The sequence below is a fragment of the Pyrus communis genome, chromosome 8 (assembly GCF_041283825.1).
Source record: "Pyrus communis isolate YQ-2024b chromosome 8, ASM4128382v1, whole genome shotgun sequence".
In the NCBI taxonomy this organism is placed as follows: domain Eukaryota; kingdom Viridiplantae; phylum Streptophyta; class Magnoliopsida; order Rosales; family Rosaceae; genus Pyrus; species Pyrus communis.
The window spans coordinates 13,917,501-14,055,001 of NC_142572.1; the positions used below are offsets into that span (position 1 = coordinate 13,917,501).

General features: G+C 38.4%; 16 protein-coding genes, 1 long non-coding RNA gene, 1 other non-coding gene and 5 pseudogenes across 36 annotated transcripts in view; 11 read left to right on the forward strand and 12 right to left on the reverse strand.

Annotated features, from left to right (window-relative positions):
* The window catches only part of LOC137717033 (psbP domain-containing protein 5, chloroplastic-like), a 7,493-nt pseudogene extending 5,918 nt beyond the window's left edge, over positions 1–1,575 (forward strand). Inside the window, exons 7-12 of the transcript XR_015965103.1 lie at positions 1–53; positions 302–361; positions 473–532; positions 628–682; positions 866–915; positions 1,026–1,575. The exon at positions 1–53 is cut by the window's left edge and continues 41 nt beyond it. The product of XR_015965103.1 is annotated as a psbP domain-containing protein 5, chloroplastic-like (transcript). The remainder of the gene's footprint in view (positions 54–301; positions 362–472; positions 533–627; positions 683–865; positions 916–1,025) is intronic.
* LOC137718878 (U1 spliceosomal RNA) lies at positions 1,409–1,570 on the forward strand. The gene has a single exon (XR_011065961.2). It is a non-coding gene; the product is annotated as a U1 spliceosomal RNA (small nuclear RNA).
* Positions 1,576–4,988: 3,413 nt separating the features above from the next.
* Positions 4,989–7,800, reverse strand: LOC137718506 (uncharacterized). Of its 2 annotated transcripts, none has more exons than XR_011065888.2 (3): positions 6,366–7,800; positions 6,198–6,270; positions 4,989–5,484 (listed from the first exon to the last, which is right to left on the reverse strand). It is a non-coding gene; the product is annotated as an uncharacterized LOC137718506 (long non-coding RNA). The 2 variants fall into 2 exon arrangements; XR_011065887.2 differs by having other exon boundaries at positions 6,198–6,273; positions 6,366–7,788.
* A 3,709-nt stretch (positions 7,801–11,509) lies between these two features.
* On the forward strand, positions 11,510–18,749 carry LOC137718344 (beta-ketoacyl-[acyl-carrier-protein] synthase III, chloroplastic). Its single transcript, XM_068457872.2, has 10 exons — positions 11,510–11,896; positions 12,074–12,161; positions 13,187–13,514; positions 15,195–15,343; positions 15,892–16,028; positions 16,827–16,932; positions 17,018–17,136; positions 17,389–17,453; positions 17,545–17,767; positions 18,169–18,749. The coding sequence occupies exons 3-10, from the start codon at positions 13,318–13,320 to the stop codon at positions 18,388–18,390; spliced, it is 1,218 nt and encodes a 405-aa protein (XP_068313973.1). The 5' UTR covers positions 11,510–11,896; positions 12,074–12,161; positions 13,187–13,317; the 3' UTR covers positions 18,391–18,749.
* Positions 18,750–19,290: 541 nt separating this feature from the next.
* On the reverse strand, positions 19,291–21,940 carry LOC137718343 (putative xyloglucan galactosyltransferase GT19 pseudogene; annotated as a pseudogene). Its single transcript, XR_015965150.1, has 2 exons — positions 21,310–21,940; positions 19,291–20,608 (listed from the first exon to the last, which is right to left on the reverse strand). The product of XR_015965150.1 is annotated as a putative xyloglucan galactosyltransferase GT19 pseudogene (transcript).
* Positions 21,941–23,753: 1,813 nt separating this feature from the next.
* On the reverse strand, positions 23,754–40,821 carry LOC137717359 (protein TIC236, chloroplastic). Of its 4 annotated transcripts, XM_088698529.1 has the most exons (26): positions 40,664–40,821; positions 38,521–40,146; positions 38,420–38,439; positions 38,122–38,329; positions 37,593–37,791; positions 37,408–37,467; positions 37,046–37,150; positions 33,087–33,227; positions 32,844–32,906; positions 31,912–32,142; positions 31,719–31,802; positions 31,271–31,428; positions 30,554–31,082; positions 29,814–29,984; positions 29,642–29,701; positions 28,923–29,045; positions 28,057–28,332; positions 27,854–27,919; positions 27,546–27,677; positions 26,275–27,096; positions 25,862–26,142; positions 25,285–25,538; positions 24,895–25,127; positions 24,580–24,771; positions 24,222–24,494; positions 23,754–24,056 (listed from the first exon to the last, which is right to left on the reverse strand). In XM_088698529.1, exons 2-26 carry the CDS (start codon positions 40,032–40,034, stop codon positions 23,910–23,912), a joined length of 6,342 nt encoding a protein of 2,113 aa, XP_088554655.1. In that variant the 5' UTR covers positions 40,035–40,146; positions 40,664–40,821; the 3' UTR covers positions 23,754–23,909. The 4 variants fall into 4 exon arrangements, with proteins under 4 accessions (XP_088554655.1, XP_088554653.1, XP_088554654.1 ...); XM_088698527.1 differs by having other exon boundaries at positions 38,122–38,439; XM_088698528.1 differs by having other exon boundaries at positions 38,420–40,146.
* A 950-nt stretch (positions 40,822–41,771) lies between these two features.
* On the reverse strand, positions 41,772–44,089 carry LOC137717699 (uncharacterized; annotated as a pseudogene). The gene is made up of 3 exons (XR_015965621.1): positions 43,639–44,089; positions 42,795–43,051; positions 41,772–42,256 (listed from the first exon to the last, which is right to left on the reverse strand). The product of XR_015965621.1 is annotated as an uncharacterized LOC137717699 (transcript).
* A 3,691-nt stretch (positions 44,090–47,780) lies between these two features.
* LOC137717540 (uncharacterized) lies at positions 47,781–54,460 on the forward strand. Of its 2 annotated transcripts, none has more exons than XM_068456937.2 (5): positions 47,781–48,116; positions 48,276–50,753; positions 50,903–52,684; positions 52,952–53,207; positions 53,327–54,460. In XM_068456937.2, exons 2-5 carry the CDS (start codon positions 48,360–48,362, stop codon positions 53,896–53,898), a joined length of 5,004 nt encoding a protein of 1,667 aa, XP_068313038.2. In that variant the 5' UTR covers positions 47,781–48,116; positions 48,276–48,359; the 3' UTR covers positions 53,899–54,460. The 2 variants fall into 2 exon arrangements, with proteins under 2 accessions (XP_068313038.2, XP_068313037.2); XM_068456936.2 differs by having other exon boundaries at positions 48,293–50,753.
* A 724-nt stretch (positions 54,461–55,184) lies between these two features.
* Positions 55,185–60,438, forward strand: LOC137717032 (uncharacterized). Of its 4 annotated transcripts, XM_088698532.1 has the most exons (14): positions 55,289–55,427; positions 56,154–56,272; positions 56,551–56,612; positions 56,712–56,799; positions 56,881–56,942; positions 57,021–57,159; positions 57,363–57,791; positions 58,089–58,613; positions 58,737–58,898; positions 59,027–59,134; positions 59,231–59,314; positions 59,516–59,672; positions 59,748–59,793; positions 60,042–60,438. In XM_088698532.1, the coding sequence occupies exons 2-14, from the start codon at positions 56,174–56,176 to the stop codon at positions 60,199–60,201; spliced, it is 2,121 nt and encodes a 706-aa protein (XP_088554658.1). In that variant the 5' UTR covers positions 55,289–55,427; positions 56,154–56,173; the 3' UTR covers positions 60,202–60,438. The 4 variants fall into 4 exon arrangements, with proteins under 4 accessions (XP_068312452.2, XP_088554658.1, XP_088554656.1 ...); XM_068456351.2 differs by lacking the exon at positions 56,154–56,272 and having other exon boundaries at positions 55,185–55,427; XM_088698530.1 differs by having other exon boundaries at positions 59,516–59,793; positions 60,042–60,327.
* A 484-nt stretch (positions 60,439–60,922) lies between these two features.
* MOT1 (molybdate transporter 1) lies at positions 60,923–62,915 on the reverse strand. Its single transcript, XM_068458372.2, has one exon. It carries the CDS (start codon positions 62,816–62,818, stop codon positions 61,433–61,435), a length of 1,386 nt encoding a protein of 461 aa, XP_068314473.2. The 5' UTR covers positions 62,819–62,915; the 3' UTR covers positions 60,923–61,432.
* A 2,525-nt stretch (positions 62,916–65,440) lies between these two features.
* On the forward strand, positions 65,441–70,124 carry LOC137717675 (uncharacterized). 2 transcript variants are annotated; one of them, XM_068457112.2, is made up of 9 exons: positions 65,441–65,561; positions 65,759–65,824; positions 66,114–66,385; positions 66,738–67,398; positions 67,545–67,744; positions 67,885–68,129; positions 68,529–69,289; positions 69,576–69,645; positions 69,986–70,124. In XM_068457112.2, exons 2-7 carry the CDS (start codon positions 65,804–65,806, stop codon positions 69,218–69,220), a joined length of 2,091 nt encoding a protein of 696 aa, XP_068313213.2. In that variant the 5' UTR covers positions 65,441–65,561; positions 65,759–65,803; the 3' UTR covers positions 69,221–69,289; positions 69,576–69,645; positions 69,986–70,124. The 2 variants fall into 2 exon arrangements, with proteins under 2 accessions (XP_068313213.2, XP_088555153.1); XM_088699027.1 differs by having other exon boundaries at positions 69,581–69,645.
* LOC137717674 (leucine-rich repeat extensin-like protein 4 pseudogene) lies at positions 69,979–72,811 on the reverse strand (annotated as a pseudogene). Its single transcript, XR_015965620.1, has one exon. The product of XR_015965620.1 is annotated as a leucine-rich repeat extensin-like protein 4 pseudogene (transcript).
* A 3,827-nt stretch (positions 72,812–76,638) lies between these two features.
* On the forward strand, positions 76,639–81,519 carry LOC137717504 (putative E3 ubiquitin-protein ligase RZFP34). The gene is made up of 12 exons (XM_088698539.1): positions 76,639–78,481; positions 78,603–79,139; positions 79,227–79,314; positions 79,402–79,461; positions 79,566–79,598; positions 79,772–79,849; positions 79,994–80,037; positions 80,296–80,336; positions 80,423–80,505; positions 80,613–80,704; positions 80,808–80,919; positions 81,000–81,519. The coding sequence occupies exons 2-12, from the start codon at positions 79,000–79,002 to the stop codon at positions 81,108–81,110; spliced, it is 882 nt and encodes a 293-aa protein (XP_088554665.1). The 5' UTR covers positions 76,639–78,481; positions 78,603–78,999; the 3' UTR covers positions 81,111–81,519.
* A 693-nt stretch (positions 81,520–82,212) lies between these two features.
* On the forward strand, positions 82,213–84,851 carry LOC137717031 (pentatricopeptide repeat-containing protein At5g48910). The gene has a single exon (XM_068456350.2). It carries the CDS (start codon positions 82,260–82,262, stop codon positions 84,813–84,815), a length of 2,556 nt encoding a protein of 851 aa, XP_068312451.2. The 5' UTR covers positions 82,213–82,259; the 3' UTR covers positions 84,816–84,851.
* A 163-nt stretch (positions 84,852–85,014) lies between these two features.
* Positions 85,015–87,742, reverse strand: LOC137718272 (FCS-Like Zinc finger 10). 3 transcript variants are annotated; one of them, XM_068457790.2, is made up of 3 exons: positions 87,463–87,742; positions 85,671–86,762; positions 85,015–85,564 (listed from the first exon to the last, which is right to left on the reverse strand). In XM_068457790.2, the coding sequence occupies exons 2-3, from the start codon at positions 86,717–86,719 to the stop codon at positions 85,417–85,419; spliced, it is 1,197 nt and encodes a 398-aa protein (XP_068313891.2). In that variant the 5' UTR covers positions 86,720–86,762; positions 87,463–87,742; the 3' UTR covers positions 85,015–85,416. The 3 variants fall into 3 exon arrangements, with proteins under 3 accessions (XP_068313891.2, XP_088555100.1, XP_088555099.1); XM_088698974.1 differs by having other exon boundaries at positions 87,426–87,660; XM_088698973.1 differs by lacking the exon at positions 87,463–87,742 and having other exon boundaries at positions 85,671–86,849.
* Positions 87,743–96,514: 8,772 nt separating this feature from the next.
* LOC148695142 (uncharacterized) lies at positions 96,515–98,355 on the forward strand. The gene is made up of 2 exons (XM_088698313.1): positions 96,515–97,490; positions 98,300–98,355. Exons 1-2 carry the CDS (start codon positions 96,515–96,517, stop codon positions 98,353–98,355), a joined length of 1,032 nt encoding a protein of 343 aa, XP_088554439.1.
* A 12,093-nt stretch (positions 98,356–110,448) lies between these two features.
* Positions 110,449–113,243, forward strand: LOC137718271 (uncharacterized). 2 transcript variants are annotated; one of them, XM_068457789.2, is made up of 4 exons: positions 110,449–110,598; positions 110,742–110,793; positions 110,909–111,073; positions 113,076–113,243. In XM_068457789.2, the coding sequence occupies exons 1-3, from the start codon at positions 110,520–110,522 to the stop codon at positions 111,057–111,059; spliced, it is 282 nt and encodes a 93-aa protein (XP_068313890.2). In that variant the 5' UTR covers positions 110,449–110,519; the 3' UTR covers positions 111,060–111,073; positions 113,076–113,243. The 2 variants fall into 2 exon arrangements, with proteins under 2 accessions (XP_068313890.2, XP_088554295.1); XM_088698169.1 differs by having other exon boundaries at positions 110,909–111,068.
* LOC137718268 (potassium channel KAT3-like) lies at positions 111,070–118,126 on the reverse strand. Its single transcript, XM_088698168.1, has 13 exons — positions 117,848–118,126; positions 117,495–117,710; positions 115,750–115,911; positions 115,595–115,652; positions 114,938–115,255; positions 113,843–114,082; positions 113,667–113,765; positions 113,529–113,561; positions 112,516–112,701; positions 112,210–112,287; positions 111,922–111,973; positions 111,638–111,772; positions 111,070–111,289 (listed from the first exon to the last, which is right to left on the reverse strand). The coding sequence occupies exons 1-13, from the start codon at positions 118,027–118,029 to the stop codon at positions 111,186–111,188; spliced, it is 1,863 nt and encodes a 620-aa protein (XP_088554294.1). The 5' UTR covers positions 118,030–118,126; the 3' UTR covers positions 111,070–111,185.
* Positions 118,127–119,267: 1,141 nt separating this feature from the next.
* Positions 119,268–122,428, reverse strand: LOC148695143 (DDB1- and CUL4-associated factor homolog 1 pseudogene; annotated as a pseudogene). Its single transcript, XR_015965745.1, has 2 exons — positions 121,543–122,428; positions 119,268–121,441 (listed from the first exon to the last, which is right to left on the reverse strand). The product of XR_015965745.1 is annotated as a DDB1- and CUL4-associated factor homolog 1 pseudogene (transcript).
* A 138-nt stretch (positions 122,429–122,566) lies between these two features.
* On the reverse strand, positions 122,567–123,774 carry NAGK (N-acetyl-l-glutamate kinase). The gene has a single exon (XM_068457788.2). The coding sequence runs from the start codon at positions 123,705–123,707 to the stop codon at positions 122,718–122,720; it is 990 nt and encodes a 329-aa protein (XP_068313889.2). The 5' UTR covers positions 123,708–123,774; the 3' UTR covers positions 122,567–122,717.
* Positions 123,775–127,722: 3,948 nt separating this feature from the next.
* On the forward strand, positions 127,723–131,695 carry LOC137717806 (aspartate--tRNA ligase 2, cytoplasmic-like). Its single transcript, XM_068457291.2, has 10 exons — positions 127,723–128,330; positions 128,444–128,551; positions 128,667–128,780; positions 128,884–129,174; positions 129,269–129,379; positions 129,584–129,637; positions 129,838–129,917; positions 130,020–130,135; positions 131,117–131,231; positions 131,395–131,695. Exons 1-10 carry the CDS (start codon positions 127,818–127,820, stop codon positions 131,519–131,521), a joined length of 1,629 nt encoding a protein of 542 aa, XP_068313392.2. The 5' UTR covers positions 127,723–127,817; the 3' UTR covers positions 131,522–131,695.
* Positions 131,696–133,211: 1,516 nt separating this feature from the next.
* Positions 133,212–134,300, reverse strand: LOC137718639 (fasciclin-like arabinogalactan protein 14). The gene has a single exon (XM_068458189.2). The coding sequence runs from the start codon at positions 134,217–134,219 to the stop codon at positions 133,368–133,370; it is 852 nt and encodes a 283-aa protein (XP_068314290.2). The 5' UTR covers positions 134,220–134,300; the 3' UTR covers positions 133,212–133,367.
* A 1,513-nt stretch (positions 134,301–135,813) lies between these two features.
* Positions 135,814–137,501, reverse strand: part of LOC137718563 (uncharacterized) — a 3,105-nt gene continuing 1,417 nt past the window's right edge. For both annotated transcript variants that reach the window (XM_088698097.1, XM_068458116.2), the window contains 3 exons: positions 137,159–137,255; positions 136,606–136,665; positions 135,814–136,223 (listed from right to left, as the gene is read on the reverse strand). In XM_088698097.1, the coding sequence (XP_088554223.1) occupies positions 136,143–136,223; positions 136,606–136,665; positions 137,159–137,255 (238 nt within the window). In that variant the 3' untranslated portion in view covers positions 135,814–136,142. The remainder of the gene's footprint in view (positions 136,224–136,605; positions 136,666–137,158; positions 137,256–137,501) is intronic.

Genomic DNA, 137,501 nt, shown 5'->3' on the forward strand with positions numbered 1-137,501 from the left:
CATGGACTGCGAAAGATGTTGCTGATTCTGTTTTCGCTGACAAGTCTGCATTGGTAATGTACCACTCGGATCTGATCTAAAAGCATTTGGTTCTAAGGCTGATTAGTAAAAATTAGTGTTGCCGATTTACCTTCAATTGTTTTGAGTAGAGTAGTGTGTAAAAAAGGATATTGTGGTTGGACGAGATGGAGCAGTCAAATGTACATAACCGACATTTGGGAGAATATTGTTCCATAATATTGAGTCTCGGAAGTTGTTGAGTTGATGGTCCTTTGAACTTACATGCTACAGTTTTCTGCAGCGTGTCACCTCAACTCAGCGTCAGGCTGAGAGTCAAGTTCTGGATGCACACACTGGTGAAGTAAGCTTCCTGCTCCTTTTCTGGTGTGGCTGAAACCGTCATTCTAAAATCTACTTGGTAACAATGTAACATATATGTGCATATGAAGCTTGGCTCATTGTTTTTCCCCAGATTGATGGTCAGCCATACTGGTACCATGAGTACCTTGTTCACAAAGCACCCACAAAAACTGTAAGCATTTTTTTAACATCAGTTTTCGGAGGAGAGATATTTGATATACTGTTCTGATTTCTTCATGATTCTTACTTCAGTTACAAATCGTGCAGGCTGACGAATCTACCAATTATAGACACTATGTGGCCTCAACAACTGAACGAGATGGTAGGAAAAATGTTTCTAGTGCAAAACGTATGATTTTCATGTCATTCTCTTTTCTCATCCTCCGCCGGACCACAGATTATGCATTCTTAAGGGGGAGGCCGGAGGCGATGCCATTTGGCTAAAAAAGTAGATAATAATACAATTTAAAACCTCTCATTGAATCGTGCGAAAACTCGATTGCAGGTTACCTGTACTCTATTAATGCTTCAACCCTCAATAAGCAGTGGAACATAGTAAATCTCTCTCTCTCTCTCTCTCTCTCTCTCTCTCTCTCAATTGAATTTTGTTGATGTTTATATCTTCTCCTTCCAGGTTATACTGATGTTCATGTTATGTGATGCAGGTGGGGCCTATCTTACAAAAAACAGTAGCTTCATTTCACCTTCTCCCTCCCACAGAAAACTACGTTCCTCCATTCAAGGATCCGTGGAGATTCTGGTGACAAGTTCATTCGATTTTGTCGTCCCACTAGTGCAAAACTCAAGATTTTAAAACAGAGTCACTATATTCCTGTCGAGATTTTGGCCTTCAGTTCCATTACGTTATCTTCGGGTTCACTATGAGTAAAGGGTAGTTGACAAATTTTGTATGTAACAATTGGTTGCATTTTATTCATAGCTGATTGATTCTGTTGTTTCGGTGTTTCGACAAATCCCACATCGGCTGAGAGCAAAGAGTGAGGATGAGAAGATTGGGTATAAAAATGGTGAAGGAGGGAGTTGAAACATACTTACCTGGACAAGGTCGATGGGCGATCAAGAAGGTCCATGGCCTAGAGTTGGTGACCTCCATTGCACGTAGGAGGGGTGCCACTCTATGGTCTCCCCAAGAGGGAGAACCAATGTCGTAATTTGTGACAGCGGGGGCCTGCGTTCGCGCGGCCCCTGACCAAATTTTAGTATAGAAAGGCTACTTTTATAGTCTGTCTTCTAAAAGTACTAATGCACTTTCAGTTACCCAAAAGCTTATAACTTTCATGTACTGCTAATAAAAGTGCTTAAGCAAAAGTCTTTCTAGATAAGCATTTCCAAAAGAATTTTGGCCCTTCCATATTCGCTTCTAAACACTTTGGAGAGTAGGCTTGGCAAAGGGATTGTGTTTGTTGTTTTATTTGGGTCGTGTTTGTCGTTTTAGTGTCATACCCGTTATCTTAACAAGTGAACCAATAATCACTCAATTTGTTAACAGTGTCGCTTACCCGTTATCTTAACAAGTGAACCAATAATCACCCGATTTGTTAATAGTGTCGTTTTGTGTACGGTTAACGGGGTCATGCAAAAATTGACATGCCTAATTGTATATATCTAGTTAAAAATATCCTATTTGGTTCTAACAGATGACCAGATAATGACCTGACACGTTAAAAAGTTCTTAACGGAGTACTCGATAGAATAAGTTTGAAAACATCATGTTTGAGCGAGATCCGGGCTTATGTTCCACTGTCATTGCTGCTGGGAACAAGGATGTCATTTCTTGTGCCCTTTCCCCCACATACAGCACATCACCAGTTATTTCTCTGAAGTACATTGAAGTGATTTTTGGTGTTTACAGGAAATGACGACGTCATGACAGAAAATGAAATTGAGCACGAACTAGTTGCACAGGCAGAAAATGCATGGGCTCAGCGCGAATGGTCAATCCAGCATGTTTTGTTTCCATCAATGAGGCTCTTTTTAAAGCCACCAAATTCTATGGCCACAAACGGAACATTTGTACGGGTATGCTACATTTCTTTACGAGCCAAAGACAAACCTTAATTAATTACTCCAGGATTCTTCAGATTATTTCAGTATGCTGGGCTAGCTTGGTCACTCACCTTACGCTTAATCCTGCACAGGTAGCTTCACTGGAGAAACTATACCGGATTTTCGAAAGACGCTGACTCCATTCATCAGTGTAATGGCAGACGGCAGTACGCAGAAGGCTCTTGGCTCTGCAAAGATGTTGACGCCATTCATCGGTATAATTAGTTAAAATTAGTTAAAATCTGTAAAATTAGTTAAGGGGCATTGTTTTCTTCTATAAGGGGTGTCTTACAATTAGTTAAAATCTGTAAAATTATTTGAGTTTTGAAAGTGGCCTTCATTTTTCTAAATGCTAAAATGCCCGAGTTCAATCTGACGTCGGTATTCCGCCAGTCCCGGAGTCCCTCCAGTGCCTTACAGAAATTAGAATGAAAATGCTTATCCGTGACCCTGGGTTGTGTGCATAGTTTGCGCATGACCCCCGAGTAGATAGTGTATTGACGACGTATCTTCATCATATTGACAGTGTAATGAGGATCATTATCTATACATTATCAATATGGCAGGGATACGTTGTTAATACAGGATCTGTGCAGTTCATGCGCACAACCCAATTGCTCGGGAGAGCAAACCTCAGAATTAGAAAGTGTAACAGAAGGCATTACCAGGAGTCACATTTTTGTAAGAATGATGTTTGAATGAAGATCTAAAAATGAACGGTTTGAATTATGAGAAAATATTTTGGAGCGAGCTCAAACGTACGTCAATGTTATATTTGACACTAACTAGCCTTTAGGATTGGTGGACACCAATTTTGAAACTCTTTTTTTTATATATATGTCAAACACATATTTGGGAGCCCTAAAATATTTAATTATGATTGTTTTAGTTTAATTTATATTGAGAAAACTAAGATTTTTTTTTTCAGGGAAAATTACAAATGGAAGTAAGATAACCAATTTCTGGGAACTATTTTGTTGCACCATTGCAATAAAATTCTTATTCCATCACTTACCCTAATGCACTGTGTGTTTTAGGTTCAAGGAACAGATTGTTAATCGTACAATTCTGTATGGACAGTCCCGCACCGGAGCAGGAATGTTGTTTGAGTATGACGTCGCTTTTATATAAACACATGAAACCAAGTTTACTGTAGAGAGAAAGAAGAAAAAGATTTTTGAACTTTAATCCTTTGAAAATATTGAAATTTTATTAAAATCTGGTGTTAGATAATATTGATTTTAGTCATTTGACATGTACTTCAATTCAAATCCATATTCTGTTCTGTGTTTGTTTTAATATTTAATCTGTATAATATTAATCTTTTTAAATATTTAAATTTATTAATATACACATTTTGATTTATTAATTTTGTTTAACTTCCTTCAGTTATATCCTTATAAATATACCTAAAATGAGAAAACCTTCAATAAAGAAAATAGTGACACATAAGAAGCATATTTGAATTCATTAGTGTACCAAAAATACATTAAAATGAATTGATGTACCTAAATGTTTGTTCCAAAATATATTATAATGACTTGTGATACACTTAAATGTATGTATCAAAATGTATGTATTAAAATGTATTATATTGAAGTGATGTACCTAAATGTATTACCCAATGAAAATATCAAAAAATAATAAATGACTTTTTTTTTATCAAAATATATTATATAATTATAACAATATATAATGATGAATGAAATGAAAATTAAGATTAAATGAAGTTAATACCTTAATATTAGGAAGAAAAAGAGAAATAAAATAAGTCTTCTAAAAAAAGGGACATATTCTTTGCTTTGTTTGACTTTTACAATAGCACTTGACCATATGTTGATGATCCTTACGTATGTCAAATAATCCACATTAATTTTAATTAAGCTCTCTACCTCATGTTAGTGGTCTATGGACCCCTTCCCTTCATGTTTTTGTGTCCCACATTTTTTTTTTCCTCAATCGAGATATTTGAATCCATAAGATCATAACCAATTGCTGATCTGCATCAAATTTTGATGGATTGTTGTGATTCTGCTACATGATCGAGCAGAATACATGATCAATAGGGTATTCTTTTGCCTTGAAAATTTTGTGTTGCTATTGTTGATTTGAATAGCATATTGATAATTTAACAACTAATATATTATATTGTTGGTTCGACCGTCATGAATATATAATAAATCTTATCAGTGATCTGCAAAACCATATATATACCATCAATGCAAAAGAAATTATGACTAGAATGTTGTCTTGTTTGAAAGTGCTTTTAAAATAAATAAAAGCGTTTTTGGAATCAATCTTTAGTAAAAATGTAAATGAATTCTGAAAAAAAAACACTTGAAGCTTCTTACAAGAAGCACATAAGTAGAGCTTTTGGCAAGTCGCATTTTAAGCTTTTGGAACCCAAAAATATTTTCCTACGTCACGCAAAGACAACTTTGCATGACCTATGGAAGTTCTCCGTCGCGCAAACTCTTTTCTTTTTTTTCTTTTTTTTTGACAAAAATATTTTTGATTTAATTTTTAATAAATATTGTAATTCAATTCTAAACAATAAATAATAAACCAAGAAAAAGTATTTAATTATAAACTATATGAAAATGTACGTACAAGATGTCCGAACAAAAAAAGAAAAAACTACAATAAGTAGTCTTCTATGTTTGATACATCAGACTACTCGGTATCGGTTGGGCAAAGTGGCTGGGAGGTCGAAGGTGGAACAAGATTAGGTGCTGGCAGCTGGATTTGGAGACCGGACATCGCTAAGGCCTATACAATCATACTCATCTGGTCACCCTGGGCCCTTATCTGCTCGTTCTCGGCCTTTATCTACTCACTTTGGGCCCTTATTTGCTCGCTCTGGGCCTTTATCTACTCGTCCTGGGCTGCAAGTTGACCTTTTAGGGTTGTCACTTCCTCCTTCAGGGCATTGACATTTCATGTGGTCGATTTGGAAGAGGATGCACCCGTCTCACGGCTGGAGCAGTAAATGCTGATAATGCGGGAGGCGCATTGTTCACACTCCTACGATGAGTGATCAACTACGACATCTATACACTTTTTGAACCATAAAAATATAACATTAGAAACTAATCCTTTCTTGCATTTGAAACTAGAAGAAAAAAGCAGAGCAAACTGAACAAATAAACCGTGTGAAAAAAGTAAAGAAAACTTAACAAACATTAACAGAAGATTAAAAAGTGTAATGAATCCAAGGCAGCACGATTGATTAAAAAGAGTCAAACCTAAACCAAGAGACCTATCCTAATCTGTCAAACCCCCAACCCAACTTTCTATTTGTTAGTCTGTATGTACATTTTGTGTATGTGCATGTGTATGTGTGTGTTTGAGAGACAGAGGAGAGAGATGGTGGTGTTGCTTCCTGCAATTTAAAAATACAATATACACCAAAAAAGCCAGATATGTTTTGATAGTTTAAAATTTCTGAATGAAACTAACATACGTATTCTCCTCTGGGCAGGAATATGGGATTGAACAATCAAAGTTGCCACTTAGAAAAAACATATAGCACAGTAAAAATAAAGTAGAACCTACACACAATGGCCTTTGAAGTGCATATAAAATCTTCGTTTAATGATAATTTCCCAATCTACATATCTAGAAACTATCTAAACTTGATCTTTTATGTCGGCTCCCGCTAAAGCATTGCTTATCTGTTAATATATACGATATAATATGCCATATAGGGAATGCTCATCTGAGCCATATACCATGTGACCTCAGACATGGATGCTCCTATACAATTTTACCTTTGAATTAGAGATTCGTCTGTTGTACGCTTGTTTAATATTGAATTTGCATAAAATTAGCCTTTCAACATATCTGCTAAAACAAAACACAAACGAAAAGTAAATTGTAACTTGTTCTTAGAGTTTCTGACAAAACAAACTATAAAACAAAAGAATATAAGGTGATACCAGGCTTTCCAGATTTTAGCTTCTCTTTTCCATGACTCCATCCAAAACTGTACCTAATACATGGCGGCTAAGAAAAAGATAAGTTGATGTTTTCTGGTCGCTGAAGAGAAATCAAAACATTCAAGTTCCTTCTTCACCTCTTCAGAGAGATTGGCTAATCTAATAGACAAAACCAAGACTCTCATGACCACTGCTATATCAAACTATCTTCCTCAATTATATGAATTGTAGTTAAAACGAACGTAAAAATCCTCTTTAGAAGGTTATTGGAATTTCAAACATGCAGCGTGTTATGTATGAATCAGTTAACATAAAACCCAAACACGATAACAACAATAGTAACACAAATACAACGATTTAAATTCCCCAAAGCCATATGTATCTGCCTTTGGTTGTGGCTTTATTCATTCAAATTACCAAATTACACAATGCAGTTATCATAAACGGACATTTGGAAACGGGAAATATAACATGACACGAGATAAATTAGAACAAAACACAGCTCCTTTTATTTACTCATAATGTATGTATTGAATACTTCCCCTATACAGATCGGGAAAACGAATGTTGGTTATATGAAACACCCTAGATTAATGCTCACAAAATCTACAGCGCAAGCAAATAGAAGAACGTTCTTATCAATGTGCAACAACACTTGTATAAACTAATCTCCAAATACAAATACTAATACGATACAAGCATTGGGAAATTCCTACCAGTTATGAATTAAACTAACAAAAGCATGTCCTACATCGAAACACGAACAATAAATCCAACTAACGACTCAAACACTAATGTATAAGACTAGCTAGACTGATCAGAGATGTATTGTAGTTCATATCAATACGGAAATGATGCGGATGAACCCAACTTCGACACTTGATCCTAAATCCAACCCACAAAATCAATAGGAGACAAACAAAAACAAAGAATTGTATTCATTGTTCAAACTTGTTATCAAGTTATCTGTATCAAACTTGTTCGGACTCCACGATGGTTTTCAATAATGTACTCCTTAGAAGACTTTCATCATACAGGTGGTGGCCATGGGAACAAAGTCCCCTGAATCAATAATCTAACACCATTTTAGGAATACCCAGAAGCTAATTTGTTCAATTTCGTTACTCATGTTTTATGCGATAAATTAAATTCAGCAAACTAACAGCACAAAAGAAATTGAAAATAAAAGAACACGTCTAGATCTTGTAGAAGCAGAAATTCCAGGAGAGAATCGGGGTTGTGGGATTGGGACCTGGGTTCTTTGGGTCCTAGGAATTGGGATGTCGTCGAGGTCGGAGGATGGCTGGATGGGTTGTGTTGGTCACAGCGGCGGTGATGGGCTGGGTTCTCTGGGATGTCGTTAGAGTCGAGGGAGTTGAGGGAGTGACGGATGGTGGAGAGGTGGGAGTGAGTGAGGTAAGAGTCTGCGAAAGTGAGACTAGGGTACAAACTAACGGTTCAGATTGAATGATAAGTTATCACTCAATCTCGACGGTTGATTATAATTAGAAACGAATCGGTCTGAGACCCCGTTTTTCTAGGGTTTAGGAATTGGTCCATCCCGTAAATGACATGGGCTTGGCCCAACCCGCCCCGTTTATTTTCTAAAACATTTGGAACCGGCCCCTACCCGCCCCGACCCGCGATTCCTCTACCCGTTTGCCCACCCCTACATGTAATCATGCTTCATACTTGAGTTTGTAAAGATTTAAATTTGTATATTAACAAATATTTCTGGATTTAAAGATGGATTTTTTCTAATTTCTTCTATGGGAGCATGAAAATAGCAAAATAATTATAAAGGATAAAAAAAAAAACCTTATTTTCCTAAGCATCTTAATACTTAGGGGTGAAAAAAAAATCCCAAAAATCCTGAACCAAACCGAAAAAATACCGATCCCAAATCAAAAATGTCCCAAATCGATTTTCCCAAAATTTTCGGTATGCTACCCCGAAAAAATATCGAAATTTCGGTATGGGAATTGGGATTGTCTTCCCAATATTTCAGTATTCCCATACTGAATGGAAAATATATATTTTTAATTATATATATATATAGGAAGCCCTTAAGGGAAGGGTTCCCCATTTTTCAAAAAAAAAAAATAGAGACACCATATTGACCGTTAGATTTAGCTTTAATGAAATTTTATAGCCTCTAATTTAATCTTAACCACAAAATTTCATTAAAACCAAATCTAATGGTCAAGAGGGTGTTCCCATTTTTTTTTTTTTAAATGAAGATCTCTTCCTTTAAGGGGCCTGTACACACACACACACACACAGATAATGATATATATTATTTTTTAAATTATAGTTAGAGTTAATTTAAATCGTTGGATTGTTTCAAATTAATCCATGTCGTGTATTCCTTGTTAGGTTTTCTCCCCGTCGAGGACTCGAGTGTCATTTCAAACTTTCGATTTCATTTCTCCTCAGTCTCTCAGCTTAGCGCCTCAGCCACTGAGAGAGCCCCCTCCTCCTCCTCTCTGTCTCAAATCTAACTCCGGCCAGCCAGTCACCGGCCCACCATCACAGGGATCATCCATCGCTGTCTCTCTCCGACGGTGGACCCTTCCTTCATGACATAGAGCCACAACCACCACCGGTATCTCTCTCGCGATTCTCTCTCTCAGATTCAGACACAGGTAAATAAATATGGGAATTAATTTAGGGTTTGAAAATTAATTTAGGGTTTGTGAAATTTTATTTACTAATTCCAGATTAGGGTTTGTAATTTTAGGGTTTTTGAAATTTAATTTTCGAATTCTAGATGAGGGTTTGTAAATTTAGGGTTTGTTTGGTTTCACATATTCTATTTAATTGATCTAATGGTTCTTGGGTTTTTGCAGATTGGTGAAGGTCCCTCTTTTGCTTTGCTTTGCTTCTGCAGCTTTTGTGCTGGAGTTTTATTTACCAACAAGTAAATTTCTCAGATGAGTTTTATTTACCAAATGCTTGAAACCCCATGATTAGTTGGCAATGAAGAAATTGTTTACAACTGTTCTTTTAACTTAAGTTAGATGTCTGTTCTTTTAACCTAGTCGTAATATATTTTGTTCATTGCTTGGGATACAATAATCAGGAACTTATGGATTAGAACTGTTTGCGTGGGATAAAATAATCAGGAACTTATATATTCTATTCTTTTAACTTAAGTTCGATGTCTGTTTTTATTTAGAACTTATGGATTAGAACTGTTAGCGTGGGATAAAGTAATCATGAAACATTGACATAGGCATACAGATTAGAATTGTTTGTCTCCCACATTTGTGATACGAACAGGCTAGACTAGAAAAGAGTGACCTGAACTTTTAGAATGTTGCACAAGATGTTGGCGGAGTTGTCAAATACTGTATGGTTTGTACTTATTGGTCATTGTGAACCTTCTGTATTTAAGCCTCTTGAGTTATAAATGGTTGCTTGTCAACGAACGTTTAAAATTTGAAGTCTATAGGTCGATTGTGTTGGGGATGGAATAAGACTACACTAATACAATGAAGTTGTCATTCCTCTAGTAAGTGGCGCTTTGCTGCTTTCACAATCCTTACAAAGTTGCATTTCATGAGGCATATTGCATTCCAGAACAATTATTTTCTTTGATTGGGTCCTCTTGTATGTTATGTCAGTTCCTGTTTTCTTTGATTGGGTCCTCTAGTAAGTGGCGCTTTGCTGCTATTCTGCATCGCCGAAAAGCCCAAAAATATTTCGGGATTCCCGATTGTCCCAAAATTGACACACCCTAATAGAAATCAAGGCGTGCTGGCCGTCACCTTGTCACATCCCGGCCCGAGAGCCTGAGCATGACCACTTCTCGGCCCCGACTCCACTGTAGCACGATATTGTCCGCTTTGAGCCCCCAGCACACCCTCAAGGTTTTGTTTCTGGGAACTCACACGAAAACTTTCCAATGGGTCACCCATCATGGGATTGCTCTCGCGCGCTACTCGCTTAACTTCGGAGTTCCGATAAAACCCGAAGTCAGTGAGCTCCTAAAAGGCCTCGTGCTAGGTAGAGATAAGAATATACATATAAGGATCACTCCCCTGGGCGATGTGGGATGTCACAATCCACCCCCTTAGGAGCCCAACGTCCTTATCGGCACACCACGGCCAGGTTTAGGCTCTGATACCAAATTGTCACATCCCGACCCGGACGGGACCACTTCCTGGGCCCGACTCCACCGTAGCATGATATTGTCCGCTTTGAGCCGCCAGCACACCCTCACGGTTTTGTTTCTAGGAACTCACACGAGAACTTCCCAGTAGGTCACCCATCATGGGATTGCTCTCGCGCACTACTCGCTTAACTTCGGAGTTCCGATAGAACCCGAAGCCAGTGAGCTCCCAAAAGGTTTCGTGCTAGGTAGAGATGAGAATATATATATATATATATATATATATATATATATATATATATATATATATATATAAGGATCACTCTCCTGGGCGATGTAGGATGTCACAAAAATACCGAAACTATTTCGAGATTCCTGAAAATTGGGATTTCCGAAAATTTAGTTTGGGATCGGTCTTGAAATTGAGAATACCGAAAATTTTGGTTTGAGAATCGGGACTAAGGTTTTGGTTCGGTATCCCATACCGAACCACCCTATTAATACTTCAACAATTTCAGCTTTTATTGGTTTGCAATAACAAGTACTAAAACACAATCTATGAAAGGGGAAAAAGGAAGAAACTTTGGGGTTAATTTTCTGTTCCTACATTTTCTCACCAACCAAATACGACCTAAGAAGCAAGAAACGGGAACCCCATTAACCCAATCCAAGAAACTACTAATAAAGCTTTAAAAAGTCAATGAAAGAGAAAAGCATGGAACTTACAGATCTGAGCTGAAGAAGAAGAAGGGCATATCTCAGTTGCTATTGAACTGCTTGAAGTTTTGAAGAAAACCCAGATGGCTTTTGGCTTTTGCTGTAATAAAGTGTGGATTATACGGTTGGATCTAGAGGTGGCAAACGGGTATAAGAACCGCAGGTCGGAACGGGTAATTAAGGTTCGGGGTGGATCCGGGCCGATTTCAATTGTTTAATAAAGAAAACGCGACAAACCAGGCCGGGCCTTTGATATTTTAGGGGCGGACCAGGTCCAGATATATAGAAAAATGGGCCCGGACCGGCCCTTTTTAGACCAAATGGACAGACGAAATTGAAATGGAATCTAACATCCAATCTTCGCCGTTGATTTTACCCGATTCTACTCTCTCCCCTCTCTGATCGACTTCCACTCTTCTGAATCTGTCTTCTTCGGTTCTTCCGCTCTTCCGTCTTCGACTCTCTCCGTCTCTCGCCTTCACGCTCTGCTGTCTGTGACTCATGTCACTCAACTGTCTCTCCTCTCTGATCGAGTATTCTTCGATTCTTCTCCTCGACGACATCGGACATCCTACCCAGACTTAGAGAACCCAGGCACCCGCGGTCCCGCACCACCCATCTTCTCGATTCTCCTTCTCTCCTCCCCAACGACATCACCGCCGTCGCGACCACCAACACTCCATCGCCGCCGCCAGTTCAGGTGAATTCTTTACTGTTTGCTGAATTCTTCTATTTTTTGTGTTCTTTTTGTTCCGGATCTAACTAATTCTTTTTATTTAGTATGTATTTTGGGGAGGAATTGTTAAGTGTGTGAATTTTGGACCAATTTGGTAATTGTTTATCTAATTGGTGATCTGGGTTCTTCGGGATTTTTCAGTTGGCTCGGGCTTCCGCATTCTCCTTTCCTTTGGACTCGTATACGGAAGCATTATAAGCTCAACTGCTCAAGTATCTCCAGACTCCAAGTACCTCCTTTCCTTTTTTTTTATTTCAACTGATGCACTTTTTTATTTTATGAGATAAATTTGTTTTTTTTTTAATTACAAATTTGTATTGGGTTGGTTTAAATTTTTGTAGATTTTAATAGGTAATGTGGATTTTAATCGATATTGGTCAATTCGATTCCGAAAATTAATTTTTTGTATTCGTTTGATTCCAAAAATTATTAGAATTTGTGTATTTTCTTTGTATTCATGAAAGAGTAGTAATAATCGAATTAATGAATTTATTCGAGTATGATTCCTGGTTCAGATGTCTTCTGATTTAGGTGGTATGAGGCTATGAGCCATTGTTGAAACCCCAGCCAGTGTAATTACCATTGCTAAAGTAATTTGTGCAAAACTGGAACCCATTGTTTTCTATCAAATGCAAAAACTCAAGGGATGGAGTGGTGAAATTTAGACTTGAGTTGTGGATACATAATTAGTAATGTGGGTTCTTTTATAAGCAAATTAATCATCTGTGCAGCTGCTCTTTTTTTTTTTTTTTATCTTTTCTTCAATCTGTGCTGCTGTGCAGTTGCTGTAAAACATCAGTTTTTTTTTCTTCAATCTGTGCTGATGTGCAGTAGTTCCCTAGCCTTAGAGTTAATTGTATCTGTCATTTATAAATAGAACTATAACCAAAAAAAAAAAAAAAAAAAAGGACCCGTGGATCCGGCCCGAACCGGCCCGTTTCAACCGGGCCAGGTAAGGTCCGGTTCCTATGTTGAAAACTGTAATGCCAGGCCCGGCCCGTGCCCACCCCTAGTTGGATCCTTGAGGTTCTGAGTATAAATTCGTCCGCTAAACCTCTCTCTTCTCTCTTTAAGTTGGTTTACCTTCCACTTCGGTTCTGTCAAACTTTACAGGCTCCATTTTCTGCAATTCAGTCACTCAAGTTTGTAAAATCTTTCACTTTAGCATCTCAAAGATCCAATTCTCACAGTTAACTCCCCATATATTTATTTAGTTATTCCTCATCCTGATTTTTAGTTTTCTATTTTGTGTAGGTGACCCTCCGAAGTAAGAAGGGCCAGTCTTCTGATACCATTGTCTCTCATATATTAGCTGAATTCAATCTCTCTCCAGCCCTGCATATTTTTTTTGTGCATCTGAAATTTTGCTTTGTGGATTTAAATAAATGGCCACCAATGCATCTGGGTTCTTCACTGCTCCTACAGTTCCTAGCCAGAGGAGGAAGATTCAGCCTTCAATACGCATTTTTGGATCTGGGTTTCCTTTTCCTGAGGGAATCTCCAAGAGGGTATTCTGCTCCAGCACTTTTGAAGGCGCAGAGAAGCATGTTGGAGCTTCCACTTCTGAATCTCGATCACCCAAGTGAGTTCAATCTCCATTCTTTTATTCTTTTTAGTGATTTTGCCCCTCATTGTTTTGTATGTTGGATTTTGCATTTGATTTATTATCTTTGTTGGAAAGCTTCATGATTTGCATTTAGTCATAAAGTTCTTTAGTTTTCTGGTTTTACTTGTATATGCTAGATTTGTTTAGATAAGTAGGATTCAAGTTATGGTTGGCTATAGCATGCCAGTGCATAGCCATTTTCTGTGTGAAAGGGATGGGGAATAAATTCCCCTGTGTAAACTTGTGCTGCACAAAGTTTTTAAATTTTGGTTTGGATATATTATCACTAAGGATTTGGAATTGGATGATCTTATTCATCTCCATTGCAGTAGGATTTACAAGGCTTAAGCAACGAAGCCTGCTACAATCGATTCCAAAATCAAGCCGACTTTTTAGTAACTACAATCAATTTAAAGCTAAAATTTGGGGAAGTATACATATACATAGATGATTATGGCATAGTAAAGTAACTGTCTAACAAATCAATTTTAGGACTAACTAGAGGATGCAACTAAGTTAGAAGCGTTTTCATTGATGTAAGTCAGATTACAGGCATGAGCTTAGGTGAATCAGTATTTGGCAAAAATATTAGATTTCCTTTTGATGATACTTCTAGATTAGGTTTTGTATTGGTTTTTAAAGATTGCTTGTATGACTGTTCTTCCGATGGCTTCGCCATCTGTCTGCTCTTTGTCACATCTCGGCCTGGGGCGGATCACTTCCTGGGCTCGCTCCACCACCGTAGCACGATATTGTCCTAAGGGGGGTGGATTGTAACATCCCATATCGCCCAAGGAAGTGATCCTTAAATGTATATTCCCATCCCTACCTAGCACGAGGCCTTTTGGGAGCTCACTGGCTTCGGGTTTCGTAGGAACTCTGAAGTTAAGCGAGAAGGGGGCTAGAGCAATCCCATGATGGGTGACCCACTGGGAAGTTGCTCGTGAGTTCCCAAAAACAAAACCGTGAGGGAATGGTAAGCCCAAAGCGGATGGAGCGGGCTCAGGAAGTGATCCGCCTTGGGCCGGGATGTGACATCTCTCTCCCACTTAAAATAAGAGAATGTTTTGGATGATGGAAGGGAAATAAAGGCAATAATCATGAACAAAACTAAAATTTTATCTTATCAGTTTACCACTAACTTTTTCTTGCCGATTGTCGTCTGGTTATCTTATGAACCCCAGAAAAAAAATTAGTTTATCAAATGAAGGATTTATTTTTTTCCTTTTCTTGCATTTGGATTGTCTTTGCGCTTTGTAGCTATCTTCTTTAATGGCTTGGTAAAGGGTGCTAAATGTAGAACATGACCAAATTACCAAATTCCTTTATTGAATGCCTAGTGTGTTATTGAACTTTGTCCTGAATGAATTGGTTGTTTATTTCTGTTTTTGTAAAATCTAAAATTTAATTCCTACCAGTGGCCCATGGCTTTGGACGGATCTTTTAAAATTGTCTCCTGCATCTAATTCTAATTGTTCTTGGTTAAAGCTATCCCAAGTTGGACCGTGGCCACTGCTATGTGTTTTATGTAAGCAAAGTGCCTTTGCCCAGAGCCACAGTCAGTACTGGGATTGCATTTTAGTTAAATGGGGGGTATGAATACAAGCTGGTAAATGATAATCTGTCTGATCTTAAATAATTTCTATTTTATTTCAGGCTTGTCAGCAAAGGCTGCAAGTTAATTGGATGCGGCTCAGCAGTGCCCAGTCTTAAGATTTCAAATGACGATCTTTCGAAAGTAGTAGATACTAACGATGAATGGATATCTGTTCGCACTGGGATTCGTAATCGACGAGTTATTTCAGGTCACGTTATACTTTTCTGTGCATGATAATGTCATAAATTTGGTAAACAGTTTGAGGTGGCTTAGCCTGTGTTGAGCCTCTTTTTTTAAATTGCATGCTATGAGTTTAACTTAGGAAATTCAGCTTCATAGTCTCATACTTGTGGTGCATATGCACTGCATTACAAGAGGAAACAATCTGTTGGACCTCTCAGGTTGACGATTTGAATCTTGCCTAGGATGAGGTTCGTCAGATAGCGCCTTGCATGACCTTTCTGTCGCTATTGAACAAAATCTGTTACATAGTACTATGGCTTCACCATTCTATTTGGACAACTGAAACTATAAGCATATGGCGAGGTTTGAGCTGATTAATGCTGGTAGTGTAAGATGTGTAAGAGCCTAAGAAGGACTTTCCTATGTTGTACTGGATATTTGAATGCTTTTACCTTTTATCTGAATACTGATTTTAGTCAAATATGTGTCTCTTTTCTCGTCCTCATTTTTAGGTCTAGTGGATATTTTATGTTACCCATTCTATATAATGACATTCTTCTTGTAAAATTACAGGCAAAGAGAGCCTGACAACGTTAGCGGTCAAGGCAGCGCATAAAGCTCTTGAGATGGCACAGGTTGATGTTGATGATGTGGACCTGATCTTGGTGTGCACATCTACGCCTGATGATATCTTTGGCTGTGCCCCTAAGGTATGTAGATCATTGGGTGGTATGTGGAATAAGTCGTCAGGATTTAAAAAAAAAAAAGGGGATTGAGCTTCACAGAGGTGTGCATTATATGATTGTTTTGCCAATATTGATTCTTATTATATTTTATTGTCCATGTTTTTAGGGGCTTATAAATCTTTAGGTGATGAACAAAATTTCATCTATCTAGGTGTGTATTTATTTGTTATGTAGAAGAAAAATAAAAAGTAACAGATCGTTGCAAGTTTCATTAATTTATAAAGGGGTTCTATTTCAGACAGAAGTAGATTCTTGTATACTTGTGGGCATCTATGTCTGAGAACTTTAGAAGAGTTCCCATTAGCGCGATTCAACTGGACTGGACTGGAGTTTTGTACTAGATGTGACATGCTTTTTTTGGTTTGTTCAGTATTTGGTCGAACTACCGCTGGCTGACTTTTAAAAACTGTAGCTTTTGAAGGTCTCTTCTTTATATTCCTAGTAGGTTATTTTATTGATTAAGTTTGTTGTGCTTATATAGTTTTATGCTTTTTCCATGGCACAAACTTTGACCAACCACGTGAACTATACTGGACTATATTGATCACGATTCACACGTGATATAGAACGAACAACTGAGTGTTACTCTATTTTGCATGTTAGAAACCCCTGTGTAGTGCAAGTGGAGCTAAATATTGATGTTGTTGAGCTTTGCAATTTAATGAATGCTCGAGCAAAAATTCAAACTCTTAGTGCTTATGTTGTTTAATTAATACAATAAATGCTTACATTTTTTCAATTTGTATTATATTGTAATTTCAGGTTCAGAAAGCACTCGGCTGCGCAAGGAATCCTTTAGCGTATGATATTACAGCTGCGTGTAGTGGATTTATTTTGGGTCTAGTATCAGCGTATTGTCACATTAAGGGTAACGACTTGGTTTACTTTGCTCTAAGGATGCCCGCTGTTATTTCCCATGTTTAATTGATTAAACTATATCGTGCAAACTGCAGCTGGTGGATTTAAAAATGTTCTTGTTATTGGGGCTGATGCTCTTTCTCGGATTGTTGACTGGACCGATAGAGGAACGTGTATTCTCTTCGGGGATGCTGCTGGGGCTGTATTAATACAGGTGTGTTTACGTTGCATAATGAATTTTTGGCATATATCTAAGCACTGGTTTTCTATATAACGGCATCGAAGTCCCTCTCAGCTTCTAACTTTGGACTTTGCTTTATTTGGCGTTAATTTTCTTTCCATTTTTCAGAAACTCATACCATACTATCTTAATATTGTCATTTCCAGAATGGATCGAATAAATTATTAGCAAAGATTTCATTCTACACATTTCATTGCACTTAGCAGAAATTTCATAATTGTGTAGGCCTGCGATGGTGAGGATGACGGTTTGCTTTCTTTTGATGTGCATAGTGATGGTGAAGGATACAGGTTTGCGTTTTCTTGATTTCTATGTTTGTTTTATGCACCTTTTCAGCAAGTACAGTATTTTTCTGATACTGACCGATCACTCTCTTTGCAGACATCTAAATGCCGCCTTGAAAGAAAATGAAACAGACGATGAGTTGGGTTCTAATGGTTCAGTCCTAGGCTTCCCTCCAAGACAAGCTTCATATTCCTGCCTTCAAATGAATGGTAAAGAGGTCTTTCGCTTTGCTGTGCGTGTTGTGCCACAGTCAATTGAGTATTCCCTTGCAAAGGCTGGTCTCTCTGCATCTAGCATTGATTGGTTACTGCTCCATCAGGTATGACGAATGATATCTTTGGGAAAGTTTACCCCAGGTTTTATTGATTAAACGATTTCTCTGCTCTACCGTCAATTATAGCTACCGATTATCATTTAACTACAATTTCTTTCCCACATTACGTTTAATTTCAGAAAATATTTAGGCATGGAAAATAGACATACGGCAAGTAACTTCAGCCTAATAATTTTTTACTCCCAAAACTATACCAGCCTGTCATATATGTCCATTGAACTAAACTGGTACACTATTGAGAAATAATGCTTACATTTTCGTTTTCTTCGTAATGGGAAGTTTGAACGAATGTAGCACTTCAAGGGAGCTTCTTAATGACCTAAGGTTTTCCTTGCAAACAAGCGACGTAGTACATTTTGTTCTGATATGACAAATCAATAATGCAGGCAAACCAGAGGATCCTTGATGCGGTTTCTACTCGCTTGCAAATCCCATCAGAACAGGTGATTTCAAACTTGGCAAACTATGGCAACACGAGCGCTGGTTCCATACCGTTGGCATTGGACGAAGCTGTGAGAAGCGGGAAGGTGAAACCAGGCCATACTATTGCAGCTGCCGGTTTTGGAGCAGGTCTGACTTGGGCTTCTACCATTTTCAGATGGGGTTGAAACTCGAAACCTCACCACCTGCCAATACAGAACACGAACGTCGTCCTAGCCGTATGAAGCGCGGTTTAGCAATTCTTGCATCACGTTCCAAATGTATTAGGTATTGTTGCATCAAATCTCCATCAGCGCCCTTTCATTTGTTTTTCTTTAGTTTTTGGCACCCTCAATAAGATTGTATTGTTTTTCGTCGGTCCAATAATTTATTTGTTTTCTGTTTCTTGAGTCACAAACCAAGGCTAAAATAACAATTCTAATGCTGTAACGAAGACAGCTACTCTACGTCTCATGTTTGAATTGAGCATGTTTCAAAACTTTTGTTTTTGACAAACAATATGATAATAGCGTAATTTGAAGTTTAATCATCCAGGGGTCGGGATTTGAACTTGGAGACGGCGGAGCACGTTGCTCTAGTTGCTTTGGCCAAATCCAAATTTAGGAACATTTTTCTCAACATTTTGTTTGGATGAAGAAATTTAAGATTATTAAGAAAGTTTGAAATGACAAAATTTTATTTTTTAAAATTTGTGAATTTTCTTGTTTGATTGACTTAAAAAAATTATTGAATTTGAATTTGGAATTTTTTATTTTTAAACTCTCACTCATAGAAATTTAAAAAGGAACTTCTAACAAAAAGTTCACGGTACTGTTCATTTTAACGAAAAATCATATTTTTACACTAAAAAATTAATTTTGGTACTGTTCATTTGTTTTTTAATTCTAAATTTCTATGTTTATGAATCCAAATAAAGGAATTGATGCGTGTCAATTTATAAATTCTGACTTTTGACAAAATTTCGACTTTTTACAAAATTCTAAGTTTATTTTCTTCATCCAAACGTAGTGTTTTAACTTTAATTAAGTGGCATTGCACTTGCATAATAACTAAATATATGTACAACATAATCAATAATTACAATAACTTAAATGCCAAGAAAGGGAAAAAAAAAAATTAAAAAAGTAAAGTTCAAGTGGGTCATTGAGGGAAAACCCTAGGTTGAACTAGAACCCTAGATTTAATCTTGTTCAAAACACCATCAATTGCAAGATCAAAAGCATCCTTCTTAGCTCTCAATCCCATTGAGCTCCCATGCCTTCTATACATAACTCTTGGTATCATCTCCAACACCTTCTCCCTCATCCTCCTAACTCTAGCCCTAGGAATGCTCCTAAGCACATCCAAAACCCTAGTTTCCTTGAACACCACATCCTCCTTCGGTATAAACACCGAGAACTCTCCGTACTGATCATCCTGCAAGTGCCACCCGTACTACGCTTTGGCAGACTAGTCCTCAAAGAATACGGGGATGCAGTCAGCCACAATGCTATCGAATGTGGATCGCCTCGTCGGGGTGTCACCCGGAGGTTGTAGGCAGAAACTAGCCTGCAACATTGGCCTCATGAACCTAATTGGGTCATGCTCACATATCCCATGGGAGCAATCCAAAATGTCACACAGCTTTGTGTACTCAGCACCCCCACTTCTAAACCTCCCTAAATTGTTGTTTAACGTTGCATTATTTGCTTTGGTGTTGTTTTCGCACTCGTTCCTGATACTCCTCCTAATGTTCGGATTATTTCCGACACTGCCACCGCCGGTGGACATCATAAGCGTGGTGCGGTGGGACCGCCTAGCCTGTTGCAACCACGTCTCCAATAAGGACAAATTGGGCGAATGAAACGACGTTAGATAAGGCACATGATAAAATCCAGACCAACAAGGTCTCAACCTGCAAGTGCAGTGATGGCTATGGCTAATAGATGGAGGAAGAGGAAGAGAGAGTTGAGAGAATATACTATTAATTTTCAAACTAATATCATTACAACTAATTTGGACTGGCATATATCCACGTGCCAGTACACGTTTTCCACACTACATGTATGCCAACTAGACAGTTAACATACTAATCAAATGGACTCCCTTAAAGACCAAAGTTATCCCAATTGAGCCCAAATACAAAAGCCCCTTACAATTTGGCCCAAATTCCCTTACAATATCTTATTCCTTCGATCTAACAACTCCTGCACAATTCATAACACTAATTCATAACAGCACATCGTGCTCCAGCCATGGCCAGGCACACGCCTCCACTGTCAGAGCGGTGACATTAAAAAATTGCGGCAATTCTAGCAACGAAATCCCCCAAAACGGCGGATCGTTCCCCAACGGCTGGCAGAAATCCATAGCGGGTCGGGCCAAAACCAAGAAATGGTCTTGTGCCTAGGGGTGGTTCGGTATGGGATACCATACCGAAACTAGTATCCCGAATCCCAAACCAAAATTTTTCGGAACGGGAATTTGAAGACCAATCCCAAACCAAATTTTCGGGAATCCCAAATTTCGGGATTTTGGGACAAATCGGGAATCCCAAATTGAAATATGAAATTATGAATTGTTCTTTAAATATATAATTCAATAACACATTCATGAACTAGGAATTTCATTTCATTCACACTACCATTTAATTGAACACTGGCATGCCTGACTGTTTTTATCATAGTCAAAATTCAAATTAATAAAACCATTTTTGCAATATGTTGAGAGACAAAAGAATCAAGCCTTCTAAAATCATCAGCCATGGCAGCAGCAATAATAAAATCCACATGAATATCAAACAAAACATGAAAAATATGCAAGGTGTAGGGCATTCCAGGTTGCAGAGCATGAATTAGAAATTACTAGCATCAATTATAAAAGAATAATATATATATAATAATTAATATTATAAATTTTCGGTTCGGTATGGGATTCCCGAAATATCGAGAAGCCAATCCCGAATCCCATACCGAAATTTTGGGATCGGTTCGGGATAGCATCCCGAAAATTTCGGGAATTTCGGTTTGGGAAATTTTTGGTTTGGGATCGGGATTTTTTCGGTTCGGTTCGGGATTTTTGGGAATTTTTTCCACCCCTACTTGTGCCTATACCAGGAAACTAGGTTGTCTCAGGTCAAAAAATCGAACAAATTAAGGCCCTGCTTGGAGCTAGAATTGTAATTGGGGCCGTAGAGATAGCGGAAGGCGTCGATGCCAGCGTAGTAGGGGAGGTAGAGGCGTCAGCAAATTGGGGATCTGAGGCGAGATATGGTATTCGAGCATCCGACGATGGAAAATAAGCTCCAGCATTAACGGGTCGATTTGGTACCAGCTGTGAGAAAGATTATGGGTTCTGGCTGAGGCCATTGTTGGCCAAGTGAGGGCAGAAGTCATTGAACAGAGCGTAGTCGGAGCAATTGGAGAGGAGATCGAGGTTGAAGGATGGGGGGAGCTGTCAGATGTGGATCCAACGGCCGGTGCAGTCAGAGTCGAATTGAGGATGGTCGAGATTGTTTCCGAGGATTTGGGCGAAGCATAGTCGGATGGTTGTGGTGGTGGTGGTGGAGAGGAAGAAGAGGAGGAAAGAGGTGGAGATTAGTAAAGTGGACTTGGAGGCCATTGATGGGGAGAGAGAAAGATGGAGAGGATGGAGAAAAATGGGGTTGTGTTATGAGGATGTTAGAATTTTTTTAAGTTTTGAAATTGTGTTGAAGTTTTAGGTAATTTTTTGATTTGTTTTGTTTTGACACTAGTTTTATCTTTCCATTAGTTTTGTTTTTTGTTTTTTGTTTTGTTTGTTAAAACTGCATTTTTTTTTTTTTTTTTTTTTGGGGTTGGAAAATGGAAATCCAACAAAAAAATAGAACAAATTGATTTTTTTTTTTAAGAGGTGACTAATTGGTGGCAGTCCATTTTTTTAAAAGCCAGAAAAATTTACAGAAGTATTTTAGTTTTTTTCTGATTACCATCGTGCTATTCACTAATGCTATAAATTGAACACATAACGTAATGTATGGAATACGGCCATAAGAGGAATTCTCCTACCACTAGCCATCATGTGGCAGTTAAGATCAAATTGTTTTTAACAAGAGAAAAACATGTGTGGAGAGAGATGATGAAGTGGTTTTTATAAACTGCACTAGCATATGGGTACACACAAAGTGTGTAAGAAATTTTTTTATTTTTGTTTTTGAAATAGAAGGAGAGAGGAAGGGAGTGATAAAGAACGTGAGAGTGGAAAGTTATATATATATATATATATATATATATATATATATATATATATATATAATTAGATATATGTTAGGATTACATGTAGGTGAGGTTTTGAAAAAAAACAGCAAAATTTGGTTGTGTGAAATTACATTTCTGCCCCATATTTCTCATTTACGTTCTATTTTAATTAGAGGGTTAAACTAGTAATTACATAGGGTTTTGGTTGACAATGAGTGTTTTATTTATTAGTGGAGATGAGTGTATGGGACGTGGGGTTTGACCCGTCTATGTCGGTGGGGTGTTGGGGGATAATGGCTCGGCTAATATGATGGCGTTCTGTGCATCGTGGGAATTTAAATGCCCCGTTTAATTTTTTTTTTCAAACCTATTTAACTTTATAGTTAATTAAAAAATGATAAGTACAAACAAAATATTCTGCTTATTTTAAAAATAGTTCTCCCTTTTTATTAAAAGTGGAGTTATTTTCAACAATGATAGGATCTATATTCTATAATGTTACACATTATAGACATTATGATTTTATATTTAAAGAATAAAATAACCGTCACCACCTATCACCACAAACACTAACCTTTCACCACCAGTGCTATTACTACCACCATTATTGCCAGCACTACCACAATCATAATCGGCCCCATTGCCACCACAACCACAGTCACCATCACCCTCACTATTGCCACGACCATTGTTGACGCCACCATCACCACGACGACCACCACCATAGGCACAACCGCCACTACTGTCACTATGGCCGCCCCTACCACCATTGTTACCTCTACATCCCAACCACCACACCCCACCATCATTATCATTGTTACCACACCATTACCACTTCATTTTTGTTATTATATACAATTATCTTATTTTTACACTAAAATTTACTAAATACTTTCATATTACTTTTCATACTTACAGTAAATTTAAAAATACAGTTTGTTAAATACTCAATTGCTTATTTTATAGCTTATTATCCTTAAAAAAAACAGCAACACAGTTTTAAAAAAACCACAACAATTCTGAACTGGCCGTAAGTATTTCCAGCGTATTAAGTCACATTTTAACAGTTAACCAAACAAAAATCCCAGTTTGTAATGTTTTTGTTTGGATAAGGAAATGGTACTTGAACAACAAAACAAGTAGAAGCTTGGGTTTAATTGGAGCGTACATAAATGGATTGAATGTCCAATAATAATTAGAGTTTGGTGAAGGAACAATTCCAGTCGTATAAAAAATTGTGAGGCCTACTGTAAAGTGTAACCTTTAATTTTAAATGGACGGAGTTGAAATCAGACCTATTTGGAGAGTGTTGGAAATGCCATTACAACTTTATGATTTTCTTTCATTGATAAAATATGGAAGTATTTACAAAGTGAAACACGTACAACTTACAAAGGAGCTCATTCAATATTTGAGCAAAGAATAATGATACACCAAAAAGATAAGAGCATAACGTAAGACGAAGAAAAAACCTAGTCCTGCGAGGTGGCAGAATATTCGAAAAGGAGGCGCTTCGACGGAGCAGACTGCAGGAGAACCCTCAAGCGGCTCGTAAGCTGGTAGATCAACGTCCATTGCATTGCCATCTCTGAGTCCTTCATTTGCCTAACAATCGAGGCCTGGTGGGAAAAAAAATCTTAAATGATCATTAACGTACTTTGAACGAAAAGTTCACAATATCTGCAAAGTTTCTACGATTTGCATCAATGAAAGACCTTAAGGTGTCCATCAAATTTGAGAAGCAACAGAATTGAAAGTGGGTTAAAGAGTTTCGTTAAGATTACCTGAAGACGTTTCCCGAGTTGGACTTCAACTTCTGTACCAAAGGAAATATTACTGGCCAGGGATTTGAGAGGATCCACCGTAGGATCAACAGAAAGCAAACTAGGGATCTGCGGTGCATACACTAGCCTCCACCTTGCCTGCCCAAACTCACCCTTCCCTTCTATTCTTGGCATTAGTTTTTCCAGTGTCGTAGTGGCAAGCTTTTGGAATGCAAGCTGCCCATCGTTTTCCAATATGGACTCCGCCAGTTGACTTTCAAAGACTCTAGCAGCCTGTGCACACGGAAAAAATGCATCAGACGAAAGTGCCTGCAAGTATGGGAAGTGAAAATTGACTTCCACCAATATTGAAATATACCTCGGTCGGTGAGAGGGCATCCTGTTCCACAGAGCGAGTGGATGTCACCACCAGTTTGTCCTGCCAATTGCTGGCTCGACTTTGAATCCTGAATTGCCACTCTGAACCTACCAGAACTAAATCTAGCATAGGATCTAGTCCAATTTCAGGCTCGAATTTTGCAATATTCAGATGCTCTTGCTTGAGCCTCACCTGCAATTGGGAAGTTCATAAGACTAGCACAAGCCAAAAAACAGAGGAACCAATAAGCTTGAACTCCCCACGAGAAGAAAAGATACTGTGGACTTCAAGAATATAAGAAATAAATTGACTCACCTGAGTTGCCACAAGATTCACGTCACCATTCTCAAAAGTTAAGACTCCTCTAGGTTGTATCAATTTGGGATGAGCCGGGCCATTTAACTCAAGCTCTCCACTGACTGCGAAATTGAGAATTAAAGGATAAACTACTCTCAATTCTGGTCCTAGAGCAAGCTTTAAATCACTAAGCTGAATATCTACGTTCGGTTTAATGTTCACTTGCTCCATCTCCTTTTCAGCTGGTTCAACTGCCAATCCAGAAAGTAGAAGGTTAGATTCAGTAGAATTTGAAGTTTTCAGACATCAACTTTACCAACTGTATATACAAAAAATGTTTGGTCTGATTCAGAGTATAATGGTCATAAGGTCACACAACGAATAAGACTAAAAGGCGGTGATGTTTACCTGAGGGTTGAGAGAATTTTGTCCTTGAAGCAGCAGGTTGGGAACTGAAAAACCGTGAAACATACCTCGAGGCAACTGCTCGATCGACACCAGTAGCTAGAAGCCTAGACTCATTTGACACCAATCTATTAGAAGTAGCCCCACTACCCTTATCATGTGGTAGATAAGCTTCACCATGGCTCAATTTAATATTTCCAGAGATGTTTGGTTGCAATATAGAACCAGTTATCTGCATCTGAGTGTCAACCTGGGCACTGCAATTTTACTCAACACATGAGTTTTCTTTGGGCGGCAAATAAAAGGAATATGCAGCTAAGACTACTAAAAAAATAACCCCAGGGAAAGAAAACACTTCCAGAGAAAGGTTATCTCATTTCTTCTTTCTTCCGTTGTTCTTACTTTCTTGTTTTACATTTTTGGATTTGTACCACAAATAAGGACCGATAGAAAATTCAAAAGTAGCATCACCAAAAGCAAGAAATTCAAAGATTCTAACAAGCATATGAATCCAAAAGTTAACCTAGTTTATGATGCCAATGAACTTGGAGTTTTATTTATGATGAATTATTATAAGTACCTCAGAATATTCTTTGCCCGCACTTCCAAAACTTCACATTTCAAGTCAATTTTATCTCCAAGGGATGCTTCACTTGTTCTAAGGGGCAGGTTTCCCTTCATGAATAGTTTTCCCCTTCTGCTTACCCTACTCTCCAACGAAGTGATGCACAACCTATTTGATTTCACATGAACTGTGCCACCGAAGTTTGACAGTGGTTTCCAGAGAACTGGTGATGATATAGATGCCCTGTGGAATGATGCATACCCATCCAGCACCGGTTGTTCAACTGTGCCTCTGACCTATTTATATACAATCGTCAAAATTTTAAACACGGCCTTAAACCGAAACATAACAGAGCAATTTTTAGGGAAAAAGAAACAAAGTTTAACGAATCATAGACAATAAAAAAACTCCACGTTCACTTGTCCCACCTGAAGCATGACGTCAGCATTGCCCTGAAGCCATTTAGCATAAGGCGATAAAGCAGTTAACAGCATCATGCCCCCATCTTTAACATCAGCATCTATTCTGACTTCCCCTACATCCAGTAGGTTCCAGTTTAAACCTTTGAGGCTTTCTGCTAATCGAGTATCCCAACCTTCTTCATTTCGCTCTCTTGAAAGTTTCTTTTCAGTGGCATCATCTACAGATGCCCTACCTCTTTCTTTCACCCAGCCTTCCCAACTTGCTCGACCTCTATCTTTCTCTAAATCTTCTTCCTCTAACATGTTATTCTGAACAAAAGTAACAGGAACACTTCCTTGAATGTGAACATGCCCAATTTGGATGATTGGCTCAAATTTTGCGTTGAACAGAAAACGACTGGTTGAAGTTAGAGAAGCAACAACTTCAGCTCGTCCAAGATCGATCCCCCCAATGGCACCATCCAGAAGCCTTACTTGCACATCACATTCTGGTTTTGCAAGATTCCCTCTGAGATCGCCTTCCATGTGCAATATACCCCTAATTGGTGCTAAAAACTTCCTTAAAGATTGAACCACATCAGTAGCAGAAGATTCAATCACCTGAATCACCGTCGGAACTAGACTAACAGGAAAATTTAGAACAGCAAAGTGAAGATTCGTTTTAGGCCCTAACAAAGTCCCATCTGCATGAATTGTAGCATTATCTTTCTGAATAAACATCTTTTCCAGGCGCAAACCATCATCATTGCTGTATGCACCAACTGCCAGAACTCGCTGAGTTTTGTATGTACCCCACTCCCAATCCTCCCCATGAAAATCAAATTCTGCCTGACAAAAAGATACAATGATAAAACCAATTAGTAGAGGACAAAGCCTACATGCCATGAACCAAAAGAGTAACCATGGTAGCTATGTATTGCAGGTTAAACACAATACGTAGCCACCATATTTCCTAAGTTGGACTAGCAAAAACAAGAAAAAGTTTATGCTTATTTCTCGTGTTGGGGGGGGGGGGGGGGGGGGGGGGGGGGGGGGGTTGGTTTAGCTTTTACTTCAACTGTAGACAGAACTAGGATTATCAAGAACCAATGTTCAAGTGGTCACCAACTTGCTATGCGAGAGCACAGGAAAACCTCATTCTATTACTATTATTTGTCTACCAACATCCAATTGTCCAAAAAATGATTATACATATTTTACAATTTAGATATTGATAAATGAATTCTCAACATGCAAAGATGTTTGATATTTGAACCGTGAAGGAATTGGAAAGATACCATGGTATCCCCATTGCCACCACCACTAGCATCAAGAGAGCCATGCCATCTACCTCTAAGCTCTGTTAAACCTGGAAGATTTAAGTCTTCTAGAATAACTTCATTTGATGGAGTATAATGTCCCCGTATAACCTGAAATAATGGATAACCAACAGTCAAAAATACATAATGTCCCCCCGCTTATCTCATTACAAAAAACAGAAAAAAAAACTATATCAAGGCATCAAATCCCAAAGTCATGTCCACCAGCATCGAGTAATATAGCTTCAAAAGGGAAATTGACATATGGTGTTTCATCCAAAAAGTACCTCGAGTAGTTCTTTAAGACTTTCAGTATATAATCCCACAGACTGCAAACTCTGAATAAAGAGATCCTGCATGCAAATTTCACACAAAAAAGTAGAGTATGAGATTTTCATTAAACTGCTTGTCAATTGATGTTTTTGGCTCGACTGAAAAGTCGATAATTACTATATGTACTTATTTCCAACTTATTTCAATTGAATACAACCTTTGACCTAGAATGAACAGCAGGATCTGTACTTCGAGAAACAAGTCTGGCTAGGGGAAGCATCTCAGCAACCTCAGCTCTGGGAACTTCCAGTCTCATTCTCCACCTTCCCATAGAAGATATGACACTTCCCAGATGCCCAGCCATTGCCCTTTCCAACAAGCCACCCTTTTCCTTTCCAGCAGGGTTGCGGTCTCGTGAGCCTGGCAACACATATTCACCCTGAAGCTCATAACGGCTATTGCTTTGCTCCAGGACCGTTTTCTCAACAGTGATCTGTATAATAGTTTATTAACAAGTACCTATGTTAGGCATGTCATGCAAAAAAATTTAGTTGTGATTCTTGTGAATAAGAAAGTAACACCACATCGAGCCCTAAAATAAGTGAAGAAAAAGTTTATTGTTTTTCAATGTGTTGATACAAATTCATCCCAAAAGATTTTGGCCAAGCTCCATAAGGTAAGGCATCTTTCACCATTGTAAATCTAAACTAAAGGATTGAAACAAGAAGCTTGAACCTCCTGGTGTTTAGTTGATATATCAGAGTTGAATATATCTAAAGAATCTGTGGGCATTTATGGGATATTAACTAATGCAAAGGCTGCAAGAGAAGCAAGAACAGTTCGACTAAGCTAGAGGAAGACACAGATAACCATCAAGTAGGGAAAGCTTGAGAAAAGTATGCATCACGATTGTGGCATGAAATCAGCAACCCTTGTGACAAAAAGAAGATAAATCATAATAATAGCAGAAGCCACATTTACAACAGAAAATATGTGAGGGGAAAGAAGACAATCTTCTCAATAAAATTCTCAGCAATGAATCCACAAGGGCAGATGAAAAGTACAAAAGCCAGAAGTACTCACAACATCTCCACTCCATCGAGCAGCGACATCAAGGGCTTCACCTAGCACTCCACTGAATTTCGGTCGAAGTACAGATAGCAGTCCATGACCTCTTCGTTTCTGAAAATTAAGTTGAATTTCTGCCTGAAACCAAATAACCAGCTAAACATTTTAGAACTGAAAAGCAGCTGACTAGAAACAACTTCTATCAACTTATGAAGCTTCAACTAAATTATGATTTTTCTTCAAAAATTGAAAAAAATAAACAAAATTATGATTTCCCTCAACACCACAACCTAGTTAAAATGAACAAATAGATAGAAAAAATTAAAAAAGAAAAGAGAAAATAATCATGGCATTATTATCCAGAATGCCTAAGGAAAAAGATGTGGAAAGAGTCATTTCAGGGTTATTTTACCTACTTTTCTCTTCTGCCTATGAGAATTTCCTTGAACCGATGATTAAAGATAATGTGGTAAACAAGATACTTAAATTACATCCCATGTTTCTTAAGAAAAAATTTGGCCTTATAACAATAGAAATAAACATATATGCCCGTTCTTCCTTTTATTTTTTAAGGCTTTGTTAGGATAAACATATATGTAATCAAACGTTTGTGCAAGTCTCTGAACCATTCTTGACAGCCAACTCATAATGGTCGAATGTGCACTCATGATGAGCAAGGAAGGAGAAGATATGGGAACAGAAAACATTTAAATCTAGAATGCTTGCTCGCTTGCCTTCTGTATTGTTCCACGAAGTGAGGCCAACTCCAACTCATCCAGTGGTAACTGACGTATCTATAACCAATGCCAAGACAAAAAAAAGAAGAGTACACAATTTGTTATGAATAAGCTCAATTAACAAGAATTAAAATAGTAAGCAAAGAATATTCTACAGAAATACATGTACCTCCAAACTAGCAGAATGAAATGGCTGGAAGCAAATGTTTGCTTTTAGTTGCCCTTTTTGAAGCAAAAAAGATAACAACTGTCCACTTGGGGAATTATCTTCATTATTAGGCTTCAACGGCCCAACAAACTCCACTACAAGACTTTCATCTGGCCTACCAGTGGCATCCAACTGGCAGAAAAATGTTGTATTTGAGAAGAAACTATAAGAAACAAGATTAGAAAATAATAGGGCATCAACATAGTTGATCAATGCACCAAGTCTAACTCTTCCTTTAGCCATATCTAATTACATAGGTGTAGGTTTCAATAACGACAGCATAGATCTTAAAATCCCTAACTGAATCAATTATCATGATTTCCATTTCCCAGAGCATAGGAATGCGAAAATATGCAGCAGAAACATGTGTCCAAATGCTTGACTCAGGCATGGGCATGCCAAAGGTAATCTAATCAATTTCAAACTTGAGAAATTGGCCCTCCAAATCTTTAGCATGCCATTTAAGAATAAAGTTACAAAGAACTTCCATGATAAGAAGGAATATAATTATAAAGCTTAGAACCAGTTATGCTCTACAATGCAAAATGTCATGAATCCAAAACCAATAATAAAAATATGACGAGCCAACATGTTAATTTCAAAAATTAGATTGGCAAAATTGAGGACAAGACCAGCTTAATATCGTCAACGCAATTCCGAGATAAACTAGATGTGAAAGGCATTAAGGTTATTTTCATTACCTTGATATACTCAGGTGACAAGCTCAATGATCCAGCCAACTGAGGCGCCAACATCAACTGATTCAATCTAAGACCAGAAATCGAAACCTCTCCAACAAGACTGTCTGTCTTTTCTTTATATGTCATTGCCACAGGGAGCTTATTTCTATCTAGACCAAAATCTTGTCCATTTTCAAAACTGCAAGGCTTTACAACCTTGCCTTGAAACTTGATCTTGCCTGTTGCTTTTAAATGCATTGGTTTCGGAGAATCGAAGGTATAAGGAGATACCACGTTAAAAAACTCAAAACTACGCATACGCAAATCCAAGTCAATTCCCTCAACAACAAATGGCATGGCACTCTTTCCATAACCATCTTTTCTGTGCAAGCAGATTTTGTCAGTGTAAGATGTTTGCACTTTCGATGACAAATCAAAAGCAGCAGATGAGGAATTAACAGTAATGGAATCGTGTGAAATTATGATATCTCCTCTAGCATCGCTGAAGGACCCTTCAGCATTTGGAGCTGTCCATTTAATGTCAAACCTCCTACATTAAGAAAAAATAATATAAAAAATAAATCAGGAAAATATGTGAGTGAACCTGAAGAACGATTAACCTTGAATGCAGATTATCATCAGCATAATTTGATAACAACCACAACAAAAAGCAGATGAAGCAAATAAGCAGCATGAATAGTTATTGATCAACAGTTAAGAGGGACACGTGAATCTTACGGTCTCAAAAGTGAACCAGAAAGTTTTGTCTCTCCATTTAAAACCCCTAATTTGAGTGGCATTAGTTGAAGATACCCAGGTACATATCGATGCAGAATTTTATCAAAACACATACTTCCAGAGAAATTCACATCCATTGATGTATCATCAACTTCACCCTGTGTGTAACATCATAAAATTAATTTTCAAATAGAAATGTTAGAGTGCTGAGTGCTACATCATCACCAAGATTTATATTTAACAAGAAAGCTAAAGTAGCATTATAGGTTGAAGATAGTTTTAAGAAAAAATTCCCCTTAGAAATAGAAACAAAATGGTAATACGCATGCTCTAGTTACCAAATAATCACCTCAGTGAGAAAGAGAGACCTAGCTTGCTAGTATAACGACTCAGTAATATGAATCGAGAAAAACTGGCCACAATTTTCAACAAAAACAAAAGTGCATACCTCTGGGCAAATCCATGCATTCCCTGCCCCTCGAATTTCACCGCCATCTACAAGACTAGCTCTTATTCCATACAAATCAGCAACCTATAGAAAATACAGTATAAGCTTACAAGGGTATAGATACAGTGGCATGAGATGAAGAATCATCACACAATTTTGGACATACACATTTAGTTGCTTCTCAAAAACTTACACAGCTATCAGTGTTAAAAGTGAAATTAGCCGATACACATGAAAATGGTACACGATCAAATGCTGCTACTGCACCGGCTTCTTTACTTTTCAAAACTGCTTCAGATGCAGAGGACGGAGGAAAATCAGTAACTGAATGAGATATCCTTCTAGAGACCATTCCACTTCCCACAAATATAGGTGCATCCAGTGGACCTTGACAGTTAAACACAGCAGTCACTGAACCAGCCAGCTACATGGGGAAAATTCAAAGAGATGTGTCAATATGACGTATATAACCTTTCCTATTATCACTGCATTCTTTCTTGTGTGAAGTAAGAAACTAATGCACCCAACATTATTACATGGAATTTGGAAAAATAATAGTAGGGAGTGACTTGTACAAATGGCTAATAAAAGTATTTGAGAGAATTCATTAAAAATGTAATCAAACTTTAAAATAAAGGAATATATGTATATAAGCACCTAAGATTTTAAGATGCAGATAATATGATTTGTATCAAATTACTAGCCGAAATCTGCGCTTCATTGGCCAGTGTATGAGACTCATACAGAGTCTTTTAAAAGAATTCTATTTCATTTAACTATGATTAACCTAAGGCTGTCGTGCTATTTTCAATAAATGTTTTACAACCCATAATTATCACATGCGAGCAGGCACTCTCACATAGATAATGTGTTGATATAGGTTCAAAGGAAAGTGCCAGTTTCATATCCATGTCAAAGTGTAGCACTTCCGTCTATGTTTGGACCTTCCCTTCTAAATGAGAAGTCATAGGTTCTACCATCTACACATGGTGGGACCAGGGAGAAGCTAGCATCTACACTACAGCTTAGTATTTCCATTTTATCACACAGGAAAAAAGAAAAAGACAGGTACATGCGAACAGACAATCAGATGCAACACACACAACATACACAACACACACATACCGGAAACAAGAGAGGTTTCATCTTGAAAGTTCTCATCAGGGAATTTACTTCCACGCAAGAAACCTGGAGATAGAAAAATTGGTATGAAAAGATTTCGAACTGGATGCAGTATTATTAAGAAAACAAAAAGGAAACCAAATAAGACATTTTGTGCTGCCAGTTCAAGCTCAAATTAACTGCTTTCAAGCTCAAATTAACTGCCTGTTACCAAACTCAATCCAAGATGCATCTTCAAGAATATACCTGACACATAAGATGAAACTCTCCTTCCTCAGGATGAATGCCAAAATCACCAGAAGCTTCCAAGGGAACATCCCCAAACCAGCCACTTGCATTGTGTAAGAATATCCGTTGGCCACGGAAACATAAGCTTGCTGAAATATCCTGCATAAAAGAAACGCATGGATTTTAAGAAAAGTCCATGGGGTACTTGGAGCTCACATAAGATTTGGCGCAAAACCAAGCACAGTGGCATTCTAGGATTCAATAGCCGACCCATGGGATAAAGCTTAAACCCCACCCCCAACAAACCATCTCCAACCAATGGGCTAAAATAAGCCATGGCAAGAAAATATATCTCTGGGCTAGATTCCCCCCAAGATTTCAGCCCGGCTTAAATTATTCTAGACCCACCAAACTATCGTATTTCATACATTATTTTTTTTTTACTTATAATCTAATGGCTATGATCATATGAGATCAAATCTAATGGTAAAAAAAGATTTGATGGCCCAAAATTAAATCTAACGTCTAAATAATTTAAGAAAATAATTTAAATCAAATTTAACTTAAAACTTTATAAATACCTATGTATTTGTATGATTTTTAATTACTTATCAGAATTTAAATATTTTTAAATTAAAATTTTCATAAAAATAAATTATGATAATTTACATAAATTTTATTTTTAAAAAATTTCTGAAAAAAAAGTTAGGCTAAAATCATTATTTAATAGTCTCGGGCTAAAATTTTAAGCCATAAGACCATCTCCAATTGTGACGATCTGTCCCAATTTAATATATATTTTATTCCCGAGTATGTTAAGTGACAATATTGCCCTTGTTGGCTTAGCGACGTGGATGTACATATGCAGTTCTAAATTAATTTCCTAACAATTGTAATTAGATTGTACTCGACGTCACGAGCGCGCTGACGCAAGTTCGGGCCGAATCAGAATCGTAACAAGGAAGTTACGAACGTATAGAGCGTAAACAAGCCAAAATAAGAAACCAATCACCATAATTCCTATTTCCTTGGACCCAATTAGGTATTTGGGCTATTATCTAATCTGGACCAATTAAAATTAATCCTCTCTCTCCCTCTCTCATGGCAGCCCAATCAGGGCTTACTATCTTCTTCTTCTTCCCTTCAGGAGGACACACACACGCACGTACACACTTTCTCCCCTCTTCTCGAGCCTTCTTTCTCTTTCTTTTCTCTGCACCGTGACACCCACATACACCATCATCATCAAACTCACACGGATCGAGTCTTTGGAAACCACCATCATCCTCCTCTCAACCTCACGAACTCAACCATACCCTTAGCTTATCGAACGGATGACAGGAACTTGAGAAACCAAAAGCTCCGGCGAGAGTAAAGTTTGCTCCGACGCAATCCCGGCGAGGTTTCGCGATTTTAAGGCTTGGGAAGGTGTTCACCCAACTTTCCTAACCCTTTGAAGTAGTTTTGGAGTGAAGTGGACGTTGGTATAGATGAGCTCGAAGAGTTGCAGAGTTGGCCAGATTTTCCAAGGAATTTTCCGATCGTTTTCCGTTGGATTTTGAACTTCTATTAGGTACGAATGTGTTCTACTCTTCAAGACCTTCAAATCCATATAAATTTCATGGATTTTGGTTGAGAAATGACAAAGTTATAAGCTTTAGAAAATTTTCCAGAAACCAGCGAGTGCAGACGGCGGAGTGACCGGAGAAGAAGGGGAATATTCTGTTAACTTTAACCGAATATTCTAACGACGTCAAGAACCGTCAGTTACATTTAACGGAATATTCCTACCAACGTCAGTCACACAGACAGCATGTGTATTCGCATAGCCAGCGTGTGTGGTTGTGCCTGCGCATGGCCGGTGCGTGAGGATGCGTCCGGTGTCCAAAAAAATTTCTAAAAATATGTGTGTGTTCATACTGTCGAGTAGATCACGTTGGTATATTCAAACACCCCATTTGAGCAAGATATGAGAAGTTATTCCTAAGTTTTGTATATGTGCTTTATAATTAACGTAAAATTAGTTATTTCGCATATAGGTAAGACGTATCCTGAGGACAAGCGTGGACAAGCGACATTAGGGGGCTACAATCCTGCTACTTATCATTGAGTGGACATTTGCCATGTCGTAAATGAGTAGCATTTTAAGTATTGCATTGATATGAAATGAGAATTATATTGTTTGATGTTGCGGAGGCTTAGGTAAGCTTCAGGTGAGTATATGGTGATGGTATTGGTGTTATGCATAAATGCATATAGAATGCTCATCATCGCTACACCTCGGTATCAGTGCTCCCGCCCCGGGCCAAGGCATAGCCTTCACATAATTGTTCACCTCCCGCACGGCACGCTTACCTTGGATCCAAGTCTGGTGTCAGCCTGTCATACAAACCACAATAGGTGGTTCTGACTCATAGATGACCCACGATTTATTGCATAGCCTTCACGTGATCATAGCACTGAGCGTACATATTTATACCCAGCTTGTCATACAGGTCACATTAGGTGACTCCAACTTGTGTGCTAGCCTAGATTGATGAGCTATAACAAGTCACGATAGGTGACTCTGGCTGGCATGTTACTTTATGTTGATTTCACACCTGGCTTACATATTTTAGTGTTGAAACATTATGACATGGCATATCTCGGTTTTCACTACCTTGAGTATTGGTTTTCATATCTATATAATATTATGTTCTAGGAACTATACGGGTTTTACAGAGAGGGGTTAATATGTTTAGAAAAGATAAATGTGTTTTCAAATGCTTTGTTTTTGCCCACTCACCCTTCTGTTTTTGCGCCCCTCCAGGTTCTAGGTAGCCGTTCATATATGTGGCTCACGAGGACTTCCAGGCGGTTCTGATGATCTTCTAAATAAGTGTAGAGATCTTCTCCTTGTTTTGTGTAATTAGTACTTTGTCTACTCAACCGCACTTGTGATACCTATGCTCTGAAACGTTTGTAGCTTGACTTGGTCACTTCCACACACTTCGTATTATCTCTAGTATAGATAAGTTTCAGTTGCTTTTAATTTATTCACATTTTCTTATTATCATATTCACTTCTATTGCACACTTGGCTACGTCACCCTCACGTGACGGCCAGCATGCCATGACTCTGGTCAGGGTATGTCACCAACCCTTCTGGCCTAAAATTTTAGCCCCAGATTATTAAAGAATGAATTTAGGCTAATTTTTTTCTTAAAGTAACTTTTTTAAAAGAAAAAATTATGTAGACTATCCTAATTTAATTTTATGAACATTTTAACCTAAAAATATTTAGATTCTGACAAATGCTAAAAAATCACTAACCGACACCATAAAACTCGTTAAAAACTATGAAAAAATATGAAACACATAAAAGATTTTTTTTTAATTACTTTAGCCATTAGATTTAAATTTATCAAATTAAATCTTAACCGTTGGATTCAATGAATTTATAAATATAAAACTAAATAAATGGTAGGCCAGCCCCACTAATCCTGGGCTTGTTTTAGGTTTTAGGTCCAATTTTAAACTTGGGTTGGGTAGGCTTTATCATTGTTGTTGTTGTTCAAGAAACACATGGCACTGGACAATAACAACTTTTTAGATTTCAAGGACACCATGACAGACAATGCGCATGAGGGATGGTTTCAAGTTTCAACCATAAACCTATTGCATGTTTTGAGAACCATAGAGCTATAACGTTTTGCATATTATGTGCTGTTAGAAACAGTAACATGCAAGACGACAAGTATGATTATAAAAGACCAAAGCCCTAGTAAATCAAGTGCAAAATGCTTTACAACACACTCCATTAAATTGATAACTATTTGGACAGATTCAGTTTTTCATGATATATTGGAACCGGAAGTAGTTCCCTTTTTTAGGCGATCTACCAAGTCTATTTGCAGGGAGAAGGAACATCTACCGCAAAAAGCATATTGTATCCATATAGGTTCAACAAAAGAAACAAAAACGTATAACGGGACATACAGAAAATGATGAAGGCGCGCCGATTGTTTGAAAAGCCAACCCTGTCACATCAAGCTGTCCATGAAGATTAGGAAATGTTTCTCCACTTGACATGCACAAGTGAACCTGAAATAGTGAAAGTACATATATATCTCAAAACAAACAAAATAAAATCTCACAATGAACTTTTATTTCTCCTACGTAATGTCAAATGAAAAAATACAGTTGAAATGTGACATCCCGTGATTTCAGATGCACAGAATTTTATATAACCTTAGAAAACAGAAACAATATAACCCATTCAGAGGCATAAACTGGAGATGTGCCACCATAAAATTTTATAATAGAAAACAATAAAGTACACATTTAAGTTCGAGAAGCACCTCACCAGTGGCTCTTCCTCTGGACCAAATTATTGGAATTTCTAAGATCCTTTCAAAAAGCTGCAGAAGAAGAGACAACCAGCACACAAGACACGTGAACCAACTTTGTGGCCTCAGATTGGAAATACAAAGGTGTTTGTAATCTTAATTATGTGTCATATTTTATTTTGTAGTGTTTCCCTTACCGGAACAAACAAGTTGGCAACTTTTAAGTTGGCATGCCATTTCTGTTCAACAATGTCAACAAAAACATCTGTAGACAACCAGCCGCCATCTTCAGATATGTTATCAGACCTCCACACCTTACAGTTTCCACTAACTTGTACGTGAACTTGGCCATAGTGATTTTGAAACTTCACATGTCCATCGACATTCTCCATCTCTCTATAAACATTTTATAAAAATCATAAATGCTCAACTTAATGCAAAATTTATCTTGTTATAAACTTTTTCTTGCACAAGACAATGCATTACCATTATTCACAGAAAAGTGGAAACATCTTAAAAGATAAGTGGTTCTAATTCGTATAGTTAGACCTCTATCTGATATGTCAAAATCCCAACACCAACAAGGTTTTCTAGATAAAACTCAGCACAATGGTTAAAGGAAAGCTAGCATCTACAACAAAGTAAATCATATTATGACAAGTCAGCAAGAGAATTATGTTACTACAAAGAGTAAAACAAGAAAATGTATAACAGAAGTGTCCCTACCGAGGCTCCCTGTCACCATATGCAAGTAACATCAATGTTCCTCCTTTGAAATGAACAGAATCTAGTGTAACTGGAAGCATCTTCTCAATGCTTTCAGACTGCCCGACACCGACCCCGTCGACAAGTTCTGCAACAATATCTTCAACTCTGGGGCCCACACTAGACGTCAGCTTTTGAATGGGTCCAGAGAGAAAGGCTAATGGCTTTCCTGCAAATGAGGGAAAACCTAATTTCAGGCTTAGGGGCCAGATAGGAACTTGATTGTATGTTGCAAAATTTGAAGTCTGCAGCGTCTGACCTCTTTGCCTCTCTGATATCTCAGTATGCTTATTTACAACATCGACTCCAAAATCCTCATCGTTTACATTACCACTTATGGCTTTAGTTCCTGCAACATTTTCAGTAAATGGGAAAATTTTACTGGACGTCCCATCTCCGTTAGACCTATCGAAAGTCATAGGAAGCGGATCATCCATGAAATTAGAACTATTTAAATGACTGTTGACATTCTCATTTTCTTTAAGAGGATAGTCTGCTGAATCTCCATAATGATTTCCATTGTGGTTGTCCTCTCTTACAGTTTTTTCACCAATACTTGTGATGGAAGCATCAGCATTAGTATCAACCACATTGTTCAACAAATAGGTGTCAAGGTTCATCACATCATAACCTCCGGATGACTGTAAAGGCTCGTCAGACTTCCGATGAGATAGATCCTGAAAATATGCAAGTGCCCTTGCTGCACTGTACCCAAGAATTCTTCTTTTGGCAGTAATACCGGATGCAGAGATATCACTCCCATAACCCTTCCTTTTAAATTTGTGCTTTTTAGGCCCCTTTATCACTCTGGACCAAAATTTAAGCCCTGACCCAGGAATTTTGACACCCAACGATTTCTCCAAATCTGCATGCTTTATTTCATAATCAACGCCTGTGTCCATGCAATGATCCCTCCAGTGCATCTTTTCATCCATGCATGGAAATGACTCAGAACTTGTTAAATCTACTGAATGGCTATCACCTTCCTTTGAGTCATTGCCATTTGAAGGACTGGAACCCTTGTCAGAAACAATGTAACCCATCTCTACAGCTTTTTTTGCCGCTTCATCTCTTTCTCTTTCCCAGCAAGCAGCCGCTTCTTCTCTAGAAAGCCTTCGGATTTTGGTTCGATGATCAATTCCTTCTTCGTTAGATAAGTGCCTCTGTAGACCACCTTCAATTGAGGGTATCCCTAACCAAGTATAATCCTTCTTTTGTGCAACCAAGACCGTCGGATGCGACAAAACTGCATCAATCACAATCCTTCCCCTCCTAAGACTTGCAAAAGGATGAAGCCGAAGTTTCATAGATGGGACCTCACCACAAGAAAATTCCTCATTATGAGGCCCAATTGAACAAGAGTCCAGTGTGATGCTCAAAGGTGATAACCTCCGAACCTTACCAAAAACAACTTCGCGCTCAACATATTCACTGAGTACTGAACAAACAGAAGGCAAAAGCTTGGCTTCAATAAAATCCTTGGTTTTGGATTGCCCGTACCATACCAATAAGCACACCCCAGATATGACGGCCAAAAGTACAGAGCACCTAATTAAAAGTAACCCCTCTTCCAACAGAGGAGACAGAGACCTCACCAGAGCCTTGCTTCGAGAAAAGGGCTCTTTAACACATTGCACCTTCATCCCATTTTTTAACTCGAAGGTTCGCCTTAATAATTCCACATTTTTTCCCCAAAAATGTGAAACTTTAATTGCTTGAGAAATCCAATAGTTCTGCTTTTCACATACACACCTACGAGCAGCCCTTTTTCCCGTACGCCCTCTGTCCCAATAAATGAAATTTCCATTGTTTCTACCAATTAAAGAGCCGTGAAGTGAAACCCCAATAAATGGGCAGAGGAGTTTACTGCTCATTATCTTCCCTTAAGCAAAAACATCCAATTGCAAGTCATTGGCCAGGGACCAAGAAGCAGCTCTTAGTCCCCTAACAAATCAGAAAATCACGATGCGACTAGACATTTGAACCCTACGGGAACAGATGTTGATATTGAATCAATAATCCACACCAAACCCAGAACAATCATCAAATGGATATAAAGTAAAAGATACAATAACGGACGAAGCACCAATGGACAATTCAGTTGTTATCAGAGCAATACTAAGACATGGCACACAAGATTTTCCTACTAAACAATCTGTCAATCACAGTTATAAATCATTATTCAACACAACGTACATACTGTATCAATTTCCTTCTCGAACACCCGAAAAGCTCCTCAAAATTGCGAATTTTACTCCGATTAATTCGCTAATTGAAAAAAAGAAAGAAAAAAAAAAGAGCCCTAAAACTGCTTGTCACCCTGACTCAGAGGAGCAGCAGAGAGGCAATAGCCTAGAGGTAAAAGAGCTAATCTTAATCCAAACTTTTTGTTTATCTGCTGGTTTCGAACCCGAAAACACACAATTATTCATAAGAATCCAATACTTTCGATACAATTTTCATTTTTCGGAAACAAAACGTGCTAGTTTGAAGAAATTAGAACCTGGAGTGCCGAAATGGAGCATTTCACAGGTACTGCTTGCTTCTGCGGGATTCAATCTTGAGAGAGAGAGAGAGAGAGAGAGGGGAGAGAATGAGAAGGTTTGCTCGAATCGCCGGTTTGTTTGTGTTTACTTCTGCTTGCTGCTACTTCTACTTGGTGAACGAGTGACGACAACTCGGGAGGAAAAGGGATTTTTTTTTTTTTTTTTTTTTTTTTTTTTGTGCGACGGAAATGCCACGTGGACCACCGGAAATGTCAGAAATGACCTTATATAGCGATAGTGTACCAGCCTGAGCAAGAACAAAGTGGATCAATCAAGACTTCCTCCCTTTCAAGTCTCATCTCATCCATTTGTTTATCAATCAATGATCATTTTTTAAAAGGAAATTGTTATTAGCATTCTAAAATTTTTATTCTACACTTCAAAACTTTCTATATTAAGAAAGAAAAATACAATTGTGAGAGTGTAGAATGAGATTTTTGAAGTGTCAATAATACTTCCCTTTTAAAAAGGAGGGTGATAATTGGAATACACATGTCGTTACTTAAATTGAAAATTAAAAAGCAATTTTAACTTATAAGTGCTTTTACCATAAGCATTTTGATAGATGTATAATGAGCTCATAATCTAGAAGCAATTATGGCAATTGCATCTTTACATATCGCTCATGATTTACTGCATGTCGTTCAAATTACTTATAACAGATTCACTGCCGTATAGCGTTACAATCAATAATGCATTATTAGGTCGGAACGCTACGATGACAATGAAATGTAAGCCTTTTCAATAGTACATTGGTATATCTTATTAAACGATCTCCAAAACGTCCAGTTTTGTCCTTCGGCTCACACAGAGAAGAAATGCAATAATTTCTGATTGTGTCCGTCCGTTCATAGAATTTCATACACAAGTTTGTAACAGCAACACAACACGGAGGAACAACTACAGTACATGCATGTATCAAGTTAAAACTGACTCTCTCCAAGAAGGAATATCCAATGAGCAAAACTGGCAAATTCCATACGTCCCCATGACAACCGAGCAACAAAAAATGATCGGCAACAGCCAAATGTGAAAACTTCCTACTAGTCCACCGCGCAATAAAAATTTTAACCCACAGTCGCCAAACCCACTCTTTATTTCGCTCATATGAACAAAGAGAAATTACACGTTCATATATAATGATGTTGAACGGAATTTGGGCTTTTTACTGCACAGGTTGCTGGTTGTAATGGTTCTTCTCTTTCTTCTTAGCTGCAGCAAGTCGTGCTCTCCTAGTAGCTACCTCTTGAGCAGCAGCTTTTGCTACAGCATCCAACTCTTTACTAAATTTCTTCTTCTTCACTGATACAACCTTCTTTAATCGCTCCTTCATGTCAATATTTGATGTATCCTCCTCCGTCTGTTCGGCTTCAGTAACTTCACTCAGTTCATTAGTGGCCTCTAAGTGTTTGGTTGATCCTGTGATTCTTTGACCTCCTTGGAAGCTTTATCTTTCTTTTTCTTCTTCTTGGCACACTTGGACTCTGCGGGCTAATTTTCCTTCTTTTCTCCATCTCCATTTGGCGCATTATCCTTTTCTTGTGCAACACCTGCAAATGCAACATAACGACGGTTGTTGGCTAGATGATACTGAATAAGAGATGGCACCAAAGAAACCTTATCCAAATACTTTACAATAGAGGTTCTCAATAAATGAACAAATAAAACCAAGACTTCAACTTCTGCAATAATTATGAACATAAAACATATACAAGGACTTGACTTTCAAACGTAAGTATGTCATTTGATTCTAAGCTTACTTTGCAATTGATATGAGCGGTGAAAGATACAGTGAACAAGAATACCAAGTTAAATGGAGTATTATGCGCATACATGAATGTGTAAAGTGTATATAGAAATTTTAACTATCTCCTTCTCATCTATGTTATGTCCACACTGGAATTTCAATTCAGGATTGACATGATGGAATGACTAAGATTTAGCTTTTATCCTCTCTTTACACAGAATCTTAGATGCTGAAAATAAATAGAGCAAACACAACAAAAAGCACTAAAGGAGAAAAACTGAAGAGCAAGCAATCACAGATCACTATAGCAGAATTTATCTGAAATAATTGTTCACAATTACCTCGTGAATCATCTTGAATATCACTCCCCTTTGGGGCGACTGCAAAATCAGCCAGAGAGAGCCTCAAGTTCTGCAAGTTCCTTTTTCTTTCTTTCCTTTTTCGAAAATTGCCTTTCTACCTCTTTAGGTGGTGCAGGAACATCAGCAGGCTTCTTCACTGCTGGCTCCAGTTTTACTGGCACCTTCAGTGCATGATCGTGCTTTTCCTCTGCATCATCATCACCTTTATCAAGAATATCTTCTTCACTCTGACTTTCCTGTAATAAAAAATCAACAATCGGTTATAATAACTCCATTCAGGTCGTTACCTATAATGCCATGACAAATGCATAACTATATAAAGCTATATATGTTGGCAATTGTAATTGGAAAATTTTCGGCCTTGCATTCCAACTCTTTTGCCATTTTCCTAATTTGAATCAGCCATAATTATACACTGCAACACTTTTTTCAGACACAATGTATCCTCATTCCAATGAGACCTAATCACGTTTTCACCTGACACCAAATTCTACCTTCGCTTCTGCATTCATTATAGCCACTAGTTTGTCATCCATCGGAAATCAACACTTGGATCAAATAATGAATCATCCAAAATGCCTCCACGAACTTCATCCTTGAACAATTAAGGACCCAAACTAACTCAGATCATTCCTTCAACCATCAAACAACGATCGCCTTCCCCTCACAAAGTTAGCATAATAGCATCTTTATAGCTCATAGGGTAAGATTAAACGCCAACTAGAGTATCTATATTCATCAATTCAATTCCTTCTATAAAAAAAACCTTCAAGAAAACAAATCAAATACAAACCAATAAAACCAATTGAATTTCAGTTCTGACCTCTACATTTGGCTTCACCTTAATCTGTTGCGGCTCCAACGATCCCCAAGGGGCCTGAGGTGAAGCCATAGTGGCGTAATAATCATCGTCATCTTCATCGTCCACATCAGCCCATGATTTCACAACCAAATGAGCCGGCACCCATAACATTTGCGGCTCCGGTGCCTTGGGCTGCACCGCCTTGGACGACCCTTTACTCTTGCGATCCTTATCGGACTTCTTCTTCTTCGCAGAGTCTCGAGCGCCACGAACACCTTCGCGTTGTTGATGACGAGCGAGCCCTCGTCCCTCCTGTTTCCACCGCCAGCCATTCTCTCGAGAAATCGCGCAAGGAAAATCTAATCAGCTGAAATCTTTTACAACGCGAAGGTCGAGACATCGACAGCCATTCGCTCTTTTTTATTGACGAGCGAGCCCTCGTCCCTCGTGTTTCAATCGACGATAACAAATTTACAAACGCTCAGGAAAATCTAATCAGCTGAAATCTTTTACAATTAGGGCTTCGAGCTTTCGTTGTGCGAAATCCAAATAATCTTATTATAAAAAATTAAAAATTACGAAAAATTATCAGAGTTCGATGGATGACCATTACAATTTACAATGACAAATTACCAATCGCATCACGAGTAACAATAAAAACCCAAGTGTGTGAAACGCTAAAAAATATAAAGTGATCTACTATTAGTACTGTCTGCTTAGAAAACTACCAACTGAATTCGACATCAAAGGAAGATACTGGAGATAGAGTAAAACCTGATGGCGACCTCCCCTTGCTGAGAAACCAAGGTCGCAAGTTGGTTTAAAATATTGCTTAGCTCATGAATAGTGGATTCAACATTTCGCAAAGCTTCAGCTCTGCTTTGTATGTAACTGTCTTGAACTAGGACCAGCTCCTATCGTTGCTGTTGCTCTTGCTGCTGGAACAATGGCTGACTCTCCCTATCCATTTGCTTTTTGTAGATTCAGAAACCAATAAATGTGTAACTTACGATACAAGATCAAATTTTATATCTCAACTAACACATCTCAATTGTTTTGCGCCTCCATATTAAATTATAGACCACACGACCGAAACAGACACAATTTGAATTCTTAAAAAAACCCTAAAATTTGAATTCTACAATAGCATAACCACCTGAAAGTTGAAACCGCATAAATCTACTCCAATACTCAAACACCTACTCCATTAGAAAATTCACATCACATAAATTTCACCTTTATTAATTTGCCTAATTGATGCGAAATTTGATTGAAAAACCTTCTTAAAACCCCAATTTTTTTTCCCTTCACCAACTTTCCGAGCATCCAAATAGTAAAAAAGACAACTTAGCACGAAATTGGGAAATTACCTCCATGGGTGTGACATCTGAAACCCTAGACTCGCGGAATAGAGGTTTTTGTGAGCATAGTGAGGAACAACTGAATCGGAATTGAAGCTCGCGGGAGTGATGAAACGCTGCGTCTGGATCGAGATCGCGTGAATGGCTGGATCTAATTGGAATATTGGAAAGTTTTAATCTTTTGCCAGAACAAAGAATGGTGTCGTGGAGTTGTGACACGGTAATGTTTGTTGGCCTCGTTTAGCTCGGAATTTTGTCGGATAAGATAAATAGTCACTGAATAGTATTGATTAAATTAATCGGATATTTGGTGCAATATCGGACTAATAACCGTATTATTTATACTGTATTTGGTACTGAACGGATAAGAAGGGGGAAGAAGAAAAAATTCACAAATCTTTGTTTCTTTGTTTGGTGAGATCTGAGATGGAGCGCCGAAGAGTCTGCGGTGGAGGAAACAGAGAGAGATGCAACGGCGAAGAAGTGGGAGGGAACTCCTATAGGAGCCAGAAGAAGATGCAGGGAGAGAACCGAAGAGTTTGCGATGGAGGAAGTAGAGAGAGATGCAACGGCGAAGAAAGATGCAGCGGCGGAGAAGAGGGAGGGAGATCGTGCGGTAGCCAGAAGAAGATGCAGGGAGAGAAGAGTCTTGTTCTAGATGGTTGGATGGAACTTGTTGGTGGTGGTGGTTCATGGTGGTTGGCGGAGGAATTGGGTTTTGGGATTTGTGGGATTCTTTGGTTTCTTGGAAGCTACATGGAATTTTGGGGAGTTTTGATTGGGGAAATGGAGGGAGTGTGGTTGGTTTGTGTAAGCAGAGAGAGCGGCTGGGAAGAAGAAGAGAGAGAGGGGAAACGAAGAAGAAGAACAGAGGGAGGGAGAGAGCCCCGACTAAATTGTCCCATGGTTTTGGAGAGTATAAGGAAGTGGTATTCACCGGATAAAATAGATGGGTCGGATTATTTAATCCGATAGCTATTTAATACGAACGGACACCAAACACCGTACTCCGTATAATTAGTACTATCCGGTGCTTTATACAGTGTGCCAAATGAGGCCGAAGAAAATTTTGTCATACAGGGTTATTTTTGCACAATGGTCCCTCAGTTTCTATATTTTGCACCTGAGTCCAACATATTCCTATATTTCCAATTGATATCTAAGGACCAAAGAGAAAAAAGATTTTCATCTCAGTTCACCATCTCTCTGCAACTATTCCTTCAAATAAATATTTTCTTCATTTTCTGTTCTTTAGTTTAATTATATATAATAGTTATTCAAAACATTTACTAATCAAATAATTATTTAAAATTTTGAAAAATGAAATGCGATACCAAAAGAAGGAATTGACCTTGAAGGGGTGGGATTTGGTTGTCGTTAATTTGAATATCCGTCATAAGGATGAAATTTTGGGAAAATTTTGTAAAGGCGTGGTTGTGAGATTTGGATGGGAGACGAAAGGGGGTTGTGTTGTGGGTATGGAGAGAGAAGGAATGAGAGTTGCAATCAACTGGAAATCTGGAAAGTGACCGGATACTGAAATTCTCACCAAAATAAAAAAAATCAGGAAGGGATGCCTCTGCGATAAGTGGAGGCTCGGCTGTCGTTATCAACACTCTAACATTTGTTCTTTTGAAAATTAAAAAAGAATTTACATATATGTTATAGGTTATTTTAAAACTAAAAGTAGGTGGAAAAATAACATTTCAAGTTTTTAACTTGTAGTGTGGGTGGAATTATATGGTGCAGAAATAAAATATTGGGGTTGATCTAGCAGAAGAAACAAAGATGGTCTGAAGCACAAGAAGGGACACAAAATTAGTTTTATATATTTTTTTTCAATTTTAAGAAATTTTTTAACTATAGTTAAGAGACCAGTTAATACTACGGTCTAGTGGTAATCCTCTTCACTTGTAAGTAAGAGGTTTTAGGTTTGATTATCGCAAAAGGCGAATTTGAACAAGGTTAAGCCCACCTCTTCTTAGTGTAGATAATATCATTTGTGTGGTTTGAAGAACCACCTGATTTGCTTAAGGATATTTTGTTCAAAAATGTTTCGTAGTTTGCTTATATATTGTCATTTGAAGATATGTTATTTTGTTGTGCGAGACACTCTTTTCCTTTCGACCAGATTAAAATTTCGAACAAGATTTTATCAAAATTCATTGTGCACACTATATTCAGTTTGTACGCTTTCTAATTTGTTTAACGAACATAGTACATTCCTCAAAAAAAAAAAAAAACAATCGTTTAAAGAAATAAAAAAGAAAATTATAAGAGATACGACACGTGGCAGACTTTCAAATGAGTGGTTAGCATCCACCAATGTTAATGATGATGGCACATCACATGACATCTTTCCATCTACGTGGGGTCCGCAGGTGACAAGTTTCACCACCCAGCAGGTAGAAGCGATGCAGACAATAAGCTCTTGCTGCTTTACCTGTAGCTACTTAATTTGTTTGTTTCCGTTGCCACGTCACTATGCACGGTTATTAACATCCACTCGGTGCTGGCACCGCCTGCTAGTGCACTGTGATCACGCGCTCCTCTAACACGCCACGTGTTACATGAACACAGCTATTGTCAAATACTAGACACTCTAGCGAGTAGTCAAACGCAATGACATTTCCGATATTTCAGGGAAAATGAGGCCCACTTTTTAATTCCGCAAAAAACCATGAAATCTGAACGGTCCATGTTTTTGGTACGAAATCCGACCGTCCATTTTCAGCTTCTTTGTCACGAAATTGCAATGTTGGCCGACGGTGATATAAATGGAACCACAGGAAGTGAATGCTCACCTCGGACGTGCCAATCGAACATCCCAGATTTCGCCACGTGTCGTTATCCAGAGGATTCGTATATTTTTCCATTTTGTGTTCCATTTTTTGGTTATTTTTGGATCAAAATCCTCAGTCTGGCGGTACCGAAGAAACCCTAGCTCTCTTTTCCGTCTCTTTACGGTTAAGAAAAAGGGGGAATTTTCAACCATTGTCGAAAATTAATTTCGAGAATTGGGGAATTACATTAGGGTTTCAAATCGGGAGGTGCTGATTCGAACCCTAATTCATGATTTGCGTTCGTGATCTTCGCGATTCATTCGAGGGACTGCTGGTTCATATTCTGGCGGTTAAGGTACGCGTGCAATTGAGTTGATTAATCTGAAATTTGATGTGCTTTTTGTTGTTTTTACTGGAAATTATCTGAATGCGTTGGGGCATAGGGGGTGATCGTTTGATTTTGGTTTCTTATAGGGATTTTTGTCATTTTTTTGCGTTGTTTTTGGTGTAACAGATCTGAAAAATGTGTAGGGGCGTGTATGATGGAATGTGAAAATTTGGGTTCGTCGGTTTGGGTGGTTGGATTGAGGGGTTGTTGATGGAAAATAGAGTAGAGAACTCACATGGCACTGAAATTCCCGAAAAATCGAGATCTTTGGATCTGAAGAGTTTGTATAAATCGAGAAGTAGGAAAGATGTCGAAAACAAGAGCTTGAAGAGAAAAGTTAGTGCCGAGGATGGTGATGAGAACGGGGGCAAGACAAAGAAGAGTAAGAAAGAGGCTTCTCTTAGTAGTTTGAAGAATGTTAATACTAGTAGCAAAAAGAGTTTAGATAAAGTGTATCATAGCGGGTTGAATTCTGGTTCACATGATCCAGAGTCATGGAAATCTGGGTCGAGTGATAGATTGGATAGCAGTAGTGGGTTGAATGGTGTTTCGTCGCTTAGTTTGAATAATAAGGTTATTCAAATCCCGAGGCGTAAACGGGGTTTTCTAGTGAGGAAGAAATTTGATGGTGGTCAGGCACCGAAGCTGCCAGATGAATCTGCTGGTAAAGTGGGTGTCGTTGATCAGACTCATCAGATAGCTAAGTTAAATGGTGATGATTTAGGTACTCAATCTGAGTCCTTGAAAGTTAAACGAAAGAAGGGTCGGCATGATTTCAAAGAAAACATAAATAATGAGTTGAATTCAGCACCACATGCTAAGAAAGAAGACGTTCCTACAAGTCATTCGGCTGTAAGCAATGGTGATTCATCTTTGAAGAAGTCTCGGAGGAATCGTAGGAAGAGGAAGGAGTTGGCACCTGACAGTAAAAGCTCTGAAAAGGAAGCTGAGCCTTTGGTTGATAGTTCTATGAAAAAAGGCCATGATTTACAAGAAGATGATGAGGAGAATCTTGAACAGAATGCAGCAAGGATGCTTTCATCAAGGTTTGATCCCAGCTGCACTGGGTTTTCTTCAAACAACAAGGCTTCTGCAAATGGGTTGTCTTTTTTGTTGTCTTCTGGACAGGATTTTGATAGCCATAGGTCAAAGTCTATTTCTGGATCAGAATCTCCTTCAGTTGACAATTCTGGTAGAGTATTGAGGCCAAGGAAACAACACGATGAAAAGGGGCATTCACGGAAAAGGCGCCATTTCTATGAAGTTTTCTTTGGGAACTTGGATGCTTACTGGGTATTGAACCGGAGAATCAAAGTCTTCTGGCCTTTAGACCAAAGTTGGTACTATGGTCTTATTAATGACTATGACAAGGAAAAAAAACTTCATCATGTGAAATACGATGATCGTGACGAAGAATGGGTTGACCTTCAAAATGAGAGGTTCAAGCTCTTGTTACTCCCTAGTGAAGTTCCCGGTAGGACAGAGCGGAAAAAATCAAAGGTGCGGAATAGAAGTCCCGATGAGAGAAAAGGAGACATGAAATGCAGAAAAGAAATGAAAAAGAGAGAATTGACTTTGGGGGATGATAGTGGCATAGGCAGCTATATAGACACTGAACCCATTATTTCATGGTTGGCACGATCTACGGGTCGGGTCAAGTCTCCTTCCCGTGTTGTGAAGAAGCAAAAAACATCTGGTCTATCTTTAAAGCCTGTGCCACTATTGTCTGATGAAGATGCCACTTTACATGAATCTTTGGGTGACTGCTCCTTTAAAAGGGATAAAAAAATTTCTCGCCATCCTGGCAGATCATCTGATGATGTGATGCTAGAAAAGCCTACCTCACAAGGCAGCACTGGCTCCAAAGATAGCAAAATGCCTATTGTTTATGTTCGAAGGCGGCTTCGGAAGAATGAGTCTGAATTGTTTCATACATCCAAGGATGACCATGACTCTGCGAGTAAACTTGGGTCACTATATGATTTCTTGGGAAGCTTGGATGCCAATGGACCATTGTGGTCTATTGATGATGTAGGACTGCTGAAATTAACTCCTCCACGGATAGAACCAGGAAGAGTTACTTTTGAGTTAGGCCTTCCAGTGCATTCAATTATTAATGATTCCTTTAGAGTAGAGTTTTGGTTGTTTCGTGCCGCAATGCTGCGTCAGTATGGCGCAGTGGTGATTTCATGGCCAAAGGTTTATTTGGAGATGCTTTTTGTTGACAATGTTGTTGGACTGAGATTTCTCCTGTTTGAAGGTTGCTTGAAGCAGGCTGTAGCCTTTGTTTTTCTTGTCCTGTCATTGTTTCATCAACCTAATGAGCAGGGGAAGTTTATTGATTTCCAGTTACCAGCAACTTCAATCAGGTTTAAATTCTCCAGTGTTCAGCATCTTGGGAAGCAACTTGTGTTTGCATTCTACAACTTTTCTGAAGTAAAGAATTCAAAGTGGAAGTACCTAGACTCTAAACTTACGAGCCATTGTTTGCTTACCAAGAAACTGCCCCCGTCTGAATGCACCTATGATAGTATTAAAGCACTTAAAAATGGAAGAAATCAGTCACCTTTTATGTCTCTTTGCGGGAATTCCTCCTTTGTCAAGGTATTTGTCTTGTGTTCTCTACATTTCTGAATATAATTTTTGGTTCTAACTGAATTTTTTTCCGTCTTCTGTATTGTGTAGAATTATATTATTCTTCAATGTCTTTGTATTATGAAGGTATTCACTTCCATAATTTTTTCATCAACCAGGGTACACAGAGTAGGCCCAGGCAGGGTATTAACTTCAAGGGGAGTTTCAGGGAATCTATATCTGTAAATAGTAGTCATTCTACTTCTCGTGATGATGAGCTCTGCAGAAAACTTCCTCCGCTTGCCCTCTCTTTTGCTGCTGCACCTACTTTCTTCATTAGTTTGCATCTTAAGCTGCTTATGGAAAATTGTGTTGCTAATATCTGTTTTCGGGACCGTGATTCAGTGGAGCATGTCGAAAACTGTGACAATATGTTGGCAGTTGACTGGTCTGTGGTCAAGGACTTTATTAATGGAGGTTCGAAGATTACTCCTGAGAAAAATTTGAAGGCTCCACCAAGTAATGCTACTTCTGATGGATCCTGTGCCAAGCCAGATGCAGACAATGCTATTTCTCTATGCCATGGAACTCGGACAAAGTCATCTCAGCATTTCCAAAATGGCAGTCTTGATGTTTCTGTATCCTCTGATGGTACTGGTGTCCTTGAAAAGACTGGAACAGATAAAGCTGTACAGTTGAAAGCGTTGCAAAGCCATCATCCAGAGTCAGATCAATGTTCTTTATCCCCAAGGCCTTTGGTTGGTAGAGACAAGTCTGACACTGATTCCCAATCTTTTCCGAATGGTCTCACTGTCGAAATTCCATCATTTGACCGATATGAGAAGCCTGTGGATAGGGAGGTGCAAAGTGCTCAACAGCCAACAGAATTTTCTTGGAATATGAGTGGTAGCATTATTCCCAGCTCTAACCCCACTGCTCCCAGAAGTACAGGGCACCGAAATAGAAATAGTTCATCACTTGGACACCTCTCAAATAGTTGGACGGATGGAAAAGCTGACCTTTTCCATAATGGTCTTGGCAGTGGACCAAAGAAGCCCCGAACTCAGGTGTCCTATACATTGCCTTATGGAGGTTTTGACTTTAGTTCGAAGCAAAGAAACCTCCAGAAGGGGCTTTCTCATAAACGAATCAGGAGGGCTAATAATGAGAAGAGGTCATCAGATGCTTCTAGAGGTTCCCAAAGAAATTTGGAACTCTTATCATGCGAAGCAAATGTGTTAGTCAATGGCAGTGACAGAGGGTGGAGGGAGTGTGGGGCCCATGTTGTATTAGAGCTTTTTGATCATAATGAGTGGAAGCTTGCTGTAAAAATTTCAGGGACTACAAAGTACTCATACAAAGCACATCAATTTTTGCAGCCTGGGACAACAAACCGCTACACTCATGCTATGATGTGGAAAGGAGGAAAGGACTGGAATTGGGGTTTAGAGTTTCCAGATAGGAGTCAGTGGGCACTATTTAGGGAGATGCATGAAGAGTGTTACAATCGGAATATCCGCTCTGCTTCAGTAAAAAACATTCCTATTCCTGGTGTCCGCTTAATTGAAGAAAGTGATGATAATTCAATTGAAATATCATTTCTTCGCAGTTCTGCAAAGTATTTCCGGCAAATAGAAACTGATGTTGAAATGGCTTTGGATCCATCTCGGGTATTGTATGATATGGATAGTGATGATGAGCAGTGGATTTTGAAGTTTCAAAATTCTTCTGAAGTTCACAACAGTAGCTCAACAGAGATTGACGAGGAGATGTTTGAGAAAACAATGGACGTGTTTGAAAAGGCTGCATATGATCAACAGTGTGATGAGTTCACATCTGAAGAAATAGAAGAGCTCATGGCTGGTGCTGGAGTTGGGCCCATGGATGTGATTTTATCCATTTATGAGCATTGGCTACAGAAAAGGCAGAGGAAGGGAATGCCTTTAATCCGACATCTTCAGGTACATATTCTTTCTTAATGGGTCTTTTTGGTTTTACTGAAAATATACATCCCTCCTCCTCTCCCCCCCTCTTTTTTCTCTCTTTCTCCTTTTTACCGTAACTCTTATGTAATTTGAAACCCAAATTATGGATCTTTTGGGGGGTTGGATGCTTATGTCTATTACTTCTTGGTTGTGTTTGAATGTTTGTTTCTTTTCCTTGTGGAAAGGTCATCTGTCTTTTCGTTCATCTGATGCATTACATAAAATTTATTTTTCCCTTTGCAGCCACCATCTTGGGAAAGGTATCAACAAGAAGTAAAAGAGTGGGAGCAAGCTATGATCAAAACCAATACCACCCTCCCCAATGGATGCTACGGGAAACCTGCATCAGTTGAGAAGCCACCAATGTTTGCTTTTTGTCTGAAACCACGGGGACTAGAAGTTCCCAACAAGGGATCAAAACAACGGTCACAGAAGAAATTTTCGCTTTCTGGACATAATGGTGCCATGTTAGGAGATCACGATGGTTTCCATGCTATTGGTAATTTTCTTTAGCCTTATTTAGTATGTTTAATTGAAATCTTTACGCTACATTTATTTTGTTTAACTAATTTCTTCTGGAAGCATTTTTTCTTAATTAGGTTTTATTTCTTCTCTCAGGAAGAAGATCAAATGGGTTTGCTTTTGGTGATGAAAGGCTGGCATATCCAGGCCATAACTATGACTCTTTAGACGACTCCCCCTTGTCTCAGACATCACCTGGGGTATTTTCACCAAGGGATGCAGCTAACATCTTGGTGAGCAATGATGGGTTTGAGAGAAATCATCTCCGCAGAATTCATAGAAGCAAGTCAAAGAAATTTGCGAGGACAGTATCTTATGTTGCCCCCCAGATGGTGTCTTCATACAGTCCTAGAGTCGTAGGAAACAGAAATGAATTTCATCGATGGAATGCAGATATCCCTGATTGGTCAAGCCAGCGTTATTATCAACCAGAAGTGTCTCCGAGGCATGGCATGGGACTGTTGGATGATTCTGATCTCGATGAGTTCAGACTGCGTGATGCATCTGGTGCCGCTCAACATGCACATAAAATGGCAAGGCTCAAGAGAGAGAGAGCTCAGAGATTGTTTTACAGAGCAGATCTAGCAATACACAGGGCCGTGGTTTCTCTCATGACCGCGGAAGCGATCAAAACTTCTTCTGAGGACTCCAGTGACGATGAAGAGTAGAACACCACAATTTAGAGTGAGATGATACAATGAAAATGCCAAATCCCTTTCAGCTTGCCATTCTGCAGCCCATAGAGACTACTACATGAGACTCCGACGGTGTTTTTGGTGGAATCGGTCTTGGTTCTGGTTCTACTTTGTCAGTAGTGGTGGCTACTTTTTATTCGGTATTTTTTACACAGATACCATAGAGAAATTCTAACATGAGAGCCATGAACAGCAAGAATGGGTTAGAACTCATTGCTTCGATGCTCGGATGCTTCAACTTCCTCTGATTCTTCGACGGGCGAGATTCTTTTACCAGCTTGAAGTCTGTTTGTCTGTCTGCTCACTTCAGCCATTGTTGTATCACCGATCATCATCGGCATCCTGCAGGTTAGGGAAGAAAAGGGTATATGAAATTTTGGCTGCCAATCTCATTGTACAGATCTTTTTTCGTTTTCCTCTGTTCTTTTCCCCCGTAACCTCCAGTTTTTTAAGCGTTCGGTATTAAAGGAGCAGTTTGCCCACATAATACAACTACTGAAAGAAAGAAAGGAATATATGGCCTTTTGCTGTCAAACAATCTAGTTTTTTACTCGAGATACTACGCCTTGATGCAAACTAACGGCTAGTGGGGTGAAAAATCCCTTAATATTTACCCGTGCGGTTGCGGTAAAAGCTATAAAAGCCATAATTTCAACCGCACGGGTAGTAAAAAGAGTTTATTCCCTTGCCAGAACAATAACAGTTATTGTTATATAACTCGAATGAAATGGATAATTTGTGTGATTTGGCCTTGATTTAATTTGCTAGAGTGTCGTGTTTCATTGCATGATCAAGCCAAGGTAAAAGAGTAGTGAGTGACAATTCAAAAGGCTAGTCGCTTCTAAGTCAAGTGATTAAGAGCATTTCTTCTTGTATCGAGCTCCTATTAATGATTTACCATTGTTAACGATAATGGAAATGGTGATTATCCCCAAAATTTCTTCCAATAACGGAAAATGACTAGTCTAATGATATAAAATAATGGTCTCACACGTTTTATTTTTTAATTTGCACAAGATTTGCGGCCAAAGAAATGTTAATGTTTCCGACTTAGGTTTTTCCAAGTCTGCTAGAGCAGTGTTTTCTCTTTATGCACTTAAGTTTAAATCTCAGTTTTCGTAATTTAAATAAATTAGCCTACAATTATCCTATAGTTTATGAAAGATAAGAAAAAGATTAATGGTTTAATTTGGGAGACTTGGAGGGCGTTTTTGGTAATAAAAAGAAATTTGAAACACCGTTGAAAAATCAGCAATGATTCAACGGCTATAATCGTTAAGCTGTAAGATCGGCAAATTTCACTCTCCCTTTGACCTCTTTCCTCCGCTGTCTCTCTAACCGACTTCCCACCAAAAATGTACGACTCTCAGCCTCTTCCGGTCATCATCCGCAACGCTTACTATCATCAATTTCTCTCTCGGTTCCCAATTTCTAGGGTTTCTTCTCTGCCCGCTTGTGGATGCATACATAGATTCGAGTTGCTGCACTGGTTATATAATCAGGTTGGTTTTGAATTTCTGCATTTTTTTTTTTGCTTCAATTCATCGGATTCTGATAACAATTGGAGGGAAAAACTGCTTTTTCATCTGTTTGGTTACTGAGAAAATGTAGGAGAAGTAAAGGAAGGTAATTGATGTTCGTGTAATAACATTTGCATTTGTTAAATTATTTTACTTCACTCCATTGCGTTTTGATAACAATTGGAAGGAGAACTTGCTTTTCCATCTGTTTGGTTGCTGAGAAATAGTGGTAAAAGAAAAGGAAGGTAATTGATGTTCAGGTAATAACATGTGCATTTGTTAAACCCTTTTGCTTCATTTGATCGGATTTTGATAACAATTGGAAGGATAAATTCCTTTTTCATCTGTTTGGCTGCTGAGAAAATGTAGGAGAAGTAAAAGAAGCAAATTGATGTTGATGTAATATATTGCATTGGTATGATAGGTTTAGTTGAAAAAGGAATCTCTTATCTTTAAGAAAGTGTGCGTGTGTGAGAGAGAGAGGACATGGTATTTCAATTTATTTTCATCAAGGACATTTTAGGAAGATGACAATGTATTTTCTTCATGCTGAAATCGATATAATCTACACTGATTAACTAATCAGGTTGGTTTTTCTCCCTGTGAGTTTCCATCAGCTTGGTGAAAAAATTGAGGAAGAGAAAGTTAAGCTCAGCGGCTGTCTTGGTTCTTGCAATAATTACTTCTCCATCTCTTCTTTCTGTTCAGGTTTCATAATTTTCTGAAAAATGAGAAAAGGGTTGAAGGAAGATGAGAAAAGCGAAAGAACAATTCGCAGTCTTTTAAAACTTCCCGAGAATAAAAGATGCATCAACTGCAATAGCTTGGTATGACATCTTCTTGTTGTATTGTTCCCAAATAAGTGAAAATACTGGCATCATTAATGGTTCTTCATCTGTAGCATTAAATCAGTAAAAGTAGAAAACACTGTATTTTTTGAGTTCTGCAAATTAATATTTGAAATCCGCAAATGCATGCTCATGCGCTTAGAAAGATAAATAAGAATTTTCTTGCGGAAGTAAATATGAGTTTTTCCTTCAAATCTACTCCTACAAACAAATGATACTGGTTCAACGATTGTTTTAAAAATGTATTCTTTGTGCAGGGGCCGCAATATGTTTGCACGACCTTCTTGACATTTGTCTGTACAAAGTGTAGTGGAGTACAGTAAGTAGTCATATCTAGTTTTGATCATAAGTTTTGCATGGCATCGTTTTGATTTTGCATCTTCTCAGTGCTGACCAATTAAGATTTCAAATTGTCCAGTCGGGAGTTCACTCACCGAGTAAAATCAGTGTCAATGGCTAAATTTAATGCAGAAGAAGTTAGTGCACTTCAAGCAGGGGGAAATGAGGTGAGCACATACACTCATTCGTCTCACTATTATTCTTTCTCATCCACTATCTAACGTTCACCCTGAAACGTTCATTTACAGCGAGCAAGACAAATTTATTTTAAAGAATGGGATCCTCAGTACCATTCTTACCCTGATGCCGGGTATTTAAGCATGTAACTCTTTGATTAGTATGGAATACTTCATATCGGATGTTCTCTAATTCACATACTACTTTGCAGTAATCTTCATGGACTCAGGAGTTTTATAAAGCATGTATATGTTGATAGAAAATACACTGGCGAGAGGAGTGTCTACACTGGTGAGAGGAGTATCTACACTAGTGAGAGGAGTGGCAACAAGCTCCCAATGCTGCGATTGGTGAGCCTTTTTTTTTTTTTAATAAGATTTGCCCATTCAATACATTTCTATTTCATATAGTTCTAATTTTTCCTTGTGGAAAGCTTGGTCATTCCTTATTTGCATACAATATCAACAGCAGCAAGCACAGGCCTTATTTTAATTTTGATGCGAAGGCTCTTATTGGTTGCCTCTAGTTAAAAATTCTTATTTATTTAATGCAGAGCACTGAGGAGTCTGATGAAAACCAGAAGGTTGGTGGACATCGTAGTGGATCCAGGAGCTTCCATGATGATGACAGGTTGGAACGGAGTTATAGTAATAGTCCAGGTGGAAGAAGTTTAAGATACTACTATGATGAGAGAAGAAGTCCTCGATATTCTCCAGAAAACTCAAGAAGTGGTGGTTTTATAAGAGCTCCTCTACGTTTTGAGATTGTTGATAACAGGATTCGGGGGGGAAAACGTGGATCCTCAAGTGGAGAATCCAAGGTCCAAAGCAGGACACCAGACAATAAGAAGACCACAGAAGGGTCCCATTCTCCTGTTGTGCCCCCTGTTAAAGATAAACTACGAGAAAACGTGCCTCCTCCACAGGTTGGTGAAAGTTCCACAGCAAATCAGAAGGATACTGATGGTTCTGCTCATAATCAGGTGTGTTCCTGCTTACATTATGATGGTTAGTTGTTTGAACTACAGGGTTTTTTTTTACGTAGTTCTAAACCAGGGGTTCTGTGTAAGTGATGTTCCAACAGTATCAAATCAGGAGATCCTGAGTCCAAATTCTTGCAATGCTGTCTTTCAATTTATTTTTGTGAGATCCATGCACCTGGGCACTTTAATGGCATATAATGGCCCAACATTACCAAAAAGTTTATCGAGCTTCATACTACTCTTTTGAACAGTTTTCAAGAAAAATATGCACTTATATTTTTTTGGTTTTCTTTGTAGAAAACCAAATCTACTGGTGGCCATGATGGGAATGCGACCAAACAAAATATAGTAAGCTTGATTGATTTCAATACTGATTCCGAGCCCCCACATGCTACAGAATCACAATTGCAGCAAACACCTCCACCCAATGAGGATAACAACTGGGCCTCATTTGGATCATCTACAACGGAGAAGGCACCTCAAGTTCCAACTGCGGTTCCAAATGCAGACCCTCTGGAGTCTTTGCTATTTGAATTGTCAACTCCCTCATCTGTTCCTGTGAGTAATGCATCTGAGACACCACACAATGATGGTGCTCCGTCAACTGCATCTATAAACACCATGCCTGCAGGTGGTCATTCCCCAGCTGATGCAGGTCCTGTGCAAGATCTTGCTATTTTTGGTGGTGACACCACTGTAAAAGGTACTGATGAGAAGCAGTTAGTACTAAGTACACAGCAAGATCAATCTTCTATATCCTTCACCACGGATAGCGGTTCTACTTCACATGTCAATTTTGCAGTTGGAGCTTCAAACGCTGAGGTAAGATGAGAATAGCTTTCTCCTTAATTAATTACTCTCAAAAATCATGAATGCAAATAATAATTTTTAAATGTCTTATCTAGTTCGTGTTATTACCTTGTTGCTTAATGTACACATCTGCAGTTGAGGAACTTATCACTGGCACCAAGCATACAAAGATCTTTCAGTATTCCTGCTGAAAAATCATCTCAATCTATTTTGAATCCAGCTGAACATACCGACAGTGGCAGTGGAGCTGGATCCCAAGTGGAAATGAATACTAGCGTGCGAATGGAACTCCCGGCAGTATGAAATTGTCTTATTTTCTTCATATTGATTGAAGATTCTAGTGAACTTGGACATTATTTGCTTCATGTATATACATTTTTTCGGCTAAAATGTTTCTTGATTGTCTTATGTTAAATTTTCTGCAGGACCTTTTTACTGCAAGTTACTCATCAGCCCCTGGACAAGCTTCAGGCTGGCATATTGCTCCAGTTCAGGGAATGGGGTACAACATGCAGTATTACCCTACCGCGACGGTATATAATGCGTAAAGATTTATAAAAGCTGAATATGTTGTGTATTAATTTCTGCTTAAAATATGGAGGCTGTTGACATGTTATTTTCATTTGCAGCCGGCTCCAGTAATTCCGGGTCCAGCAAAACCAAAAAATCCGTTTGATCTTAATGAAGAAAAAAGCCTAGTGACTTCCACACATGTATGCACAACATTCAATTTGATACCTCTTGTATCTTGTTCCATCTCTTTTTTGCAAATTTGCTATAGTTTATGCTCTTAGTTTTCTGTTTTTACTTGATTTTTATCAGCATTTTTTGTTTCTTATCGAGAAATTGATAAATTAGAGTTCAGATCTTTGATAATATATTCATTTTAACCTTCGAGTATTATATTTGTGTAGTTTCCTTCCATGTCTTCATTGCAAGGAGCTCTGCCTAATGCTCCAGTACCAGGCTTGATGCATGCTTCGAGCCTTCCTACTATGTCGCAATTTGAGTCTAATGAATCCATGGCGATGCCTTCACACTCGCCTTCGTTCGCAAATGCTTTCTCTCCGAGTAAATTCACTTTGTTACCTTATGTTTTCTTTCTTGGCTTCTTTTCTTGTTTTATGTCTAATATTATCATCTCAGGGGCATACATGGGGCATCAATTACCTAATAATGTGCAATTTTTAAGGTAATTATTTATCGTTCTTAGCTATCTTTTTTCTGTAACATATTATCTGGACGTAAGTTTGCTCGACATTAGCAGCCCTTGATAGCTCCACCAGTGTCGTCTTTCCCATATTTTGCAGAGCATGTGCTACTAGAACACCGTGTCTCTCCTTCCTTCCCTTCTCCCTCTCTTATGTGTTTGTTATTCTCCATTTCGTCTGTAATTATGTGCTCAGTTTCTCTACTTTTCGGTCATTGTCATCATTGCAGACCACAGGGAGTTGGCGGCTTTGGCAGGGACGAAGCTGCTTTTGGATCCCTAACCACAACTCAGCAATCATTTCAGCAACCAAGCGTCAGATACCCAGCACCCAGCAGCAGCAGCACCTTAGACACTTTTTCTCCAATGAGAGGAAACCCATTTGGATGATCAAAAGTTATTTCGGCCTCCAAGCATCTTCAGGCGGAAGACTGCATCCATATGGAGGGAAGTCTTCAGGAGAGAGGACCTCCAAGCATCTTGTTAAAAATCAGTTAATATGTTCTCACATCACAGTACTATTTTGTATATTATTAAAACAATAGTATATTGGAAGTAAGTGGGATGCTTCTGTTGAATTAACTGACCATTGATGCGTTAAAGGCTCTGCAGTTATTAACAGTTAAATTCACTCGCACAAGTGTAGGTACCTGACCGTAATCAAATACTTGAAAATAAGAAATCATATCAATTAAGGGGAGGGGAGAGCTAGTTGATCCGATTTCCATTTTTTGCTTTTCCTATTTCTAAGTTCTCCTATTCCTTCGTTTTTCTATTTTTGTCGCCTTTGTTCATTGGTTTTAAGGACAAACTTACTTGGATATGAATGGTTTTGCAAGGTAGGCTATATGCTCTCAATGTACATATTTTTAGGGATTTTATGATATTCTGAGGCCTGGTTCAAAGTAAAACCCATGGCACAAACCTTGATCGCCTTGTCTCTGGATCGCCTCTGCCTGAGCTAAACAAAGGCAAAACCCTATGAGCAGTAGTGAATATATTCAAAGCCTTGTGCATATAAGCTGGGCATCTTCTTTACCAAAAAAAGGTGGGAGATATGTCCATGGCATCTGGAAACCATGATCATAATCTTTGAATATAATCAAGGGAATAAAATGAATTAAGAATATTTATTCATTTATATCTTGCAGCTGTGGTGGAGGCTCAATTGGTGAAACAAACAAGACTAGCTCTAGCTACCTACTTCATTTTTTCCAGTTGAAAGAAATCATAAATCATAAAACATATTTACTTACCAATCTTAAACCATCAGAAGAAGGCAAAGTTAAATGAAAAGAAAATATTACAAAAAGCAAATAAAACACATTTTCCTGCAATAGATTGACTTTCATGGCACGTGTACAATGCCGCAGTGGCATTTTGTGCTAATGATATAGTGACATACGAAAAGAAGCTTACAAATGACATTATATCATTAATACGGAAAGTCAATGTTACTGTTTCCCGCAGTATGAAAGTTGCTCTCGTCATGCAGAATCTGCCTCACTCGCTACAAACGCAATTTCTAAACCCTGCACCATCTTCCCAACCGTGCATCTTGAAGAACATATGCTACACCTAATAAATACGAGTCTAAAGTCCCTAAACAACTTTCTATGGATCATGCATCCATAGACATCACAGAATCAGGTTTGTCGGTGCCCAATTTTCTCAGCCAAAGAAGCAAATACACAACCATCCCAACCGCAAACCCTAGTGCTGCACTGGAACCCACCAGTGAAACTGCAGTGCAAATAAGCATCACAAAACTCTCCTCCTTTGTGTTCATATCCCTAGCACACATGGCTAGTTCAATCCCAGCAAACAAAAGCAGCACCCCCAAAACCCCAACAGGAAACTGGTTCAGAATCGTCACTAAAGAGGTCCCCAAGACCAAACCCAGCACCAATTTAGCCGCACCCAGCAGAGCCACACACGCACCACTCCTCCCCCCAAACTTGTACTGCCCAGCCAACCCACCGGCTCCATGGCAGCTTGGCATGGCGCCAAACCAAGGACCCACCACGTTCATCAACCCTACCGTCACTGAAAGTGAAGTGGCTGAAAAGTCCCTCTCTGGGAAAAGATCAGATGATAATTTGCACACAGCAATCACTGAGTTCAGTATTGACAAGGGCAGTTGTGGGATTGCACCTTTTACAAACCCTTCTTTCCATGCATGCCTAGAAATCTTCACCACCTCCATGGAAGAGGGTCCAAACGTAATTTCATGCACAACCTTTGGGTTCCTCACAAAAGCCAGAATCACACCCAGCAAAAAAATCAGAAAAGCTGAAGGTAGTGAAGTTATTTTTTTTCTCCACCTTGCCTTTCTGCTGGGTCTCTCTTCCTCATCCCCACGGGGACCCACATGATCGATATGACCTTCCTGCCCTTCCTCACCTGCACCATTAACAAGCACTATAAACCCTAGACAAACAATAGCCAAAACCAACCCATCTAACCCTAACCAGTGCCTCTCTCCCAGAGCCTTAGATTTGGGGAGATTTTGGACTTTTTTTATGTATTTGACCGCGGTTAACGCAAATGACAAGCCCTGTGCCAATTGAATCCCCCTCACAACACAGAGAGGGATCAGCTTGTACACCAACTGCATCAAACCTGTGACACCCAAAACAACCATGGTTCCACCTGTCAAAATCCCAGAAGCCATGATTTCCGGCACGCCGAAATCCGGGTTGGCTAGAGCGGTGGCGGCAATGGCCTTCATGGGCTGGACCGGCATCGGGACACCGTAAATTGCACCGGTGATAATGTTGTAGACACCGGTGAAGATCAAGGTCGTGCCTAAGTTCAAGTCCCTTGAGAGAGTCAAGGCCACAATAATTGGAATGTATGTGCCCAAGTCACCCATTGCGCCATTTAGCTCTGCCCATTTGGACTTGAAAACCAGGTTGGATTTTACTTGTTCTGCAACTTTGGCTGAGAAACTGGGCGGAGGAGGAGGGTTTTGGGTTGGAGGGATTTGGTGGTTTTGGGGCTCCATGGAATGTGGTTTTTGTTTAATGCGAATAGTTTAGGGTAGTGTGATGTATTTATACAGTATAGTTTTACATGGAGAAAAGTGATCTGTTGGCGTATTGATTGTACTGTATGTCTAGGAAATCCCTATTTCTCACACTTCTTGAAGTGTGTGGAATGTGGATCCAATAAATGGAGAACGATTCTCTTCTTTTTTTCTTTTTTTTTATTCTTCCTTCCTTTCATTTTCTCTATAGTTGAACGGTTATCATTAAGTTACGTCAACATTTTATATTAATTTTTTATAAAAAGAGAAAGACAAAATAGTGTGAGAGAAAATGATGAAAAGATGAGGGGAGATAATCCTTGTTTCCTATAAATAAGGGGTGCATTCTTACTCCCTTGCTTAAATTGGTGGTAATGTGGTCGTTTACCACAATTGTGGACAGAAGTGTTGTCGTTGCACGATGACATGAGTTCGAACCTCATCGGTTTTTTAATTTAACAAATCTGTCATTTGATAAAAATAAAATAAATAATAGTAATGCTCCTTACCTTATTTGTGGTTTTCTCAAATGATGTTTTATCGTAGTGACATAAATTAGTGTGATTTCAATCTCTATCAATTTCTCTTCTCTTAACTAGCTATCTGATCCCTTAACGCTATCACCCTGCTCAAAAAAGTACAAAGCAACTCCAAAGTTGGCAAAAGTCAGTGTATTAATTAGGGAATGGAGATGTGGTACACGAAACTGGAACTAAATGACGCATCAAATTGGTTAGACTTTACTAGTTGACTGGATTCTTTATCTGGGGAAGAGATCATTTGTGGTGGATTGTATAATGTATACATATTCCTTTTCTCTCCTTTTCTTAACATCATGCGAATATATTCAGCCAAAAGGATCACTATACTACCCACGAACTCGAAGGGTCACTCTGCGCAAGGGCCAAACGATTCAGAACTCAAATGGGGTCGTTTTGAGAGCTGATATGACCTTTCAACATCCTAGACGCCGACGTTAACGTAAACGTCCGATTATAATTATTTTCAATAAAGTATAAGGAAAATTTGAAATAAGTCCAATTTTATAGACTATCTTTTGAAATAGGTCTAATTTTTAGTTATTTTGAACTCATTTCAAAAAAAGTAAACGTTCGATTATGAGTTATTTCCTATTAAATTTCGGAGCTGAATGGACCAAGCTACGAATGGAATATTCTTAGATCTACACAAGCAGAAAGAAGGGAATCTTATAGATGTACATTAAGAGATCAAACCTATCTGCCCCGCAAAAAAGGCACATCAACAACATTAAGAAAATAGGTCCTACCCTCTCGCTATAAAGGGAGTCATGACTCATGAAGGACCAATATATATGAGCAAGAGTTTGCTGTTATAAATAGACAAAAGTTAGAGAAATAATCTTTGCCAGGGACATGAGCGAAACGGGTGCAAAATATCACAATATAACTTTAGTGGCTATAACACAAAAAAGATGGTAGATAAAGAGAGGGAGGGAGAGATGCTGATATTATTTCTTTAGTTCTTTCTTTCACAATGTGTATTTTGATAACACACGAAGTGCTCTATTTATAGAACCACATCCGTGGTTTACAAATGAGGGAAATCATTGCTCCTTTTGACAATATCACACCTCCACTATTAATTCACTATTCTAAAGTCTTCTCATCTTTTGCCAAATGCAAGTGGGCATTCATCCCACTAATTTTACAACATTTACATGTTTTACTTTGTTTTTGTTGATGAATGATGAGGCCTTATTTTAGGAAAACTATTAAAAATGACTTCAAAACTTTAAATTTTAATAAATAAAAAAAAACATTCAAATAACTTTATTTAATGGTTAGGACAAAAAACTAAACAAAGTTCTGACAAGATACCTTGCGCGAGTCCCATGAACCCAGCCCATGTACATGCACTAGTCATCCAACTCTCGCTTGAGGTAAGATGAGAGGAAATCCATGTAGGAGTCGTCTCAATTGAAGATAAGATGAGAGAAAATCAGTTAAGGTGGTTTGGACATGATAAACGAATAACTATCGATGCTCCAGTTAGAAGATGTGATTATGAGACAGAGACTCAGGGCAAAAGAGGTAGAGGAAGATCTAGGAAGATTTGGAAAGAGACTCTAAGGAAAGACATAGAGTACTTGGAACTTACATAAGACTTTGTGCAAAACTGAGTAGAGTGATGTTCTAGGATTCATACAGCCAACTCCACTTAGTAAGATAAAGCCTTGTTGTTATTGTTGTAATAAAACTAAATATGATTATGGTATATAAGTTTTCTTTCAAAATTTAGTCACTTTGGGCAATGATAGTACCAACCCAACTGTTTATCTCTTCCCGGCATTTTTCAATATGCAATAAAGTTTATCTATTGACAAAAAAAAGAAGTACATCACCGACATTAATAAAAGGAGCAAGCGAGCTTCTACCACAGAAATGGAGATGAGTGTTATCCTTACACCATTACATGAGCTTCTCTCCCCGGCATTTTCCAAAATGGCACTAACATTTCGGACTTGGTACGAATCTTATGGGCCAACGTGTTTCCTTGGGCTGGACCCAATTTGCTAGCCCAACAAGCAAAGGAAATAGAGATAGGAAAACTGAGGTCTAACAGCTTTGTCTGATCTCTGATAATTGATCCCAGAAAGCAAAAGCTCCACTCCGCTGAAAAACATGGAAGACCTTGAATCACTCTCCTCCCATGGCTGCCCATTCGAATGCAGACCCTAGAGGTAAATTACCCTCTTCATATTTACTACTTTTACTTTAGATTCAATTGCTTTTATTCCCCTCCCGGATTTTTCACTTCTGTAAGCTGTAACTTTTTGCATTTTACCTGCTGCTCTCTGGTTTTCCTCTTTCTAAAGCTGCCCAATTTGCTTCTTTTCGTTTTGAGTAAAGTTTAAACTTTCAAAGTTATTACTTGCAGAGTAAAAGTTTCGGAATTTACATTTTTTGAGCTAGTTGGAGAAGCATGAAGGGCCATGAACATAAGGTAAATTTTTGTTAAACAGCTTTTACTTTTTCAGTCGTTGAAGTCCTTATTGTGCTTTTGGCTTCAAGTATAAGCACTTTTAGATGGTAATCTCAAGTAGCTTTAAAATTTCTTAGCTTTGCTGTTTTGCATGTTTAGATTGAGTAAAGAGGCAGCATAAGAGATTGGGAATATTGGAATTTGGAAACCAACACAGACCAGTTATTTAAAACTCTTAGGTTGAATTTTGTGCTGCATAAGATATTAAAATTAGAAGAATTATGATTTGGGTTTTCATTTTATTACACAGATGGCAAGAATGGAGGACATTCTAAACCTTCCGGTACAAGATCCTCCATGTGCCGAGTTTTCTGCTACTCATATCAAGTGGGTGAAAGTAGAAGGCGGTCGCCAAGGCGGCGATGATATTGCCCTAATCCCATTTGCTAGGGTGGGTGATTTTGTAAAAGGAGAATCTTCAAATGCCGAATGCCCTGCCAGCTTCCGCGTCGAGTCAAGAAGGAAGAGACCTGAGGGGAGCATCAGCAAGCCAAGGGTTGACGGTTATCTTGAATATACACTGTATGTTGTTTCTGTTGTCTTGTGTGTTGGAGTTCACTGTTCCTTTAACCGTGTTGAAAATGGCCGCTTGATTTGCTGCACTAATATCTGCGTAGTTGTGAACAGCTTGTACAACACTTTCAAAATTAGGAATTCATTTCAAATTTAAAATCATTAGTTATAACTTTCAGAAAATTGATATTCGGGAACATTTTCTTCTTCTTTTTTTTTTTGAGTGCAATATTCAGGAACGTTAACTATTGAATCCACTGCAAACATAGGTAGCTGCAACTGTATACCATTAAATTAAAAGCATTAAGTGATCATCAACATAAACCTAAGACACGTAATTTTGTATATGGTGATTCATCAGATACTGGTGTTCATATGGTCCTGAAGACTACCGAGAGAATGAATCTGGTCTGGTGGATGGTTCTAGTACAAAGCCAGCATCCGGAAAGGGAAGCAGGCCTGGAAGGCGTCACATGATGAGAGGCTGCCTATGCCATTTCACTGTAAAGCGCTTATATACCCGGCCACTCCTTGCTCTCATCATCTACAACCACAGAAATCATGTAGATAAGTCAGGATATCCGTGCCATGGTATACTTGATCAGGATGCTATGGGAACGAGAGCCATGTATGCTCCACGAATATCAGAGGAGCAACGACTGAAAGTGATGTCTATGCTTTATGTTGGAATTCCCTTAGACAATATAATTCAGCATCACATGGAGCTGGTCGAGGGGCATGGTGGACCTCATAACCGTGATGATTTTCTAAGTCGCAACGATGTTAGAAACATGGAAAGGGGGATTCGTAATTCTTCTCCTCAGTTACATCCAGATGATGGATGCAGTATAAAGATGTGGGTTCAACGCCATCGCAAGCATGTTTTCTATTTTCAAGATAGCTCTGGTTCGGAGCCATTTGTTTTAGGGATACAGACAGATTGGCAGCTGCAACAGATGCTCCAGTATGGACATAATAATTACATAGCTGTCCATTCAACATTTGGCTTAAAGAAACTTAAGGTATCCTGATTTATAGGTACTTGCATGTGATCCTTTTCTTTCATGTTGTTAGCTGTCATGCGTATAATTGATGACATAATACCTGATTTTTTACCCCTGCTATTAGATGTCATATCCTTATTGTGATTTTTGGCCCCTCTTAACAGTATCCGCTGTGTACATTACTTGTTTTCAACCCATTTCGGAATGCCATACCAGTTGCTTGGATCATTACCTCCTCTTTCATCAGTCAAGACATCCACAAGTGGATTGGGCCACTGGCTGAAAGAATCCGAACCAAGGACTCAGGATGGAGACCCGATTCCTTTTTAGTGGATGATCCTTCCTTTGAGATTTCTATATTAAGGTAATATCATTAGTGTTTTTTTTTTTGTGGGTGGGTGGGGGGGAGGATTGCGCACCGCGGGGGTGTGGGGTTTGCATGTTTCTCAGAGTTTGTTTTTACATTGAACTGAATTTACACTGGGATTATTTTCTTTATCCCAGGGAGGCTTTCCAATGCCGGGTCTTATTATGTATCTGGCATGCTCGGCATTCTTGGATAAGACGGATTTTAAAGACATGCTGCAACTTTGATGTGCAGCGAGAGGTATTTAAGCAGTTAGGCTGTCTTTTGTATAGCACAAGGAGCGGGTCGAATGCTATGGATGCAGTTGAGGAGTTTATGCAAGTATTTGTTGATCAATGTGCCTTTATGGATTATTTTAAGAGGCGATGGTTACCAAATTTAGGTATTTTCCTTTCTGTGCCTGATCTTTATGCATAAAAGAAAGCATCTTTGCTCTTAATCAGGAGTCAGGCCCAAGTACGTGGTTTCTGTCAAACAGCCAATGCTGTCTGAGACTGCTGGTTTTTGTGTTTCAACTCTCTTTGGTATAATTTTTTATCCCTTGCATTTTACACGGCTGGCTTCAAACCCAGTGCGAGGATGGTATTGTGGCCTGTTAGGTAGTTGACACACGAAGTATAAACTGTGTGGTCACATGAATACTGAAATGTGATAAGCTCACAAAATGAAATTGATGTGATAGATATTGTGACCAATAACCATTACAATGGCCCTTTCGAATATTTTAAGCTATCATGTTGTTATCCCAAACATTGAATTTGTATATGCTCTTGCTGTCCAGAGTTGTGGATGAATTGCATAAGGTCTCTTCCTGTGGCCAGTCCAGAGCCAAATGCTGCAATTGAGTCCTATCATGCAAGGTTGAAATCCAAGCTTTTCAATGAACAATATGCAAATTCCTGGTTGAGAGTCGACTGGTTGATACACACACTCACAACTGAATTTCACTCTTCGTATTGGTTAGACCAATATAGCACGGAGACTGGGTATTTTGAAAATTTGAGGGACAAGTCTTTTTCAACGAATGCTTGGTATCAGGCATTGCAGATCCTAGATGTTGATGTCATATTAGAAGAGCAAAATCTTCAGTATGCAAAGGTCATCTCACAAACGGACAGAAGCCTGGCATACACTATCTGGAACCCTGGTTCAGAATTCTCATTCTGTGATTGCCCTTCGTCAAGGCTGGGAAATCTCTGTAAGCATGTCATCAAGGTAGCGATCTCATGTAAAGATCGGCAGGTTGCAAGACCATTATTGGCTGCTCAAGTTTATCGGCAGGCCTTGCTTACTCTTCTTCAAAATATCCCAGATGATCCTCTAGTTCTTGATCATGCCATTTTACATGCGACCCGTTTGCAACAGGACATTAAAGCCTTGGAAGTATTGTCTAATAGTGGTTTGCTCCAGCCTTTAACTTCAGAGATTAATTCACATGTAGCAGACAATGTACTTTTTCCTCATCTGGATTGATTAGGCCATCAAAATGGAGATGCTCACATGCATGATGCTTTGAAGTAATGGTCTTTGATATGGCTCAGGGTAAGACTCAAAGTACAGTTCAGGCTTTTTGCCTCAGTGAGCTTTGAAATTCTTTGGCATTCGTGCGTCTCATTTCTGCTATCAGTTTTGTTCATTTGTCATCTGCTTTTTGAGATTAAGGACAAGGAAAGCAATTTTTTTTTTTTTTTTTTTTTTTTTAATTTAGCTTTTCAAACATTGAGCCTTTCTCACTGGAGTTTGATTTTTCAATTGTTATTTAGATTATCTGTTCTATTTTTCCTTTCTTCAATAAAAATGAAGATTGGTGACTTTCTTCTGCCTGCAGCGAAGATGGAACAAAGATTCTATGGTTGCTTGTTCTGATTCATGATTATTGAAGCAGAGCAATGCAGAAGGTAATATTGAGACCTAACTTTTCCTAAAGATTTGTAAGCATTTTCAATCCAATATCCATCATTGCATAATACATTTAGATCAAAATATAAGTAAAAGAAAGCTCTTAATATAACGGAATTATGAATCTAGAGATCTCTTTAATTACATTCCAAGTAGCCTAGTACTACATCTTCCAACTTATTATCTACTTAAAAAAAACAATCCATAACAACTTGAAAAGATAAAATAAGAAGAAAAAAGAATAACCCTCCGTGTGCATTGTCTCTTTGTTCTTCTCGTGTTCACCTTCACCATGTAACTTGATAGTCGATGGCATTCTTTTGTGTTCTTTGGTTGCAGTGGTAGAGATAAAGACTTGGCAATTATTTCAAAAGTTGAAATGCTTTTCAGAGTTGTGGGAGTTTACTCACTATAGTGTATTGGTCTCTAAGCTGTCTGGAAGGTGGAGAAGAAATGGAAGGAATCACTAATAATACGGTGGTGGTGGAGGTGAAGGGTAGGAGGGTTCTTCAATTTAACAGGCCATCATTTGCTGGAGTTGGTGGTGAAGGTGAAGGCGAAGGCGGAGAAGATGACACACATGGTGGTGGGGATGGAGGAGGCGGAGAAGTTAGCACACATGGTGGTGGCGATGGAGGTGAAGGAGGTTAAGGAAGTGGTGAAGGCGGCAAAGGATGAGAATGTGGTGTTGGCGGGGGAGAATGTAGTGGTGGTGGGGGAGAAGGTAGTGGAGTTGGTGGTGAATTCTGATGAGGGCATGGTGGAGGGGTTGGTGGTGAGGGAAGGCAAGGAGGTGAGGATGGTGGAGGTGGAGGAAGAGGAGGATGAGGCTGTGGTGATGATGGTGATGGTGGCTGAAGTGATGGAGATGGCGGAGGAGGTGATGGAGATGGCGGAGGAGGTGATGGAGATGGCGGAGGCAGTGGTGGTGATGGTGGATGCAGTGGTGGTGATGGCGGTGGAGGCGGAGGTGATGTTAATGGTGGTGAATGTGGAGGAGATGGCGGGGGAGATGGTGGAGGAGGCGATGGAGATGGCGGAGGATGCGGTGGTGGTGATCGTGGAGTTGGTGGTGGTGATCGTGGAGGCGGTGATGGTGATGGAGGCGGAGGTGATGGCAGAGGTGGTGGTGGTGATGATGGATGTGGTGGTGGTGATGGTGGAGGCGGTGGTGGTGATGGTGGAGGTGGTGATGGTGATGGCGAAGGCGGTGGTGGAGATGGTGGAGGCGGTGGTGGAGGTGGTGGATGCAATGGTGGTGATGGTCGAGGCGAAGGTGATGGTGGAGGCGATGGAGATGGTGGAGGCGGTGATGGAGATGGTCGAGGCAGTGGTGGTGATGGAGGATGTGGTGGTGGTGATGGTGTAGGCAGTGATGGTGATGGTGGAGGCAGTGGTGGTGATGGTGGCGAAGGAGGAACAAAAGGATGACATCCAAAAGAACTACAATCAACTTTCTTAGACAAAGCCAATTTGCATTGCAACAAGGTTCTCTGCTTTGGCCTTTTCCGCAAGCAATTCTTGCTGTCGTCAAACTCCTCCAACTTCAAACACATTGGTGGCTCGACAGTGAAAAAGTTGTGCTCAAAGCTAAATTTTGCCAGATTCTGAAGTTCACAGACACCTTCTGGTATAGTCCCTCTGAGCATGTTATGAGCCACATTCAGCTGCTCCAAGCTTTCCATTTCAACTATTTCCTTCGGCAACTCTCCCACAAACCGATTATGGCTCACATCAAACACTGTCACTTTCTTTAGCATCCCTATCTCCCTTGGCAAACACGAGTGGAACCCATTGTTAGTGAGCACCAATTCATTTAAATTCTTGGACATGCTGCCGAGGCTGGCCGGTACACATCCATGGAAGTTATTGTTAGCAAGAACAATAACTGAGACTGGCGAGTTCCCAAAATTATTTGGCAATTCGAAGGAAAATCTGTTGTGGTTGATGAAGATTGCATCAAGGTCCTTATCAAACAGTTCCTTGGGGACTTCACCTTCAAACTCATTGAATCGCAGGTCCAGAAATTTTAGTGCTGGCAGCTGAAGAACAACATCAGGAAATTCCCCAGCAAAGCGGTTGTTGCTTAGATCAAGCTCGAAAAGGAGCTGCAACTTTTTGAAACTCTTTGGGACTTTGCCACAGAAACGATTTGAGTTGATGTGAAACAATGCAATATCCGAGAGAAGACCAAGTTCTTCCGGGAGAAACCCTGCAATGTCAGCATGGTTTAGATCAATGCCGGCAACAGTTTGGACTGACGGGTCGTCTGGGGCTTGGGCGCAGAAGACTCCAGTGTATTTGCACACATCGGATCCAACCCAGTTTGATATTTGATCCCGAGGATCAGAGACCATGGCTTGCTTCCATGCTTGGAGGGCAATGTAGGCACTTCTGAGTCTTGAGTTTTCAAAAACAAGGGAGTCTGGAACTGTCACAGTTTCACCTCGTGACCCATCTTGGTCAATGTAATACAAGAGCTGCCTTTGCTTGTAATGTGACGTCCGCAACGAGTATCTCAGGCCGGCATTGTGCGAAATCTGAAGCTCTTCGCCAGCGGCAGCACCGAGGAAAAAGATCGGTACGAGGAAAATGGAGAGTACAAAAATGTGAATGTTTCTTCTCTTCATCACATGCAAGAGATCACATCTAATGGGTTCAATTTCTCTGTGCTAGCTTTCTCAGCAGGTATCAGAGAAAGAGGGGTTTTGAGGTGGAAAACTGATCAAATTCTCCAGGGTAAAAAGTAAAAAAAGCTGTGCCACTGAGTAGGTTAATCTTCAGTTTTCACTATACTCCCAAGTGTACGAGGAGTAGCAGTTAGGGGTAAAAAAACTAGATTTACCGGAAGTGATGAGCGCATGTGTTTATTACATCTGTGTGAAACTGGATCAGTCCAAACATAGACACCGTTAATTTGGGGTGGTTTCCCATTTTAACGCTCATCTTGGACTTGATCAAGTTTTTGACACCAATTTAGGGGGCTAAGCTGGGTGTGTGTTGTAAAGATACGATCATTTTAGGAGGATTTACAGTGAGGAAACATAATTAAGAGTTTGAGCTAAGCTAATGACTGTTGTTTATGATCGTAGATAACTTTTAACCGTTGATGCGTACAAGTCTCATGATAAACCTATTAACAGTCGATAATGCGTGTTTCGACCTAGATAACGCGTGTTTCAACCTAGATAACGCGTATTAGACCTAGACACTTAACAGTTGACACTTGCATCACATTCAAACGCAACTTTCAACTGTACGTGCAAATGAGTCTCAAAGATACTCGATTGCGTCTGTAAGATTTTATATATACATTAATGGTTGGCAATCTACGTGCCATTGTAGATGATTGGGTCTCGTAACAACATTAATAGTTTGATCATGCATGTCAAACTTATATACATTTAGCTAACAATCATTCACACAGTTTGATCATGCATGTCAAACTTATATACATTTAGCTAACAATCATTCACACGCACATATATAAGCTTCAACGTTACACAAGTGAAAAGTGAGAATTGAAGGATTCATTCATTGCAAAATGCAAGGATCAATACAGCTATCCAATCAGGCTGCTTTTAAAAAAGGTTAAAAGTGTTTTAAATGATGAGGATTCTTTCTGGATCCTCTTTGCTAAGGATCCTCACATCTTAGCCGTTCATTGTACATCGTGCGGTCATTTTTTATTAGGTAATATTTGTGTTTAATTTCAGCCAATTTTTGTTAGGTATTATTTGTGTTTAATTTTAAATAAAAAGCACTTTAAATGTTTTTTTATAAATAAAATGTCAAACATGTTTCTAATAAAAACACTTCTAATGAGGCGTTAACAGATCAAGGGCGGGAAAGTCGGTTCGACTACATAGTCGCTATGTCATCCTCTTTAACTCTTTAGGTTTTCTAAAAGAGATTTATCACTGTGCCAAGAACAATGCCCAATACAATAAGTGCCATAATACTTTGACAAGAAAAGTGTCATAATACAAGTGATAGATACATTAAAATATATATATATATATATATATATATATATCCTACTTATACTATAACAGGTGTACCAAATTGTATTCTCGACATACTCAAAACTTTCTCGTTTGGGACAACAGTAAGAAACAAGGAATCGGGGTAGGTAGAATGTGATTGTGAAGAAGGGCAGAGTTTTTTACTTTTTACCATGACAACAGTCTGGTCATCGGTGCCTGCGTAGTGTCTACTATGTATTCAAGATACCGAGGCACATGTATAGCCTTCTATCTCAATGATTCTAATTGGCATAAGCACTTTACATTATAAGACGCGACATTGCGAAAGTAAGAGATCATTAATTCAAATCTTATCGTTTTTAAGATTTCTCGAAACGGGGTATTTTTTTGTTCTCCTGTGTGTTGTCATGCAAGCTAAGAGCGCATTGTTAGGAGTGGAACAAGGGAAACTCTATATATAAAGCCAATAGAAAAGGTGAACACTGTTTTTGATGTCACCAAGTTTCAACAAAAATATTTGGACAAAAATACTCCTAAGACAAAAAACTTCAAATGCATCAAATAAGGCATGAGCATTCATCATTTTAACAGTATTTTCTTAATAATTAATTTTTGGGTAAAGTTTTTTTTTATTATTATAATTAGTACCTCACGATTGGCTAGCAATAATGTAATTCAATTTCTTTGTTTTTAAACACGTTCAAAACATGTTAAGAGGTATGTAATGCCGGTTATAAAAAAGGTCTTTCGTAGCAGATAATAATGTGATTAAATAAGTTGTCAAATGATTGTTTTTTTTTTTAACAAATGATATTATCTACACTAAGAGTGAGGAGGGGGTGGGTTTAGCCTCACAATGACCTAGCAATAATGTGATTCAATCAGTTGTTTATTAAATATTATTTTCTCTATTTTTAAACACGTTCAAAACACCTTAAGAGGTGTGTAATGTCGGTTATAAAAAAGGTCTTTCGCACGCGGATAATAATGTGATTAAATTAATTGTCAAATGATTGTTTTTTTTTTTTTTTTTTAAGAACGATTTTATCTATACGAATGGGAAATAGGTGGGCTTAGCCTCACAATGGGCTAGCAATAATGTGATTCAATCAATTGTTTATTAAATATTATTTTCTCTATTATTAATGTAAATTCTATAGAGACTGATTTTATTATGTGAATTCAGTTGCTTTAATTGGTTTATGAGGGGTTTCGTCTAGCATGATCTAAAATTATTCATTTACTTCAAATATTTGACTTTACATTTATCAATTTACGTATATAAATACATTTAAAAAGTATAAGTAGAGCGTAGTACACCGTGATTCAAAAAATATCTTCTACACACATATGAGCACGTGATTCAAAAAATATCTTCTGCACACACATTTGAGTATAAGACTAGTATCATGGACATAACGTTAGGAATATACATAAGTTACGAGCACATTGTGGAAACAGGGTCATACAAAAACAAATTAATCAGATCATTATCGAAATAGTAAAAGGACAGAATGTCGAATCATACAAACTAAAAAGGTTATCAAGACAAAGAATGGATAAACATCATCGAATTAATAAATGAAAAAAATGCTCATCAGTAAAACATTAAGACATCAATTAGAAAAAGAAAAATGTCAGAAATATCGCATTAGTTTACCCCCAACATTTTAATGTCATTTTAAATTAGTCTCAACATTTTAAAATATTTTGAACAAATATCTAATCTATTAAATATCACATATGTTAAGTTTCAGTTAATTTTTCAAACATACATTATATTCAAAACCCACTAACTAAATATATCATGGTCAACATTAATATTAATTGTCTCAAAAATCTAAACTTCAAATATAGATTATAAATTATAAAACTCAATGATCAAATAGGTATCGAATTGAATTGAAAATGGACCCACATTGAAATTACATCAAGAATGTAATATCCTAACAAGGAAGAGGATTAAGAATTCAAACTGGATTTCAAAGAGCTTGTTTTTGTTCATGTAATTTCCTCATTCGCCAGAACTTAGCTCATAAAACTTTCAGTCCTTCTTTGTGAGTGGTGAAGATGGTGGTGGCTGCATCATGGTAGTCCACACCATTTTAGCAACCTTCATAACCTTCTTTTTGATGTTGGCGGCTTGAGTTGTAAGGTGGAGTTGATGGTTTTGCGTTGTGTTTGGACACAATAACCTGATGGGGGCTGGTGATCTTAAGTTGGTGAAGGCTATATGCTTTCATGACTTTTTCTTGATTGTAGAGAAAAAGTAAGTCCTAGTTCATTTAACATATTTTTAACTTGACGTAACAGATATGACATTTCTAATAGGTTGAGTACTTGTTTGAAAACTTGAAATGTTAAAAAAAGTTGAAATCAATTTGAAATGACACTAAAAAGTTGGGGGTAAACTAATAACATTAATATAATCATGACTAATTAATTAGATTAGATTAGATATCTACTTGGGAAAAAGATTCTCTTCGAATCCCTTTCATCAAATTCACAAATCCGAACCTTTGAAATTTGATCTAACAGTTAAAAATATGGATCTTAAGTTATAATAACTTTAATCGTTGAATCAAATTTTAAGGATTCAGATCGATGAATTTGATGGATTGGATCGAAAGATAATCGCTTTCCATCTATTTGATACCACCAAAATCATCCACGTCAAGTCACTTAATTCGTCTGCACACGGGGCAAGCAGTTAAGCACCTTGACCAAATTTAGTAACACGTGTTATCAACCCAAATGCAAATTACAAGCTGGATCCCCATCACGTGACTTGTACGCTTGGATCACATAAATCACCGACTTGTAAAGGATAATGATATACTGCAGTCGCCTTCACTGTAACTACTGCGATCCCTCTCCTTATGACTGTTGGATGCAAAGTTATGATATGAGGACTGTTCGAATCGCATGTGCAGGATAATACTGTGGGTGATGATACATAGGAATGAATACCTTATTATTAAATACGGAAAAAGCGTAGATATTTTCAGACAATTTATTGCTGAGAGCTGTCACCAGTGGTCCCCACGCTTTCCATTTCGGGCCAATTTCGAAGGCTTGCGAAGCGATCTTATCGCAAATGCTATAAATAGCGGTCGCGTTCGAATTCTCTCTCATCATTCCGCATCGCTTTCTCTCTCTCCGTCTCTATCCCTGCGTTTCTCTCTCTCTACGACTTTCTCTGTTAGTTTCAGTCGGAGCTCCGGATATCGAATCGGATCCCCATCGCCGTTTGTTATCAGATTCAGATCGGCAACTGCACCGCTTTGTGTCGCAGCAGATTGAAAGTTCGTTATTCTTTGAGAAGTTCGTGTAATTGCGTAATTTGTTTTGATTTGATTTGAATTGGATTTCGTTTCTTCGTTGATTGATTACAATTGTAGGTAATTTGGTTCTGAAATTGCTGAAATTTGTGTTGTTTTTGTGATTCTATTTAACCTTTAGGTCTGTTTGGTGTGTTATTGCATGAATTCTGAAACTTTTGATTTCATGGTAACGTGCAATGAATTGTGTGAATTTATGGTGCATTGCGTACTCTGTGGTTTATTTGATTTGGTGAATTGTTGATTGGATTAGACCTGCTGTAGTATTTAATTTTGTGATAATTTTAGCTGATTGAGTGATGTAATTTGGTGGTGGTTGTTGCTAATGACGATAATGATTATGTTTTTTTTTTTTTTTTTGAACAAACGATATTATCTAAATTAAGAGAAGGGGGTGGGCAATGATGTGACTTAGCATGGGCTAGCAATAACGCGGTTGCCCAGCTAGATTTGGTCTTACAGTTTCCCATGAATGTATTTGGTTGGACTATCCACCGACCATAATTTTGGATATCCTCCTTGAGGATTTTGGGCCTTAGTGTACCATGACTTTTGTTTAATGAAAATCATGTATCGTTGCATTAAAAAAAAGTCGCCTTTCGCGAGAATCGAACTAAAACCTCTTAACTTACAAGTGAGAAGGAATATCACTATACCGTAGTACTAAGTGGCACGATAATGATTATGTTTGGTTTGCTAATTTTCGAGAGAAATGTTTAGCCCTGCTTGAAATGTTCTTATGGTGAAGACATGCTGAAGATATTGGTTGAAACGTGAGCGTTACTGAAGAAGTGGAGAATGAGTGAATTTCGAGTATGGACACAGTGAGCGTTCCGTGAGTAGTGATGTAGTATTTGACGGTTTTTCTACTGCAGTATCTGCAGGGCTGTTGTATCCGTTCTAGGGGTGAAATCACCAAGTGCAGAGCGTATATGCTTGTTTATCATGCTTCTGATTGAGGGGTTTGAATGTCTTAAAAGTAAAAACTGGGTCTTCAAAGCTCTAGCCCAATGTGGCTTCTTATATTACAAGTTTGGTCTTGTCGCCACTTTGTTGTCACAGCATTGTGAGTTTGCCGTATGGCGTAAATCTGAAATTCCTGGTGTGGCATGGTTTTCTGGGTTGTCTTCATCCATCCCCCCAAACAAGTGCTAGTCGAGCATTGATTCACTCTTGGTATTATGAGTCTCAATGCTCATACACTCTATGATCATTAGTCTTTCAAAACCTATCAATTTGCAACTATGGTAGTGAGACGGGTTTGGCACCCATTATTTTGGTTAGGAGGGTATTATCCGTGAGGCTGTGGCCTTGAAGGCGGGTTATCTTCTATCAGGGAAGTCAAGAGATAAAGTTGTGATTATTTTTGTAGTTTACGATGTTGATAATGAGAGAACTTATAAGGTTCGAGCAGAGCCACTCAAAGTCTGCTGGTATAGTGCTTTAAAATTTTTCCTGTTGGGTGAGTTCAGTACTCGAAGCAGAGATGGTGCGGAATTCCAATTGAGGTAGGCCTGTCCTCTATGGACAATCAACCAAACACATTTTTCCATCTCTAGCGTTCTTTCCCTATTTTTTTACAACTTTTTAAAACGCATTTGATTGTGTGATCTATTGTTTGTACCATAGGTTGGGGCGTCAAGTCGTCATGGCCAGTCTAGTTGGATTTGGTTGTGAGACTTCTTCAAGGAATCAAGTGATGCATTGTTATTTCTTATTTTCCAAAGATGGAATCTCTGGAGTTCCCGAGCGCTGCATTGTAGCTATTGTTTATGTATCTACTTGTTTTGATGAATCCTTCTCTTGGGGAAATGCTGATTGGAGCTGTTCAACCTTGCTTGGATTTGTTGTTGCTGATTTCAAATGCCTGCAGCATTATAGAAGAAAGCAGTGGCATGCGGTGTTTGCGTGCCTTGATCGGGTGACTAAATGCCTCTGAGGTTTAACAAGTGATGCTAAACTTTGTACATGCAGGTGCTTTAGGCTTATTTCCAGCTTCTAAGTATTGCCGTATCCATTTGGAGATATGCAAGATATAATGGTTAGGCAGAACATAATGGGAGATGCCCACTGTAATCTATCAAATGGCGAGTATAAACTCAAACTTGAATCGAAGGTTACTGGGGAGGCCACTGAATTGCTAGAGAAAGGATACATGCAGTATGGGTAATTATTCTTACTCATTTTTTTGTTGAATTTCTTTTCTTATTTGGTTGCCACGAAGATAACTTTATGATGGTTTTATTTTTCCAGATGTCCACACTACCAGCGAAGGTGCAGTATTAGAGCTCCTTGCTGCAATGAGATTTTTGATTGTCGCCATTGTCATAACGAAGCTAAGGTGAGTATTTGATTTTAAACGGTTTCAGATTGTAACCCATTATAAACACTTGTGTCAATTGTGTTGACTTTTCATTTTGGTGTGCAGAATGATATTAGTGTTGATCAGAAGCATAGACATGACATGCCGCGTCATCAAGTGAAACAGGTAAATCCGTTTATGTGTTGGTGCATCTCCTTATCTTCGCTTCTTAATAGGCTAACTTATACTGTTCCGCTTCGTAATCTGACAAAATATGCATGATATTTCAGGTGATATGTTCACTTTGCGACACTGAGCAAGAGGTGAGTTTGGGTTATTGACAGATTTATTGCTTTTGGATTTGTGTCAAGTCCTTAATCAAGATAGTTACAATTGTGAAACTAAGTTGGTGTAGCAGAAAAGAAGATGCTTTAGGGTTGAGAATTTTGCTCACATTTTTCTCAAGTGTCTTTTGTATGCTCTGCTTCTTTACCAGGTTCAACAAGTTTGTGTCAACTGTGGTGTATGTATGGGGAAATACTTCTGTGAGACTTGCAGGCTATTTGATGATGATGTAAGTGCCTCACTTTCTCTAAAGCTGTTTTAGTTTTCGATTATATATGATTAGGATAGTGGTGTAAGCCTGGCATGGGAAATTATGATTCATTTAAGTGTCGAGCTCGTGCAGGCGGATAAACCATTTTTGTTTTGTTTGCAGGTATCTAAGAAACAGTACCATTGCAATGGCTGTGGGATTTGCAGGTAGAATTTCCATATACTTGTTATAATTGTCTTTTTGAATAGCCTGGCGACTGAACTGTCATTACCTATTATGCAAGTTTCACTTCCGTATTATTTTTTGGCACCAGAACGTGATGGTCTTTTTATTCAATATGCTTTTTGAGGCATCGGTCACTCATGCACGTTTTCTTGTCTGCCTTTACCATTTTCTTTGTAGTTTTACGTGCCACCGAAATTTTTAATTACTGTTTCACTCAATCGGGTGCTCTTTTGTGACAGAATTGGGGGGTGCGAGAATTTCTTTCACTGCTACAAGTGTGGTAAGCAATGCCTGCCTGTTATTTTCAAAGAGATTTAGCATCCTTCTTATCGTCGCATTACTGATGTAAACCAACCTTCTTGTCAGGTTGCTGCTACTCAACGCTGTTGAAGAACAGCCACCCCTGTGTGGAGGGAGCAATGCATCATGACTGCCCTGTTTGCTTTGAGGTAAGACTGGAGTTTTGATTTTATCCGCGTATGAGTTATGACGGATACTAAAGTATTCTGTTTTGATATTGTTGATGACTTACCGAACATACGTTGGTGTTTTGCAGTTCTTATTCGAAACAAGAAATGATGTTACCGTCATGCCATGTGGGCACACAATTCACAAGAATTGCTTAAAAGAGATGAGGGACCATTATCAGTGAGTATATGACGGATTTCGTCTTTTGATTCCTTTTGTGTACCTGATTGAGCATCATAAGTAGAACTATCCAAGTGACCCGGTCGTTCATATTTGATGATAGATATGCTTGCCCTCTTTGCTCCAAGTCAGTTTGCGATATGTCTAAGGTATGGGAGAAATATGACATGGAGATTGCAGCTCAACCGATGCCTGAACCCTATCAAAACAAATTGGTACTCTCTCTCTCTCAACGTTTTCCTAGTGTGTTAAGTATTGTGGTTAGAATTCCTTCTTATTTGATCCTATCGGACAGGTTTCGATCCTCTGCAACGACTGCGGGAAAAGGTCACAGGTGCAGTACCATGTTGTGGCCCGGAAATGTCTGAACTGTAAATCTTACAACACTCGCCAAACGAGAGGCTGAGCCGGTGGCAATGTGGTTGCAATCAAATTGGTTTTGGCATTGATTATCTTTGTGCAGCTGCGGATGTGTCACGAGACTCGCAACAAGGGCTCCGGACTCTTTGGAACCCCTGGCCGTATCGGTGGTGGAAAGAAGGGAATTGTGGTCCTCCGTGTTGTCTTATGTTGGAGTGCTCTGGCCGGGGGTGCACCGTCGTGTTTCATTTGATTGTATTTTCTTGTCATGTTTTTGTTTGTGTTTGCTTTCCTTCGTAATTTAACGCAAGAGTAGCTGTGATGGTTTCTCAAGTTACCTCTGAAAGTTCTTTTCTCGTTTCTCTGTTTTGATTTTGTGCATCGTCCTCGTCTGCCCTGTACAGCCATTTTTGTCTTTTTATAGAGCGAATCAAATCTTGGTAAGCGTTAGATAAGTTCTGGTCTTAAGCAACCAAGTGTTTTTGGTATAGTCGTAAGTCAGTTGGATTACCATTCTCCATTATTAGTTCTGGGGCGAAGTTAGCTTCTTTGCTTACTCGACGAAAAGGAGAGGAGCATGCAAATGTGTTGGGGGGGGGGAGGAAAGCCCTGAAAAAAGGAATGGGCGGGGAGGTTACACTTTTGTAATAGTACCATGACTCGTACTTGGGGTCTCAAGGTAGCACTTTTTTTTTTATTTTTTTTATTTGGTCCTAATGTACATCCGCCTTGCGTCGAGACGCATGGATTTGGAGTTAATATGTTGTACCATACATTAGTTGCCCTCTAATTTAATCATACATTCTCAATGCCTCTACAAATTAATGACTCACAGGTCACAAAATATACTTTGTCCGAAAATTTTATTACTAGTCGTCGTGTTATGATATATGCGGGTAATATAATTCATATATCTTACCCAACACAGTTATAATAAATGAATTGATGAACTAATCATAATCATCACATCTATGACCTAAACTAATCATAATTATCAAATCCATGAACAATATATTTTTTTTTCTTTAAAGGGGAACAATTGGTGGCAAGTTACGGTTATTCACTCATCCTGCGATAACCGAGAAGACTTGCAGAGACATTAGGAAAAAGAAAAAAAAAAAAAAAAAATCTTATCTGCAAACTTACAGATGCTACAAAATGAAATTTGGAGGGAAGTAACGGCCAAAAATGCAAGATGGCCGTAGCCATTCCTACTCTTCTCTCAAGCTTATCTTCCACACAAAAAACAACCAAAAATGAAGTCTTTAATCAAACCACCCGAGGATCAAACTGCGCCATCACCTTGTTGAGATCCTGCTCAAACCTCAGAGAATTCGCACCGATCCACGCCCGATTAATCACCACAAACCTCATCCGTGACCCCTCCACGGCGAGCCACGCTCTCTGGTTCTTCATCACCATCGAACATTCTCATCATGCTCATCAAATTTTCAGCCAAACCCACGAGACAGAGACCGTTATTTGTAACACCCTTATGGAAAACAAGCTCCGAAATGGAGCTTTTAGAGATGTACTTGTAACTTACTGTTATATGGTCAGTGAAAGAGTGCCTTTGGATGCATCCACTTTCCACTTCTTGATTCATGCTTGTTCGAGGCTTTTGGCCTTTCGACACGGGACAGAGATCCATGGACGGATTTTGAAAAATGGGTTGGGGGACAATAGGTCCCTGGTTAACAATTTGATGGGATTGTATTCGAAATGTGGGAAGGTGGATGAAGTGCGGCAGCTGTTTGAGGTATTGCCTGAGAGAGATGTGGTTAGTTGGAATACGATGATATCGTGCAATGTGCACATGGGAATGTGTTGTGAGGCTTTGAGTTTGTTTCAGGAAATGCAGGCTGATGGGGTCAAACCCGATGGGATTACGATGCTTAGCTTAGTTTCTGCGTGCGCAAAGCTGAGGGATTTGGAAACGGGGGAGGAGTTGCACCGGTATATTGAGGAGAATGGATTGGACATTGGGGGGAATTTGATGAATTGTATGGTGGATATGTATGTCAAGTGTGGGAGAATGGATAAGGCACTTGAGCTTGTTGGTAGAGGAAGCTCTGAGATTGATATTGTTTTGGGGACTATTATGGTTGGTGGGTATGTGAAATTTAATGAAATATGTGCTGCTAGGCGCCTGTTCGATCAGATGGCAGAAAAGAACTTGATTTCATGGATGACGATGATTTCGGGTTATGTTCAAGGAGGTTACCATAAGGAAAGTCTGGAGTTGTTTAGGCAAATGAGGGAAACAGATTTGATCCCAGATGATGTTCTTATGGTCCCAGTACTTTCGGCATGTGTTCACGTGGGAGATTCCGGGATAGGCAGATCCATTCACGGTCTGGTTGTCAAATATGGAATGAATGTTGAAGGATTTCTTGGGAATGCTCTGATAGATTTGTATGCCAAATGTGAAAGGCTGTCCGAGGCTTGCTTAGTTTTTGAGCAGTTGCCTTGCAAGAGTGTCGTTTTGTGGAATTCGTTGTTGGATGCGTTTTGCAGAAGTGGAGATGTTAGGAAGGCTAGACTCTTCTTCAATGAGATCCCTGAGAAGGATGTGGTCTCGTGGAACACCATGATCAACTGCTATTCTATGTCTCATCGATTCGGGGAAGTGTTTGGGTTGTTCCGTAAGATGCAGAGTTCAAATGTACAACCCGACAATGTCACGTTAGTCAGTGTACTATCTTCATGTGCCAGTGTTGCAGCCCTGAATCATGGCATTTGGGTTCATGTCTACATAAAAAAGAAACACATTGAAGTAGATAACATGTTGGGAACTGCTTTGATCGACATGTATGGAAAGTGCGGAAGCATCGAAAAAGCCTACGAGATATTCTCAGAGATGACTGAAAGAAATGTGTTTGTGTGGACTGCTATGATAGCAGCACATGCCATGGAAGGGCAAACCACGAAAGCTATTGATCTCTACACAAAAATGGAAGCCCTATCAATAAAGCCGGATCACGTCACTTTCGTAGCTCTTCTATCTGCTTGTAGCCATGGAGGCTTAGTCAATGAAGGATACAGATACTTCAACAAGATGAGTAATGTCTACAACATTGTTCCTAAGATCCAGCACTATGGTTGTATGGTTGATCTCCTAGGTCGCGTCGGGTGCTTAGACGAGGCAGTAAAATTCATCGAAAACATGCCCATTAAACCAGATATCTCTATTTGGAGTTCCTTGTTGAGAGCATGTGGAAGCCATCGGAACGTAACACTTGCAGAAAAAGCATTTCAGCAGCTCATAGAAATAGACCCTCAAAGTGCTTCTGCTTATGCTCTTCTTTCCAACATTTATGAAAAAGCTGGAAGATTGGATGACGTGAGCTGGGCAAGAAAGAAGCTACATGAACTAGGAGTGAGAAAGCAGCCAGGATGCAGTCTGATAGAACAAGATGGAAATGTACACGCATTTACAGCTTGGGATTTTTCAGACCCTCAATCTGCTGAGATTTATGCAATGCTGGATGAGATGAAGTGCTTACTACAAAAGCAGAAGCCGGAAGAAACTTCAGCTTACCACAGTGAAAGACTGGCAGTTGCTTTTGGTCTTATAAGCAATCCTCCGAGAACTCCGATTCGAGTAGTGAATAATCTGCAGATATGTAGAGATTGCCATTCAGCTATGAAACTGATATCACAGGCGTATAACAGAGAGATTGTAATCAGAGATAACTACAGATTCCATCGGTTCGTTGACGGAAACTGCACTTGTAAAGATTGTTGGTGAATTCATATCATAATTTCAATCTGTATGCTCAACAAACTTTCATTTCCATCCACTCTAAAGATCAATCAAAATTTGCTAAAAATCAACAGTGCTCCGAGGTATTGAATACTCCGCTACTTAGAGCCGTTAGATCCAATTCAACGGCTGTTATTCAATACTCCGGAGCATTTGTCCAAAACTCGATGATGAAGAGAAAGACTTGTATGTAATAGTACTACTTTTTATATATTCAGTCAAAAACTGGTTCAAGATTACACAGCAACTCTGGCCGCAAGAGAGAGTAAAGGCTGAAGTAGTAAAAATGGGGAGCCAAAAAAGGCGGCTATCGCCCTTTTACTTGAATTACAAGGAAATATAGTACTTTGATGGCATACATCAAATGTCTCATCTTATGGAAAGCAAAACTAGTTAATTTTGAATCCTATCATCCACCAAGACCGTGAAAGCTGAAAACACGATTAGCAAACGAGTGAATTTACAAAACGATCATCCATGGCTGCCGGGCGATGCCCACAAACAGCTCTTTCTAAACGGATGATCAGCTGCGTCTGCGAGAGGCTCATCAATCACAGGCATTGTGGCTGAGGATGAGAGGCATCTCTTATTTATCGGCAAGCAAGCCAGTTTCAAAAAGTTCCTCATTCGACTCGAGAGGTTTCCCAGAAGACTGGTCATTGCATTTTTCCAACTCCTCATCAATCAAAATTTCCTCCGACCGGCAACTCAAACTGCAAAATGCTTTCTCACCCCTGCAAGAAGTCATATGATTATAATCATACTAAAACCAAAACTATTTAGCAAAGCTTTTGCATATCATAAGAAGGCTAGCAGATGTGTCTGTTTCGGGAAATGTACCTGTATATGTATATATCTTTGCCCTCTTCCAATTTCTTGTTACAATAGTAACAGAAGCTCAGGAAATTGTCTGAAGGGTAGTGACCAAAATTCTCCAAGCTCGAACCCGGGTGGGCAAATCCAATTTCCTCTTCCACATTCTTACCAAAATTGTTCACATCCTCAGAGTGACATTCCAAAATGCAGTCACCAAAGATGTGAGTTTTTTTGGGATTGGCACCATGGGAGATTACACAAGTATAATCCTCAGAAAGCTCAATCTCACTTGCTGAAAGAGACCCGACAAACCCATTGCTAGACTCGATGGATCCAGTTTTCATTTGGGTGGCTAAATTGGGGCTTCCTCCAATAACTTGATGGGTGGTTAAATTTTCCGGGCAAAAATCTCCAGAAGTGGAGTTGGGGTTAAGGTTGCTCAATCCTGATAGGGTCGAAAATGCTCTACCAGAATCTAATGAACAGGACCGGATTTTCCCGAATGACTCAGGTTCTGATGGGGCTTCTCCGATTTCGAAAAGAACATCAGAACTACCCTTCTGTAAAGGAGATTTGATTTTGGAATGAGGGGAAATTGCATAGTTCTTAGGCAGAGATTTCGGTGAATAATCAAAACACTTGGCATTGGACTGAGGCTCTGGGATTTTATTAATCCTCATTCCGGGTCCAAAAAGAATGTTCTTACTCTCAGATGACTGAGGAACTTTCCCGAAAATTTTCACATCATCAATAGAATCTATGATGCTTAATCCTACTTTACTGCTACCCCAGCTCCTCTGCTGCCCCCCATCATGGTTGGACCTTGGGGACCTAAAGGGGTAACCTAGATTGGAAAAGACCCTAAAATCTAGAGGAGAAGTTGGGCTCCTAACTGCATCATAATCTGATAAACCCTTATGACTCAACCCCACAAACAGACCAGGAACACTGAAAAAAGAGTTGCTTTTAGGGTTGTGCCCTAAAACATCAGACCCAGCAGCAGCATCAGAAATTGGCAGATGACCCATTTGGTGCTGATCCTTCTGAACGGACCTGCTTCTCTTCCTCAGCATTCTCTCAAATTTCCCCCTTTTGGGAAACCAAAAGCCCCCTTTTCTGTACCCAAAAAAAAAAAATCAACAAGTTTTACAAATCAATAAATACATTATTTCTACCATATTCAGAAGCTAACTAATCAAAGATTATTCAACAGCTAATAATCCATTAATCATCTGCTTAATCCATGAGCTGCATTGCAGAAATAAAGGAGAAAATACACAAAAATCAATAAACCTCACACATACACAAAGAACTTGATGCCTTTCAGTTGAAAGATATATTTCGGTGGTGGTTTTGGCTCACCCAAATGAATAATATAAAGATTTTTATTTTCCTTTTCTTTATTGGGTAGATTATTAGAGAGCATTTAAGGGCGTCTGGAATGACAGAGAAATATCTAATCAAATCCAAGGCAGAGGAAAAAATGACTTTCTTGGTAAAAACTCAATGTAGGGAGAAAAGGGGGTTGAATCCCTGAAAAATCATTTAATGCATTACCAACAAATAATTAAAATCAACTTAATTAATTGCAACAGAGAAAACCCAGATAGAAAAAACCCTTTTAATCCGATCAAACATGCATTAGAAGGCGATTAATCCCCCAAGAAAAACAAAAAGCTTGAATCTTTTAGCTCAATCCGCAAAACCCAGAAAAAAATTAATAGAATAAACGGATTAAACTCGAAGAACCCAGCATTGGATTCAAGGAAAAAGAGTAACTGAGATGAACGATGAGTTAAAAGGAGGAAAAACCCGCCTGGGTTCTTTCTCTCTCTAGCTCTGGAAATTTCAGCGAGATGATGGCTCCGATGGAAGAAGGAGGCCCAAATGTAGTAAATATATGAAGTTTTTGACAATCGATGTTTCTATCTGTGTGTGAAACTTGTTTTCCACTCCTCTCTCTCTCTCTCTCTCTCTCTCTCTCTCTCTCTCTCCCCTCTCTATTTCGTGCCTCAAAATCAGCGAAGCAGTGAGCTTCTGAAATACTCCTCACTCTCTCTCTCTCTCTCTAGAATAAAATTATGTCTGTCTGCAACAATGTATTTTTGCCCAAAGAAATGGCTTTTGTACGTATTTTACCAGCATCCGCCACTACATACATCCCTTCCTCCTCCTTCTGTTGCCACGTCAGCACCAAAATGGTTTTGGACCACTTTCTGGTTTATTTTTGGGAAATTTCGAAAGAATGCATGTAAAAAGTAACTGAGATAATTATTTGGAGTAAAATCCTTTCAATCTCAATCTAGGTGATAATCAACTTACATTGAATTGTGTGTCGCTTATAGTGATTAAGAGCGTTTATTATCATTTACGAATCTATTGGTTTGTATCCTCTTTCTCGAGATCTATTGATCAAGGTTAATCTACATTGAATTTCGAATAATACGTTAGTAATGGAATTATTTTTTAAGAACTTATGCTGCTTAGACCATCTCCAATGGTTGGGCTAAAAGCCAAATATTTTAGCCCGGAAAATTTAGTTTTTAGTCCAGAAATAGCTTTTCTACTCCAACCGTTCTAGCCTAAAATTTTAGCCCGGGATTATTAAAGAATGAACTTAGGCTTTTTTTTTTTGTTAAATTAATTTTTTTTATAAATAAATATGTAGACTATCATAAATTAATTTTATTAACATTTTAATCTAAAAAAATTTAAATTCAGATAAATATTGGGTGGAGTCCACTCCGATTTCTGGGCTAAATTTTGGGGGGAATTTGGCCTTGGTTTAGCATTTAGCCCAAATTTTTCCCTTGGGTTGGAGTGGGTTTGGAGGGAAATTTTGGAGGGTAATTTAGCTTTTAACCCACCATTAAAGTTGGTCATATAGTATAACAGTTATTGCCACATAGTGCGTAAAAGTTTAAGTTTCGTCCTTCAGCATTTTTAATCAACAATAACAATGGAAGATACTTCATGATCTATATTAATTACACATTAATCAATTTTCATTTGTGTACCATGTATTAGCTTCAAAATTAAATTTAACAAAAGAAATGTTTTTCACACGTTCATCTTTCTTTCTAACCTTTAAATAAGTAAAACAAAAATCAACGATTAAGATCAAACACGAAATAGTAACTTTCTTGTACAAGAAAAGGGGAATTAGGCATTTTTACGAAGGAATGGTAGTGGTAAAAGTAAAAAATGGTGGGGTAACTTGGTAATAATTGGACTAAATGTAAAGTACTGGTGAGGGGGTGAAATGGGTCAAAGGGGCAATTAAGAAAAGAGAAAATTGGTTCAGCACTTTTCTCTTTACCGTTTCTTGCTGAGTCATCACAAGACGACAAATGAGTCATGGTTTCAATTATGACGGACTGACTAACTGACAGACCTTTCGTTCCAAAAAAGGAATTAACTGACAGACCCTCACGGCTCTTAACGTGGGCTGGTAGCTTGACTTGACGGAGTCATTTAACTCATTTCATTTTTATAACACTTGAATTTTTCTATTTTGGCAAGAGGTCATTTTCAGATTTTTTTATCAAGATCATCGGATCAAATGATTCAGAATTCTGAAATTTCATTCAAGAGCTCATATGTTTTGATCTCTTAAAAGTTATAATAATTTTTTTACGGTTGAATAAAATTTTAAAGGTCCGGATCACTTGATTATGTGACATTGGTGAAAAAAATCTGCTTCATTCTATTTTGGTGGAAAACACACTTTGATATTTGAATTACTTTTGTTTCAAGACACTGTTCAGTAAATATCTTTTAAATTCGGAATAAATGGGTGAAAACTCAACATCGTAATGAACTCATTCATCTAAAAAACATGGATGCGCTCTTTGTGAATGTATCTTTTATCTAGCTTCCTTATTTTTCAGAGTGCCAAGAGAGAAATTAAAGTAACAATTATGCATGATAAGAGCATCCCCAATGAAGGCTTTATCCTCCATGAGGTTACCACATTTCTAGCCTTAGCGAAAAATTTCATCCCCAGTGAGCCGGAAAGTGGGGTTAGATCCATCACTGAGGCTAGCAACTTCCTTTCTTGAGTAGTATAAAATCGGGGTACATCTAACCTTAAAAAACAGTGGGTCCCACAAAAAAAGTAGCTATCCATGTGAGCAAAATTCTATCACTCTCCCTCCACTTGCAAATACACTTATACTCTCCTTTTATTATTTTTTAAATTCTTTTTTCTTATTTTTCTTGCAATTTGGCTAATTAATGATTGTTTTAAATTCCATGAAAATTAAAATTTCAAATTGATTTAACGTTCATGGGCATTGATGGGTGAAATTTTCAAATAATTTTTTTCAAAATTGTATGATACTAATTTACCAATTGGTGCTAGGTAAATTGTTGTGTTATACGTAAAAATCAAATTATTTCAAAGGGCGAAGTGGGGGTTTGTTTATTTCAACGGATGAGATTGAGATAAGGGAATCTAATCCAATGAACGATTCATAAGTGATGAAATCTAACTTTGTCACAATTTGAACTTTTTAGCTTGAAGGGTTCATAAAAATAAAAAAAAAATAAAAATTAAGATTAGCACGTCCAAAAATCAACTTAAGAAAAGCTAACACAAAAAAAAAAAAAAAATCATCGCTTAATCAAATTACAACATAAATAAATATATATATAACCTCATATAGAGCCCGAAAGATATAGCCCCTCATTGTGAGAGATTCTTTTATAAAGCCCCAAAGATTCCTCGAAGCTTTAAAATGGACTATATCCATCATTTTTCTAGCCCCATATAGGATGCTCTAACTTTATTATTTGTTGAAACCATCACTTTTTAGTGCATTTCAAGTGTGTTTGTTTAGCCTCACTAATAAATTAATAATCATTGAACTAGACTGCATTAGGTATTGGTCTAGTCCTTTGTTTGTTCCGTGTTGAGATTAAGATCAATAAAACTAAAGGGACTCGCACAAGGAAAAACCCTTCGCTAGGAGATCTTAGCACCACCCCACCCCCCCCCCCAAAAAAAAACCATGGGACCTCCAAGACCTCCCTCCTCTTTGTTTGCTCTCTGCCTCCTACCCGTGTTGTGTGTTTTCTGTTCACAATCTAGCTCCCTCCTCTTTGTTTGCTCTCTGCCTTCCTGCCCGCGTTGCATGTTTTCTGTCCACAATATAGCGAACACTACCAGACCACCACACTCTCTCCCCTCTCCACGTTATGCTTGACGACAGTGCCTCCCTGGGTGAGCAAATCCAAATTGCCATTCACCAAAAGCTCGATGCCAACTCTCATCTACGCGTTCGTGCTCGACCACACCATCTGCAACTCTAACGCCTGCATCCATCGGCAAATGTTTCATCTCGTTAGGGTTCATTGGGTTGTGCCCGGTTCCTGAATTTGAAAAGGAAGACAAAAAGAAAAGTAAAGAATAAAAAGGAAGGAGAAGCATCTAGAAAGAAAGAGAGAGAAAAGAAAAAGAAAAAGAAGCGGGAGAGAATTAAAAAAATGACAAATAAATATTTAGGTCGCAAAATTAATTTAGCCCGTGATATTGTCTAATATTGTATTGCGATTTAGTTTGACATTGTATTAAATGCCTTATTATTCTTATGCTAGTTAGTTCATGTCAAGTTAATTCAACTTAGTCTCTGAATTTAGTCCAATCCAAGATAGTCCGGTAAAACAAACACATCTTTCATGTCTAGTTTCTATTAGCTTCAAAACAATTATGTTATATTTAATGGCCTCTTAGCTTAAAAAGATGGGCAAAGATTGAAAGAATTAGATCTATTTGTCAATTGAAAAATGTTAAGGGGATTTTCTCAAAAGTGTAATTTTCTAGGACTTTTTGTAATCTCACAGTAACGTTAATTCTCATGCTAATATTATAAAACATTGTACAAAAAATATGAGGTGGTAAAAAATTCATAGAGAGTCCCATTAGCATTTCTCCAATCAATTTGTCTTTGAACTTGTATTGAGCTGTCAATTTCTCTCTTAAACTATAATTTTAACTAATTACCTTCCCAATCTTTTATAAATAGTCAATTTCTCTCTTAAACTATAATTTTAACTAATTACCTTCCCAATCTTTTATAAATAGTCAATTTCTCCTTTACGTTAGATTTTGAATTCTTTCATCCAATTTTCCATTCATTTTAGTTACATGAACAACACATGACAACTGTATGAAGGCAAAAGGATAATTCTATTTTGATGAATTAGGGGCAAAGACAATACTTTGCAATTGCTAATTAGACTCCCATGGCTAATCTTCAAACATAAAACATACGAAGTCAGATAGGAGAGAAGAAGAAAAAAACAATTTGATGTTCACATAAGGATAAAATTCCTTAGTTGCCTTCAAACATTTGCCATGTGTTATCCATATGACCAAAAAGAATGAAAAATCAGATACAATCAAGATTTTGAGGAGAAATTAACAATTCCTTACAAGTTTGAGAGCGAAAATCTACAAATGAATTGATTTGTAATTAACTAATAATTTACGGCCTCTTGAAAAACAGATTTATTTAATTTGACGTGTGGTGTGCATCAATTAATGGGATTTGGATCCCATCTGAGAATTCTAAAAATCCTCGGATCCTATCATTTCATCGTACATTGTGAAATAAAATATCATTATGAATTTTTTTATTCAAAAGTAAACATTAACATAACTTAACAAAATCTAATCGCACGATAAACGATGAATGAATATAATGTATATCCTCGTAAAGAGAATCCTCATCTTATCAATGCATATGTAACATCGCTCCTACTCTTCTTCTCAAGTACTCCATTGGAACTTAACGGCGGTTAAAAACTTTAGATGCAAGCAAGCAAATGAATCAAAACAAAACACAAAGGAAAAATAAGTAGGACCATTTCCCTGCAATGAGATTACGACATTTCCTTACAGACTCACTTTTGTGTTTCTCTCATAAATCCCATTAACGTGACAAATCCTTATTTTATTTTGTATTTTTTTTTTAAGTTTTTCAATAACATATTTTGTTGCTTAATGACGATTGTTATGAGTTCACATACGTATAGTTTGTTAATCGCTGAAATTCTTTTTAGAAAATTCTATTTCAATCTTTGAAGAAGATTGTTTTTATAAAAAAGCTGTTTATAAGATTAAAAACTAACTTTAGTCCTTGACATTTAATTGTAACAATCAAATATTAATTAGGTTGTAATAGCTATTGAGCTTTTGTATGTAGGTTATATAACTTATATTGATCCTCATAAACAATAAAAATATTATTTGACAATTATTATTAAGTTCCCACAATAAAAAAAACCACATACATCATATATTCTTCATTGTGCGTAAATTTCTATGTATATGCATCTAACATACCTATGTATGTACTATAGTTATGTTCCGAGATATTTTGTACCGATACAATTGTATCGAAACTTATGTCCCAATGCAATCGTACCAGGACCGGTCCAGAGATTTTTGAGGCCCGGGACGACGCTAAAAAATGTGCCCTCACTTCATATAAAAAAATTTATTTATTTTCTCACAAAAGACATCAATAGAATTATATTTAGAAAAACACTTCAAACTCAATAATTTAAAAACACGGAATAACTAATTTATTTTGTATCGAGAGAAGGAAACCAAAAAACTTCGGGCTTACAAGTAGATAGATTATGAGTTTTGTTTTCCATCTAAACTTTTAAGTGAGCTATTTTTTCTTATTTACTAACTTTAATATAAGACTAAGAATATAATAATATTTTCGAGTCTTTAAGGATATGTATAAGTAATGAATGAACACTAAATTAAACTTTTTTATGACACGTAATATTATTTGCAAATTTGGTCTAAAAAATTAGTTTACGTGTTACTCTTTGTTGAATATTAAACTTGAATTAGAACGGATATTTAAAAATAGCAAACCACATAACTACTAGCTAGTAAATAAATTAACAACCAAACAAAAATTTGTAAAAAATTGAAAAAAAATACTCATGCTCATAGCATTTCAAACTTAGGACCTCTCGTTAATTTTAAACAACAACAAAAACCATTGCTTGTAATTAAACTTCTTGATCATTTAGCCAAATTTTATAAATTTATACTATTATGAAAAGAAATTTATAAAAATTGGAATGTAAATAAATACACACGGTGTTTTGAACTTAAGACCTCCTCATTAATTTTAAACAACAAAACCACTAGTTATAGTTAAATTTCTTTGTCTCTAAACCAAATTTTATAAATTTATACTCTTATAAAAATATATATAATATACCATCCTAATAATTTTGGTGCCCCCAATTTTTTTGGGCCCCAGACGATCGCCCTGCCCGCACTGGGCCTAGGCCAAGCCTAAATCGTACCGAAACTGATGTGCCGATATATTCGTACTGAAACTTATGTATTGATACATTCATACTGAAACTTATATATCGATACATTCATATCAAAACTTATGTACTGATGCAATCGTACTGAAACTTATATATTGATACATCATACCGAAAACTTTGTACTGATACATCAAATCAAAACTTATGTACCGATGCAATCATACCGAGACATATGTGTTGATACTTCCATTGTGACATCCCGTCCCGGGATTATTAGAACATACGTATGAAATTACCATTTTACCCCCTAGTTCGTTACCTTACGTGTAGTTTTGTGTTGTGTGGTGTTGTAGGACCACACACACACTCATACACCCCGTCTCACTCTCCCGGGATTCCCTCCCTCTTTTCCTCTTCTCTGTCTCTCTCTCTCTCTCTCCCCGAGTTCTTCTTCTTCCTTCTGCAAACATACGGACATATACACACATATACTCAAACCTTCACAAATCAAGAAACCAAGACCACCCTCGTGCTCGTGGGGCTGAGAGGAGTCCAGTGGTGCCATTTTCAGGTAAGAACTTCAACGTTTTCACGTCGATATCGCCATGTCCGTTTTAGTTACTGTTCATGCAAGATTAATTTAGTGAGTTTTTGGACATTTGAAGCTTATAGTTGTGTTTGTGAGGTTCCCAGGAGCTTGGGAGTAGCTCGTTGGGTGAATTTGGACGTCAAGATCGTTGGTTGTGGAGTTGGCCGAGTTTTGAGTTTGAAGACAGGTATGATCGTGTGATTTTTAGGCCTTAAAACTAGTCTATCGTGATTCTACTAGTCCTAAGCTTCATTTTGGTATAAAGATCGTGAAAAATGGTTGAAAAACGAAGGAGAAAACTAAGTTTGAAATTTTCCCAGTTTTCCGGCGCCGGAGTCTCGCCGGAGAAGAAAGGAGAATATTCCGTTAAGTTTAACGGAATATTCCTAACGGCAGTGACGGCGTCAGTTAAGTTTAACGGAATATTCCGTCAGTTTAACGGAATATTCCTGACGGCGTCAGTTGACGCCGTCAGTGTGCATGGCACGTGGCCGCGCGTGGGGGGCGCGTAGGTCCGTGCCTATTCAGGCGCATGGGGGCGCGTGCGGGGTCCAAAAATTATTTTAAAAATATTGTGGTGATCCTGAGGTTGTGTAGAGCACGTTGGTATATTCAATTGTCCATTTTGAGCAATGTATGAGAAGTTATTACGAGAAGTTGGTTATGTGCTTTTAAATTAACGTTTTCGTAGCTTTTTCGCGTATAGGTGATACGTATCCCGAGGACGAGCGTACACACTCTAGGCAGGGGGGCTACGACCCTTCCACTTATCAGTGAGTGTGCTTTTGTTTTCCGTATATACCTATATACAATTATATTCCCAGAAATAGATTAAAAAGGGTTAATTGATTTATGCCATGTACCTTATTATTATCGCTTATGCATCATCACATGCATTAGTAGCGGCATACATTTATATATGTGTATTTAGTGCTGTGGACGCACAGGTAAGTGCCAGGTAAGTGGTATTCATGTTTGTATTTCAGTAGGAGCTTGAGATGCTTAGAGAGCTCATAATCTGCACCCCCGGTGTTAGTGCTCCCGCCCAGAGAGGGGCAGAGTCCTTCACGTGATGTTCACCCGCACCACACGCTCAGCTTGGATCCAAGTAGGTGCACAGTCTTGTCGTACAGACCACATTAGGTGGTTCCGACTCGTAGGTGACCCGCGATTAATCGCACAGTCTTCACGTGATCGTAGCACTAGAGCGTATATATTACACCCAGTCCTGTCGTACAGACCACGTTAGGTGGTTCCGACTCGTGTGCAGATTCAGTTATTGAGTTTGAGATGGAGCTCTATATGCAGCCGTACAGGTCACGTTAGGTGACTCCCGGCTGCCAGATTATATGTTATTGAGATGAGTTATGCTTGAGCATTTACATTTATTATGAGATTCTGATGTGGCATATTCTCAAGCATGAATGGCATACTTTGGAGCATGATTGGCATACCTATACATACGTATATATGTTCATTTTCTGGGAAGTATACAGGTTTTACGGCAAGGGGTTAGAATGTATTTTGCTAAAGAGTTTTCAAAGAGCTTTGTTTTTGCCCACTCACGCTTTTGTTTTTGCGCCCCTCCAGGTTCTAGTGGTCTAGCAAGTTCGGTGGTTTTTCCCAGAGGGCGTCCCGGCATTTCTGACAGACACTCACCATTGTAGGGTCACCTTCGGGTGTATTTAGGTCGTATCTTTCCTTTTTGACTGCTGTAGACTTGCTCTGAAATTGTGTCTCACATACGCTAGCACTTGTTTTAGTACTTGTATGCTAGTTTTTTTAATTATTAGTACTTTTATATTACCTTCTTAATAGCTTCCGCATGCGCACATGACTACGTCACCTTCGTGTGACGGCCAGCACTCCCTGATCTCGGTCGGGGTGTGTCAGTTTGGTATCAGAGCCTAGTTTTGGCAGTCCTGTGTCTTTGTGAGTATTCTAATAGTTGGTGTCTTCTGTCAGAATCATGCCGCCTCGTCGGGAACCACGTCGTTCTTCTGAGTCTAACTTCCCCGATTTTGCTCAGTTGGGGGAAGTTATTGCTACAGCCCTTCAGACAATTATCCGCCCTCCCCAGAGGACTCCTCTGGAGACTATGTATAATCTGAAGTTGGATAAGTTCAATGGTAGTGAGGGTCACGAAGGCGCGGAGCATTGGTTGGAACACATAGAGAAGACTTTCCGTGTGTTGCATAATCAGGGGAACCTTCCTATGGACAGGTGGGTCGAGACAACCTCATGGTTTCTGGAGATGGAGTCTGCAGCCTGGTGGGAGCAGGAGCTTCGTAGGTTGACTCCAACTCAGAGAACTGATTGGAATGTTTTCAAGGATGTGTTTCAGAGGAGATTTGTACCCCCTGAGTATATTGATTGTAAAAAACAGGAATTCACCGAGTTGAAACAGCGGAAGTTGACGGCTAACGAGTATTATCGTAAGTTCACTGATCTGTCTCGTTACCATCCGGACGTCGCAAGTAATCCGGCGGAGATGCTTCGTCGTTTTCGCTTGGGCACTAGGAAGAGATGGCGTTCTATGGCAACTACTATTCACTGTGAGTCCTACCAGGAGTTCTATGAGATACTATTGAGGATTGAGGACTCTGAGAATATGTCGAGTGACAGTGATGAAGAGAAAAACGGCAATCAGAAGAAAGATGACAAAGGAAAAGGTCAAACGTCACTTGGGCCTCGCCAAACTCAGAACTTCAAAAAGGGTGGTACTAGTTCGAGTTCGTCTAGTGGTGGTTTCAGTGCCTCTGGACAAGGACGAGGAGGTAGGTTTTATGGAGGTGCTCGAGGCCAGAGACAAGGTGATGGTGGCCGGAACCGACCCCCAGTTTGCCGTAGGTGTAATAACCGACATTTCAGCGAGTGCAGGCGTGGCAGCGGTAGTTGTTACACGTGTGGGCAGATGGGACATATAGCTGTGAATTGTCCTCAGGGTCAGCAGCAGAAGCCGCAGCAGACCTTTATGCCGCCACCTGCACCGATTCGGCAAATCCAGGGTCCGAGTAATTATGGTCAAGCAGGTAGAGGTGGTGCCTATCACTATCAGGGTGATGCTGTTCCCTATGCTCCGGGACAGTATCAGTACCCCCAGGACCCGTATTCACAAGGTGGTTATCCCCCGTATCCCAGCAGTTACATGCCGTATCCTCCAGCTCCAGTAGGTGGTTCTCAGTGGTACCAAGGAGGACAATATCAGCAGGGTGAGATTGCCACTAGTAGTGCAGGGTCTTCGAGACAGTTGAGTCAGCCCAGTCAGGGGCGTGGAGCTCAAGGTCGCGGTGTTCAAGCGAGCAGAGGTCGTGGCGGACGACAGCAGGGCCAGGGGCATATTCACAATATTTCCCTGCAGGATGCTCAGAACAACCCGGACTTGATTATGGGTACGTTAAACATTCTTGGTTATTTTGCTAGAGTCTTAATTGATTGTGGAGCTACACATTCCGTTATTTCTCATACATTTGCTCAAGTGACGCAACCTCGCCCCACACCTCTAGGGTACGATTTAGAGTTCGCTATGCCTAGAGGAGAGAGATGTGTTGTAGATTGTATGTACCCAGGATGTCCAGTGATAGTAGAGGGTGTTGTTATGCCAGCTGATTTTATCCCGTTAGATATTGTCGATTTTGATGTGATTTTGGGCACGGATTGGTTGCATTTCTATCGTGCCAACATTGATTGTTACGGGAAAGTAGTTACGTTTCACCGTCCTGGATTACCTGAGGTTACTTTTGTGGGTGAGCAGAGTGGGGTGAGACACGGTGTTATTTCGACCTTGCGAGCGAAGAAGTTGTTGTCTAAAGGTTGTCAGGGGTATCTAGCTCATGTGGTGTTAGATGAGACCGTTCCTAGCAGAATTGAGGATGTGAGAGTGGTCAGACACTTCCCTGATGTTTTTCCTGAGGATTTACCTGGTTTACCCCCAGATCGAGATGTGGATTTCACTATTGAGTTGCTTCCAGGTACTAATCCTATTTCATTAACTCCTTATCGTATGGCTCCCGCTGAGTTAAGGGAATTGAAAGTTCAGTTACAGGAATTAGTGGATAAAGGGTTTATTCAGCCTAGTACTTCGCATTGGGGCGCTCCAGTGTTGTTTATGAGGAAGAAAGACGGAACTTTGAGGCTGTGTATCGACTACAGGCAATTGAATCGGGTGACGATTAAAAACCGTTATCCATTGCCTCGTATCGATGATTTGTTTGATCAGCTGAGAGGTGCTTGTGTATTTTCTAAGATAGACTTGAGGTCTGGGTACTATCAGCTGAAGATTAGTAGGGATGATGTTCCTAAGACGGCGTTCAGGACTCGTTACGGTCATTACGTGTTTCTGGTTATGCCATTTGGGTTGACGAATGCACCAGCAGCTTTCATGGATTTAATGAACCGGGTATTCCAGCCTTACCTGGATAGATTTGTTATTGTCTTCATTGACGATATTCTGGTGTATTCTAAGTCTAAAGCGGAGCATGTTCGACATCTTACTTTGGTGTTGAAGAGGTTGAGGGAACACCAATTGTATGCTAAGTTTAGCAAGTGCCGGTTCTGGTTAGATCAAGTTGCGTTTTTGGGACACATCATTTCTGCTCAAGGTATTCTGGTTGACCCTCAGAAGGTTGCAGCTGTGGAGAGTTGGGAGCAACGACGAACCGTCACTGAGGTGAGAAGTTTCATTGGTTTGGCGGGATATTATCGGAGATTCGTTAAGGATTTTTCGGTAATTGCATTGCCACTGACGAGGTTAACAAGGAAAGACGTTAAATTTGAGTGGAATGATAAGTGTGAGCAGAGTTTCCAGCAGCTGAAGCATTGTCTCACTAATGCACCTGTTTTGGCACTCCCGGACGATAGTGGTGATTTCGAGGTTTATAGCGATGCTTCCTTGAATGGTCTGGGATGTGTGTTGATGCAGCATGGTAGGGTGATTGCTTATGCTTCGCGGCAGTTGAAACCCCATGAGATGAATTACCCTACACATGATTTGGAGTTAGCTGCTATCATCTTTGCGTTGAAGTTGTGGAGACATTATCTTTACGGAGAGAAGTGTAGGATCTTCACAGATCACAAGAGTCTTCAGTATCTCTTCACCCAAAAGGAACTTAATCTTCGTCAACGGAGGTGGTTGGAGTTGCTCAGCGATTACGATTGCACGATTGATTATCACCCTGGTCGTGCGAACGTAGTGGCCGATGCACTCAGCAGGAAGTCACATGGCCGTAACAATGCGTTGTACGCTAGTCGTATTCCTCTTTTGGTGGACTTGCGTGCTACGGGAGTAAGGTTAGAAGCAGAAGATCGAGAAGTGGTGTTACTTGCTAATTTTCAAGTTAGGCCAATCTTGGTTGATCGGGTGCTTGAAGCTCAAGTAGCTGATGAGCAGATTCAAGAACTAATTCGAGCTCGAGATCAAGGAAGGAGGCGAGATCTCAAAGTTCGTGATTCTGATGGCATGTTGATGTTAGAGGGTAGAATGTTCGTGCCTAATAATTTGGATTTGAAGAAAGAAATTCTCGATGAAGCACATGTCTCGGCTTATGCCATGCACCCAGGAGCGACTAAAATGTATCATACCATTCGACCATTTTATTATTGGCCGGGTATGAAAAGGGAGATAGCTGAGTATGTGAGCAGGTGTGCTGTTTGTCAGCAGGTTAAAGCTGAAAGAAAGAAGCCGTTTGGGCTATTGCAGCCGCTTCCCGTTCCAGAGTGGAAATGGGAAAATATCACTATGGATTTTGTGTACAAGTTGCCGCGTACACATAATGGCTTTGACGGCATTTGGGTAATCGTTGATCGGCTCACTAAATCATCACATTTTATTCCAGTAAGAGAGAAGTACTCTTTGAGCCGGTTAGCGGAATTGTTTATCTCAAAGGTTGTGAAGTATCATGGTGTCCCTGTGAGTATTGTCTCGGATCGTGATCCACGATTCACATCGAAATTTTGGGTAGCTTTTCAGGAAGCTTTGGGTACGAGACTACTTTACAGTACGGCATATCATCCACAGACAGACGGACAATCAGAGAGAACTATTCAGACCTTGGAAGATATGCTGCGAGCTTCGGTGTTGCAGTTTACCGATGCTTGGCACCAGCGGTTAGATTTGATGGAATTTGCTTACAACAACAGTTTTCATTCGACCATTGGCATGGCGCCATTTGAGGCCTTGTATGGTAGATCTTGTCGCACTCCGTTATGTTGGTCAGAGGTTGGAGAAAGAGTTTTAGTAGGCCCGGAGATTGTCGAGGAGACTACTCAGAATGTTCAGGTGATTAAGTCTAACCTGAAAGCAACTCAGGACAGGCAGAAAAGTTTAGCAGATCGACATGCTACGGACAGAATTTATGAGGTCGGAGATTGGGTATTTCTAAAGCTTTCACCGTGGAGAGGTGTTGTGCGGTTTGGAAAGAAAGGGAAGTTGAGTCCCAGGTACATCGGACCATACATGGTCACAGAACGAGTTGGTGAGGTAGCTTACAGGTTGGAGTTGCCTCCAGAGTTGGCTAAAGTGCATAACGTTTTTCACGTGTCTATGCTCCGACATTATGTTGCTGATCCGTTGCATGTGATACCTCCTCAACCGTTAGAAATAAATCCAGATTTGACGTATGACGAGGAACCGTTAACGATCTTAGATTGGAAAGAGAAGGTTCTGAGGAACAAGACGGTGAATTTGGTGAAAGTCTTGTGGAGGAATCACTCGGTTGAAGAAGCTACATGGGAGACAGAAGATCGAATGAGGGATTTGTATCCTAGATTGTTCTTCGATCACTAGGGGTTATATGTGGTTGTTTTGAATTTCGGGACGAAATTCTATTAAGGTGGGTAGGTTGTGACATCCCGTCCCGGGATTATTAGAACGTACGTATGAAATTACCATTTTACCCCCTAGTTTGTTACCTTACGTGTAGTTTTGTGTTGTGTGGTGTTGTAGGACCACACACACACTCATACACCCCGTCTCACTCTCCCGGGATTCCCTCCCTCTTTTCCTCTTCTCTGTCTCTCTGTCTCTCTCCCCGAGTTCTTCTTCTTCCTTCTGCAAACATACGGACATATACACACATATACTCAAACCTTCACAAATCAAGAAACCAAGACCACCCTCGTGCTCGTGGGGCTGAGAGGAGTCCAGTGGTGCCATTTTCAGGTAAGAACTTCAACGTTTTCACGTCGATATCGCCATGTCCGTTTTAGTTACTGTTCATGCAAGATTAATTTAGTGAGTTTTTGGACATTTGAAGCTTATAGTTGTGTTTGTGAGGTTCCCAGGAGCTTGGGAGTAGCTCGTTGGGTGAATTTGGACGTCAGGATCGTTGGTTGTGGAGTTGGCCGAGTTTTGAGTTTGAAGACAGGTATGATCGTGTGATTTTTAGGCCTTAAAACTAGTCTATCGTGATTCTACTAGTCCTAAGCTTCATTTTGGTATAAAGATCGTGAAAAATGGTTGAAAAACGAAGGAGAAAACTAAGTTTGAAATTTTCCCAGTTTTCCGGCGCCGGAGTCTCGCCGGAGAAGAAGGAGAATATTCCGTTAAGTTTAACGGAATATTCCTAACGGCAGTGACGGCGTCAGTTAAGTTTAACGGAATATTCCGTCAGTTTAACGGAATATTCCTGACGGCGTCAGTTGACGCCGTCAGTGTGCATGGCACGTGGCCGCGCGTGGGGGGCGCGTAGGTCCGTGCCTATTCAGGCGCGTGGGGGCGCGTGCGGGGTCCAAAAATTATTTTAAAAATATGGTGGTGATCCTGAGGTTGTGTAGAGCACGTTGGTATATTCAATTGTCCATTTTGAGCAATGTATGAGAAGTTATTACGAGAAGTTGGTTATGTGCTTTTAAATTAACGTTTTCGTAGCTTTTTCGCGTATAGGTGATACGTATCCCGAGGACGAGCGTACACACTCGAGTCAGGGGGGCTACGACCCTTCCACTTATCAGTGAGTAGGCTTTTGTTTTCCGTATATACCTATATACAATTATATTCCCAGAAATAGATTAAAAAGGGTTAATTGATTTATGCCATGTACCTTATTATTATCGCTTATGCATCATCACATGCATTAGTAGCGGCATACATTTATATATGTGTATTTGGTGCTATGGACGCACAGGTAAGTGCCAGGTAAGTGGTATTCATGTTTGTATTTCAGTAGTAGCTTGAGATGCTTAGAGAGCTCATAATCTGCACCCCCGGTGTTAGTGCTCCCGCCCAGAGAGGGGCAGAGTCCTTCACGTGATGTTCACCCGCACCACACGCTCAGCTTGGATCCAAGTAGGTGCACAGTCTTGTCGTACAGACCACATTAAGTGGTTCCAACTCGTAGGTGACCCGCGATTAATCGCACAGTCTTCACGTGATCGTAGCACTAGAGCGTATATATTACACCCAGTCCTGTCGTACAAACCACGTTAGGTGGTTCCGACTCGTGTGCAGATTCAGTTATTGAGTTTGAGATGGAGCTCTATATGCAGTCGTACAGGTCACGTTAGGTGACTCCCGGCTGCTAGATTATATGTTATTGAGATGAGTTATGCTTGAGCATTTACATTTATTATGAGATTCTGATGTGGCATATTCTCAAGCATGAATGGCATACTTTGGAGCATGATTGGCATACCTATACATACGTATATATGTTCATTTTCTGGGAAGTATACAGGTTTTACGGCGAGGGGTTAGAATGTATTTTGCTAAAGAGTTTTCAAAGAGCTTTGTTTTTGCCCACTCACGCTTTTGTTTTTGCGCCCCTCCAGGTTCTAGTGGTCTAGCAGGTTCGGTGGTTTTTCCCAGAGGGCGTCCCGGCATTTCTGACAGACACTCACCATTGTAGGGTCACCTTCGGGTGTATTTATGTCGTATCTTTCTTTTTTGACTGCTGTAGACTTGCTCTGAAATTGTGTCTCACATACGCTAGCACTTGTTTTAGTACTTGTATGCTAGTTTTTTTAATTATTAGTACTTTTATATTACCTTCTTAATAGCTTCCGCACGCGCACATGGCTACGTCATCTTCGTGTGACGGCCAGCACTCCCTGATCTCGGTCGGGGTGTGTCATCCATACCTATGAGTTTTTTTTTTAATATAAATTGTTTTTGTATTGTTGTTGAATTTTGTTATTATAAGAAATTAAATTTGAATAAAGTTTTTTCTAATATGTGTGGACATGATAAATAAAATGGTTCATTCGTTGAATATAAATATGAATAATTTTCACAGCTATATTTTTCCTCAATTATTGTCATCCTTTCATGTTACATATTTTATTAATTTTATGATAGATTCAAAATTATGTATTCTCTTCTTTTTAATTTTAAAAAAAATAAAAATTCCTTGTTTGCCGAGGTTAATCAAAGTGCATAAGTTGGTAATTTGATAAAATAAAAAAAATTTGGTAATTACTTTTATTATTTAGTTTTCATTTTTTTTTCTGTTAAAAGAAATTGAAAGTACTTACTAAATAAAATTAAACATAAATAATATTTGATGAAAATTGATCGTATGATGTGCGATGAACGGATACAAACGATCCTTACAAAATAGATCAGGAGAAAGTGTTTTTCCATTAAAGTAAAAGAGTTGCTTTATACCTGTGAAAGGGGGTTGGGATTTTACTTTTTGTCCCAAGGGGGACACGTGGGGTATAATATTCATATTCATATATTGATCAAGTTACAGTAATTATTACATGCATTCGGCCTTGCTTTCTTCCGATGGCCTTTCTGATCCATTAATTAATTAATTAATTAATGTCAACCTAAGGGGAGAGTAACACTAAAAGACTCTGTTAAAAATAAAATTTTCATATTTTTAAGACAGTATTTTATAAAAAAAAAATTAATAAAAAAGGTTTGAAATCCTTAAATTTTAACAATAAGGATAAAATAAATAATAAAATGACTAGTATTAGGATTAAATTTTCAATGTAAAAATATAATTTTTCGTTAAAATAAATAATACAGAAAATTTTTCGTTAAAATTTCTTATTTTATAATGTTGATATTAATATTAAATTATGAGTGACGGAAAATCGATAAAATATACACGTAAAATCATCAATAGATGACTAACACTGGAATGCTGGATATCTTCATAATATGCCCGAAATCTAAGACGCGGTGGAGCGGGACTGTTTGAACTTTGAGGTTGTAGGTTATAGGTATTGTGGTGGTTCCCACAAGACATGTGAGGATAGTTTGAGTAAATAAATTTGAATTCCCATTCAGGCTTGTCCAGTCCTACCTTCCCTCATGGAATTCAATTCCCTCGGCATCAAAAGTTTGACTCAGATATGTAAAAATGAGACTTTCTTAAAAGTAAGACAATCTATTGATTCTTTGTTACTTTATATTTTTAATGTAATATATTAATATTATTTTGAAAGAGTCTCCTAAACATTTATTTAGACTCCTAATTTAATGTGGTACTTTTCATAAGGCTAGGTCATTGAACAAAAAAAGTAGTCAAAATGATACATGAGATTAGCATAACTCTTCATTTTGGTCTCTAAGATTTAAAATCGATATAAGTGGTTCTTAAGTTTGTCTACTGTCAATTATTTCGGTCATTCCATGAAAGAACTCCGTTAAATAATGAAAATGACAACAATATCCCGAATTGTTGTCAAATCATTTTGGCCTATTGTTTATTAAATTGAGGATATATTTGTTATTTTGTTCCTTATTTATCAAAGGTTTTTCATGGAATGATCAAAATAATTGACCGTGGACAAACTCAAGGCCCACTTCTATTGATTTCAAATCTCAGAGACCAAACGAAAAAATTATGCCAATCCCAAGAACCATTTTGGCTAAAAAGCCAACAAAATATGACTCCATGTACTTTTGCTAAGCATACGGTGGAGGTGGACTTTAAACATATATGTTTGCTTTCCACCTTGTGTCTAAAAATTCTCTGCTATGATAAAAGGTGATGACTTTATAAAATTTAACACGGAATGACAATTCCATATGAGTGTTTGTATTGAAACTAAGCTTAGAAGTGCTTTGGACAATGCCATGTTTTTTAGGGATTCTTTTTGTCAAAAGAGTTGGATTCTTATTTGGTAATCCAATAATGTCAATGTGGTCATATGACTACATTCTAGCTTTTATGAGAAGCATAACAACATATATGGGACCACAACAAATGTAAGTACACATGCATGTTATGGGGTTTTGTGGAAATCCCCCAAATTATTGTCAATGTGGTCACAGGACCTTTGAGAGTTTGGTCCTATGGCACTTTCCCTTCCTATTAATGGCATTACTTCTTTTTATGTATAGCTAATTTACTTTTGATACATTTAACCCAACAACCAAACATCAACAATGTTATTAGGGGAGAGAACAAATAGTTAAGTGACTAAATTATCCAGCATCTGCAGAAAGGGGGAGATAGATCCAACTAAAACGAAAGTCGCTAACAAAATATATGAACTTGGGGGAAATGACTGATGCAACACTCTTTCTCAACCGGTGGGAGCTGGCAGTTAAGGAATTTTACTTCTCTTTCGCTGTGAAAATGTTGTTAAACAATTGTCAATCAAATCCATATTTCAATAAAGAATGGTGAATTAAATCAGTCTAATAGGCCACGACCACGTTCATATACAATACAAGTTCATATGGTAGGATAATTCTTTTTTTTTTTCTTCTTTTTTTGGCAAAATGCTTGTAATTTAGTTGATTAAAAACATTTGCACACGATGTTTTGAGTCATCTTAATAAGTTTCAATACAATTCCTTAGAGCATTAACAATGGAGTCCTTAAATAGGGACAACCACCGAAATGAGTATACAACAAATATGAAGATAAAATAAATCTCTAATGAATCAAAAAGTGAATCCCTTAAGTATAAGGATTCACCGGATAGTGGGTACATGTACTCACATATAGAGACTGAAATGATGGACCCGTTGGGCAACTTAAGTGGTTAGCTTCCCCACCAAACTGAGTGCTGCTGTGCAGCATGAACACCAAATGGATCTTTGCATGAAGAAAAGGGACCTTAGGGTAGAATATCATTTTTACTCTAAAACGTATTTATTTGGAGTGTCAATAACATTTCCCTTAATGTTTTGTTTATTAGGTATTGAATCAATGTATTTATTTTAATTTTTTCTATTTAACAAATGATATTATTTACACTAAGTAAGGGGGTGGCTTAGCCTTACAATAGGCTAGCAACTATATGGTTCAAAATCATTTTTTAGCGAGAATTGAACACAACACCTCTTATTTACAAGTAAATATGAATATCACTAGACCATAGTACTAAATGACAATGTATTTTTTTTAATTAATAGTAAGCTAATGCCATCTTCCCTGTCTCTAATTATTCCTCATATGTTCACCATTGATCTGGTTTAATATAAAAAATTATAAAAAAAAAAAAAAAAAAAACGAGGTTACCATATTACAATATATTTTCTATATAGGAAAACTCAAATACTTTTCAAAAATGTCAATTCGTATAGGTACAAAAATAAAATACGAAGAAAAAAACGTATCCCAACCGTCTACCGACTCTTTGGATTGATCACAGATTGGGATCTGGGTAAATTCATGTGGGTCCCATTCAAATTAAGGAGCACAATGAATGTACGTTTCACTCAATTCGTGGTGCTTTCGGCTGCTTTTGTTTTATTTTTATTTTTAATTACTTAGGCCCCGTGTAGTGGGCAAGCTGGACTCTGCTATTTTCACTGAAATTGGCCTGTAGCACAGTTAAAGTTTGGCAAGAAAAATTGTAACACTAATTGTATTGGTTACAAATATGAAACAACGGAAAATATAATAATTATGTAATCCAGTCACACATATGTGTTATGTAACTCATCTCTGCTAATTAAATTTTATTTCTAAGGCTCAATCTTATTCAATTTACCAAATCAGCCTTAAAGATATCTCTTAAAAATGAAATTTTCTATTATCTTATGTTTTCGTCATAATAATTTATAATATTAGATGAAAATTAACGTTAAAATTAGACATAAATTTCATAAAGAACTCTCCTTTTGAGGGAGTCCATTTAGCTTTTTTTTTTTTTTTTTTTTTTGTCCTTTTATCTTTATTAGATTTTATGTGGTGCTTAATTAGCAACATTTCGAAGGAAAAAAAATAATTTATAAACACACTTCAACTAAAAAATTACATAATCGTATGTAATTACAAAACCTTATATCCTGCAAGCTTCCTACTTACCCAAACACAAAGTAAGAAAAGCAAAATAATATTTGTTTTTTACTTTTGTGAAATCTTATTTAATTTATGAAAGAGAATTGTTATTAGCATTTCAAAAATCTTATTTAGCATTCTAAACTTTCTATAATTTAAAAGAAAAATACATTGACGAAAAATGTAGAATAAATTTTTTGAAATGATAATAACAAATTTCCGAAGAAATATGTTTGCATCATGCTTTGTTTGCTACCTCCACAAGTTCCAAAAAATTCCCCAGTGTAAGGAATAGACAAATAAATAAAACTTTATTGTTGGAAAATTACCGTTTCATTTTTGTCCTCGGTAAACGCTTTGGGTAGATACTTCACGTGGACACAGTGTTGGCCTGTTGCTGTTGGTGGTACGTGCTCTCACCGTTTGCATAAAAATACAAGAAAATATGACCACATCAAATATTCAATCGTTCTCAAAATAAAAATAAAAAATTCAATCGTTCAATTCAATATTCTAATTTTGGTATCTAGTTGCTTCCTTTAAGGATGCCAAGGAGCCATCCACAAAGAGATTGTAATTTATTTTCTATTTTTTTTTTAACAAACGACTTTATTTAAACGATAGGAAATGAGGTTTTAGCATCACAATGAGTTAGTAATAATGTGATTCAAATTCGTTTTTGACGAGAATCGAATCTAACATCTCTCGCTTACAAGTAAATAGTTTGTAATTTATTTACCAATAAAAAAGAGATTGAATTTTGAGCCAAGTGTTTTTTTTTTTTTGGTCAAAGTGATTGAGAACCTAATTTTTTGGAAAATACCTAGAAATAGGACAATTTCTCAATCTTGGGACAGAAATAGGACATTTCAAAAATGCACACGGGATGCACCACAATTGAACTGAACTAGAATTTTCCTATACCTTGAAATGACTTAATTGCCCTCGTATATAAATGAATTATTTCCTCTCATTTTCTGATTTCTCTCTCTACTCTCTCTCCTTTCCTCTCTCTCTTCTCTCACTTTCTCCCTCACGCACTCTTTCTCCCCTTCTCAATGTGCACACACGGTGCACTATCATCCCGACCAACATAGCCCAAATTGAAGCCACCACCAATTTCATCTCGTCCTCACGAGTCCAAACACACCCAGCCTTGTCATGAATCTCATCCCCGATCATTAGAATCGAAACTCAAGCAGGCTGCGAGTTTTCAAGCCATTTTCCAGCATCACGGCAAACAATCGAGGCTTGAGACCACCATCACTGGACTCGCATCGAGAGAAAGAACAAAGCCTAGTCATTAACTGGTGGTGCACAAAACCCATTTGTTTTTTTGCTCTCTTCCTTCCAATATTTGCAAATTAGTGGGATTAAAGAAGTGAGCTTTTTCATATTTGGGGAAGGGGAGAATAAAACTAGAAGTTGTATGAAGTAATAGTGAAACAAAATTTAATCAATTTCTCCCTTCTATATCATGGAATTCCCTACCTTGTTTGAATGTTGTGATGGTGTTTACTAAAAATTGGTGATTTGTTGGGTGAAATTTTTAGGATATGCTCACTGTATGTACACAACATGCACATGATATGCTCACAGATCTGAGCCAACCCAAAAGTCTAGATCTCACAACTCTCATTTCGAAATCAGAAAAATGACGTCATCACCTGTAACATCACCATCAAAATTTTCAATGTTACTATTTTATAAGGTCACACGATCAAAAAGAGGAGATTTTCTACTTTTGGGCCTAAATTTCACAACTTTGCCGTGCACATGAACCCCTCTAAAAAAAAAAAAACACAATTTGTTGTTTTGAACTTGACAACATAAACTAAAAGAAATTAAGTTGAAAACATATAAACTTAGCATGAATTTTATAAAAAAAACTTTTCCAAAACAACACCGTTTTGAGTTTGGGTTGTTAAAAAAAAAAAAAAAAAAAAAAAAAATTCAAACGCTCCACTTTCGCTGGGCAGATGCGTTTTTTTCATAGCTCCGCCCTAAAAACCACCTAAGCAAGTCTTAAAACTAATTTTTAAAAACACTAATATTTGATTGAATAAACTACACTGTTATGGATTTGGCAACAAAATGCAGCTCTTCTCTTACTATATGATATGTCAAGCGATTATAACTAAATTGTTATTAACATTCTAAAATAGTCGTTATGTAAACAGAAAACAAACACAAATAACTATTGTCTCAATCGTATTTTTCAAGTTCCATTTGATTTGGTTCACAATAATAGGGAAAAAAAAACTATTGAAAAAAAAAAAATTAAAACGAAGGAAAGATATATCACTATACCAAAATGATAACTCGATTTAAATAGGGGTGTGATATCCACATACTCTTTTTTACTTCTCACACAACTTCTTAGTTTCTAGCCGTCAGATTGAATGAATTAAAGAAGATAAAATCACAGAAATTAATAAGGAATGTGTGAGAACTAAAAAAAAAAGAAGTGATATTTTAAATAAGGGAACTATTATTAGCACTCCAAAAATCATATTATACACTCCTCATCAGTGTATTTTTCTTTTTAATTATAGAAAGTTTGGAATGACAAATAAGATTTTTGGAGTATTAATAACAATTTCATTAAATAAACTCAAATTTAACATTTTATTAAGTTTCCCTCCTTTTTTTTTTTTTTTTTTTTTTTGAAGTACTCTATAAATTGGCAATTAGCGCATTCCAGAATCTAAAATCCAAATCCATTTCAGCTGCTGCTTTTGCCAAAAGCTCAAACTTTACATACACACGGAGATCGACACTCCAATGGCTTCACCATCTCAGTCGGACCTTCAGCTCCAACTCCAATCGGAGTCCGAGTCTCCGATGTCATCCATCGTCTACGGTCATTTCACTTCTCTCTCGCGCAATTCAATTTCACTGTCATTTGCGACTCCGTTCTACGATTTCTTCCCTTCTAATTTGAGTTTTGAGCGCCAAGAAAAAAACTGTTTAAATTTAAATTAAATTTTGGATGAAATGGCGCAGTGATTTCACAGCAAGTCCAGGGTGCGATGGAGAACATGTTTAAGATGATGAGGTCAGTTTTCAATTATTCTTTTCAATTGATTTCAATTTCAACGAACTGTTTGATCGATTTGAATCTTCCGAAGTTTTGAAGGACGATCTAATTATTATTATTTTTTTTTTTATAGCGAAACTGATGAGAACTCTGCCGGGATTTCGGAGGAGATCGAGAAGTGCAAGGAATCTACTCTGGAGAAGAAGAAAGGCTTAGAGGAAGCCAGAGAGCAAGTCGAGAAGGCCGCTTATGCCGTTTTGGAGATGCTCAACAACCGTCCATAGAATGCACAGGTGCTGTAAGTTCTTGAATCTTCATATTTTCCATGAATTACATTATAAAATTTCGTTTACAAGATGGCTGAAACTGATTGATTAGTCTTCATTCGTTCATACATAGAGTGTTTGTGTTCAAAAGATAAACAAGCGGTCGTTGTCTCTTAATGCGTTTAGCTCTTCGACCTGTGAGCCGTCCGCCATCATAACCGTGCTCCCTCTTTTTCCCAACTTTTTCTCTGCATTTTCGCAGTAAAATAGTTAGTAAGTTCGAATATGTTATCAACTTGTGACGAAAGTGTGAGAAAAGGTCGAAAATTAGTGTTTTGTTTGGTATGAAAGTGATTGGTAAATGTTAGTTACTGAGAAGATTGTGATATTCTAGTTTGTTTGGCCATAGGTTGAATCATGAACTCTCCGGCCTTCTGTGGCGGATTTTATTCTCACCATTTGTATTAGCCACTAATCATCTCCGGCCATTTGTATTAGCCACTAATCTTCTCCGGCCATTTTATAGTTTTTGGAATTGTTTAGCTTAGTCCTTGAACAAATTTTTGTGGAGGTATGTGTCTCAAATATGGTAGTACCTGCTAATTTCAGAAGGTCTTCCACTGACTCGGGCAAATGAATGAGTTTTCCATTCGTGTAACCTTCATCTGGATGATGTCCGTGAATTATGACTCTCATAGGAATTGGCCCCGGAGTGGAAGTTTCGCTTGTTTCTGTAAAATGATAACAAAATCTTAAACTAAGATGACAAATATCCTGAAAAATTTCATGCATAGTATTGTAATGCTGTGTCCACATGTTCATCCTCTTCAAAAGAAAATTTGTGTTTCGCATTTTCGATTTGACTAAGGGATGAGTTTACCTTCCGTGTTAGCTTCTCCTTGGTAATTCACTGGTTCGTTTGGTTGTATATGCTGCAAATAAAATCATCATCATTAGCATGAACCGAAACTACTCAGTGTTGGGTTTCCTTCAATGCAGTTGAAGTTAATCGAAGTAAAATGTCTGGAAGAATTCCGAGTTCTTAGTCTTTTACATTGGTGTGAGCTCACGATGTTTTTCTCTGACAAACAATACAATCTAAGGAAAAGCCATATAAGTAGACTCAGATTTATGGTCAAAGTATTCTGTCAAAAATGGAGATGTGTACCTCTATATTTAGGTCATCCAACAATTCTGTTAGAAACGGTAGTTCTTCTCGCACCTCTGTTTGCAAGTCTCTCAAGTGCTGAAAAGGAAAGAGTCAGCATAAACAACTGCCTATGCATGGTAGGGTTATTTGTATATCTTAAAAGAACAAAGCGAGAGCAATGGATATTTAGGTCACAATGCGAAGCTCTATGTTTTAGCGAAATGATGTGCCTGAGAATTTACTTAATCTCATCAAGTTTTTTTTCTTAGAACTTCCAAACCATGTCACGATAATATTGTGGAGGGAATGAGATAGATTTGTTACCTCGATTAAGTTTTTGAATATTATCTTGCTGTCTTCATTCTGTGACTGTACCATTTGCTTGAATGATTGATGACTGATCCGAATAACCTGAGAAAGCTTTTTTGTTCTCACTGTAAAAGGTTGGGGGATGTTGAAACATATCCCAATTTCTCCTACCAAGTCTGCAGATCCTAGGTTTGACAAAAACTTAAAATACAAGCAAGTTTAATTAGAACAAGATACATAAGAAAAGGCTTCTCATTGTCAACATTGATGCAATAGCTTGTTTATGTGTTAGAATTCAGAGGTTTGATTCATAGGTCATCAGTTAGTTGGTTAAACATGTTAGCGATCTCCCGCTTAATGCTACTTTTTCTTTCTGTTAAAGCTAGGGGAAGAGAGGGGTATAGGTAGTTCATGGTTTCTGCTTTTACCATATCTATTCCTTGTATTCATTTTCAGACTGTATCTGGTTATTGAAGAGGAAATCTGAGATGAGCCATTTCTTACGAGTACAATATCCTTTCTGAGCTACGGTTCAAAGTTGAAGTTTTATGATCTTTGTTCATCTGCATCTGCAGGTTGTTGGAAGCTTAAAAGACACAACTCAACGTGAGAAAGCTAGGGGTGTCTTCCTTGAGGTTGGATTGATCAATTTCTGTATAGAGAGATGCACAGTAGGAGCTGTTTAAGATACTTTTGTGAATTTCGTTCCATACACGCTTATGTCATCTTGCATTTCATGTTTACCAGCCCTTCATGATTTCTTGACTCTCGAGCCTTTCATGTTTACCAGCCCTTCATGATTACTTCTTCATGTTTAGAACTTAAAGAGTTAAACTAGCACATACAAACACAGTACACTCTCTATAAAAACTTTCTAGGCAGATGCTCTCTTGTATGGAAGATGCAACTTACATCTCACCGTTCATCACCGGGGAACCTTAAGAGAGTAAATTGCATCTTCCATATAAGAGAGGTTCTGGAACCCGAAACACTCTATGGAAGGCTCACAATGAAGTGCTCAAGGGTACCTGTTCTGTGCCGTTCTTGTACTTCAGCACGTCCTGCATTTCAAATATGCGATGCAAGTTTATGTTTCTACTATAGCGTATATGGGAATGACCAAGATGACCATATTAGAGAGAGAGAGAGAGAGAGAGAGAGAGTACCAATGCTCCAGTTACTAGAATGTAGAAATCTGTTGGGATTTCGTTTTGTAAGATGATGTCAACTTTAGGTGGAAAATATTCTGCTTTCATCTCTGAAATCTGCAAACAACAACGTTCTTTGATGAATTGATACAACGACAAGATCATTGCATAGGAAGAGAAGAGAGTAGCTATACCAATTGGACAGTAAGGTGTTCAGAGACTCCTTTGAACAGGTAGGTTTTCTCAACGGTTTTTTGGAAAAGATGGTGGGCAATGCTGGATCTGATTGCCTTGGGAAGGTCTTGAAGCACCACTTCTTGCTGCAACTCTGCAGTCTTGAACTTGAGCTGCATATGAGCCAGCATTTGCTCCTTCAATCCTTGAGGAAGTCTGTTCTTACTCGCATATCTCAGTATCTCATTGATTGCATTCCTCTGTTTACAAACCACATTGAACAATTTAACACAACTAGTCACTTCAAATTAGTCTATTATATGCGTCTAGTTTATCAATGTTTTTCGCACACCCTTTTTCTCACTTCCTGCACACCCATTTTCATATTTATTTATGGCTTTTAAATTGCATATATTGAAGAATAATCAAACAACAAAAATAAACATGAGTGTGCAGAAGGAGAAAAATGTGTGCATAAATTATTTCCCGTATCCAAATGCTAGGTCAATTATCCACATATGGGTGGTTATTATGGTTATGGACTCCAAAGTGGGTCCTACATGCATTCAAGATTAATACTGAGTAATGTTGAAAATATTGGCAATGTTGAAACCGTTGGTAGCTTAATGAATGCCACATAGTTTTTTCAATACCCACACAAAGTGATGTAGACTTTGGAAATAAAGGTGATCATATTTTCAAAGTGATGTGCTGTAAATTTCAAAATGTAAGAATATGTTCGTATGGAGTTGCTCTATAAATAGAGCACTCCAACTGCTATCAAAACATACAGAAAACAAAAAGGAAAGATCAATAACAGTATATATTCCTTCCTCTTTTATTTGTCATCCCCTTGAATTATAGTTACATTGTGATATTTTACCCCTACTTCGCTCCTACTTCGCTCTTATTACTAGTAAATGTTATCTCTCTAACGTTTACCTATTTATAACAAGTAAAGATTTTTTATAAGATAACGTGTTTATGTTATTAGACTGTGATTATTATTACACATTCAATCGGCATTCATGCAATAATCATCTCAGTTAATGTCCTTAGAAAGCCGATTTCTCTTTAGTTTATTTGAGAAAAATGCAAAGAGGAGGAAATGGTACCATGAATAAAGTTCGGACAGCGCTACGGACGATGAGATTGGTCATGTTTCCAATTATGTAAGCAACGAAGCCAATGTTGAAAAGCATATAGAAGATGGTAAAAATCTTCTCTTTGAAGTTGACCGCATGTATGTCGCCATATCCAACGGTGGTGAGAGTGACGGTGGCCCAGTAGATGGAATACGTGTAACACAACCAGATGCTTCTGGTCTCGAAGTCGTTGATTTGGATCCCGATCCATGTGTCCGCTGCTTCTTTCTGACGGGTTGCCATCCAGAAGAAGAAGCAACCTGATGAGTGCACTACGAATAGTGTAACCTGTGCTCCAAAACCCCACAAGGGAAAAAGAGGGGTTGATTATAACTATGTGCATTGTTACGATTTATGTTGTTAGATTGTGAATTAGGTTGTCGATTACGTGAAATCATGCTTCTTTGAATGTGTAGACATCATATATTCTAAATATATAATCAAATGAGATGGCTCAACGTGTTTGATAAATAAAAAACGTATGGTTAAGCGTACTTCAACTAACATATTAAGTTGTTAGACTGCTAATTATGATCCATGATAATAGGAATTCCGACCTAATTATGCAGTCACATGGTGAATATATTAAGTGAAACAATAGCTCAAAGAAGGAAACTAGATACTCACACAAATTAGTTTGATGTATCGAACCCAAAAGTAGCTGAAGCGTGTGTCTTTCTCTAGCCTGCATGTGGATTAAACCGAAAATGTTCGCTAGGATCTTAATCACATGTTAATTATGTGTGATTAGGGATTTAATATGTAGTTAAGTGCTAAAGTACCTTTTGAAGAGTTCACTAACACGCCTGAGACGCCATAGGCGAAGCATATTGATGAAGCGAAAGACCTGTTGATGGTGCATATTGCCGGAAAGGATTCTATATATCACATGAAATGGTATAGTAGATACTACGTCGAATGGAAAATATATTCTTGTAACATACCTATAATTGCCAACAGAAATAGATAATTTGTATTAGTATCAAGATTAACTAATCATCGTTCTTAACTTTTTTTTTTTAGGGTGAAGCGCCGATTGAGTCCCTGAATTATAATCTTAGTGAAAATTAGGTCATTGAATTATTTTTTTCGTTAAAACAAAGTCCTTAAATTCATTAAAAATTGCTAATTTCATCCCTACTATTATATGCAAAGCTATTTTATCTAATTTTTTGTCAACTTAAGTCACTTGACACACTTTAGAGTGTAATACCGTCATTTTCTCGCCTATAAGCCCTTAACATTTCATATAGGTTGCAAATCTAACGTCTAATTTACCCTCCAAAGCTAATTTTATACACTGTTTCTTTATGAAAAATTACCGATCTACCCTCCAATGTGTATCACATGCATGTAATGTGATTTAAATTGATAGAAAATTGAATATAGTAGCTTCAAATCTAACATTAGAGATGTAATTGGCAAATTTTTATAATTCAAGGACTGATGTTTTTGAAATAGTTTAGAAATCTGATTTTCACTCGAGTGATAATTCAGAGACTAAATTGACATTTCACCTTTTTTTTTGTTTAATTATCATTGGTAGTGGCTAACTTTGGCAATCAATATGAGTTTTTTTTTCGTATAAAACTCATTGTATGTAAGATAATTCACAATAATACGAAATAAAGAATTAATTCAAGTGGTGAGGTAAGATAAATTAATAAGAATCAATTTGACTATGCTAGTGTGATCCGAAGAAAGGAAATAAATTCCATACAATCATTTGTTTTTAAGATAATTTCCCCCCCCCCCCTTTTTTTTTAATTTTAGTCGATTACTCACTGGACATTTATAATTGGCCAGTTTCTAGTAATGAATTTTTTTAGACGAGTAAGTATTTTTCTTATCTGAAATTGAGTCTTAAATTGAAAGACGGTCAAGTGAATCAAGTCACAAGAAAGAATAATGAAATGTCATCACAACTCTAACATGTTGCTGAAAAAACAAGGCCGTGGAGAAGATTCATATATGGTTGTCCACATTAGAGATAACATTCAAGCAAAAGTGTACGGAATGAACTAGCGGAAGAGAAGAAGAAAAAAATAAAGATGGATAAACATTTCCGTAAGTATAACGCCAAGAGGAAAATTGAAAAATTATAAAAGTTTAAGAGAAAAATTGGCTAAAACTAAAATTCTGGGGAGAAATTGGCAATTCTCGTAAGTTCGGGGAAAAATCGACAAATAACTCAGTAAGAAAATATGACACCAATTGGTATCCAAAATTTATTTTAGTAAGTTGGTCTATCTAGCAAACCATCCAATATAGTATCAACAAGATTCTCGAAATTTTCTTTCAAATCTCATCAATTAAAAAAAAAAAAAAATTCTTAAATTAGATGGCAATACTAACAAGAATTTTTCATAATCAAATATGTTTCCTATTAAATAAAAAAAATCATAAATGGTATCAAATTAATCTTTTTTCTAAAAGGCAAAAAAATATCTAATTTGTGACGCCATAAATCACTCCTAAAAAGGGCCGGGAGTAAATCCAGGAGGAGAAGAGAGATAAGAATGCTTACCTCAAAGCGATTTTCTTGTGATCAAGTACTAAGAGGTAGGTTGTCTTGTCCAAGTAAGCCACGAAGAAAGTTAGGACGATATCAACGGCGAAGAATGCATCGACAGCCAAATCTACGGGCAGGAGTGATCCAGTTGCCACCTTTTTGAAGGCCAGTTCGAATGGCGACGCCCATGCTGAGTATATCACCAGCACCACCAAAAACGCCTGCCACCACCTTCATGGATACGAAAACGTGTTGTCAGACTATGAATCAGAACAGATATTTATACTCATTGTTAAGTGTGATAGTATGTAACGTATGTCATGCTATATGATAAGAGAAAAGATCTCAGCGAGAACATTATGTTTTACCTATATCTCCTATCATAAGGAGCAATAACAAATTTCTTGAGCTGCAAGTGGGCTTCATCGACAATGGTTCCAAAAGCCGGTAAGATGCTGCTTGACACAGAGGCCAAATTCCTAATCTCGCCGCCCGAACGCCTCCGGAACAGCAAAGGCAGCGGCGAAGCAGTTGCCGACCACGACGACATTTTCAAGTGAGACGGGGGAGACAATAGGAGGCTATTGCCTCTTGTTATATTTATATTATAGTTCTAATTGTTTGTGCGAGTGTGAGGGCTGAGTAAATCTTATACTAATCAATTTTTTGTCACAAATATATAAGATAATATTTTTTCTACCTGATTTGGGAAGAGTAATGTTATTTCCACCCCAATGTCTTATCTTCTCATCCACCTTTTAATGATTTTTTTAATTACAAATTTGTTCATTTACAAAAAGACTGATAAGGACATTAATTATCTTATTTTGCTTAATTTTTTTAAAAAATGTTGGGCGTGGGAGACGATTTGTCTACCTTAAAACCCTAACTCATATTTTCATCTCCTTTCATTCAGAGAAAGTAAAAAAAAATATCAATGGACTTAGAAGATGATTTTTTCATTGAACAGGTGGAAGATGACACTTCTACAGAAGAGGTAGAAGATTCTGTTTCCATTGAAAAGGTAGAAGAATAATTTGTGTGTAGGTCATTTGAATTTGTTCATCGTATTTTTGAATTTATCGTTGTCAAATTCTTTTAAATTTGGATACCTTTATCGTTTCCATATGAATTTGCAGACTTTAGTGGTTTTCTTTTACATATTATTTGTTATATTTTTTAAGGGACAATTTTATAATTTCATATGTATGTATATATTAAAGGTTATTTTAGGAATAATAGTGGGTGGGGAAATAACATTTTAATTTTTTAACTTTTTAAAATGGGTGGGATTATAACGTGAGTGGGAAAATAAGATAATGTGGTGGGTCTAGTAGCTCTCTTTGGGAATTATTTGTATCATATCCGTTTGCTTAGAGCCAAATATTTCCAGAAGAAGCATAAATTAAAATCTTTCTAAGCATCTTTTATCTTGTTTTGTTAATTAGCATCGCCTTTATAACTTCCCTTATCGGATAGTGTACATTGTATGGAGTATGTGGTCCGCTACTAATTAATTGGTATTTTCTCAAGTAGTCTCAAGTGCAAAGAGTTTCGAATTAGTGATGCATGAGTGAAAATTCAACATACTATCCGTTAGAATGTTGAACCACACGTCAAGCCGCATTTTAATTGATTCAATCTAAATTAGGAGAGGAGATATGAACTTGGGGTGCAGAATAAGAAACATATTGTTTTAGCTAATTCGGGTACACTCTAATCAGCAGCACAAGTAATTAAGATAATGAACTAGAATTACAACTCTCAATAAGCAAAACGTGTATGATATGAAGAGGCTCCTCAAACCAATATGTTGATCGCTGATAATGAACTTGAATAATTCTACTTGAAAGGAACTCGACCTCGAATTCATCTTAAAATTGTATGGCATTAGGAATCACAAAGCTAGATAAGCACATATAATCTCTAACATGAGGAGCCAAAACTTCTTCAAACCTAAATGGCATAACCATGTAGTCGATCCATAAATGAGATTTGAATATGGCTTACCTCCTACAACCATATTGACCATAAAAGTTGAGTTTTATCAATACCTTGTTTGTCATGGATTCTAACTTGATTGTCTTCTTCTATTATGGTTTCCTCTTCGATCATGACATCACTTTGAATTGGCGATTCAACTTCAGTTTCTTCAATTTCTTCCCCATCTTTTGGCATATGAGATCATTAAATAATTTTTCCGTCACTACTTTTTCTTTGAAAATAACGTTTTCCATTCTTAAAAGATACAAATTATATTCAAACGAAAACCATAACTTTACAATAATTCTCTTATTTTACGCCAAGATCAGATATGATTTTTTCCTTTTTTTTCATTTATGACTTTTGCATACCATCCCACCAAAAAGCCGTACGGAACTTTACATGGAAAGCAACTATCTTGACCATCTTCTCCTCTAAAATAGTCATTTCTTTGAAGAATTGATCCACAACTGAAACTCAATCAAGAAAATATTCTATGCATTCACTACCCTCAAGCGATGAGTCTTCCCAACATCAAGATGACGAGTTTGTCTTGAGGCAAATGCTCCAGTGCATTCTGCATTAACAAAAGATTGTCCGCAATCACCATGGAAGATCTTCAATGTGCCACAAATAGTCTTCCTCCCACAATCAACATTGAAGAGAGGTTTGCTTTTCCCACATCAATTGTCATTAGAACATGGCCAATCCCTGCTCTGATACCAATTGACGCAGCACGAAGAAAAGAGATTACAAGCGTAAAACCTTGAAGAACCAAAGTTTCTGGAATTCACTAGTTTGATAAAAATCCCAAAGAATATTTGATTGTTCATTGAAAAGATGAGTTACAATAATAACATCAACGACTTAAATAAGCCATTTACAACTTTTTGGACAACTCAAAAGCTTAGGGAATTAAAACGATAATTAAATTACATTAATCATACAGAAATCAAAAGGTCCGAATTTTGTTATAGAAATTAAAACTACATTTTGAAATTCTAAACAACTTTAGATGACCACAAATACAACATATGACACGCCCAATTATAATACTCAAATATTTCTCACTGCCTATCTATCTCCATATCAATTGACTCAATATTTCTTAACTTTAATTCTTGTTTTTTCAGAATTCAAAACATTTTATTTTCTTTATACTTATTCGTCAAAATTAACCTACGTCTATGTCGGCTAAAACATTAGAGAAATTTTTATTTTTATTCTGATAAGACAAGTGCCTATTGACATTACTCAAAACCCTCAAATAAACATTTTCCTTAGCAAACAGTCAAAGTTCATAGATTAATAATTTTTAATAAAAAAAAAAATAAAAAAAAAAAAAAAAACAGATGAATTCGAGCTTAAGACATCTTTTAAGATTGTAAGTTACTAAACCAATAGCTAGTTATAAATTAGTACCGACTCATGTACCATATAGCATGAAAATTATTTATTTTGGTGTAAACAAATGAGGTTGGCAAGGAATTCACACGAACAAATGAAACATTGTCAAATCAGTTCAAAATTGAAAAGAGGTGAAATATGAGCTAGAATAGAAAATAATAGCGACTGGCCGGAGACACTGGCCACTCGGGTCAGTCAAACGGATGCCGAGTCTCTGCAATTACCATTCATGTATGTAAGGGTTGGGGATACTGCTGACCTTGTGAAAGTAAAGGTGCTTTATAACTGATAGATGGTGGAGGACTAACCAGATTGACAAACACATTAAGCGCCGGTTGAATATCTGGGACAAATAGAAAATCAGATTAAATGCATTGATATCAGAAAAGCAACACAGCAAAGTAAGAAATGACTCATAAGCAGGTCTTTAACTCAAGGTGCACACAGCTACCACCAACATGAATATTGCTTAATGTCGAATCATCTTGCGGCTGCCAGGGACCAATGCAACAATATGCAGAACACCCGATGCATTTGAAGTAATCGTGTAAATTACGCTCGACAGGTGGAGCCTGCAGAAAGAAAAATCAGGTATAATCAGATACGGAATCAAGTGAAAAGGCAACAGAGTATATTGGAAGTTCATGTTGCAAGGGTGGGGAATATATTATACCTGGCATAACACCAACATAGTAATAAGTCCATTAAAACCCAAATCTTATCTACTGCAGGCCAATGAGTTCCCACTTCTCACAAATGTAGGACCCAGCTTTCGGTCCTTCTGTAGCTGCAGGAATATACTGCATCCACAGCTTCATCACTGATGTCAAGCAGCTTGAAAGCAGACCTTACACTTGGAAGATTCTGAGCTGCACTTCGAGGGTTCTTATTTCGATCCACAAGCATAATAAGATGTGCTCTGAAGTACTGCTGCAAGGCAACACATGTACGGAAAGCATTTTGTTTCTCTGATGAAGTAAGTACTTCTGCAGGTGACCTGCCATTCCGAAGTGATCCTGAACTTGGGGGTCCTAGTGCCCCAGAATTTAGTCTAGACCTTACGGATGCAGCATCATTTAAAAGTCCCAGTAACTTCTGTAAGCCATCCTGAGAATCAAAAGCATCAAGAACTGCCCCGGAAACAAATACAGCAGCAAAAAATAAGGCTGCATTTTTCCTGGCTTGATCCTGTGAGCACTCATGAAGTTGAAGAGCTAATTCAACCACCTGGTAGACCACATCTGAAGGAAGAGCACAAACCCACTCCATTATTCCGTTAAAAACATTAATTGGCCGTAAAAAAAATGAACAGAGTAGATGAATTTAGTCACCTAAGTAAATGAGAATTAGACCTCTTAAATGCTAAACTTCACCCGATATGTCATGACCTGGAGAGAGCCGATAGTAAATAGGCAAGAACAAATACCAAAGAAGGTTTGAGTAACCCCTATCCACAAACAAGGCAGAAAATTTACAATGAGCAGCCAAAGCACAGACAAGCTGCATCACATCAGGTAAAAAGCATCGCAACGTTTGACGCCTCATATACAGACGTTGGTTCTTTTAAGACTCGATATTGTATCGATTAACATATCAATAACAAAACACATTGACATGTTCTGGACACATTGTCGGTACAATGTCCATCATGCACAGAGAATTTCTAAGCAGTTATGCAAATATCAAAGGATATAGACTTAGAGCAACAGATAATTCATAATTGTTGAACCTCGTTGTTTATTACAATCGATGTTGCTACACTAAGGGGAAGTGAAGGATTTGAACAAGGACTTAAGCAACTAATTAACATTTAATCATTCAGTACTTAAGCAACTAATTAACGTTTAATCATCCAGTAATCATAGTTCCAGCTCCTTCATCAGTCAAAATCTCAAGCAACAGAGAATGTGGCACTCTCCCATCAACAATGCTAGCAGTCTTCACACCCTGCGCCAGCGACCTCACGCAGCAACTCACCTTCGGAATCATTCCGCCGCCGATCTTCCCCTCCGCCACCATCTTCTTCACTCCATTGATATCAATCTCCTTCACCAAACTCGACACATCATTTCGATCCTCCAGAATTCCCGCCACGTCGGTCAGCAGGATCAGCTTCTCCGCCCCCACCGCCGCCGCCAGCTCCCCCGCCACCGTGTCCGCATTGATGTTATACTGCTGCCCGGTCTCGTCCGCCGCCACGGATGCAATCACCGGGATGTACCCTGCCTCGACGTTGGACCGCAGCGCGGCGGGGTCCACCCGCGCAACTTCCCCGACAAATCCCAATTTGGCGGCGTTCGGAACGGGCCGGGCCGTGACAAGCCGCCCGTCCATCCCGCAGAGTCCGATTGCCTTGGCGCCGGCCCGGTCGATTAAGGAGACCAGATTTTTGTTGACTTTCCCGACAAGGACCATCGATACGACCTCCATTGTTTTGGCGTCGGTGACTCGGAGGCCGTCGACGAAGGTCGCCTCGATGCCCAGGCGCTGGAGCAAGAGGTTGATCTCGGGGCCGCCGCCGTGGACGAGGATAGGCCTGAGGCCGACGCAGGAGAGGAGGACGAGGTCGTTGACGACGGAGGCCTGGAGGGACTCGGATTTCATGGCGGCGCCGCCATACTTGACGACGATGGTCTTGCCTCGGAATTTCTGGATGAAGGGGAGAGACTCGGCGAGGATGTCGACTCGGAGTTGCCCCGGAGTGGGATCAGGAGACGACGGGGATTGGGAGAGAGAGTTACGGATCGAGACAGAAAATGGGGGTTTGCGGCGGAGGGAGAGGTTGTTTGGGAGCTTGAGTGATGGCGATGGGTTTATTAGGGTTTTAGCTACCAACATTTTTCCTTTTCAGTGAGGCAGTGGAGGCGCGAGAGTGAAGTGAGACCTGAAGTGACGACTGAACTCACGTGAGAACCGATTTTATTCCAGTTTTTTTTATTTTTTATTTTTTATTTTTATTTTTTTTGGTCAAGCATAAATTTGATTGTACTTCAGTTAGTTGACACCGGCAATTGTAATTCTCTTATTTTTTTTAAGTTCGAATATTATAAATAACGAGTTTAATGTTAAATTTATTTTTCAATTTTTGTTAAGATTAGAAAGAGAAAATGTGAATTATTTTATTTTTATTTATTTTAGAGTTAGGGGGCGTTTGTTGCGCCGGACTATCTCGGATTGGATTAGCTTCAAAGACTAAGCTGGACTGGCTTAGACTAGACTAAATTGGACTAACTTAGTGAAGCGTTTGGTGCAGTATTGGACTAAGAAGCTGGATAATAACAAATTCTAATATTATATTATTTAATATATAAATTATTAATATTTTATTATGATCTTATCTTTTTCTTCATCTTTTCCTACCATTTCCGTCCCACTATTTTCCTCTTCTCTCATCGTCCCACCCTCTCCCTCTTTTTTTCCTCTTAGACCTCTCAATTCATGTCTCTTTCTCATTCCTGGTCAAACTCCTTATTGATTCCAATCTCTATTTCTCTGTCCTCCCTCCCTCTCTAGCAATGCGTTGTTCGAATGGAACCTCACGGCTCCAATTTTCCCTACGAGTTGCAGGTTTCCCGATGTGTTTTCCGGCCAACCCTCGTTAAATTGGATGAAGTTAGCACGGCCAAAAAATTCATCACCATCCCTAGATCGAGATCTTAGCTTTGAATGCTCGAATCTGTCATGGATTGGAAGAAAGCCCAAACAGGCCGAGACTTCCAGGCCATTTTCCGGCCACATTCGACCACATTTTGACCTCAATTCAGGTAAAATCGTAATCTTGTCACTCCAGCTTCAATTTGGTATATTTTATATGAAAGTTGGTTGTGAAATGGATCTGAAAGAGAGTCGGAAAGTTAATGATTGATCTAGGTGACTGGAGATGATGAGGAGTCTGTCGGGAGTGGTCGTTGAGCATGACGAGGACGAGAAAGAGAGGATAGTCTTAGCTAGTCCCATGGTTATTGGGGGGTCTCGCTAAGACCTTTTAGTGAAGGGTTTTGTCCATGCTAGTCCCCTTTAGTCTCATTAATGTTAGTCCCAGCATGGAACAAACACAGTATTGGACTAATAGCTAGTCCAATCCAGTCCAGTCCAACTTAGTGAGGGCAAACAAACGCCCCCTTAATGTATAAAAATTTACTCATTTTTTATTTATGATTTCAAATTAATGTCTACTTGTTAAAATATTTCAAAAAACTACTTAGTGCTTTGAAAAATTAGATATCTGGTAGGGACTTTACCTACATTAATGATGACATTACTTTTTTTTTTTAGAGCACCTCGATATTTTTACACTAGGAAAATAAGGAGTTCAGCTAAACCATACAATGAACAATCTAATTTGGTATCAAATACGCCATTCACGAGATTCAAACCTTAGACCTCTCACTTCCAAGTGAAGAGGAATACCACCAGACCGTATTATTGAGTGGCTAATGGTTCCTTGAACTAGTCACTTGCATATTTCCGTTAATTTTCGATTATTGCTTTTAATTCGTTTCGTGTAATATATGTTGATGCTTCAAGGTGATAGCGTCAAATTGAGATTGTGGCTGTAAAGTCTCTCAGAGAGTGTCGTAGTTTTGATTTAGTTGGGAACTAGCTGGTGTAAATTTTATTGGGATTCTAGAATATCCTCTAGATAGTGTTCTGTTTCAATTGTATTACTAAAAGAAGAAGATTCTTCTTTCCATACTACAATAAATTGATTCGTTTGGAAGTGCTTTTAAAATAAATTGACTCGTTTACTGCTTCTTCCACAAAACACTTAAAGTGTTTTAAGTGTTTTGTGGAAGAAGCAGCAAATATATGGTTCTTGTAAGAAGCATTTAAAGTGCTTTTACTTTTATAGGATTCACTTGAATTTTTAAGAAGAATTTGTTTTAAAAATATTTTCTCTAAGAACATTTTCAGTTATTTTAAAAGTACTTCCAAATAAGCTCAATATTAGACACAATGGGTGAGGTAATACACTCCTCACAATTTACCAAATCTCTCGCTGCTCCTTGCCGCACCTCTCTATCCCTCTCTATAATTCTTCACTTGAATCGACTTATACTAGATAAAAAAAAGTTTGTGGCGCTTGCCACTTAGTACTATGCTAGTGACATTATTCTTTAGTTGTAAATGAGAGATTTTATGTTCGATTCTCACCAAAGGTAAATTTGAACCACATTATTGCTAGTCCATTGTGAGGCTAACCCACCCCTTGGTTTAATTACACTAACACCTCCTGAGGTTTTTAGTGTTTTCACAAAAACTCCTCCCGTTTGATAAGGATCACTAATACCCCTTGAGGTTTAAATTCGCTTTCACATAACCCCTCTAAAAACGTATATACCCTTGTAGTTAATTACTTAAAATAAAAAAAGCATAATAAATAAATAGAAAAAGAAATTAAATTAAAAAGAATCACATTAAAAAAATGGCTAAATTGTAGAGTTCTTCTTGGCTTTGAATTCTGCGATGCATGTGTTTGGGTTTTTGGTTTTGGTATTTGACTATTGTTGGCTTCCTTCAATGTCTTCAAGATTCATAATTAATCTCTTTATATTTTTTTGGGTCTGATTCATAAACTACGACAACGAAAAATTTCCTAATATTGTTTATAATTTACCGGAAACAAAGATTTCATTTGATCATTTTTAATGTCTAGAAATAAAAAATCGGCCAAAATCCAAAACAAAAAACAATCGGAATTGCAAAGACGGATGTTTTTCACTCTGATATGACGGCAGTGGCCAAAGCGGTGGTGTTGAAGAAGCAGTTGTAGAGGCTAGTGAGGGACGAATTAATATAAAAATGGTTTGTGCATTAGGTCTGCGGGTTTTCTTCACTAAACGCCGTACAAACGTGTCAGGCTGCGACCGGTCTGTGCGGTATTGTTGTTGGGTTTTTGGAATGTTCTTGCGATCCATTTGTGGTGATGACTTAAGTATGGGGACCAGATCCTTTGAAAATAATGCCAATCTTGAAGCATCTCATAAGTTGATGGCTTCATAGGGTTTCTTTTATTTTATTTAATGGTGTTTCATGTAATTTTGTTTAATTTAACATTTTTCTAGACTTATTTTATTTATTTATATAAAAATTTATTTTAAGTAATTAATTATAAGGGTATATTTGTCTTTAAAGGGGTTATGTGAAGGCAAATTAAAACTTTAGGAGGTGTCAATGATATTTCTCAAATGTGAAGAGATTTTGTGAAAACACGAAAAATCTCAAGAGGTGTTAATGTAATTAACCTCTTACTTTTTCCTTATTCATGTAAATAATATCATTGGTTAAAAATAAAAATAAAAGTTTGGGGCGTTTATATGGCAATTTGACATTTTGTACAATATTTTGCTCCACCCGATATGTTAAATAATAATGTTATTTAATAAACTTTTTATCTTTTTGTGGAGTTGGCAACCAATCAAATATTTAAAAACATAATAACATTTATTATATATTATATTAATCTATTAAAATATCATTTAATAAATTTGACATTTGGTGTCAAATTTGACAACAAAATACTTTAACTTTAAATGACTCAACACCATCTAAGAAATTGAAGGTTCGGTTGAAGAGAAATTGTTGCTATGTTTTACTATTATATGCCTACATGGTAATTTTGACATCTCATTTAGATATGCTTACGAAGAAAAAAAAAAAAGGAAAATTTCGGGCCACCTTGCATCATCGGGGTCCCCTATGCGGCCGCCATTTGTTTGTGCCTCGGTTTGTTAGCAGTCGGGTTTTTGACCCGTTCCTACAGACGAGACCTGTTTACAAACCTGAACCGTCCAGATATCATCCAACGGCCCAAAATAGACCACCCTTCCCATTACAAAACCCGCACCCCGGACGGACAGATTCATTGCCATTCCACACTCGAAGCCCCTGTAATTTCTTGCGTACTTTTCTTCTCTTTGAAATTTCCACACTCCGATTCCGATTCCAATGTCGACACCGGAATCCCAAAACCGCGTCGCCTCCGACCCAACAACCGAAGATGCCTCCTCTGTAAGCAAAAGCGCTACGAAAAAAGCCGCCAAAAAAGCCGCGAAAGAAGCCAAGAAAGAAACCCCGGCCGCGGCGGCCCCCTCTCTCGCCGTCGACGAGCAGGACCCGCTCGCCTCCAACTACGGCGAAGTCCCGCTGGTCGAGCTACAATCGAAGATGGCTGAGGACGTCAGCCACTGGACCGAGGTTGGAAACTTGACCAACGCGTTGGAGAACCAGTCCGTGCTGATACGTGGCCGGGCGCAGACGATTCGCGCCGTCGGGAATAAGATGTCGTTTGTTGTCGTCAGAGAGAGGGGGTTTACGGTGCAGTGCGTGGTGACGGTGCAGCCTGACACCGTGAGCCGCCAGATGGTGAAGTACGTCGCCGGGTTGAGCAGAGAGTCGATTATCGATGTTGAAGGCGTCGTGTCTGTTCCTAGTGTCGAGATTAAAGGCACCACGCAGCAGGTTTTGTGATTTCGTTTTTTTCTTCAATTTTTTGATTGGTTTGTGTTTAATTAAAACTTTAATTCGCTGAGTGATTACGTAGTGATTATAATCAAAATGTTGGGTTTAATCAGGTGGAAGTTCAAGTAAGGAAATTGTATTGTGTGAGTAGGGCTGCTGTTTTACCAATTAACATTGAGGATGCTGCTAGGAGTGATGTCGAAATCGAAAAGGCTTTGCAGGTCGTAAGATTACAAGTTTTATTCTGAATTGGGTTGTTGAAGCTTTGTTAAGCATTTTGGGACTTTCTTTCTCTTAGTATGTGTATATTCATTGGGTGGTATGATGAGTTTTTAGGCCGGAGAAACACTCGTTCGGGTTAATCAGGATACCCGCTTGAATAACCGAGTTCTTGACTTGCGAACACCGGCGAATCAGGGTATATTCCGCATTCAGAGTCAAGTTGGAAATGTGAGTAGTCTTTGTACCATTTGCAGTTGTTTCTCTTTGCAAAGTTGGAGGATTTTGTAGTAAGATATTACTGCTATGTGTAATTGGTTGCGTTGTTCTGTAGATCTTCAGGCAGTTCTTGATATCCGAAGGCTTTTTTGAAATCCACTCGCCAAAGCTGATTGCTGGTTCAAGTGAAGGTGGTGCTGCTGTTTTTAAACTCAATTACAAGGGTCAAGAGGCCTGCCTTGCCCAGTCGCCTCAGCTTCACAAGCAGATGGCTATATGTGGTGACTTTGGCCGTATTTTCGAGATTGGTCCTGTTTTTAGAGCTGAGGACTCCTTTACCCATAGGCATTTGTGTGAGTTCACCGGTCTTGATGTTGAAATGGAGATCAAGAGGCACTATTCTGAGGTAGAATTATAATTTTTAGGCATTTGTTTACCGGTATCCCCCCATATGATGGTGGATGTTAATTCACGGAGCAATTATATGCTTGTTTGTTCAGGTGATGGACGTTGTTGGTCCATTGTTTGTTGCAATGTTCGACTCCTTGAACAAGAACTGTGCAAAAGAGCTTGAAGCTGTGGCAAGGCAGTATCCATTCCAACCGCTAAAGGTTGCACTTCTGATTTATTTTTTGCTGTCTTTGGTATTTGGACTTTGATATGTTGGGTGTTGAATGGTCAATGAAGCATTGCCTGAGCAATAGATTTATTATCTATATATTCTGAGTTATAGAAAAAAAAATGTTGTCAACGATTTCAGTTTCATGTCCACACAGTTTTTGGATTCTGATTATTGTCATTTCTCAAATTTTCAGTACTTGCCAGAGACGCTACGTTTAACATTTGAAGAAGGTGTTCAGATGCTCAAGGTATTTCCACCCATTCTTTTTTCGCCACTGAGTTGAGTAACAAATAGTAAATGCATGGTTGTAGACTTTGGCAGAGTTGTTTCTCGAATCACATGGTCTAGAGCCATTATTAGTACTAAAAGTCTGGAATCTGAAACATGCATGGCCTGCTTTCAATTGAAGATTTCTTCCATATATTCTAAGTTTGATGTGTTTTACAGGAAGCTGGGGTTGAAGTGGATCCTTTTGGGGACTTAAACACCGAGAATGAGAGAAAATTGGGCCAACTAGTTCTGGAGAAGTAATTTTTCTTGCTTGTTCTACCCAATTTTTAGTTTGTTCTCATTTTATTTAAGTTCCGTTGTCATCATAAATGTTTGAACTGATTTTTACTCGATTATAGGTATGGCACCGAGTTCTACATACTGCACCGCTATCCTTTGGCTGTTAGGCCATTCTACACAATGCCTTGCCATGACAATCCCGCTTACAGTAATTCGTTTGATGTTTTTATTCGAGGTAAACCATCATTGTTTCTATCAATATTACTGTTGCATTTGTATCCTGAATCATTTTGCTAATTTGATTTTGGTTTTAAGCTCACAACTTCAGTGCTCGATAGATATGTTAGACATCATCTAGCTGTTAAATAGTTGTTAATTTTTTATGCATATTGGGTTAACTGAGCTAGGAAAGTTTATAAGTATATCATAGCGTCTTTTATTGTCACATCCCGGCCCGGGACGGATCACTTCCCGGGCCCGCTCCACCACCGTCGCACGATATTGTCCGCTTTGGGCTTACCATTCCCTCACGGTTTTGTTTTTGGGAACTCACGAGCAACTTCCCAGTGGGTCACCCATCATGGGATTGCTCTAGCCCCCTTCTCGCTTAACTTTGGAGTTCCTACGGAACCCGAAGCCAGTGAGCTCCCAAAAGACCTCGTGCTAGGTAGGGATGGGAATGTACATTTAAGAATCACACCCCTGGGCGATGTGGGATGTCACAATCCACCCCCCTTAGGGGCCCGACGTCCTCGTCGGCACACACGCGATCAGGGTTAGGCTCTGATACCAAATTGTTACATCCCGGCCCAGGGCAGATCACTTCCCGGGCCCGCTCCACCACCATAGCACGATATTGTCCGCTTTGGGCTTACCATTCCCTCACGGTTTTGTTTTTGGGAACTCACGAGCAACTTCCCAGTGGGTCACCCATCATGGGATTGCTCTAGCCCCCTTCTCACTTAACTTCGGAGTTCCTACGGAACCCAAAGCCAGTGAGCTCCCAAAAGGCCTCGTGCTAGGTAGGGATGAGAATATACATTTAAGGATGACACCCTTGGGCGATGTGAGATGTCACATTTATTCTTAGGTATGTTAGATTACAGTTCCTGATGGTATATTGGATAGAAAATATATTATTCTCTTTATACTTGGGGACTCCGGTATACAGTAAACCGTTTTGGAGTGACGTGACTAAATGTAATCCATCCTTTAGGCGAGGAGATTATTTCTGGAGCACAGCGTGTACACGTTCCAGAGTTATTGACTGAACGTGCACAGGCATTGGGAATTGACGTGAAGACGATATCAACATATATTGATTCTTTCAGGTATCCTTTCCTTTTGCTCCCTGTGTTATTGTTATTATTTATTCAAAATGTTGTAAGTTAGAAGCTCTTCACAAATTGGCTTCTGAGTTTTGACCTAACCATGCGATTCTAGTTGACTTCCCTCGATTACACTGCTTAATGAACCTTATGATGCTTCTTGCAGATACGGTGCACCTCCTCATGGTGGATTCGGGGTAGGGCTGGAGCGTGTTGTCATGCTTTTTTGCGGTTTGAATAACATCCGCAAAACTTCTCTTTTCCCTCGCGATCCACTTAGGCTCGCCCCTTAGAGGTGCCACTGTTCATTAACATTAGCGGAGAATTTTGTTTTTGTCAGTTTTACGAAACCATCTTTTCTTACAACTGATGACAGACATACACATACGTGCCATGTTCAAAATCTCTATTTTTGTTGTCTGCTCGAGTCGTTTTATTAATGTTCATATGTGTCAGAGTTGAACGAATGGATTCTTTGCTATACCTTCTATCTACATTCTAGTTTCCATACGAAATGTAACACCATCTTCAGAATCATTCGTCTCTGCTACAACGTGAGAAATTTTTTTGCTTTACGAGATTTGAACTCAGAACCTATTCCAAACTAAGGCAAAATGGTAGAAACCAACTCCGCTGGACTTCGCGGATCGATGGCCTTTCAAGAAATGTGGAAGACACCATGCACATCCCTCACCACAAATTTAAACCAGAGGAAGCCTTTGTACTGAATTATTCTTCTCTGTTCTCTCGATCTCTTCATCTTCATCGACACTCCTCTCCCATCTCTCTCTCTCTCTCTCTCTCTCTCTCTCTCTGTGTAAGCCCTTCTCCGCTGGGCTCACTCCTATTGCTCACTCGATCTCATACCCTTTCTCTCCCATGGCCAGGCCACCACAACCACAAAAATGGACGAAACCCACATTTTGGTTAGGATAGTGTTATTCACACACCCATTTTTACCTCACACACTCTTATTATTTTTTTGCTATTGATCTCTTCTATTCAATCGATCCGACGGCCAAAAATTGAGAGAAGTGTGAGAAATAAAAATGGATGTGTAGATAGCACTACCCTTTGACAATTGTTCTTGCTTCTAATCTTTGTAGCTCTTATTTTTTGTATTTTTTTAAGAAGAGTACAACGTCTTTATTCATAAAAAAATTCTTTTAATAATGCAAAAAATTGCACTTTTATTTATTTATTAAATGGGGAACAAGCGTCTCAATGAGAGTCCTATTTTAGGATTTCACTACCACCTTTGAGGACTTCAAAGAAATATTCAAGTCCCTAAAGAAATATCATTTTCAATGGAAAGCTCTTATAATATAATCCCTAAATGTAAGGACTGCAAGATTAAAAAAAAAAAATCATTATTAATTTGGTTGAAGTATTGTGGCCATTGGTCTAAACAGTAAGAAAATAAAAAAAATTAAAAAAAAAAACCCAAGAATCTATCTAGACCATTGGTTTCCCATCGGTGGAAAAAAAAAAAAATAAAATAAGTTGATGCAGGGTCACGCTTGACACAATTGTCTGGTGAGAGAAGCTGATGTGCAACCCACGTGGGTGGGGCTTTTGTCCCACTCAAAATCAACCTCGGGCCCCACTATAGAGTTCCTATGGAGTCTTTACATGTGGGGATTTCTGTGGGTACTCCGGAGAGTCTCTATTATAAGGACAGTTGAAAGTCCCATGGTCCTTATATATAGGGACATACGGTGGTAAGGATAGTTTTGAGGACTCTCATTCAAGGCCTGAGAAAATGATGCATAGATGCACTCTTTAGTCTAGTTAACTTGCCCAATGCTTTGAGAAAATGGGTGTGCATAATGATCTGAAGGGTCTCAAATGTTAACTAACTTGCATTGCAAGCAAACTATTTTTTCAAATGCAAATGCTAATGATCAAGAGGAACTGAACTGAACTGTGGATTAAACCAGTGAAGAAGAAAGCAGAAAAAGAAAAATCACAAGAAAAAGAAAGTACTTAAAGGGTATCTGATGCATTTCTAAATAAAAACAAAGGTTGCTTACATGTTCTATCCATTTACCACACAAAACCACTAACCGTGTACCCTTTAAGTTTAATCTTTTCCGTTCCTACATTTTCTTTTTCATCTCCTCATTTACTAAAGAAAATTTAAGCAACCAAAAGGGAAGCCAAACCCATGATCACCACTCCGGCGCCAAAAGCCATCTCGGCGCGTGAAGCAGCAGACGGTGAAGGTGCAGAGCTTGATGATCCGGTTGGTCCATCACTAGATGGTGAGGATGAAGGTGTAGCATCACCAGAAACCGGTGGGGATGAAACGTCATCCGACGGTGAGGGTGCCTTTGATGACTTGGGTGATTGGCTTGGGGCACTGTCATCAGAGGGACTGGGAGCATCAGAGGATGATTTGCTTGATGGAGAAGAAGCTGATGATGCGGAGGACTTTGGCGAGCCGGCAGGGCTAGAGGCAGCAGAAATGTCGGGAATTTCAATCGCATTTGAGATTTGAAGAACTGAAATGTTGTAGGGCTGAGAGACAACGGCTTTCACGAGCTTGGCGTTGAGCTTGCCGCCCTTGACAGCTGACCCGAAAGCAATTTCTCCGTCGCTCTTACCGACAATGATGAACCCTTGCTGGTCCTTGGCCTGGCCAGAGGACTGGAGCATTGTGGTTAGGGTTGATTCCTTGCTGGAACCAGCCAGACTGGTCAGTTTCTTCTGGTCGAAGTAATCCAAAACAACGTGTGCGCTCAGGATCTTCTTGATCACATCTTGGGATTTTCCGGAGATGCTTGACATGCCCCCGTTGTCCACTGCCAACACTGTGATGGTGCTGCGCTTGTTGATCTCGTCACCGAGCTTGGTCTCCTTGAGGTAGTTGGTGAAGCTGCTCAGTTCCGACTGCTTCTCAAGAAGCTTGACGATGTCAAAGGCCGAGGCCGAAGAGAAGACAAGGAAGAGGGCAAGGCAGAGGATAACAGAGGCTTTGGTGTTCTCCATCTTTATTTTTTATCTTGCTTTGCCTTATTTCTTGCTTTGAAAGCAATGCTTTATTTATCTTCCAAAGCTCTGGTTTCTCAAGTGGGGATTTGGGGGAGTTATATACAGATTGATTTGCTATAATTACACAGAAAATTTGGATGTTGGTGGATCCTAAAGGCTGGGAGCGAATTTCTCTTCACCACACAAAAAAAACTACGATATCATCAGTAAACGATCACATGGAAAGAAGAAAGAAAAAGTACCAAACGATCACATAGAAATCACGCGCATAACAAACGTCATTCATTTAATCTTAAAAAAGAACTAGTCGACATTTTTCAAAAACGAAGAAGAGAGAAATAGAAACAAAATCAATAACAGAAAAAAAGAACATGCACAAGGCTCACGTGCGAATCACATGCATATGAGATGATATTAGTCTAAGATAAAAAAGAATGAGTCAACTTTTTCAAAAATACACGTGTTTGTTTCTAAAAACGCTCAGTTGATATGGAAGGATCGTAAATGTGGCACATGTAACATTTAGCTTACAATACATTCAAAAATAAACATGTAATTTAAGAAAGTGTTTAAGTTGGTATTTGGGGTTTGAGAGTTGAGGCAACAGAGAGGACAAAAAATAGAGCCTCCAAATTTGGATTTTCAATTGTTCATGGTTGTCTTCGCCAACTACAATCCCTCTGGCATACATATCTTGCCTATAAAAAATAAAAAAACCTCCGAAGGTTCGTTACCGCCATCAAACAGCCTTCATAATTTTCAAATCGAAAACCATGACAACTCACGGAGCCTCTCCCCTCCTCCCCGTCTTCGCTCTATCCCTCGTGTTCTTCAGCTCTGCTATCTCTGAAGCCTTGGACCTCCCAGCAGGTCTCCCTGAAGGGTTCAAAGAATTCGGCAAGCTCAAAGACGAAGTTCTTAAATCCAACATCATTAATCAAATCGATGGATCAGCAGGGAAAGCGGCAAATGCACCAAAGAGTGGTGATGCTCCGGCCCCTGGTGGTCAAGGCAAGTTGGACAAAATGATAAAGGAATTGGGGGTGCCAGCGCCCGTGGCAGAAGCAGCAAAGAATGGAGATGCTTCGGCACTAAACAACATATTCAAGTCTGCTCCAGGGCCTGGTGGGGTTGCTGCTGGGGCTGCTGATGCCTTGACGAAAATGTTCAAGCGCAGTCCAGCCCCTGATGCTGCTGGGCATAAGTCAGCACCCCCACCTCGTGAGGGTTCTGGTTCGACTCAGCTGGCTTCAAGCTTCCTCTGCGTTGGGATGATTGGGTTCATCTCATTCTTCGTGGCTTTATAAAGAACACAACTAGTACTATAACACATAAAGAGAAACGGAGAAAGAGGAAGTATGGGGATTGCCATCAATCGTTAACGGAAGCAGACAATCTCAAAACATCGTTTGTCATCTTCATTCCCCAAAACTGAGAGGGAGACGGAATGCTTTGCCATGGTTTGTTGAAAATTTTATTACTTCTAAAACGATAATACTTTATTTATGTGTTAACAATTTTGTTGAGATGATAAATGGATCTGAAGCTTTTTCAATAATGCACAATGAATGCAGCATAAAATCACAAAACATTGGAAATTAGAAATCGATAAATTGTGATGTCAACGAAGTTCTACTCACTTTCATTCACGCATTAACAAAAAGAGTACGATCAAATGTACGCAGTAACCTACATTCTCTTGTATGCAACGGCGAATCATGAGCCTTTTCAAAATACATCCAGATCATTGGCCTCACCGGGTGCAACTTTACAGTTGTCAGACAAAAATACAAGCACGATCAAATGTAGATCAGTAGTAATCATCCTACTGTTAAAATGCCAAATAAACTTGGTTTACCCCCAAAAAGACAGTTACTCCAACTATCAAAAGCTCCTCTAGAATGCGATATATTACATTGTTCACTTGATCTTCTCAATTATATCGCTAATGACTTCCTCCATGTTCAGCGCCTTCATATTTGAAAAAGGTCGTTTCATGTCCTGCAAAATAAAACCCATAAATGCCAACTTGGATAAATTGATTACTTTTCAACAAGCCGATAACATTATAAAGAAGATCACCCTCTCTTCACCAAAATAAATTACTTAGAACATCATCGAAGATCATTCAGAATATTGATATTTCCTTTTGCGAAAAGATAAGCATCCTGTTAAGATTCATCATCAATATGCATTTAAACTATCTCATAGCAATTATCATCAATCACTTTTAGCCTTTTTCAAACTGAAACCTACCTTTTTGGAAAAACAGTGGGCTATTTCGCTCTCCTATCCAATGACTTTCAGAATGGAAAAGACTTATCGACTAAAAACATGCAAATTACATCTCGCAAGAATAGAAGAATGTTGGTGTAAGAATTACCAGAAGACTGAGGAATGTCTCACCGCCTTCCTCCCGTATCTCTAAGCATCCTTTTCTTGGCTATTCACAAAAAAGGAGGAAATAGTTAGATCATTACTTATACCCACCCATGATGCCTAAATCTGTAATTGATTGAAAAACGACTTGGTTAAGAAACAGATTAGTCTTAAACATGTACTTACTATTTTCCTAACAGCAAATGTTTTGCACGATTCTAATCTCATGTTGTGAAGATTGGATAATTGTGTGAGTTATAGGATACAATAGTCGACAGACAGCTTAAGACCTAATACTTACTTTCAATATCCTGTAGGAGGACATCAAGTCTACAAAAAGTCAAAAATAAATAAGTATCAAACAATGTTTATCCCCTGATTCTTTATGGTTTCAAGTGATTCCTTGTATGCACTCAATTCGAATTCATAAAACTAATGTTTTTGGTCTTTCTACTAATTCAGCGTTATTGTAATATATCCAAATCCTTTCTTTTAAATAATTCCATCCATATAAGCTCGAATCCATGGAAAACATTAATATCCTTCATTAAGTATACCTTATCAGGGTTTAGTAGAACTTTGATGCCAGGAACACCTTTCTCCAAACCATTTTTGACCTGATCAGCTCTTACCTTGAATGACTTGCATTGCTTGCTAGAGAAAAGAAACAAATCGGTCAATAAGGATAATAAAAGAACTGCAAGTACACAACGATCTTGCTATTGCAGGGGGAATGGGGAAGCAAAACGTACACAATAAAAACTAAGGACTAAACGCTTAAGAAACAATCATCATAATCTTATTAAAAAAAAAAAAAAAAAGTTGGCGGACTGCACAAGGCTTTAACTAACATGGGATTTGGGGAGAGCAAGACATACGCAATAATAACACTGTTTCTAA

What these genes read in the sequence shown, in the direction of transcription:
- LOC137718344 (XM_068457872.2), top strand. Translation starts at nt 13,318, where the DNA reads ATGGCCACCAATGCATCTGGGTTCTTCACTGCTCCTACAGTTCCTAGC. An exon ending in TAATCGACGAGTTATTTCAG is followed by an intron (nt 15,344 to 15,891) that starts GTCACGTTATAC and finishes GTAAAATTACAG; the next exon opens with GCAAAGAGAGCCTGACAACG. An exon ending in ATTGGTTACTGCTCCATCAG is followed by an intron (nt 17,768 to 18,168) that starts GTATGACGAATG and finishes TCAATAATGCAG; the next exon opens with GCAAACCAGAGGATCCTTGA.
- LOC137717359 (XM_088698526.1), bottom strand. Translation starts at nt 40,034, where the DNA reads ATGAGCAGTAAACTCCTCTGCCCATTTATTGGGGTTTCACTTCACGGC. An exon ending in TCTGGTTCACTTTTGAGACC is followed by an intron (nt 31,083 to 31,270) that starts GTAAGATTCACG and finishes TTCTTAATGTAG; the next exon opens with GAGGTTTGACATTAAATGGA. An exon ending in CGGGCAAAGAATATTCTGAG is followed by an intron (nt 25,539 to 25,861) that starts GTACTTATAATA and finishes GTAAAATTGCAG; the next exon opens with TGCCCAGGTTGACACTCAGA.
- LOC137717540 (XM_068456937.2), top strand. Translation starts at nt 48,360, where the DNA reads ATGGAAAATAGAGTAGAGAACTCACATGGCACTGAAATTCCCGAAAAA. An exon ending in GGAATTCCTCCTTTGTCAAG is followed by an intron (nt 50,754 to 50,902) that starts GTATTTGTCTTG and finishes TTCATCAACCAG; the next exon opens with GGTACACAGAGTAGGCCCAG. An exon ending in CTTTAATCCGACATCTTCAG is followed by an intron (nt 52,685 to 52,951) that starts GTACATATTCTT and finishes TTCCCTTTGCAG; the next exon opens with CCACCATCTTGGGAAAGGTA.
- LOC137717032 (XM_088698530.1), top strand. Translation starts at nt 56,174, where the DNA reads ATGAGAAAAGGGTTGAAGGAAGATGAGAAAAGCGAAAGAACAATTCGC. An exon ending in ATGGTTCTGCTCATAATCAG is followed by an intron (nt 57,792 to 58,088) that starts GTGTGTTCCTGC and finishes TTTTCTTTGTAG; the next exon opens with AAAACCAAATCTACTGGTGG. An exon ending in TGCGAATGGAACTCCCGGCA is followed by an intron (nt 58,899 to 59,026) that starts GTATGAAATTGT and finishes AATTTTCTGCAG; the next exon opens with GACCTTTTTACTGCAAGTTA.
- MOT1 (XM_068458372.2), bottom strand. Translation starts at nt 62,818, where the DNA reads ATGGAGCCCCAAAACCACCAAATCCCTCCAACCCAAAACCCTCCTCCT.
- LOC137717675 (XM_068457112.2), top strand. Translation starts at nt 65,804, where the DNA reads ATGAAGGGCCATGAACATAAG. An exon ending in TGAAGGGCCATGAACATAAG is followed by an intron (nt 65,825 to 66,113) that starts GTAAATTTTTGT and finishes TTTATTACACAG; the next exon opens with ATGGCAAGAATGGAGGACAT. An exon ending in TTTGAGATTTCTATATTAAG is followed by an intron (nt 67,745 to 67,884) that starts GTAATATCATTA and finishes TCTTTATCCCAG; the next exon opens with GGAGGCTTTCCAATGCCGGG.
- LOC137717504 (XM_088698539.1), top strand. Translation starts at nt 79,000, where the DNA reads ATGCAAGATATAATGGTTAGGCAGAACATAATGGGAGATGCCCACTGT. An exon ending in AAAGGATACATGCAGTATGG is followed by an intron (nt 79,140 to 79,226) that starts GTAATTATTCTT and finishes TTATTTTTCCAG; the next exon opens with ATGTCCACACTACCAGCGAA. An exon ending in GAGATGAGGGACCATTATCA is followed by an intron (nt 80,705 to 80,807) that starts GTGAGTATATGA and finishes ATTTGATGATAG; the next exon opens with ATATGCTTGCCCTCTTTGCT.
- LOC137717031 (XM_068456350.2), top strand. Translation starts at nt 82,260, where the DNA reads ATGGCCGTAGCCATTCCTACTCTTCTCTCAAGCTTATCTTCCACACAA.
- LOC137718272 (XM_068457790.2), bottom strand. Translation starts at nt 86,719, where the DNA reads ATGCTGAGGAAGAGAAGCAGGTCCGTTCAGAAGGATCAGCACCAAATG. An exon ending in AAAGATATATACATATACAG is followed by an intron (nt 85,565 to 85,670) that starts GTACATTTCCCG and finishes GACTTCTTGCAG; the next exon opens with GGGTGAGAAAGCATTTTGCA.
- LOC148695142 (XM_088698313.1), top strand. Translation starts at nt 96,515, where the DNA reads ATGCCGCCTCGTCGGGAACCACGTCGTTCTTCTGAGTCTAACTTCCCC. An exon ending in AGCTGTGAATTGTCCTCAGG is followed by an intron (nt 97,491 to 98,299) that starts GTCAGCAGCAGA and finishes GTGGGTGAGCAG; the next exon opens with AGTGGGGTGAGACACGGTGT.
- LOC137718271 (XM_068457789.2), top strand. Translation starts at nt 110,520, where the DNA reads ATGGCTTCACCATCTCAGTCGGACCTTCAGCTCCAACTCCAATCGGAG. An exon ending in GATGTCATCCATCGTCTACG is followed by an intron (nt 110,599 to 110,741) that starts GTCATTTCACTT and finishes GAAATGGCGCAG; the next exon opens with TGATTTCACAGCAAGTCCAG. An exon ending in AACATGTTTAAGATGATGAG is followed by an intron (nt 110,794 to 110,908) that starts GTCAGTTTTCAA and finishes TTTTTTTTATAG; the next exon opens with CGAAACTGATGAGAACTCTG.
- LOC137718268 (XM_088698168.1), bottom strand. Translation starts at nt 118,029, where the DNA reads ATGTCGTCGTGGTCGGCAACTGCTTCGCCGCTGCCTTTGCTGTTCCGG. An exon ending in CTGTCCGAACTTTATTCATG is followed by an intron (nt 114,083 to 114,937) that starts GTACCATTTCCT and finishes GTTTGTAAACAG; the next exon opens with AGGAATGCAATCAATGAGAT. An exon ending in TGGATGACCTAAATATAGAG is followed by an intron (nt 111,974 to 112,209) that starts GTACACATCTCC and finishes TTTTATTTGCAG; the next exon opens with CATATACAACCAAACGAACC.
- NAGK (XM_068457788.2), bottom strand. Translation starts at nt 123,707, where the DNA reads ATGTTGGTAGCTAAAACCCTAATAAACCCATCGCCATCACTCAAGCTC.
- LOC137717806 (XM_068457291.2), top strand. Translation starts at nt 127,818, where the DNA reads ATGTCGACACCGGAATCCCAAAACCGCGTCGCCTCCGACCCAACAACC. An exon ending in AAATCGAAAAGGCTTTGCAG is followed by an intron (nt 128,552 to 128,666) that starts GTCGTAAGATTA and finishes ATGAGTTTTTAG; the next exon opens with GCCGGAGAAACACTCGTTCG. An exon ending in GGCCAACTAGTTCTGGAGAA is followed by an intron (nt 129,918 to 130,019) that starts GTAATTTTTCTT and finishes ACTCGATTATAG; the next exon opens with GTATGGCACCGAGTTCTACA.
- LOC137718639 (XM_068458189.2), bottom strand. Translation starts at nt 134,219, where the DNA reads ATGGAGAACACCAAAGCCTCTGTTATCCTCTGCCTTGCCCTCTTCCTT.